At 47.2% G+C, this 143,570-nt stretch overlaps 2 protein-coding genes and 1 pseudogene across 2 annotated transcripts; 2 read left to right on the top strand and 1 right to left on the bottom strand.

The window, feature by feature from the left end:
• Gm12149 (predicted gene 12149) lies at positions 31,727–35,431 on the top strand (annotated as a pseudogene).
• Positions 46,112–51,634, top strand: Fabp6 (fatty acid binding protein 6). The gene is made up of 4 exons (NM_008375.2): positions 46,112–46,229; positions 48,929–49,104; positions 50,120–50,209; positions 51,509–51,634. The coding sequence occupies exons 1-4, from the start codon at positions 46,163–46,165 to the stop codon at positions 51,560–51,562; spliced, it is 387 nt and encodes a 128-aa protein (NP_032401.1). The 5' UTR covers positions 46,112–46,162; the 3' UTR covers positions 51,563–51,634.
• A 9,040-nt stretch (positions 51,635–60,674) lies between these two features.
• On the bottom strand, positions 60,675–118,925 carry Ccnjl (cyclin J-like). The gene is made up of 6 exons (NM_001045530.2): positions 118,707–118,925; positions 118,215–118,319; positions 90,906–91,119; positions 67,688–67,990; positions 64,335–64,494; positions 60,675–62,382 (listed from the first exon to the last, which is right to left on the bottom strand). The coding sequence occupies exons 2-6, from the start codon at positions 118,275–118,277 to the stop codon at positions 61,959–61,961; spliced, it is 1,164 nt and encodes a 387-aa protein (NP_001038995.1). The 5' UTR covers positions 118,278–118,319; positions 118,707–118,925; the 3' UTR covers positions 60,675–61,958.
• Positions 118,926–143,570: the final 24,645 nt, after the last annotated feature.

Raw genomic sequence — 143,570 nt, 5'->3', positions numbered from 1 at the left:
TCAGCATGGCCTACAGACACCAATGTGGCTTCAGATAATTATGCCTTTTTTTTTTTTTTCTGGTTTTTTGAGACAGGGTTTCTCTGTATAGCCCTGGCTGTCCTGGAACTCACTTTGTAGACCAGGCTGGCCTCGAACTCAGAAATCCACCTGCCTCTGCCTCCCTAGTGCTGGGATTAAAGGCATGTGCCACCACGCCTGGCTGCCAATTTTTAATACCACTCTATTCTGACATTCTTCCTTGATATTGTGTGAGCCATGGTGGGATTAAGTGGTCTTGATGTGAGATCTGGTTGATCATTATCTCTGATGTGTTTCTGCAAGGGGGTTGAACACGTACTTCTTGTTGAAATGGGCCAGCCTATTACCACAGCTGGATCTTTTCTGTTTGGGAGGTAGCACTTGTGGGAAGCTCTGCTAATGCTACAATCCAAGCTGACTATAGGCTTAGTGAAATGACTAGAAACCTTCAGGCTCCTTTTAGGGTCTGTAACGGGCATTGTAGACCCTGGCAGGGAAATGCCTAGTGGTTACTCTTATCTTTGCACCTTCAGCCTTGAAGGGGATGAGATAGTTTGGTGTTCCTGTCTTTTAGCCAGACACTTAATACAATACAATAATTATCATGCCTGAGTGCAACGAAGCAGGTTATTGATAAGTTATTTCTCCATCAGTGAAATGAGCCAATTCAAGCCAGATTAGATGATATTAAACACAGGTTTATTAGAAAGCTGCTCTCAGGCAAGTTCACTGGCCCCAAGGACAGAGGCCAGGTCAGCCACCATAGAGTGGGGAGAGAAAAAAGAAAGAGTGCATGCTCAGAGAGAACAGAGCCTCTGGAGGCAGCTTCAGTGAGACAGCTCATTTAATGGGGGAACAAAGGGTACATAGACCTTTAGGGAGCTTTCTGAGTGAGTGTACGTTATTGGCTGGGGCCAGGGTACTGGGATGCCTCATTTGCATAAGGAGGGCTTCCAGGTGCAGCCAGACATGGTCTTACAGGGGAGAGGAAGTTTTACCTGGATACCAGGCTGTGTGACCTCCTGGAGGGGGAGAGAAGGTCGGCAGGGCCACATGCTCCAGGACAAGCAGCCCCAGGGCAGCCGGGAAGTGTTCCTCCTGCCTATCTCAGGGTGTGTGTGTGCGTGCACACGAAAGCGTGCATGCTGAAGGTGTACTGTACCTGTAGAGAAGTGGGCATCCGATCCCCTGGAGCTGGAATTACAAGGCAATTATGAGCCATCTGACTTGGGTGCTGGGAACAGAACTCTGGTCCTCTAGAAGAACAGCAAGCTCTCTTAACTGCTGAGCTCTCTGTAGCCCCTAAAAACATTTATTTTAAAGGAAATGTATGTTCCTTGCCTGTAAAAGCGTAAAGCCTGTGTCAACATCCCTAAGATAGACTTGGGAGTTAAAGCACTTCATCTGTATTTCCCAGTGGAGCCTTGCTGATTACAACTCTGCTTTTCAACATGACTCCTCCCTCTTTCTCTTTCTCTCTCCTCCCTCTCTCTCTTCCTTCTTCCTTCTCCTTCCTCCCTCTCCTCCCTCCATTTGTCTTGTTTTATGTTTGATTTTGGTTTGGTTTGGTTTGGTTTTCAGTTTTTTTGAGACAGGATTTCTCTGTGTAGGCTTGGCTGTCCTGGAACTTCCTCTGTAGACCAGGCTGGCCTCGAACTCTGAGATCCACCTGCCTCTGCTTCCTGAGTGCTGGGATTAAAGGCATGCACCACCACCGGGCTTCCCTTTCGATTTTTAAAGTCAGGTCTCATAACCCAGCGTGACAAGAAACTCACTATTTCTTTTTTTGTTCTCCTTTTGTTGTTCTTCTTTGTCTCGTGCAGGCAAGGCTTTTAGCGTCTGATCTTCCCTCCTCTACCTTTCTGATGCTTTCTTATTTATTTTTGTTGGTTTTGAGGCAAAGTCAACTTGGGTTGACTTTGTACTTTGTAAGTAGTCAAGGCTGGGCTTGAACTCCTGATCTCCTTGCTTCCTCCTCCAGAGTGCTGCTGGGATTTTAGGTGTGCACCATTGTGCCCAGTCTTGTTTGTCTTGTTGTTGTTGTTTGGTCTTGTGTTGTTTGTTAGATTTTATTTATTTGTCTTCATACTTTATGTGTAAAAGTCTTTTGCTCGCATGTATGCTGTGTACATGCCCATGCAATGCCCTTGGAGACCAGTAGGGGGGATAGCTCCCCTTTGGAACCAGAGTTATTGAGCTGTTAGCAGCCATGTGGTTGCTGGGAATCAAGACCAAGCCTCTGGAAGAGCAGTCAGTGCTCTTTACCGTGCAGTCATGTCTCCAGCCTATGGTTTTGCTTTTTTCTGAGACAGGGTCCCCTGCTGATCTTAAACCTATTAGGTAGCTGAGGTTCGCTTTAAACAGATGTGTGCATGACCACTCCCAGCTTATTTCCTTAAGACACTGTGTTGTGTTTTATTTTAAAAAAAGAAAAGAAAGAAAGAAAGAAAGAAAGAAAGAAAGAAAGAAAGAAAGAAAGAAAGAAAGAAAGAAAGGAAGGAAGGAAGAAAGAAAGAAAGAGAAAAAGAAAAGGAAACCAAGAATATGTTTGTTGGCAGCACAGTAGAGTGTAGGGGACGGGGGTGCCTCTGTGGGCCCATGCTGAGGAATCCCTTCCCCCTGAGGTACCAGCCACTCAAAGGTATATAGTACAGAATAGAGTTTATTTAGGGTATGGGGAAGGGAGTTGAATGAGTAGTAGACACAGAGAAAAGGGGAGAGAGACAGAGACAGAGACAGAGAGACAGAGAGAGAGGGAGGCCAGCCATGAGCACATGGAGAGAGAGGGGGCAGGGGAATGAGGAGAAAAGGGACAGAAGAGGAAGAGGGTAAGAAAGCAAGAGAAGACAGAGAGAAGGGGGCAAGCAGGCACTTTTATAGTGAGTCAGGTATACCTGGCTGTTGCCAGGTAACTGGGGGGCAGAGCCTAGATGAAATACAGTAACTATGTGTGTATGATGTACGTGTGCATGTGCCACGTGGGCATGTAAGTCAGAGGAGAACCCTGTGTGATGCCCACTTCTGTGTGGGTTGGTGGCTCATCAAAGCACTTTATCCAAGGAACCCATTAGGTCCAAAGGAGGGAGACTCCAGTTCCTCAAGCTCCAAAAGGCAATGCAAATATCCCAAACCAGGCCCAGCCTTGACTACAGGGGGATTCTGGTGTTTAGATAAAAGCCTGTCTACCAAAGAAGACTGGCAGAAGGGACAAATGGCTATCTACGGTGACTTTTAGCACACCGAAGAGAATGCTGGTCGGTGTCACAAGTACCTGTCATGTATTTCCAAATATTGCTAGCATCCTAGCCTTTTCTCCTCCTCATTACCCTAAACACCCCCCCCCCAGCTTACCCCTTAGCCTTCCCTCCCTGAGGCTATTCCATCTCCTTATAACCCTGCCTTTGCAGCTATGCCCTCTCTGTCTGCACCCCCACCCCATCCCCACACTTCTTCCCTTCCTATCTTCTCCCTTTCTCTTACTACTCTCTATTCCCCACTTTCTTCCTGCCCCTGCCCCTGCCCCTCTCATGCCTCTCTCTCTCTCTCTCTCATCTATAATAAAAATCTTCCCCTTAACCATACCATGGGAGAGGACATGTCATCAATTCATACAGAACATCTTGCTAGGCTTTTGTTGCTTTGTTTTGTTGTGGCGGGTCTCATCTATCCCAAGCTGGCCTGGAATTCACCGTGACAGAGGGCCTCTACCTCCTGAATGCTAGGAGCATAGGTTTTCACCGACAGCCACACTTGGCTTATGCCTTATTGGAAACTGAGCCCAGGTTTCTGTGCCTGCTAGATGAGCACATTACCTACCGACCCACAGCCCGAGACCTCGATCTCTTTCTTAAATAGTAGAAAGACAAACACATTATGATCTGGACTGTGAGCCACCAGTCTTCAGTCTCTCAGTTTTTAATGTTCTGTGGCAAGAGATTAAGGAAGGAAGACAAAAAGAAAGGAGGCTGGCAGGAGCCCCTGGGAATGCCCCACAAATTCTTGTTCAGCCCCTACTGAGCATCTGAACTGGAGTGGGGGAGCGCACAGAAAAATGATTTCCCATTCAAGCAGGCTTTGCTTGAGTTAACTCTTCCTTTCCTAGGGCACAGTGCCCTAGGCTTTATAATTGTGCAAGCAGGTCTGAACAGGATGCTGCAGTGTAGGCTGGAATAGGAGTGGCTCTTGTTCTCAACTCGGGAGTGGAGCATGTGTGTGTGTGTGTGGGGGGGGGGTTGGTCTGGGTTGGGGGAGGGGCAGAGACAGCATCTGGCCCAGTGGACCCTAGTGACACAGAGACTGTACTCTCTGATCCTTCTTCTAGCTCCCTAGGAACCCCCGGAAATTGTGCCAACCCAGACTGTGTCAGGGAAAGAGTATGCAGTTAGTGGTTGGTGCCATGCCAACCTGGCAGGTGGCCAGAGCCCAGAGCTTACTGGGAGGAGCATAACCAAGAGCCTGGTGGCCAGCTGTGATCCAGAGTCTTTCCAGCTGAAGAGCAATGAGGAGAAACCAAGGGCACCTTCTCTTTGGGCATCGGCCAGGCTAGGATGGGCTTCTGGGCCCCCAGAAAAGCTGCTGTCACAGGAAAGTCCCCATGAGCCCACTTTTGAGAGGCGTTTCAGCTCTTACCATCTGAGACCATGTGGTTCAGCCCTTCCCTCTTTGGGAATTTCATGTTGGGCATCTGAGGGCTTTCCTCACCCCGTACCCTCTGTGGTCCTTCTGTTAAAAAGTGATGAGTTGTTTTTCAGGAAACAACTCCCCCATGTTGGTCCTTGTGCTCTGCAAGAGGCTGACCTTGGCTTTCAAATATTGGGCTTCAGGATGAACATGTGTGCCAGGCCCAGCCAATCACCAGATTACATCCCTCTGCCCTGGAACCCCAAATCCAGCAGGCCCAAGCTCAAGGAATTTTGCTAGAACTCTTGGGAATAGTAAAATTGCCAGTAATTACCTCAAAGCATATCAGGAGGCACTGGAGGACCTGTAGCCATGCCAGGGAAGGAGTATGCCTGAGAACAGAGACACGGGGGAGGGAGGGAGGGAGAGAGAGATTAGGTATGTTAGCACAGGCCTGTAATCTCAGGACGCAGGGCCAGGGGCAGGGGGAGAGGAGGCAGAAGAGGCAGGAAAACTTCTGTAAGTTAGTGGCTAGCCTGTGCTACATAGCAAGACCCTGTCTCAAAAACACAAATAGGCTCTCCCTCTGTGTAGCTTAGTGTTTGCTCAGTTCCCTGTAACTCCAGTTCTGGGGAAGCCAGTGTGCTCTCTGACCTCCTTGGGCACCAGGCATAAACATGGTACACATACTTTCATATGGGTAAAACATTCAAAACCTAAAAATACCGTAAATAAACTTAAAAGACAACAGTAACAACAACACTAAAAAGAGGCGAGGCTGGAGAATGTAGGGCACGTGGCCAGCACTGGTCCAGCTTATATGAAACTCTGTGTTTGAAGCCTATCACCACATAAACCAGACATGGTGGCACACTCCTGTACTCTCAGAGTGTGGCAGGTGGAGGCAGGAGGACCAGACTTGGGATACCTGAGAGCCTGTCAGGAGAGAAAAGGGAAGATGGAGGACAAGAGAGAGCCTCATCTGGTGTCACATGTAATCAGGAGGCTAAGGTGAGAGAAGTATGAATTTAAGGCCAGCCTGGGCTACAAGCAAATTCCAGGTCAGCCTGAACTATGGGACTAAGGGTGGTGTTGACAAGACTTGAACTGGCTGGAGCTTCCGGGACAGCTGGCGCTGTGGTTCCTTTCTCACTCTGGGACTTTACAGGTCAAGAGTACATTACTATGATATAAAAGTTAGTTGGTGCAGAAAGCCTTGAAATCCCGGGGACTGAACCAAGGGCCTTTTGCATAAAGTTTTCTTGTTTGTTGATGGGTTTGTTTTTGAAATGGGGTGTCATTATGTATCCTTGGCTGGCCTGGGATTTTGCTATGTAGACCAGGCTGGCTTGGAACTCGCAGAGGTCCAACTGCTTCTGCCTCTTCAGTGCTGTGACTAAAGGCGGGAGCCACCATGCACCCACAAGTTTTGTGCAAACTAAGCACAAGTATTCCATCACTGAGCTACAGTCTGGCCTCTATTCCTGAAATCATGTATTGTTTGAAAGCAGAGGCACACACACACCCAAATCATAAATGTCCAACAGGAGAAAACTGGTTTTGATCTCTGGAGACTGGAAGTCACCACACTCAAACAGATACTGTCACAAAATTATCTCCCATCTAGTCAGTGACAGTACTGTTCCTGTCAGTGCCCTTGCTTTTGACCTCTAAGCCTCTATGCAAAGGTTTTTTGAAAGACTCTGAGCTCTAATTAAGTGTTCTTTTCTTCAGGTTTTGTTTTTGTTGTTGTTGTTGGTTTTTTTTTGTTTGTTTGTTTGTTTTTGGTGTGTGGTAGGGATTGAACACTGCAACTCTAGTTTTTTTCAAATCCTATTTTTAGTGATGGTTCTTAAATACTTTAACCTTCCTTCTAGCCCATCACCCACCAGAGGTAGTGGAAAAGAAAGGATACGGGGGAAGTGGACCTGTTTAGAAATGGTTCTTTGGAGGAGATCCTTTCTGTGTTGTTAGGAAATCAGCAGTTCAGTTCACAGGGTAGGAACGGCAGCTCCATCCACTCGCAAACACTTCATGTGTACACCAGCAGCCCAGCTCGCTAGTGTCTCGATAGCAGCAGTGGTGGAACAACTTAATTGGCATGAGTTAGCAGGAAGGATCAGGAGGGACATCAGGAGAAGTTCTTAGCTGTGCCTCTTTCAACAAAGTGAAGATCAGCGGAAGCACAAAAATATGAGACCAACAAGTGTTGAACAGCTAGCTGTACCAGCAAGCCAAGCCCAGCCTCTTTTATTGTCCATTGAGTCCTTTTTATACTCCCTACAAACATCATGTGTCCTCCACGGGTCATGCCTCAGCCGACATCATCTAACAATCAGCCTGAGTCTGCAGAAGTGGCAAGAAGCCTCAGCACACCACCAGAAGTTTCTTGGTGCATTTCTCTTTATGGAGTCTCAACAAATGAAGCTCAACTACGAAATGTAAGGCAGACCAAGACAAGCATGTCATTAGTGACGAATACTTCATTCCATGTCCTTTCATGTGCTTGCTTTAGCAGAACATCCTTTCACCTGTGTCTGTTTCAGTCAAATATTCCTTCACATGTTTGACCCAGCAAAACACCATCCAATACTTTACAAAGTACCCTTAAGTTTCCACTTCAGAACCCAGTACCTCACCAATATTACACAAACCCTAGCACTGAGCTACATCCCAACCTAGCTACCCCCCTCTCTGTTTTTAAGATTTATTCTTGCTGGGCAATCGTGGTGCACGCCTTTAATCCCAGATCTTGGGAGGCAGAGGCAGGCGGATTTTTGAGTTCGAGGCCAGCCTGGTCTACAGAGTTACAGAGTGAGTTCCAGGACAGCCAGGGTTTCACAGAGAAACCCTGTCTCGAAAACCAAAAAAAAAAAAAAAAAAAAAAAGATTTATTCTTAAGTGTCTGAATGTCTTTGCCTAAATGTACATATGTATACTATATGTGTGCAGATGCCTTTGGAGGCTAGAGAGGGCATGCCTTGGAAATGGAGTTATAGACAGTGTGTATATGCTGGGTGGGGCCTGAACGTGTATTCACGGTAAGAGCAGGAGGCACTCTTACCAACTAACCTGTTTCCTCAGCCCCGTAATAACCTCTCACATGGTTCTGCGAACTCCTGTGGGTACCTGGTTAAACTTGGGTTTTGTTTGGGATTTTGCTTTGTTTCTCCTGATAAGTCTGTCTCTTGTCAGTTTAATTTGCAGTTCCCAAACGCTAAGCATAAGAGAGTAGAGCATGGACTGGAGAGGTGGCTCAGTGGTTATGAAAGATCCACAGCGTGAGGACTCCCCCATGTTCTGACTCAGGAGAGGTGACACCCCAAATCACTCAACAGAAGGGGTCTTGATGCAAACTGCAAGAGGACTTTTATTCCAGTCACACTCTGGGGCCCACAGTCCTACACTACACAGGGGTAGAGGACCATGACGTCCTGAGTAGCTGGGAGAGGGGGTATTTAAAGGAAAAGAACCACAACCCAAGGGGATAGGGAGGGCATTATTGGAAAATACCGAGAATACCAGAGAAAAATCACAAGGGAGTACCAAAAATCACAAGGGGAAACTCGCTACTTCTCAAGATTGTTCTCAGGATTTTAATCTAACTTTTGTGGTCAGCCAGGTCCTGGAACAGGGTCACTGAACCGGCTTGTGTAATTACCTGTTCTGTGGTCAGCCAGTTCTCAGAACAGGCTGCTTCAGGGATCAACTATTTTTCTTTCTTAGCTCCAACGTGGTCTAGGGGGCCAAACTTAAATTTTCTACCTTACAGTTAAGAGCTCTTGTAGCTCTCTCAGAGACTCTGGCTTCAGTTCTCAGTACTCACATGACAGCCCACAACCACCTGTAACTCCAGTTCCAGAGAATCACAGACATGCATGTGATAAGCATACATCCAGACAAGATGCTCAGAAGCAAAAATAAAATAAAATAAAATAAAATAAAATAAAATAAAAATAGAGAGTAAAGACAATTTTTTCCTTTTAGCTATCTGAACAAAAAAATTTTCTTCTCACAGACTGAGACATTCCACACAAACTGTGGCTTTCTCTATGATTTACTAAATATTAATTTTTTTGTCCTTTTCCGTTTCAGAGATATGGTCTTACCAGGTCTCTAACTCCAAGAGAGATCTGCCCAGTGCTGACTCCTGAGTGCTGAGATTATAATCCATAGGCCACCATATCTAGATAGATTACACCTTTTGGGAGCTGGAGCGATGGCTCAGCAGGTAAATCACCTGTCACACAATTTTGAGGACTTTAGTTCAAATTCCCAAATTCATGTAAAGCCAGGAATAATAGCACACAGTGTTCCTACAGTGTAGGAGGCAGACAGGAGAATTCCTGGAAACTCAAAGTCCACTAGGCTGGTGTGCACGACAGCAAACAGCGACTACCTCAAACTACCTCATGAACACATGAGTGGTGTGACTTCTTTGTACTCCTTTTTTTCCTTAAATGTTAATGTTGAGACAGGATCTTGCTAAAAATCTGCAGGCTGACATTGAATTTGTGAGTCTCCTGCCTCAGCCTGCCAGGGTATCTGCAACTACCAACCTGTACCACAAGGCTCAGTTGAAGGTTAATAAATGGCCCAGCCAGAAGCAGAAGGCAGGAATGCTTGACCCTCGTAGTGCCTTTCCTTTATTCACCATCACCATTTCCTGTCCTCAGAGGCTGCTGAGGGCTCATGCGTGAGGAAGTAGGGAATATCCAGGAGGTGTATACCAATGGCTTGCTTAGTATCTTCTTTTATTTAGTTTAGTTTTTCAAAACAGGGTTTCTCTGTGTAGCCCTGGCTGTCCTAGAACTCACTCTGTAGACCAGGCTGGCCTCAGACTCACAAAGATCTACCTATCAATGTCTTTGTTGGGACTAAAGGCATGCTTCACGACCACCCAGCCACTTCCTTATTTTGATAGCATCAATTTTTTAAATTGTTATTATTATTGTTATTATTATATCATTATTATGGTGATGTGTTTTGTTTTTGTTTTTGTTTTTGTTTTGTTTTGTTTTGTTTGAAACAGGGTCTCCCGATGTCCCTTGTACAACTCTACTTTTTTCAGGTCTGTTTTCACAGCAATGACTAAATATGTCTAACACATCCCTCTTCTCCTCTTTCCTTCTCTAAATGGCTCCATCCCTTTTTCTTTGGCCTGCAGAACCAGTCACTGACTGTGTGGACTTCCCGGTTTCAAGGATGGCCTTGGGATGAAGGGAATGTGGATAGATAGGTCAAATGGCCGCCCTGAGTCCCATATGGTGCCTCAACAGAGATCCGGAGCCCAGCAGCCACACAGTTATATTTCTCTCGGAATTTCTAATAAAGGTAAGCTGCCCCTTTCCTTCCACTAGCTCTTGCACAACTGGAAGCTTCTACAGCTGGAACTACTACAAGAAAAAGCTTGGGCTGGAGAGATGGCTCAGCAATTAAGAGCTCTGACTGCTCTTCTAGAGGTCCTGAGTTCATTTCCCAGCAACCACATGGTGCCTCATAACCATCTGTTATGGGATCCGATGCCCTTTTCTGGAGTGTCTGAAAACAGCTACAATGTACTCATATACATAAAAAACAAATATTAAAGAAAAAGCTTGCGCTGGAAAGATAGCTCAGCCGTTGAGAATACTTGCTCTTTCAGAGTTCAATTTCCTAAACCCACATCAGGCAACCTATAACTGCTTGTAACTCCAGCTCCGGGAGATCTGACACCTACTTCTGGCCTCTGAGGGCACCCACACATGTGCAAATACTATCCCCATAAGATATACTAAAACGAATAAAATAAGCCAGGTCATGGTGGCACACACCATTAATCCCAGCACTTGAGAAGCAGAGGCAGGAGGATCTCTGTGAATCTGAGGACAGCCTGGTCTACAGAGCAAGTTCCAGGACAGCCAAAGCTACACAGAGGAACCCTGTTTCAAACAACCAAAAAATAAAAGAATAAAATAAATCAAGTAGACAAGCTTGTTTCTAAAGGGAGAGGGAACATGGAATTACCCTAGCAACTATTTCCTGGCTGAAGGACAGCAACTGAAGGCGTTGCTAAACGTCAGGAGATGGAGGCGGTGTGCCTAGCTCCCCGTGTCCTTCTATAGAGGCAATGAGCTCTCCTTTGCAGGGTCCACTCATTGCTGTGCACCCCCCTCCCCCACAGGCCTTCATGTGATACTGTTAAATAGCTAGGAAGCAGCTGCCACCTGCTGCCCTAGAAGCAGGCAGGATCTCACAGGTCATACTGCCAGCAGGCAAACCATCTAGGAGGTATGGGGTGTGGATCACCACTGCTTTTTAAAGTATGGTCTGGATGGCTCCAGGAGCCCTCCCTTCACACAGCATTCTGCTTCTAGGAATTCATCCCAGGGCCACAGATGATCTCTGTGCCTCCATCTCTGTGTTTCTCTCTGTGTGTCTGTGTCTCTGTCTTTGTCTCTCTCTCCTGGAGAAGGTTATTTGCTCCTGTGTACATGATGATGAGCAGAAACGGGGCTAAGGCCAATCAATAACTTACAGTGCTTTTGAACAGTGGATTGTAGTGTGCTCTTGTATGAAGCCCTGCTTGTGTACCAGGAAATAGGTTGATCTTTAAAATGAACTACTAATTGGCTTTTTTTGTTTTGGGACAGGGTCACCTGTAAGCATAGTCTAACTTCAAACCCGTTACGAATCTGAGGATGAATCTGAATTTCTGACCCTCCTACTTCCATCTTTGGAATGTTGGGATTATAGGCAGGTGCCAGCATGTCTGATGTTTGTTGTGGTGCTGCAGGTAAAAACCAGGGTTTTATACATGATAGATAAGAACTTGGTCAGTCCTAGATAAACTTTAACATTAAAACACTCAAGATTTAGTTTTTAAAGTGTGTGTGTGGGGGGGGGGGGGGTAGGTAGGTAGGTAGGTAAAAATACAATTTGCGAAAGTTGGTTCTCTTCTTCTATTTTGTGAATTGCAGAAATCAAACTTAGGCTGTCAGACGTGGCAGCAAGGCCAGAGAGCAGTATTTATTATGAATTCACTGGGGTGTGTGTTTGAGTGGTTCTGTTGTTTATTTGAAATCTTTTTTTCCTTTCTTCTCTCCCTCCTTCCCTTCTTGTCAACAGGGTCTTTCTATGAAGCCCAGGGTTCCCTAGAGCTTGCTTGTACCCAGTTCTTTCCTCAGCCTGGGGATTACAGGCATCCCACAGCACACCTGGCTCTGGGTTTGCCTGTGTGTTTTCATGGGTAGTTTTGCTCTTCAGACTATTTGGTGTCTGGATTCAGAGAGTGAGATCCAGGAGGCCCTGGATGCTACTGAACTAGAACCCTTGACTCTTGGGTTACATTGCAGAGAGCTGTGGCAAGGGCTGGACCTCAAATCCAAGGGAATCCATTGCTTCAATGTACTTGGGTTCTGGCGGCTGGAACAGGAGTTGAACAACCAGAGTACAGAGTATGGTTTGTGCTTCTATAGTTCTCGTGTCTCTGTGGTACTGGTGGGCATGTATTCTATCTAAAAAGCCATAGAGGACATAGGTTGGGTTTGCTGCTAGGGACTGGAATCAGGCCCTGGAGGAATCGGGTCGAAGGAAAACCTGACTTTTCAGTTTATATTCGTGCTGGAGTAGTTTTAAAACCTGGTGCCAAAAGTGTGTGTGTGTGTGTGTGTGTGTGAGAGAGAGAGAGAGAGAGAGAGAGAGAGAGGCAGCTCAGTGAAGAAAAGTATTACTTACCAACTCACCAGGCCTGAAAGCCTCAGTCCCATCCCTAGGCACCCATGGGAGAAGGTGAGAACACTCCTGTAAGCTGTCCTCTGACCTCCACATTGGCAACGCGGTGCCCAAGCCACACAATGCATAATTAATTAATTAAAAATAATTCAGGAGAGCCAGGCGTGGTGGCGCACGCCTTTAATCCCAGCACTCGGGAGGCAGAGGCAGGCGGATTTCTGAGTTCGAGGCCAGCCTGGTCTACAAAGTGAGTTCCAGGTCAGCCAGGACTACACAGAGAAACCCTGTCTCGGAAAAAAAAAAAAAAAATTCAGGAGCAGGCATTGATGTCCCTGTTGGATTTGAGCAGCTAGTTAGTCATTTAGACCAACGACGAAAGTGGAAATAACAATGTGGATTTCAAGGCTAGGTCATAGCAGGGCATCCAGTTACTTGATTCTTTTCTGTACTTGTTTTCTTTCATTCTTCTGTTATTGTTGTTGTTGGTTTGGTTTGGTTTGGTTTTGGTTTGGAGGCAGGGTTTCTCTGTGTAGCCCTGGCTGACCTGGAACTCGATCTGTAGACCAGACTGGCCTCAAACTCAGAGAGATCCTCCTGCCTCTGCCTCCTCAGTACTGGAGTTAAAAGTGTGCTCCATCACTACCCAGCATCAGAAAAACAATGGGGGGGGGTTGTGTTTTGAGACAGGGTTGCTCTGTGTAGCCCTGGCTGTCCTGGAACTCAGAAATCCGCCTGCCTCTGCCTCTGCCTCCCAAGTGCTGGGATTAAAGGCGTGCGGCACCACGCCCGGCAGAAAAACAGTTTTTAAGGGCAATCTATTTCAGTTTAAGGTTGGCAATTATTATTATTTTTTAATTGTTTAGATTAAAAAGCAAAACAAAATCCGAGGGCTGGACTAGAAAATCTCTGGGGAGCCTGAGTCCTACATCTTGACTTTCAGCAGAACGGTTGTGGGGGAGGGGCGACAGCACAAATTCCTCTCCCTAGAGGCTGGGATGGAAAGCAAACCAGGCACCGCGGCAGCTAGGCGGGGAGAAGCTCAGACTTTCCCAGGCGGTTCCTACGCGGAAGTGCTGGGGTGAGGGTGAGGGAAGCCAGGCCAAGGAGCCTGGTGTTAGAAGGAGCAGAGCCTGCAATAAATCACCTCCCTAACCTGCCTGCTTTCCTAGGCTGTCAGCTTGGTGGAGGGTGAGGGTGGGGGCGGGGCAGGGGTGTGCTGAAGCTGGCGGGGCACCAGAGGAGTCTACATTTCAATTGCAATAGGAAACCAACACCCTACACCTCTATTCCTCTGCCCCAGCCGCTTTTCCTTTTTCTCCTCCGTCCATCCTTTGCCCTGCCCTCCCCTTCTCTCTCTGTGGGCCCTCCTCAGCGGAGAGGGATCCACTCAGACATCAGGCCTGCAGTTCTGGTCCTCTCCGGCCTCCTTTACAGTGGGTTCGATTCCCTCCAGGGCTCCAGGCCATTCCATCTTCGGCACACATGTCTCATTCGGAGATCCAGCTTGGATGAGTGTAGCCCGATGATGGATGAGATAAGACATTAGGGCTGCCAGGCGAATGGCAGCTAGCCAGAGAGATAGGACTCTCACAAGATAGCAGAGCCACCCTGAAGAGAGCCTACAGCTACCAGGATACAATGTTCCTTGGGTGCTGCCCCCCCATCCCCACCCCATCGCCCATCCCCAGGCCTGGGCAGCTAGTGGTGCTGGAAGCACGGGGCAGAAAAGAAAGCCACAGACCCTCTGAATCCAGTACTTAGTGTACAGATCAGCTTTAGTGGGTGTTGTGCCTTTCCAAATGTCAAAAGCGGACACACACACCCTCCTCCCTACCCCCTGCCAGAAGATCCCATAGAGATGCTTGGATCGGGAAAGGTTGCTTATTCCAGCGGGCTACTCTGTGCAGGTGTGTATAATCGGCTCACTCATTCATTCATGCACACAATGTGGGAGTTCTCTATAGAGCTCAGCTGCCCACAGTAATGCCCATGTAGTCTTAGAGGAGCAGGCTGGTTTCAGTACAACCTTCCTAGCTGTGTGACCTTGACCAGGTCTACCCCTGCATAAATAGCAGCTCATCCCCTCAGGATTCTGTCAGGTGGCACAGGTAAATTGCTTAGAACAGAGCCCGACTTGTGAAAGATCGATGGATTCTTTCATCCACCCAAGAGCCCATACGTGTGTTTGTGTGTGTGGGGGGGGTGGGGGTGGGGTGCAGGGCTGCAATGTTTGAGGTTTGGGGGCCACAGCCAGGAACAAGTCAGAGGGGGTTCCTGGTCTTAGGTGGTTTATCCTCCAGGCGGAAGACTGGAGATAAGCAGACAATTGAATGAAGAACCAGGGAGATTCAGGTAAAGGGAGGAGACTGGAGACTGGAAGGGAGTGAACAATAGCCAGGAGCGGCCTGTGACCAAGGGCTGAAGAAAACAGATAAACCCAGATAAGCCAGACAGGGCGGCTGGAAGGCCAGGATGAAGATGTTATTTTAAGCCCCGTAGGAAGTGACTGTGCTTTAGTGTCTGTTTTGCTTTTTAGCCTACACAGTTGCAAGCAGAAGAAGGAGGAAGGAGTTGCCAATATTTTAAGCAGGGGAAGAGAAGAAGGGGGAAGTTAGAAGCAAGTGTCTGAGCAGCTACTGTGGTGGGGTAGGCAAGTGGAAAATGACAACCCTTCCCTGCTAGGTTCCTTGGCTAAGCTGAGCTGAGCGTTAAGCAGACACAGGCAGAGCAACAGGGGAATCCTACATTTAATTCCATACTCAGGTAACTGACAGCATGGAAAGCTACGGAGAGGAGCAGGGGCGTTCAGCCTCTGAAGGAGAGCTGGCAAGAAGACAAGGAGGTGTGTAGGGAACAAAGGCTGAGTCGTCACACAAGTCTTCCATGGAACGAGTCTTGGAGTAGCCCCGAGATGAGCAGGAGCTAGGCTGTCTGGGAATAGTGTCAACCTCCTCCTCCTTCCATGTCTGATAAATTTCCCGAAGCCAGGTATGACGGTGTATGACCATAACCCTAGAATTTAGGCAGCAGAGGCTCTTGAGTTTAGGCCAGTGGTAAAGGTCTTTGTCTAACATGGAGTTGATCCCAAACCCAGTAAAAAAAGAGATTTCCAGGGAGGGAATTCAGGACAACTAAGTTCTGTCAGAAGGATCTTACTATGTGTAATATTTATATTAAATATACACACACATCCCTTTTGTTGAAATTGGGTTTCACTATGTGGCACCAGCTGATCCAAAATGTTTTATTGACCAAGCTGGCCTTACACTTGCGTCAATCCTCCTGTCTCTGCCTCTGAGGTTCTGGGATTGCATGTCTGCCATCACAGCCGACTATACTGTAGTCACTTTTGTTGTTGTTGTTGTATTTGTTGTATTTGTTTATTTATTGTGGAGATGGGTTCGTGTGTGCCACAGCATGCTTGTAAGTGTAAAGTGTAACTTGTAAAGGTCAGGGGTCAACTTGTAGGAGTTAGTTCTTTCCTGTCACGTGGGTCCTGGAGAGTAAACTCTGGTAGTTTGGACAACAAGCACCTTTACCGCTTGAGCTGTTTCTACGGCTTTTTTTTTTTTTAAACTTTTTATCGATTCTTCGTGAATTTCACGTCGTGAACCCAAACCCATTCATCTCCCCATCCCTCAGTATCTGCCCTTGCAACCCCCTCAAAAGAACCCCCATCCCCAATAAATAAAATAAGATAAAATCTTGGAGTGGAAGCTGCTGTGTGTCACAGTGTGTCACACAATATACCCCTTTGCCCAAACAATTTCATTTGCAAATGTTCATTGCAGTGAGTCACTGGTCTGGTTCGAGGCCTCTGGCTTCTGCTACACTATCAATACTGGATCCTCACGGAGACTAATCTGATAGCCTGCTGTTGCCCTGTGTCATGGGGATCCTGCAGCTTTGGTTCTGCAGGATCCGCCCCTTCCCACACTCCAGCAGTTCATAGATGGGGTCCGTTGAAAGGAAATAAAACTTGAGACATGTGATTCATGTAATTTATGTCAAATAGCCCAAAGAATTGTTTGTGAGCTTTGAAACCTGGGGCTGAGAACATAGCAGAACAGGCCAGGACATGCCCGGGCAGGCCCATCGTTACATGTCCTGACTGGCCTAGTGCCTCCCTATCTCCCGCCCTTCTGACAGTCTGTTTTTTTTTTTTAATGGACCAATCATGTGAAACCGCGCCAATTCCTCCCCCAGCCCCACCCCTTTTCTATAAAAGTCCCTAGCTTCCAAGCCTCAGGGTCGAAACCACTGTCTCCTGCATGAGATACGTTTCGAACCGGGGCTCCACCATGTGGTTGACACCTCTATCTCCTGCGGGAGATATGTGTTGGCCCGGAGCTCCGTCATTAAACTACCTCATGCTTTTACATCAAGATGGTCGTCTGTTCGTGATTCTTGGGTGCACGCCGAACGGAAATTGAGTGGGGGTTTCCCCACTAGGTTCTTTCACCGTCAGCTCAAAGCCCTGACTCTGGGCCTGGGTGGTAGCTGAGTTGGTCAGCCCGGAGGCTCCCTCATGCTCAGGTTACCAAGACCAGCTTTCCAGCAATTCCCCTGAGAAGGGGCAGGGCCAGTTCATGGGAGTGTTACAACCCTTAAGGAGTAAGGCTGGCTCTCCCACCCTGCCCAGGCTGGACCCGGCTCACCCAAGCTCCCCTCTCCCACCTGCCTCGGGGTAGGCCTTCAGCATGGTTCCAGGCAGCAGCCCAGACCAGAAATGGCTGCATGGCCTTTGGTGGTAACCTGGGCCACAGACATCGGACATCAGCACAAACTACCTCTTGCTACAGGGACGTGGACTCAGCCGTGGTCCTTATTGGCAGCACAGGCCAGGACCTCATGGTGGCCTCTGGTGGCAGCGCAGGCTGCTCACTTCACACTGTTCCTCAGTCCCCAGTTCAGCCTCTCTTCATTGTGCATACATTGTTCTACTTCTCTTTCTCCCATCTCTCCACCTCAGCAGGGTCCTGACCTCTGGGTGTCTGTCACTCACATGGCAGTGGGTGGGGGCCGTCCCTCTCTTTTTGTCTCATATAGCCCAGATTGGCCTGGACCTGCATTTGTAGTCAGGGATTTCCTTGAACTTTGACCTTTGATCCTCCTTCTGTCATCCCTTGAAGGCTGAGATTACAGGGCTGTGCCAACATGCCCAGAAAAACTGTTACATCAACGTGTGGGGGTCTTACCATTTTTAGGCAAGTAGGCTAGTGTGGGTTGCTCATAGAAAGCCTCAACATGCTCCTGTAGTCCTCAATTCAGAGCCTACATGTAACAAAGTGGTTTGGGAATGGCATTCTTTGATTTCAGCGTTTGAGTTGAGGTGGTATCCATGATTCCACAGCAGATGGCACAGTGGCTCGAGAACAAGACAGGGCAAGGGTTTTCCTGGGTTCCTGGGAGGAAGGGAATCAAAATCAAGATGCCCAGAGTGATTCTGCAGTCTCCATAGCTGGTAGCACCATTCACCAACATGGGCAGACTGTGCTGACAGGGTCAGGTAGCTCTTAAGGAGAAGCAGGACTGTGTTTTGTGCAGGAAGTTGGAAGTGGAGGACTCAGAAGCTAAGGGTGTTGCTCAGTTGACATGCACGACCCCCTGACATGGTTCTCAGTCCTAGGACTCGGGCCTGTAATGCCAGGTGGTGGTAAGAGCATTAGACATTCAGTTTCTCAGCCACCTAGTGAGTAGACTAGCCTGGCTCCATGGCAGTCTCTCAAGAGAAAGGAGGGTGGCAAGAAGCATCAAGAAGCTACAGGAACCTCACGAGAAGGTCTTTGCAGAGTTTTCTCTATGAAGTCCCCACACGTGGAGCTTAGCAACGCAATGTAAGGCGAACCATACATGCGTGTCGTCAGCGGAGAGCAGATGCGGAGCAAGTGAACCAGTGCTCAAGCTGCCACTATGGTGGGGTCGTACTTATATTCTTTCTAAACATCATGCATCCTTTCACGTGTTTGCTACCGCAAAACATCCTTCTTTTCACCTGCTACCAGCAAAACATTGTTCAACATAACTGACTCTCCAAAGAAACCAGAAGTTTCCACTTCATAGCCCCCTTTCTGTGTAAGAATTTCTGTTTCCGCAGGGCAGTGGTGGTGCACGCCTTTAATCCCAGCTCTTGGGAGGCAGAGGCAGGCGGATTTCTGAGTTTGAGGCCAGCCTGGTCTACAGAGTGAGTTCCAGGACAGCCAGGGCTACACAGAGAAACCCTGTCTCAAAAAACCAAAAAAAAAAAAAAAATTTTTTTGTTTTCTCTAACATTAACAATCTACATACAATAGAAATAACCATAAGAACTATCACATTTTAAATAAATGGCTTATGTACAATAGAGACAATAGTCTAACGAAACAACCTTAAATTTCTATCAATATGCAATAATTTAAACAAAATGACTTGAAATTTGTATCAACCCCTGGTCATAATCAATAATAGCCTTTCACCCTAGATGATAACAACGATAATATATCAAATGACCAAACCTATCCATCCCAATTTAAGGGACTGGAGCAACAATCTTCATATATATATATATGTGTGTGTGTGTGTATGTGTGTGTGAGAGAGAGAGAGAGAGCAAGAGAGAGCGAGAGAGAGCGAGAGCTGGGTCTTATATAGCCCAGGCTGTCCTGGAACTCAACATGTAGCCAAGGCTAACCCCGAAGTTTGATCCTCCCACCTCTGCTTCTGCAACGCTAGAATTGCCATGAGCTGTTGTATCTGGATTCATGTGTTGCTGGGACTCAAACCCAGGGCATCATGAATGCTAGACAATAACTGTGCCAACTGAGCTACATCCCCAGCTTGGATCCTGATTGGTCAATCACAGGCTTCTTGCTGAGGTACCGAGGAGATACTTCTCCCAGCTTGAAACCAAAGGGTCAAAGGTCACCTAGAGTTCTTCAGGCTTATCTTCCTGGAGGGCCTACAGGGTTGTCTGGTGTGGTTGTGGCAGAGCAGCACCTTCTGGAGCAGGGAGGTTTCATTGCAGTGGTCCCTGCAGCTAGAGGGGTCTCAGAGTAAGTGGAAAGTGACCAGACCTGCCAAGCTGCGAGCCCTGGCCCCTGCCAGGAAGGGGCTTCTCAGGCGACTGTTGCTCACTCTGGCTTAGTTAGGGTTTCTATCTCTGTGATAAAACCCTGGTCAAAAATAGCTTAGGGAGGAGGAAAAGGTTTAGTTCACCTGACACTTCCGGTTAATAGTCCATCACTGAGAGAAGTCAAAGCAGGAATTCAGTCAAGCAGGGCCGGGACGTAGCGGCCATGGAGGAGTGCTGGATACTGCATAGCATGCTCCCTATGGCTGCCTCAGTTTCTCTCTTTATGCACCCAGAATCACCTGCCCAGCTGTGGCACCGCCCACAATGGACGACCCTCTCACATCAATCACTAATCTATGAAAATGGACCATTGGCTTGCCTACAGGCTAATCTATAGAGGGGAATTTTCCCGACGGTGGTTTTCTTTCCTTGAATTACTCTGGCTTCTGTCAAGTTAACAAAACACCAGCCTGCTCAGCTACCATTCCATGGCCCGAACAGCTTGCTTCTGGATGGCTCACTCATGAAACAACAAAATCATATGGTATTTAGGATTAGGACTTAAAGCTAACTTTCTCAACAGCATTTGACAGTGCTTCATAGATATCCCAGAGTCCTGGGCAGAACAGCATCCCTCAGATCTGCTCACCTCCAGCAGCGTCTATTCTGTGCTCCCCTAGCTGTCATAGGGAAAGGACGTAGTCAAGAGAGGACAGTAAAGAAGACATTTTCAGGCCGCATCAGGAACACGAGGGAGCGGGGGTGGGGGCGGAATTGGGGACGCTGCTGACAGGGAGGGGCTTGAACTTCAAAGGGCAAAGAAGGGGTTAAGGTCTGGAACTGTCCCAGAGGCTATGGGCACTTGGTTCTGAGCCTGCGTTAGAGGCATCAGAGACATTTTAATCGCTGATCTGTAGGGCACCATCTTTGTCTCCTATTTTTATGACAGTGAAAATAAAGTGCTTTCCTTGGGCCTAGGGAATGTGACATTGAGCTTTCCAGATAGAGGCACAAATAGTACAATGTTCGTAGGGGAGGAAAAAAAGCCTGTTTTCTTTGACAAGATCTGGGGCTCGAGAGGACTGGCACCGAGTTCAGAACAGGAAGGGGAGAGGACGATTCAGGCCAAGGAAGATCCAACCAGAGAGAAGGGAGGATCCAGTAGGCGTTTGCTGAGGATCTATGAGCGCCTGAGGACACCCTGGAAGGATGGTTTGTGAGGGTAGAGCCAGTATTCAGATCTAACTGGAGGTGCTGAGTAATGCGGGAGCCTTGGGGGAACCGGCTCCCATCCTCTCGCTTAAAAACACTTCTCAGTTGTTGTTTTGTTTATTCTGAGACAATGTCTCAGAATCAGTATGTAGAGCAGGCTGTGGTCCTGAGATTACAAACCAGAGAACCAGGGCTAGGCTTCTCCAACTATTTCCGCCATACCCCGCCCCCCAGGTCCCCAGAAGCAGCGTCCAGAATTCCTCCGGGGTAGCACTCAAGAAAGAAACAGTCTGGACTCTGCTGGATCCCAGCAGGTGGGAGGCCAGGATGTAGCCGAGGAAAGCAGCCATAGAGTGTGGAGGGTCTGAAGCTGCCCTCCAGCTGGTTCTCCGCTTTTCTTTATCTACTCAAAGCAGATCAGATGTTGCTTTCGAGACTCAGAGTGTGTCTTTTGTGCTTTGAAGGAAAAAAAAAAAAAATCCCTGTGCCTAGGTAACAGGCTGACTGCAGAAACGGAGGGTTTAGCTCCAGAGTCAAAGTGGGTGCTGTGCCAAGAGCGGAAAGGATGAAAGGGAGGAGGCTGACTTTGCAGGCACCGCCCCTCTTTCGCTTGGAGAAATCACAGCTGAACAAATGAGGCTGCTGGGGTCCAAGGTACAGCCTGATTCCACATTAGGACTCCCAGCTTAGGTCTGTGACTCCCCAGCTAAGGAGGAAGCAGCATCAAACCCTGCTGCTCTCCACCTTCTGGGCGGCCTCCGATGTGCTGTCTCTACTCTCTGAAGGAGCCTTAGCTACTCTTACTTAAAGGGAGAGGGCAGAACTGGCCTTGAGTTCCTCCAAGGTCCTCTCTAATTGAAGCAATCCGCCACATCCTTCTTGGTCTGCCTTAGAAACTTCCGTTTTCCGGAGCCTCCGGTGGTCCCTGGGTTATCTCAAACCTTCTTCTTACAGTGGGCAGGTGTAGTTTGGGGCAGAGGCTCTCAACCCTGTGCTCTCAGAGGCTGGAGAAAACATGTTTTGGGCTTTGCTTGTTGTTGCAGCTCTCTTCCTGACGACTTGGCCCTGTCGTTCGCTATAACAGAAGCAGCGAGGTAAAATATAAAGGAGTAAATGTGGCTATATCCCCACAACACTCGTCTGTGGAAGCTACATCTAAATATTTTCTTAATTGTGACTTAAAAAAAAATTTTTTTTAAGATTTATTTTATGTGTATGAGTTTTTATCTGCATGTATTTATATAATTCTTCCACTCGTGTGCCTGGTGCCTATGCAGGTCAGAAAAGGGCATCAGATCTTCTGGAACTGGAGTTAAGATGGTTGTGTGCTACCATGTGGTATTTGGAACTGATTCTGGGGCCTCTGCAAGAAAACAAGTGCTCTTAACTACTGAGCTATCTCTCTAGCCCCTTAATTTAAAAAAAAAATTTTTTTTAATTGTATGGGTGTTTTGCCTGCATGTATGTCTTGTGCACCATATGCATGTAGTGCTCATTGAGGCCAGAGAGGGTGTGGAATCCCCTAGAACCGTTGTAAGCAGCCATGCGGGTCTTGGGACTTGAACCAGAGTCCTCTGGAAGAGTAGACAGTGCTCTTAACCATCGGGCCTTCTTTCCAGGCCACCAATTCCCAGCCCCCTTAGTTTAGACTTTTTGAGACAGGTCTCACACAGGCAGAGTGACCATTAACTCCCGATCTTGCCTCCACTTTTTTTTTTTTTGGTTTGTTTGTTTAGTTTTGTTTTTCGAGTCAGGGTTTCTCTGTGTAGCCTTGGTTGTCCTGGAACTCACTCTGTAGACCAGGATGGCCTTGAACTCAGAAATCCTCCTGCCTCTGCCTCATGAGTGCTGGGATTAAAGGCGTGTGCCACCACACCCGGCCCTTGCCTCCACTTTTTAAATGCTGGGATTACCATGGGCTCCACCTCACCTGGCAATGTCATCTGAAAGCAAACAAAATATGCAGACAGCAAAATCACCTTCCAAAGGCTCTGATATCCTGCAGGCGGGATGAAGTCTGGCCACAGCTGGTTGGGTGCACAATGCTGTTTTGTTGCTGGGTTTTGCTGTATACATCCTCAGCAGAATATGGCGACTTGGGGGATAGCATGGTGACCTTGGCCCCACACTTACTCTTTTTCTTTGCCTGTTTTTCTTTTTTCCAAAATGGGTTCTTGCTATGTAGTTTGGGCTGGCCTTGACCTATTGGCAGTCCACTGGCCTCAGCCTTCTGAGTGCTAGGATTACAGACAGGCGCTACCAGGCCAGGTTTGCCCCAATTCGTTACCATTTATGAAGAGACAGCCACGTGTATTAATTCCTACGATGCCCTACCTCAGTTATCTTGGATAAATGAGATTAGAAATGATGCAGCCCCATTTTATGGGCAAGAAGAGATCAGAGCCAAGGGCTTGCTTGTTTGTTCATTTGTTTGTTTTCTTCCTTTTAGGTTTTTAGGAGATAGCCTTCTTACACACTGAGCCATCTCTCTAGCACCCCCATCTGCCCCACTCCTTTTGCAGTGCTGGGCATGGAGCCCAAAACCTCATAGAGTCTAAGCAGGCTCTCTGACAAGTACTTTGGTATTTTCCCTAGGTATTCTGATTCATCCCTCTCTTTAGTTTCTCCTTATTCTGATATTCTAAATTAGGGGCTGGTGTGTACTTTGTTGATTATGTGTGCTTAGTATGCTTGAGAATTCCATTCCTTGTACTAATTTTTTTTTTTTTTTTTTTTTTTTTTGGTTTTTCGAGACAGGATTTCTCTGTGTAGCCGTACTAATTTTTTTTTTTTAATGGACCATTGCACACTGCTGCCTCAAACTATGCAAGTTTCCTAGGTTAAAAAAATATGTTTGTAAAAAGACATTTTTAGCCGAGCGTGGTGGTGCACGCCTTTAATTCCAGCACTCGGGAGGCAGAGGCAGGAGGATTTCTGAGGCCAGCCTGGTCTACAGAGTGAGTTCCAGGACAACCAGGGCTTTCAGAGAAACCCTGTCTCGAAAACAAACAAACAAACAAACAAACAAACAAACAAAATATTTTTAGCTGTGGTGAAATATGCCTTTAATTCCAGCATTTGGGAGGTAGAGACAAGTAGACCTCTGAGTTGAAGGCTAGCCTGATCTACATAGTGAGCTCTAGGGCAGCTAGGGAGACCCTGTTTTAGAAACAAAATACAATTATTATTTATATGTGTGCCTAGCTGCATGGGTTCATGTGCACCCTGTGGTTGGGTAGGAACCCTAGAAAGCCAGAAAAGGATGTGGGATCTCCTGGCACTGGAGATAGACAGGTGGTTGTCAGTTGTCCACTGTGGGTGCTGAGAACCTAATTCAGATCCCACCCCCCAAAAAATAAACGAGCAAGTACTCTTAAACACTGAGCCACCTCCCCAGCTCCCTTAGTTCTTATTACCATACCAAATATGCTTACTAATGGGTGTGGTGGTCTGAATAGGAATGACCCCCATAGACTCTTGTGTGTGAATGGAATGGCACTATTGGGGGTGTGGCCTTATTGGAAGAAGTGTGTCACTGTGGAGGTTTTGAGGTCTTATATGCTCAAGCTAAGGCTAGAGCAGCTCACAGTTTACTTCTGCTGCCTGCCGATCAAGATGTAGAACTCTCAGCTCCTTCTCCAGCACCGTGTCTACCTGCATGGGCCATATTTCCCACCATGATGATGATAGACTTAACCTCTGAAACTGTAAGCCAGCCCAAATGACCTGTTTCCTTTATTAGAGTTGCCATGATCGCCATGGTCATGGAGTCTCTGCACAGCCACGGTGCTGTAAACCAATGTGTTTCATCAATGTGATATTTTCCTGAGTGCATGTTGCATGTTGGTTATGCTCATTCCTTTATCGCCCTTGGTCCTCCTCACCTCTGCTGCTTCCTATGCTCTTCCCAACCACCATGCCCCCTTCTGTTTTCAGGTCCCCTTCCCCACCCCCCCCCCCCCCGCCTCTTTTGTGTATGTGTGTGACCAATAGTTTCATTAGGGCTGTTTTCAGGAGCCCAAGTAACAGTTTGTTTACAGCGTTAAGAAATATTTTGTTTGGTTTCAGACCCAGGGGACAAGGGACTGATGTGCATATTTTACATACCAAAGCAGATGTGGTCTCTGGCCAGCATCCCTCAGTCCCTACCTGGCGCACCCTGTGTGTTACCCAACCCTGAACTTTCTAGCCCAGGGGTAGGGCTGCCCTTCCCCAGGAAACTCTATTTTGGTCTCCTCTTTTCTCCTCCTTTTCCTTCTCTTCCTTCTCTTCCTCCTCCTCCTTCTCCTTCTTCTTCCTCCTCCCCTCCCTCCTTCTCTTCTTCTTCCCCTCCTTCTCCTTCTCCTCTTCCTTTTCTCTCTGTGCACACTCTTTCTCTCTTTTTTCCCCCCTCTTCCCTTTCTCCTCCTTCCCTTGACAGCTCCCCTGGCATCAGTCTTTGGGGCCAGTAAACTTGACCAAGAGCAGCTTCACAATAAACCTGCATTTAATATAATTGAGTCTGGTTTGAATGAGCTCATTTCACAGGTGGAGAAATACCTTATCACATTTATTCCTGTATTTGTGTATGTGTATATGAGCATCTGGGTGGGTCTCACAACATGCATGTGGAAGTCAGAGGACAACCTGTGGGAGTCAGTTCCTTCCCTTTTCCTGTTGGGTCCCTGGGATGGAACGCAAGACTACCAGGCTCAAAAACAAGTGTCTTGGCTTCATTTTGCTGTGTTAGTTTTATTTTATTTTAATTTTTTAATGTTTACATTTTACGTGTATAGGTGCCTGCACTTATGTCTGTGAACCACATGTGTACCTGGTGCCTCTGGAGGCCAGAAGAAGGCATCAGATCCCCTGGAACTGCAGCCACAGCTGCCATGAGGGTGCAGAGAATTGAACCCAGATCCTCTGGAAGAGCAGCTAGTGCTCTTAACCACTGAGCCATCTTTCCCAGTCCTGGTTTGGTTTTGCTTTGTTTTGCGATGGGGTCTTTGTAGTCTAGACTTTGAACTTACAGTGTAGCCCAGAGTGCTGGTTAATGTTTCATCCCCTTGATGCAAGCTAGTGTCATCTGAGAAGAAGAGACCTCAGTTGAGAAAATACCTTGCATCAGATTAGTCTGTAATCAAGTCTGGGGTGGGGCGGTTTTCTTCATTAATGATTGACGTGGGAGGGCCCAACCCACTGTGGAAGGTGGTACCCGTGAGCAGGTGGTCCTAGGTTGCATGGAAAAGCAAGCCAGGAAGCAATGTTCCTCTGTAGTTCTGCTTCCGTTCCTGCCTCCAGGTTCTTCTCTCGAGTCCCTCTCCTGACTTCCCTTCAGGGTGGACTGGAAGCCATAGTATGCTATAAGCCCTTCTCCCCAAACCTCCCCTCCCCCCAAGTTGTTTTTGGTCAGTGTTTTGTCATAATAATAGAATAAACACTAGGATACCCAAGATGGCCTCAGCCTCCTAAGAACCGAAGTTATGGACCTATACCACTGAATCCAGCTTTTCTTAGCGGATTTGAAAGCAAACCCCAAATGCACCTTGGGACGTAGTGTCACCTGCACCTGGCTTATCTCTTCCCTTATCTTCCTACACAGTTTTTTTTTTCCCCCTTAGCCTCAGTCACATCCTTTCTGTTCCTCTAACTCCCCTCCTCTTCACTCTGACCTCTGGTATTCTCTGCTGGGCTTTTTATGGATCACAGCCCCAGACGCCTCCCCACCAAGGTTTCCTGGCCACTCCTACCTGCCTTCCTATCCCCTGCCCTCCCATCCCCCATCCAGTTTTATCTTGTCCCTGCAGCCACTCTCCCCTTAGAATTCTCCTGCACTCACCATTTTGCTTCCACCCCCTAGTAACTCCTCAGGGACCTCCCACATCTGGCACACTTCTGTGCAACTTGTCATCATACTTAACATACACCTAGTGTCCCTTGCCTCTGTTCTCTCTAGGACAGATCATATACTTGGCACAGAATCATCCAATAGGCGTTTCTCCCTATAGCGTGCTTCCAACGGAACCAGCAGACCAGCTATAGGATTTATAAACTCAGCTATAGCATCAGTTCTGGGCTGAGAAACAATGGTGGCCATCACAAACAATGAGGCTACACATGGCGTATGGGCCCAGGTTCTGCTGAAAGACAGCCTGGGTATAGAAGGGGCCGTGGCAGCACCAACAGAAGTCCTGTCAGAAATCCCCATGCTTTCTCTGTGCCCCTTTGGACCTCTCTCTCACTCAGGACTTTATTGACCATCCTCCTTGGCACCCTAACTCCCTTAGAAAAGCAGGATGCTGACTAGGCCCGGTGTTACTAAGCACATAGCTGCTGTGTGGACGGAATGAACAAGTGTGCATTTGAGGTCAGGACAAAGATGTGAGAAGCAGAGCACCTGCCCCTCAGCATAGCCCGGTCTCATTGTGGTTCTGGCCTGGCTACCTCCTCATCTAATGGTTCAGGTACCAAGCCTCAGAGTGATCCTTTCTCTTGATTGATTGATTGATTGATTTTTCGAGACAGGGTTTCTCTGTGTAGCCCTGGCTGTCCTAGAACTCGCTCTGTAGACCAGGCTGGCCTTGAACTCAGAAATCTGCCGGCCTCTGCCTCCCAAGTGCTGGGATTAAAGGCGTGCGCCACCACAGCCAGCCTATGTCTACTTTTTTTTTTTTTTTTTTTTTTTGGTTTTTTTCGAGACAGGGTTTCTCTGTATAGCCCTGGCTGTCCTGGAACTCACTTTGTAGACCAGGCTGGCCTCGAACTCAGAAATCCGCCTGCCTCTGCCTCCCTAGTGCTGGGATTAAAGGCGTGCGCCACCACGCCCAGCCTATGTCTACTTTTTTAAAAAAAGATTTTTTATGTATATGATTACATTGTAGCTGTCTTCATGTATACCAGAAGAGGGGCATCATATGTGACTACAAATGGTTGTGAGTCACCATGTGGTTGCTGGGTATTGAACTCAGGACATCTGGAAGAGCACTCAGTGCTCTTAACTGCTGAGTCATCTCTCAGTCTCATACAATGCTTGCTTTTGATGTTTTAAGATAGAAAGAATTTCAAATAGCACAAGCTGAGCTCAAACTCAATATATAGCTGAGGATGGCCTGGAAGCCCTGACCCTTCTCCTGCCTCCACCTCCTAAATTCTGGGATTACAAGAATGTCCCCCACTGTGTTATTATCAATCCTATTATCCTACCGTTAGTGCTGTGGGTCAAATTCAGGACCATGCGCTTGTTAGGGAAGGTAACTCTGAGCTAGTCAGAACTTACCTCAGAGGAATAAGAAGGCAGAAAAAACAAACAAACAAACCTAAAAAGGCCAATATTAGATCCTCTCTGTTCAAACAAGAATCCAGGAAATTACAGAAACTTGATGTGCCAGGGTTGGGGGGGTGGGTCCCCATCTACTCAGAGGAGAAGCAGAGGGGAGATGAGAGAAGGATTGTGGGAGGTGGTGACCTGAAAGGGGACAGGGAATAACAGCATAGCCCAAAGAGAAATCTACCAGTGCTCTGGGGAAAGGGGCCATGGGTGGGTGGTCATTTCCCTGGGGCAACCCACATAGATAGGCACCATTTGGTGTTGTTTTGGGGTCACAGACTGCCCTTTAACTCACTGCAAACCCACTGTCTCTAGCCTTCAATGTTCTGAGATGACATATAAGCCACCACACCTGGCATTTTTGTTCTCTTTTGTTTCTCCAGCAAGAGATTGGCAGTTTGACTGGTGAGTTACCATTGAGTTGCAAGGTGTGGGGAGGGGCAGGCATCTAGTCAAATGTATTTCCTACTATGTCTTAGGGTAGTGAAGCAAGACACTACACACTCACAGCCACTAGAATCCTTCTCCCTCCAGACCTCATGGGCCCTGGAACCTTGTCTGCTGTGCTTGTTTGTTTGTTTGCTTGCTTTTGTCAACTTGACACAAGCTAGAGTCATCTTGAAAGACAGAACCCCAACTAAACAAGTGCCTCCATCAGATTGGCCCCTAGGCAAGTCTGTGAGGGGGATTTTCTTGATTAATGACTGATGTGTTACACCTCAGCTCACTGTGGACAGTGCAACCCCTGGGCAGGAGGGCCTTGCTTGTATTAAAAAGCAGGCTGTATAAGCCATGAAGAACAAGCCAGTAAGCACCATCCTCCATGGTCTCTGCTTCCCTTCCTGCCTCCAAGTTCTTACCTGAGCTTCTCTGGTGAACTATGCCAAACTAACCCATTCCCTCCCCAGCTTTGGCCAGTGTTTTTTTTTTTTTTTTTTTTATCACAGCAACAGAAAGCAGGCTAGGAGTCTATGTTAAGCAATGTGTGTTCAGACCCAACACAGGACCTCATGGTTCCTCCAGCTTAATCCTTCCAGCTCCATTAGGTAGCCTATAGGAGTGGCATCCCCAAGCCTTGTTCAGTGTGTAACTGGGTGTCTCAGTGGAGTGGCCCTGCCAGATGCACAGATGGCCTCGGAGCCCCTCCCACACTGCCTCAATCCAGGCACTTCTCGTCTTCTGTGCACATTGTACACACCAGTAAGACATACGTGGCTTGAAACAGCATGTTCCTCTGCTCGGAGCAGTGACATAAACTGCAAAAGCCCCTTTGCTAGAGAGAGGCCAGCCAAAGCATAGGCTTTACAAATCCGCGTCCTACCCCTGTCACGGCCTATGGGGACCTTGGGCAGAATACTTTTGCCTTCTCCACAATGGGAAGGACAGGGAAAGACAGCACACGGCCACACAGTTCCCATTGAGAAAATGGCCACATGCTGACAGAAAAATCTCAAGGGAATACAGCCCCTGCCAGCTGTGACAGCAGAGCCCGGGGCTGGGTCTCAGCCTCAATATTGTTGACGTTCTATGTCCCCGGGGTCCCACCCAGTGCAGGCATGATGCCCATAACCCCATTCCGTGCCAGATCTATTGCTTCTCAATATGACAGCTACAGATATTTCCAGAAATTGCCAGAGGTCCCGGGGAGACAAATTGGTCTCCCATTGTGAACTGTGGATTTGGGGAGGAGTTCTGCAGTAAGCCATGAGGAATGTGGAAGGCAGAGAGCTTCAGACAGCTTCACAGAAACTGTAGTTCCTCCAGCTGCCTTCCTCCAGATAAGGCCTGCCTCTGGGGTAGGGTTGGGGAGGGGAGAAGGGAAGGGAAGGAAGGGAAAGGAGCTGCAGAGGGAAGGATAGAAAGAGGAAAAAGGAGAGTGGAGGTGGGGAGAGGGGTTGCAGACAAAGGGAGAGCATCCTAAGGGCCCTGGGTCTCCATGTTCTGAACACATGAAAGACTGTGGGCCTTCATTCCCTCCTGCCAGAGTCTTGGGCCCTTCCTCCTCCTCTCATCAACCTGAGAGATGCCGAGTGAACTCCCCACCCAGCCGGGAGGAGGAATGGAAAGCACCTCGCCTATTCTGTGCTTCTCCCCGGGTTCTGGATGCTCCTCTGTGTTCAGATGCTCTCATGCATCCAGACGCTCCCCTGGTGGTCCTGTCTGTGGGATCGTGAAAGGCAGCCTGTTTTCTGGTTGAGCTAGGTTTAAACCCCAGAGACCCAACAGATTAATCTGCTAGGGATGGAAGGCCCGTTTGCCATGCTCCCAGACATAGGCTCCTGACACCATGAGGCCCCCAGCTCCATAATTCTGTGGCCATCAGTCACGTAGGCTGTCTGAACTCCATCCCCCACAGTCACCTGGCAATAGCCAGGTATGCTCCGCCCCACAGTTACCCGGCAACAACAAGGTAGCCCAGCCCACTATAAAAGGGGCTGCTTGGCTCCTCCTCTCTTTCTCTTAAGCTCTTGTTCTCTCACTTTCACCTCTTGCTCTCCTTCTCTCTCTCCCTTCTCCTCTCTCTCCATGTGGCCATGGCCAGCCTCTACTTCTCTACCTTTTCTCTCTCTCTTGTTTTCTACAATAAAGCTCTAAAACCACCGATTGCCTCTTTTCATCTAGACTTGCCATGCTAGCCAGTTGAATAGGCCTTCCCCTAAAGAGCCTCATCTAATCTCTCACAGGAAGGCCTTCCCAGGGTTTACAGCCACCAAACCACACCAAGGGCTCTCCCCCTCAAGGGAACTACCAAGTGCCTTCCCCCAACCCCCTTTTTTCCTTTTGGCCAGGGCCACTGCCACCCCGTGTGTGTGTGGGGGCACCTGTTCTCAGCTCTTCCTGGGTGTCCAGCGACATCCTGCAATGCCCAAGAGCTAGAACCTGTCATCCCTGGACTCTGTGAGGCCTCACCCTGGACTGCTCCCTCTCCAACCCCGAGGACTTCCCACAGCCAGATGACCATCCGGTGGTGGCGGTGTGGAGAGTGTGTGGCAGTCTCCAGTGTCCGAGCTCTGGCGTTTCTCCCATCCTTTTCTTTCCCCACACCTGTCCACCTTGCTTTTTAAATTCTTTAGGGAGCATCAGTATTCATCTCTCCAAACACAATGTAACCAGTTGTCTTACCCTCAAGGTCTTGTTGCCAGGCCTTCCCGCCATGACAGACTGTATCTAATCCAATGGTAAACCAAAGTAAATTTGTTCCTTTAAAAAAAATTCTTTGATTCCTGATCACAGAGCCTTGCTGGTTTTCCTGCTTCTATACTCACTCATTATAGCCTTTATTCTCCACAAAGTAGATGAAGAACCTGTTAAACATGAAAATCCGCTGGTTTTCGTGGCACCTCCTACGTGGCACCTCCTACGTGATCCGCTGTGTTAAGGTGATACCAGCTGCCAAGTGGACGAACAACAGCTTTGTACTGAGGGCATGGCTACAGGAGAAGCTGCTGATACTCGGGGTCAAGAGTGGTGTGGTGGTTTGTATATGCTTGGCCCAGGGAATGGTACTATTAGGAGGTGTGTGGCCTTGTTGGAGGAAGTGTGCTACTGTGGGCCTGGGCTTTAAGACCCTTATCCTAGCTTCCTGGAAGCCAGTCTTTTCCTGTTTGCCTTCAGAACAAAATGTAGAACTCTCAGCTCTTTCTGTACCGTGCCTGCCAGAGCACTGCCAATGCTCCCACCTTGATGATAATGGATTGAACCTCTAAACCCTGTAAGCCAGCTTCAATTAAATGTTGTCCTTATAAGAGCTGCCTCGGTCATGGTGTCTGTTCACAGCAGCAAAACCCTAACTAAGACAAAGGGAAAGGTTATGTGATCTGAACTAGTGGTGGGAACAGCAAATAAGGTTTTCTCATGAAGTAAGGTGTTTTGACCTATGAAGAATGCCCCTTCTGTTCAGTCAGGGCATTGTTGTTATAGACCAAGGCGAGCTGTCTTTGGATACATTACAGATGTCAGTCTGAGTGTTCTCAACTTGGTTATATAAAAGAGGAGAGAAGGATGTTCCCAGACTGGCAGATAAATACTGTGCCTCAGTGGCTGGGGAGCAAAAGAGTTAGTAGAATCCAGCAGCTTTTTAATCTCTCTAAAGAAGATGACGTCCTTGGGCAGGTGAGATGGCTTAGTGATTGGTTAAGAGCATTGGCTGCTCTTCCAGAGGTCCGGAGTTCAATTCCCAGCAACCACATGGTGGCTTACAACCATCTTAAAGGGGATCTGATGCCCTCTTCTGGCCTGTGGATATGCGTGCAGCAGAACACTCATACATTAGATAGATAGATAGATAGATAGATAGATAGATAGATAGATAGATAGATGATGACGTCCTCAATATGTTAATCAGAAAGCCCTTAAACAAAGAAGTGAAGAAGCCCAGGACCAAAGCACTCATAGTTCAGTGTTTTGTCACGCTACCTATTCTGTAACACAAGTACTGGTCTATTACTCCACGGAAGGAATGACACACTGAGAAAAACGAGGAAGAGGAGGAGGAGGAGGCAGCTGTAGAATATGCTAAGCTTTTGGCCAAGAGAATGAAGGAAGCCAAAGGAAAACACTAGGCACAGACTGCCAAGAGATGCAATGTATCTCACTAAAAGTTTCTACTTCTAAGTTTAAGTACAGCCAAAAACAAGTAACAAATAAGTTTTTTAAGAGTAACAAAGGGGCTGGAGAGATGCCTCAGCTGTTAAGAGCACTGACTGTTCTTCCAGAGGTCCTGAGTTCAAATCCCAGCAACCACATGGTGGCTCACAATCATCTGTGATGAGATCTGATGCCCTCTTCTGGTGTGTATGAAGACAGCTACAGTGTACTTATAGATAATAAATAAATAAATCTTAAAAAAAAAAAAAGAGTAACAAAGCCAGGTGGTGGTGGTACAGGCCTTTATTTCAGCAGGGAGGCAGAGGCAGCGGATCTCCGAGTTTGAGGCCAGCCTGAGCTACAAAGGAAGCTGCAGAGCAGCCACAGCTACACAGAGAAATGCTGTTTTGAAAAAACTAAAACAAACAAAAAGTGAAACAAAACCATAACAACTAAATAATCAGACCTGGAGACCTACATAGTGAGTACAAGTTCAACCTGGGCTTCAGTCAAACGTGGTGACTCGGGCCTTGAAAACCAGTCCTTGGGAAACACAGGCAAGACTGTCCTGAAGTTCAAGGTCAGCCTGCTACATAGTGAGTTCCAGGCCAACCGGGGCCTTACGTGAAACCCCGAGTCAGTCAATAAATCAACCAGTCTGTATAAATCTAGGAATGATATCCCCGTGATCAAAGCTGTCTGAGGACCGACCTGGTCTCAGCTGCCCTGTCCACGCAGTCTACCCTCCTGTCACTGTAGCTAATCTCATTTTCCTTTGGCCACCACGCTCTAGCCACACAGGCTTTGCCTCCACCTATGCACGCGGAACGCTACGCTCCCGCTGCCCCAGCTTCTGCGCAAGCTGAACCTTTGCCTGAACCCCCCTGCTTATCCTCACTCTGCATCCACTACACATCACATGGCGTCTACACAGACATGCCGTGTCAGACCAGCTTCTTCCCTCTTTCCCTCCCTGTCTGAAAATGACGTTTTCAAGTATCAGTACACCACCCATTATACACTCCTCCTTCTTACTGGGGACCCAGGCTTGGCCCTGGGCATGCTGGGTAAGTTATCTACCCACTGAGGCCATTCCCAGCCTTTTTATTTCATGATCTGGCTCTTGTTATATGGCCAAATTTAGCAGAACTAATCGTTCTGCCTCTGTCTCATAAATGCTGGGTTACAGGGACACATCACCACTTTCTTTTGGGGGAGTTTCATTTAGCCCAGTAAGGCCTCAAACTCAGTATAGAGCCAAGGTCAACCGTGAACTACTGATTCCTCCTGTGTTCTAGGGTTACTGGTTAATACCGACATACTGGCTCCTTCCTCATCCTTCCGTTTGGACAAGGTCTGACAGGAAGTTTCTGCATAGCCCAGGGTGGCCCCTCCCTATCTCTATAACCTAGCTGTGGCCTATCTTTGCTGTACCCATAAGGGCCTACAGTTTGGCACACACATTAGACACTTAACATGTGTTTATTGAGTAGACAAATGAACAAGGACTTCCTCGGTGGTCTCCAGAGATCTTTGGTGTGTTGGCTCTGCATGCCATTGGCAATATTGGCATGTCTTGCTCTGTGGTGTGTGTGACCTGGTCACAGTCAAGTGATGAAGACAGTGGTATGTGTGTGGAGGAGGCAAGAAGTCTTTGAGGCAAAAGAGAAGCATGTCCGGGCTGAAGATGCTTGGGGACTCTTTACACTTTCCACGTGATACTTAGAAGAGCACTTTCCTCTTTGCAGCCATCTCCGTGGCTCTTTTGTGGGGATCCGGTTGTTGCTATTACGAGGCTGGCTTTTCTGGGCTAGTGCCTGGTACTCTTATCCTGAATCTCCCTGGTCAGGTTATATGAAGGTGATCACTAGGGGGCGCTCCAACTCACAGTATCTGTCTCCAGGGCTGCCAGCTGCCTGGGAGGCGTGCTGTCTTTGTTTCTGAGGCCTTTCTTCCTCTGTCTCTCCTCTCTCCAGGGTTTTCCTCTTCTACTTTACCCTCAGCCCTTCTCCTCAGTCTCTGTCAGCACATATAGGTTGGCCCCATCCTGGGATCCGTGCCAGTGTGACACAGAAAGACAGACATGGAATCGACCTGCTCACTTGAGTGCTCACAGCATAACAATTTCCCTTAAGCCAGAAGGACAGTGATGCTTCCTGGGAGGCCTGCCTAGGGGAAACGGAAAGGGAGACTTGCTCCACTTAACCCTGGGGCTCCACAACCCTACCCACAGCCACTTGGCTGTCTGACTGAGCACCGACCCAACATCTCTCTTTCCGAGACAGAAGATGAGGGAAAATAAGGCTGCTTTATCTCACTGAAGGATAAACTAAGGCTCCAGCCCAAAGTGGAAACGTGGTGCTAAACAGGTTCAAATACTGCTGTTAAATGAGCCTGGACAGGTCTCTTAACCTCTGAGCATGATGTATTAGGGCTGTGAATGCTTATACCTGTGCCTGGGGTTAGTCTATAGGCCCATGACCAGCTAAGGTAGAACTGGAACCATACCCCTATCTTTTGACTCTCAGGCAGAAACTCTTTTGGGTAGAGAGCACTGGAAACAGGATGTGCACTCTGGTCTCTTCTTTGGGGAGCGGTCTCTGTGCCAGGCAAAGCCACAGGAACTCCCGTCCTTAGTTCCTTAGGGACATTATCTGTCTTTGTGCCATAGACTTCTCTGGGACGTCCTAGAGAAGCACAAGTCTGTCTGGGATACATTATTAATGTCAACCTGAGCATCCTCAACTTGGTTATATAAGAGAGGAGAGAGCAATGTTCCCAGACTGACAGATACTGCTGTGCCTCTGCGGTTGGGGAACAGAAGAGCTAGCCGAATCCAAAAGCTTAGCAAACTCTCTAAAGAAGATGACGTCCACCAACGCGTTAGTCAGAAAAGCCTTAAACAATGAAGGGCACTCGGGAGGCAGAGGCAGAGGCAGGCAGATTTCTGAGTTCGAGACCAGCCTGGTCTACAAAGTGAGTTCCAGGACAGCCAGGGCTATACAGAGAAACCCTGTCTCTAAAAACAACAACAACAAAAACCTTCTGACCATGCTAATGTCTCCCCACTTGCAGCTCGGGTGGTAGGAAGGAAGAGATGGTTTCAAACACTGTTGAGGTAGGGGTAAGGGGCGCACTGGTGGAACCCTCACAGAGAAGCTCTGCTAGTGACCTCTGACCTAGTTGTTCTGTCTGAGGGGATTGAGCCTACAGACAGACTCTCAGAGATAGAAATAAAACAGTGACCTTTCCAGCTACCATTTTACTCACATAACAGAATACTCAAAGTCAGGCATGGTGGTGCACTCCTACAACCCTAGTATTAAGGAGGTGGAACAGGGCCAACCTTGGCTACACAGAAAGTTCGAGGCTAGCCTGGCTACAAGAGACCCTGTCTCAGAAATGAAGATAAATCCCCTTTTTCTCCTCACCAGGATCAAATCTCCCCTGCCCCCAATGACCATTGTATCACTTTTTTCCCTCCCTTCCCCTTCCCTCCCTTGTCCTCCCTTCCTCCCCTCCCCCTCCCCTCCCCTCCCCTCCCCTCCCCTCCCTCTCCCCCCCCCCCATAAAAGAACACACTACATAGCCCAGGATGGCCTTGAACTTAACTCGATCCTCCTGCCTTAGCCTCCCAAGTGCTGTGATTATAAGCGTACACCACCACATTCATGCCTGGCTTTCTTTCTTTTTCTTTTATTTTTATTTTCTCCATCTTCTCGTCTCACTCTCACATTTATCTTCTTCCCAATCCTCTTTTAATTAAAAACAATTTTAAAAATTAGATTTCATCATTTTTATTTTGTTTATGAATGTTTTACCTCCACATGTACGCATCTGCATCGTATGTGTGCTTGGTGCCCTGGAAGGTCAGAAGAGGGCATTGGGTCACCTAAAACTGGAGTTACAGAGAGCTGTGCACCATCTGGGTGCTGGGATGGAACCTGAGTCCTTTGCAAGAACAAGTGGTCTTAACTACTGAACCATCTTTTTCTCCCTTTTAATTTTTTTTAAAATTAAAAAAAAACATTTGAAGTGTGTGTGTGTGTGTGTGTGTGTGTGTGTGTGTGTGTGTGTACACGCATGCATGTATACATGCATGAGGTCAGAGGATAACTTATGGGAGTCTGTCCTCTCCACCATGTGGGACCTGGGCATTGAACTCAGGCTTGGTGTTAAGTGTATTGTCTTTTGGCCTCTCCTTCCTAGTTTTAGGCACATTTTCATTCTGTTGGCCAAGTAGGCTTCAAACCTGTGCCACTTCCACTCAACCTCCTGAGCACTTGGAGGACCGGTCCTGCGGGACCACACCCGGTACCACTGTATTTCCTTATTCCAGAACACATGGTGGTGAACGTGAAGAAGCCTTTCCCAGGCAGGAGGCCTCACCCTGCTAGCATCCTTGAGCTCTGACTTCCTGCTCTGAGAGGGGAGATGGGGGTAAGGAGTTTTACAGCATCGTGGGTGGGGAAGAATGGGGGCAGGAAGGGGGTAATAGCTGCAAAGCTTTCCCACTGGCTGCTAGGCCTGGAATGAAAGTGATACGGACATCTTCTTTCCTGCTCGAATGGTGTTTCTGATGGGTGTGACAAGGGCAGGATCTTCCGCTTGGCTGGGGACCCAAGGCCTCCCAGTGAAGGGCAAGATCCTCGTAATGATTAGTTCGTTACATCGTCTAAGACTTGCTCTCAGGGATCCTAGCCAAGAAAGACTCTGCTAATGAGGGTCAGCCCCGTGAACTTCCTTTACTAAGCTTGCATACATTTCCTTTCTCTTCATGCTATAGCCTCTAGCTCAGGACAACAGAGAGACCTGTATGTGTGCATCTCCTTATGTGTAGAGGCAGACACAGTTCTTCACTCATGCCCAAACAGGCCTGTCTGCTAAACAAACAAGTGCACACTCACATACAACACCCACATAGACATCTCCCGTTGAGCGCACACTTTCAGACACATGGTGTGCCCAGACAGCCACCCTGATGTTCAGTACAATTTCCCACAGTGGCAGTTGCCAAAGGTAGCCGCCAGTGAGTCTAGTATATTCCCTACCATCTGCCAATAAGAAAAAAATAATCTATTCTCCTCCTCTTGAGGGTTTGTGGAAGCAATGCTCTGACATTTCTGCACCCATGCTTAAAGAGGACTGAGAGGGGGTCATCTGTGAATGAGTCCAGTTAGCCCGGTGCTGCCATGTTGGAAGGAAGCCCCAGCTAGTCACATGAAGAGAGAGGGGAGCCACACTGAGGAGCACTGGTATGCTGGGCACCTGAGTGGAGCCAGCCCAGCTGCTACTCATCAAACCCATGGGGTGCCATCTGACTGTCCAGCTACACCCTTATCAAATTCTTGATCTTTTAGAATTATTCAGAATGTTTTTGAGACTCGTGTTATATATTCTCCAGGCTGGCCCTTGTGGTCAAGGATGACCTAGAACTCGTGAACCTCCTGCCTGCACCTTGTCAGCACTCAGGTTTTAAGCTTGCACTACCCTGCATCCAGGGCTTTACTGAATGCCAGGCAAGCTCTCTATCAAGTGGGCTATCAAAACCCAGCCCTCAGAAATAGGCATTGTTATGTAGTCCAGAGTGGTCTGAAACTCTTAGCAATGCTCCTGTTTGAGCCTCCCAAGCACTGAGATTACAGGCATGAACTACCATGCCTAAATCAGGACTACCCCATACCTACATGAGAACTCTCTGTCTCCCAAAAGTACTCCCGGGCTATTAGCCATTACATAATGTAATCAGGGAGCCTTTGTAAGACTTGGTATACCATTTGAAGTTTCAGCATATAAAATTATGAGCAAAGTACATTTCCTTTCTTTTTAAGTTACCTAGCCTCTGGTATTTTGTTATAGCAATTGAAAAATATACAATATACAGTGCAAGAAAAACACCTGGATAAACTATTAGAAAGGGCTCATGTGGAACTATGAGACACACACACACACACACACACACACAATCATAGTTGGCAAGAAACGAGAAGTAAGCTGCAAAGAGAATCAGTGGGTATGGGTTCTGGAAGTCAGTTGCCTCACCTCTGTGAACCTCAACCTCCTTATCTGTCAAAGGGGCTCATTGATAGCAAATGATGTAATCTGATGATTAGATGAGATAAGCTATCTCTGACTGCTCTGTGGACTGTGCTATGCATCACCTTTCAGCCTGGAACAGCATTTCAAATACGAAAGCATCTCTCCCAATGTTAGATAGAGATCTAGGCCTAAAGTAGCAGACAGGGGGGTGGGATGTGTAGCCTATGGGGATAGGGCCTTCTGGATGACTTTAAAACACACTGACCTTCAGGTACCCCAAAGAAAGAGGAATATAGGAGTTTCCAGGCCACTTCTTGGCATTATCTGCATGTCCAATCCTTTCCATAATTTAGCTGCCTGCCCTACATAATTACTCTTCTTTGCATCTGAGCTTAGAGCAATAGTAGTTCCCAGTAACTAGAGGCTTAATAAGGCTAAGTCATAATAAGTGTCCTGCAGAATTACACACTGCATTAACACCAAATGAGTTCATTAGAAATTCATTAGGCATGATTCCTGTGGCTGCCACAGGAATTAATCACGGTTAGCCAGCGGCAGGAAAGTGGGTGAGGGATAATTACACACAGAGTGGGAAGATCCTTTGGCATCTGACTTTGGCCTGAAGCAGTGGTTTCCCAGAGTTGTAGATCGTTTTAGGTGTAAGTTTGTATTGGAGGTTACTTGTATGTTGTTGGACCTGCCTTCACACTTCCTCCTCCCTCTCTGATGTAGGATCTGCAGATACAGAGTTAGGTCACCTTCTCTTTTAGCTCTGATTGCAAAAGGTGAACTTGCCACAACTGACTCCATGATGGAGGTACCGTTTAGGCCATAAAACTCAGTGCATATAGACAGTTCCACCTGCCGAATGAAAACAAAGACCCAGTCTACCATAGTTCTGGAAAGTCTCTAAGTGTACACCCCTTGCCTTCTGACTTCTGCAGTTCCATATCTGTTCTTGTTAACCGAAGCATGTTGACTCAAGATATGGTTTTTTGTGCTTAAAAGCTCACCCTGGGGGCTGGAGAGTTGGCTCGGCAGTTTAAGAGCACTGGCTGCTCTTCCAGAGGCCCTGTGTGTAATTCCCAGCACTCACAAAGCAGCTCCCAACTGTCTGTTAACTCCAGTTCCAGGGGATCCCATACCCTCGCACATACATGCAGGCAAACACACACACACACACACACACACACACACACACACACAGAGAGAGAGAGAGAGAGAGAGAGAGAGAGAGAGAGAGAGAGAGAGAGAGAGAGGTGCTCACCCTGAGAAAGGCTTGGGGTTGTACTGAGATCCCAAACACTCAGCATAGTGATTAGCAAGCTAATAAAGACTTTCTATTGGCTTAAACCTGTGTCTGAGAGGTCTTCTCTGCTGAATATATCACAGCACTGCTTAGCTCGGAAGTCACAGTGTGCTCTAATCTTCTGGCCTGCTTACTATCAGTTGGCTCTCTTCCAACACAATCCTACCATGTTCCGCAAAAAAAGGAGCTGATCTTTGAAGATCCTGCAGCCAGTGAATCTTCATGGAACTATCAATCAAGGCTCCCCGCAACCAAAACCACACATTTCTAACTAGGCCAACTGCACTTTCTCTCTTGGTATATTTTTTTAGACAGGGTAGCATAGACTGACCTCCATAGTCCTGTACATAGACCAGACGGGTCCCCAACTCACAGAGAGCTGCCTGCCTATGCTCCCTGAGAGCTGGAGTTAAAGGTATGGGCCACCACTCCCAGTCCATATTTTCTTATTAGCTAACATTTGTTAAGTCAGGCTGTCGCTGGCTTATGACAGCTTACTTACTACTTTGGAATAGATATAATGTGAATTTGGTAGAAACCATACTTTTTGGGGTACAGTGCTAGGGATTTAGACACAGCATTAGTGCCATGCCGAGGGCCCTTACACTTCATCTGTACTACACACATCTAGCCCATACTTTGAATTTTGATCTTTTTTCTGGGCTAGTGATATGCCACACAATACCCTCTATCCTCTGTTTGCTTATGAACATCTGGTGGAAGTTCAGCCCCGCCACACATATCTCAAATAATACTGTTCATGTCAATGCCCGGTTGTCTATAATGCTTTTATTGTTCATATTTATGCATGCACTTTCCCTAACCTTAGTTTCCAACACTAAGACTGTGGTTGAATAAATTATGATGTATCCACACAGTGAATGACAATATGGCTACCCACAACAGTGTCTGGAGCTTGGTCTGGTGTTGCACTCCTGGAATCCCAGTATTCAGGATGCTGAGACAAGGAGAGGGTTTCGAAGTTCAAAGCTACCCTAGACTATACACTGGGATCCTATCTCAGAACAAAACACGACAAACGCCAGGTATGGTGACACACATCTGTAATTCCAGCACGAGAATGGCTGAGGCAGGGGGATCACAAGTTTGAATCCAGCCTAGGTGTATTGGCGATTTTTTTTCTCACCTATGTGACAAAATACAAGAGAAAAATAACTTAGAATATTTTGTCTCATGGTTTCAGAGCATCTCAGCCCATCAGAGTGGAAGGACCATGAAGATAGGAGGGTCTCATTCTGCCCAGAGGAGTCTGTGGCCACAGCTTCTCACAGAGAGCAGACCAGGACACAGAGAAAGGAGGCCAGAGCTGGGCCGTGGTGGCGCATGCCTTTAATCCCAGCACTTGGGAGGCAGAGGCAGGGGGATTTCTGAGTTCGAGGCCAGCCTGGTTTACAGAAACCCTGTCTCAAAGAAACAAAAAAACAAAACAAAACAAAACAAAACAAAACAAAAAAAAAACAAAAAAAACCCAAAAACAAAAACAAAAACAAAAAAAACAGAGAGAGAGAAAAGAAAAGGCCAGAATTAGAATCAATAGTGAGTATAACCTTTCCTCGATGGTCTGCTTTTCCATCATCCTGATTGCACGAACTCAAGATTCCAAAGCCTTCAAAATTATGCCACAAGCTGGAGACTGGGTATTTAAAGTGGGGGCCTGTCAGGGATGTATGCAAGAGAGCCCATGCAGAGATAGTTGGAGCCAGAGGTGGTATGTGTGTGAATGTGTAACCAAATTTCAGACATGCAGGTGAAGCCAGGCAGCCGGTGCCTTTCTCTGCTGAGCCACTTCACTAACCTGCTGCTTCCTGAACGGATATAAAGTCTGCTTGGCCGCACACATACCAGTCTCCAGGTGACAACCTTGGAGTTCCTTATCCCAACCAGGTTTCCCTCTTTCTTTCTTGTCTTTCTGTCTGTTTGTTTGCTTTTCTCTTTCGAGGTCTTCAAGGAAATATCTTTTCCAGACACAACACGGGCTGGTGCACACATGAACTCACAGAGCCTGAAACAGCATGCACAAGACTCAAGCCAGACAAAATCCAAGCACGGAGATTGTGGTGGAGAAGTGGCCACAAAGTGGCCCCCTTAACCAGGGAGCTATTTGCAGTTGATAGCCTCTAGGGGAGGGAAAGCTTTTGCTTTCTTCAATGGAGAGAAACTGAGTGTATCATCTGCACTCCAGGGCAGGTCCTATGTCCAACAGCAGTTAGCAACAACACAAACCGGACTGGGGGGGGGGGGAGGTTCTTGTTATTTTTGGTGTGTGTTTCTTGTTTTAAGAGGGAGAAAGAACATGAATTTGGGTAAGCAGGGGAACAGGGGAAGGTCTGGGAGGAGTTGGGCAGGGAAAAGACAATCAAAATATACTGTATGCAATTCTCAAAGAATAAATAAAAAAGTGACTCTTTGGGGACATTCTAGACTTAAACCATAATACTGGGCTATATAGTAAGCCCCAGGCCATCCTGGAACTGAGACTAAGCCTCTGAATGGTTGGATCTAGGTGGCCCTAACTGGTGGAAATGTGGTTGGAGAGTTGGTAGGAAGATGAAGTCCTCCATATCTGTTGTTCTGAGTAGCGAGACTGAAGTGAACCCAGTGCTGAAGGGGAGGATGGCTGAGCTGTTAAAAGCCTTCCGGAGCTTCCTGGGCTGGGGTGTAGCTCAGTTGTAGAGTGTGCATTGCCTTGTGTGCAGGAAACTCTGGTTTTAGTCCTCGGCGTTAGTTTGAGTGTCGTGACTCACGCTTGTAACCCCATTCCTGGGGAGGTGGAGACAGGAACAGAAATTCAAGGTCATCTTTAGCTACATAATGAAGTTGAGGCTAGACTACATGAGTTCTCCTTCTCCCAATGCCCATCCAGAAAGAAAAAAAAAAAAAAAAGGAGAATCCTGAGGGAGGAAGTGGTGTATCCAAGGTCTGGACAGGGAAGGAAGGAAGCTAAAGGTTTGGGCCTAAAGAGGAGGTGTGCGAGGGGGATAAGCTGCCAGGCTAGACTCTGCTATGTCACTCTCCCTTACACATAACCCAGCACTCAGGAAATTGAGGGGATTAACTGACAAATATATGTCCATGTGAGAGCCTGGATAGGCGCGTGAAAGAAAGTCCAGGATTCCCACTTTGGCCAGGCACCCCCACATCCAGGTCCCTACTCCTTTCTCTACATAGTCTCCTCAGGATGGTGGTAGCTGTTTAAGACACAGATGGAGTCTAGGTGGGAAGTCCAGGTGCCCAAGAAGAGTAGCCTTGGAGTCATTCTTATCTCCATGGGGGCATATTTGCGCCACAGGTTCAATGGCCCCATAAAACCTGCAGTTGGAGTTCATTCACCCTTCCTGGGAGATGAACCCCAGAATAAGAGGACAGATATGGGTGTGGGTGGATGGAGGGTGGCAGGTCAGATGCACCATGGGAAAAGGGCACAGCTGAGCCGAGCACCTGGGTGCAAGCTTTGGTCTGTCCTTCCTGTCCTTGTTGGCTGAGTAGCTTGGAAGAAGCATTCCTCCCCATTTGGGAGAAGTTGGTGGGCAGGGAGCTAAGTGGGGACTAGAGAGGCCATGGGTCCATCCTGCCAGTTTCTCACTCATGGCTTCTGGCTCCACTGCTTTGAACTTCTATTTGCTACCTCACAAACTCGTTTCGGAGAGTCAATAAGATCAGCCACAAATGCCCAATACCTGTTAGCTATTACTGTCAGTGTTATTTTGTCATTGTTATTATTCTGTAGGGGAAATTCTCATATGGATATGGGAGGTAATTTGTTACCTTGTTCTGATTGTGTGACACACACACACACACACACACACACACACACACACACACGTACACACACGTCATAGCACATGTCTGCAAAACGGCAGTGTTGCTGGAATTCATTCTTTCTTTTTATCATGTGGGGCCTGGGGATTGAACTCAGGCCGTCAGGCTTGGTGGTGAGTGCCTTAACCTTATGAGCCATCTTGCTGATGACCCTGTTTTATGATTTTTTTAAATTAATCAATTATTATTTTTTGAGACATTGTCTCACTCTATAGCACCAGCTATCCTGGAATTCTGGGTAACCTCCTGCCTCAGTCTTCTAAGCTCTGAGATTACAGGCATATACCACAATGCCCTTCTAGATATTAATATTTTAAATATGAGACTATTTTTTTGTGTGGTGTAGTGGCATACACCTTTAACCTCACACCTGGGAGTCAGAGATAAGCAGGTCTCTTTGAGTACAAGCCCAGCCTGCTCTACACAGTGCACACCTTGCCTCAGACTGTTTGATCCAGGAACAGCATGCTCAGAAATCCATCCCTTTCGTCTTCTCATATTTGTCGTACCAAACAATAGGGGCGGGCTGGGAGATGGCGCAGAGGTTGAGAGCACTGATTGCTCTTCCAGGGGTCCCGAGTTCAATTCCCAGCAACCACATGGTGGCTCACAACCATCTGTATTGAGATCTGGCACCCTCTTCTAACATGCAGGCATATATTCAGACAGAACACTGTGTATATAATAAATTCATAAATCTTAAAAAAAATAATGGGGGCTTTCCTATGCACTTCATTCTGATTGGTCCTTCCCTCCTCCCCTGAACTCTCTTCTCATCCTCCTTGTCCTCCTCCCCATGGTACCCTTTGCCCCCAATATTTGCCCTTTTTATGCTTCTCTGTCGTCTTTCCTACCCTCTCCCTTGGAGTCTTTTTCTTCCTAGTCATATGAGCCCCTTTCTTGCTTACGAATCCATCCTTAGCAGCTAGTCCTAACTAATCACCTGACATATATACAGAGGTACGAATAATATTACTTACTGTGACAGAAGAGGATTGAAAACAATCCAAAGATCTCAATAGAAAGTAAATTATACACAGAACAGAATGTGATTGATTGATTGATTGGTTGGTTGGTTGGTTGACTGTGGTGCTGGAGATAGACCATTCCCAAGCTAGGCAAGCTTTCTAGCATGGAGCTAGTTAAAATTATAAAAACATCAAATGTTGGCCTGTGCCTATAGCCCCACATTTCGGGAGGGTAAGGCAGAGGATCAGGAGATTCAGGTCATCCTAGACTACGTGAGGAGTTTGAGGCCTGTCTGGGCTACCTGAAACTCTGTCTTGAATGAGAAAAGCAAGCAAACAAGCAAGGCATAAAGGAACGTGGAAAACCTCCTGTCGGGAAAAGGAATTCTAGGATTGGAGACTAAAGACTGCTATGTGTGCGTCAAAGTTGACTTTTCATCAGGTCAGGAGGCAGTGAGTCAGGGGGCTGGCTCAGTAGAGAAAGGTACTTGGTGCCAGGCTACACACACACACACACACACCATGGTACACGTGTAAACACATAAGAGAGACAGACAGACAGACAGACAGACAGACAGACAGAGAGAGAGAGAGAGAGAGAGAGAGAGAGAGAGAGAGAATCGACTATCCCCTGGTCCCAGGTAGGGAGTCAGCCAGTGTGGTCAATTCTGCTTTGAATAGAAATGATGGGATTTCACAGAGAGAAGACCCCAGAACAGGAGAGGGTTTTTTTTGTTTGTTTGTTTGTTTTTGTTTTTTGTTTTTTGTTTTTTTTTTTCTTGCTTGCTTGCTTGCTTGCTTGCTTTTGGTTTGTTCCTGATACAGGATCTTGCTCTGTGACCCATTCTTTCCTTGGCATTATGACAAACCTTCTTCAGCCTCCCAAGTACCAGGATTATCGGTGTCGTCCACAGTGCCCAGGCGAAACTTTGTCATTAACAGTAGTAATGGTGAAGATGCTGACGAGGGATTTTGCATTGCTTCTTTAAGTGACCCAGAAGCCACCCCACACCCCAAAGACTGGAACCCCATGTGTAAAGTGGCACATAAGACATCTAGCTTACAAACTTCACTTGTGTGCCTTGGGTCAGGGTTGGCCTGGGGGCTCCCTGGGAAAGGCTCATGCCTTGTTCTTCTGGATTGCCATATACAGTTCAGTGCACAGAGCTTGGTAAATGAAGGCTGAGGAGAGCTTAGGGATGGGCAGAGAGGGGCTGAGCAGAGAGGTGAATGACCACACTCTGTGGCCGTCCTGGCCTTGGCCTTACTGGGACTGGTAGTGGGATTGTAGGTGTTTTTCCTTAAGGTGAATAACCTTGGGGCTCCTGCCCACGTCATAAAATATCAAGCAACTCCCTGCTAGGGCAGGACTGAGAAGTGGGGTGACTTTGGGGCTGAGCCTTGGCAGTTGGGAGTGTTTATAAGCTGGGACTCCAGACTCCTCAGGACCAACCTTCTTCCTTAGCTGCTCGCTGCTGCCAGCTCTCTTCCAGCACCATGGCCTTCAGTGGCAAATATGAATTTGAGAGTGAGAAGAATTACGATGAGTTCATGAAGCGCCTGGGTGAGTGAGCTTCTTTGTGTCCCTTCCCTGGGACTGGCTGCTTATAGCTAGCTCTGGGATAGGAACCCAAACTCTTGGGGTAGAGTAGGACAGAACTCATCCATCCATCCTTCCATCCATCCATCCATCCTTCCATCCATCCATCCATCCATCCATCCATCCATCCATCCATCCACCCACCCAGACTTTTGCTGAGCAAACACTCTGTTCTGTCTCTAAAGATAATCAAAGCTGTAACACATCCTTTGATTTTTAAAAGACTTAGAGAATTTTAGTATCTCTAATTCATGTACGGAAAGTGTGAGTCTCAGACAAGTTTCATCAACATTAAAGGCCACATAGTAGTGACTGGTGAAGTGGAGATCTGATGTTTATTCGTTCAAATGTTTGTTATTGTTGTTGTTATTAGAAGCAGGGTCTCATGCAGTCTAAGCTGGCCTCAAAATCACTATGTAGCTGAGGATGACGCTGAAATCTTGATTCCTTGGCTTCTCTCTCAGAGGGAGGGATTACAGGCATATGCATACCTTGTGTTATGTAGTGCTGGTGACCACACCTGGGCTTCACTCATGCTAGGCGAGCGTTTCGTCAATCGAGCCTTATCCCTAATCCTGCTCAAAGTTATTGAATGTCTGCTACATGCAAAGGCTGTCCCAATAATTGGGTTTTTTTTTTAATGTTTTTAAACGTGCCATCTCTCCAGCCCACTGTCCCAATATTCTTGATGAGCCACCTCAGAGTGATTTACCTAAGTCAGTGACAGAGGTCATTAACACCCAGAACCCTGTCATAAATGATGTCACTATATCCTGCTAGGGAGAGATGACCAAGGAGTTAATACAGAAACCATGTTTAACAAGACAATCCACATAGCTCACCAACAAACTTTCTTCTTCCCTTACTGTACTATTTCGGGTAGAGAAACCAGATTATTATTATTATTATTATTATTATTATTATTATCATTATTACTTGCCTTTTGACAGCAAAAGGTCTGTTTCGAGTTGACCTTTGACACTGGTCAGTTGCAAAGTGTCAAAGGGAAAGTGGATTTGATGGTCTTGTCAACCTTTCAGTGCACTAGCACTGAGGCCATGCAATTGTCAAGGATGAGATGTAGCTCTGGTGGGAGACAGTTTGCTTAGCATGCCTGAGGCCCTGTTTCAATCACCAGCACTGCATAAACTAGGCCTTGTAGTGAGTGCCTATAATCCCAGCATTCAGGAGACTGCGGAAGGAAGGCCAGAAATTCAAGGTCATCCACTGTCCAGGTCACTTGGGACTATCAAAAAAAAAAAAAAAAAAAAGGAAGGAAGAACAGTTCCAGTTTCATGAGACCCACGGGCATCCTCTTGTGGTGTTTGTCCTTTGTCCTTCTGCTGTGTCAGAGTGGCCCTGAAAGTGGAGCCCCGTCCCTCTGTCCTGTAAGGCCTTGTGGACAGGCTACTTTTTCTTCTGAGTCTTTATTTCTTTGGTGTGTGTCATAAGATTTATTTATCTTTTTATATCTGTTAGAGTTTGCCTGCATGTATGTAAGTGCCTGGAGTCCCCAGAGGTCAGAAGAGGTCACTAGAGTCCTTACAACGGTAGTTACAGATGGCTGTAAACTGCCTTGTGGGTGCTGGGATCCAAACCCTGTAAGAGCAGAAAGTATTCTTAACTCTTGAGCCCTCTCTCTAGCCCCCAGGTCTTATAAAATAGAAACATTAGAAGACTCAATCTGAAAGGTTGCATTCATTCCAAAATTTCCTGGGCTTGGCAAGTTTTTGCAATATTGATATATTACTGTAGGAAGATTTGTTATTTTTTTAATTAGGATTTTTTACGTATGTGAGTGCTTTTCTCTTATGCATGTCTCCTTACCAGTGTTACAGAAGGTTGTGGGGAGCCATGTGAGTGCTGGGAATTGAACCCAGGTCCTCTGTAACAAGTACTTTTAACTGATGAGCCATCTCCCCAGACCCCACAATTTGCTGTTATTGAAGAGCACCAAGGGGGGGGAGAGATGGCTCAGCAGTTAAGAGTACCGACTTCGCCGGGCATGGTGGCGCACGCCTTTAATCCCAGCACTTGGGAGGCAGAGGCAGGCAGATTTCTGAGTTCGAGGCCAGCCTGGTCTACAAAGTGAGTTCCAGGACAGCCAGGACTATACAGAGAAACCCTGTTTCGAAAAACCAAAAAAAAAAAAGAGTACCGACTTCTTCTAAAAGGTGCTGAGTTCAAATCCCAGCAACCACACAGTGCCTTACCACTATTTGTAATGAGATCTGATGCCCTCTTCTGGGGTGTCTGAAGACAGCTACAGTGTACTTATATATAATAAATAAATAAATCTTAAAAAAGAAAGAAAGAAAGAAAGAAAGAAAGAAAGAAAGAAAGAAAGAAAGAAAGGGTGAAGAGGACCAGGTGGTTGGGAGGAGATGTGAGTGGCACAAACTCTCACATTTATGCTTGCATTATCTCTGTGGGGTGGACCCTACTGTCACCATTTTGTGAGCACAAACACAGTGAGACAGTGCTCTGCACAAACACTGGTCTCTCTCATTGCAGAGCTGGGCTTTGAAGCATGTGCTGTCTATGTCTCAGTCACTGTATTCAGCCCCGCAGGGGAGCCTGCCTCTGGGGAGGAAATCTCCTCCACCAAATCACAGGGCTATAAGTAGACCCCATGTGTTCTCTCTGCTTGTCACTGGGCCCAGGTCTTCCAGGAGACGTGATTGAAAGGGGACGTAACTTCAAGATCATCACAGAGGTCCAGCAGGACGGACAGGACTTCACCTGGTCCCAGTCTTACTCTGGGGGCAACATTATGAGCAACAAGTTCACCATTGGCAAAGAATGTGAAATGCAGACCATGGGGGGCAAGAAGTTCAAGGTGAGAGACCCCTGGCTGCCCTTCTCTGCTTCCCCAGGCCAGAAGTCAGCTTCTCTATTTCAGATATGAGCCCTCTGCTCCCCAGATTGAGCCTTCAGCACGAACTCTCTTACCTGGTAACTTCATGTTTCTGTTGGGTAATGGCTGCCATTAGCAGGAAACACAAGACCAAGACAGATACAAATGGCTGCTACTACACTGGGTGTGGCAGTGCACAACATTAATCCCAGGACTTGGGGTTCAGAGTTCTGGGCCAATCTGGTCTACATAGTTCTGGGACAGCCAAGGATATACAGAAATCCTGTCTCAAGAAACAAACAAACAAAAAAGCAGCTGAGCATTTAATGTAACTCACCTCACTTACTGAATAGTCTATCTATCTATCTATCTATCTATCTATCTATCTATCTATCTATCTATCTATCTATCTATTATCTATCTATCTATTATCTATCTATTATCTATCTATCTATCTATCTATCTATCATCTATCTATCTATCTATCTATCTATTATCTATTTATCTATCTATCTATCTATCTATCTATCTATCTATCTATCTATCTATCTATCTATCTATCTATCCATCTATCCATCCATCCATCTATCTATCTATCTATCTATCTATCTATCTATCTATCTATCTATCTATCTATCTATCTAATCTACCTATCCATCTACATCTCTCTATCATCTCTCTATCTGTTCATCTGTCTGTCATCTATGTCCTCCAGCGAGGGTGGTGTGGTATGGGGGTGGTGTTAGGGGCATACACTGCCATGACCAGCCCCCACTTTTTATTGAGTTCTGTGGACCTAAACTCCAGTCTCTTTACCCACTGAACAAACTCCCCCGCTATCCTCATGTTTTTGAGAACCTTGGGCATGGCAGGCAATCACTCTGTCCACCAAGCCAGCTCTACATGTGTTAATTTTAAAACGATCTAAGCGATGCCAAAACAGGTTCATTAGGCCGTGACTAGAGGCTTCATGTTGAATGCTTCATCTCTCTCGCAGGCTACCGTGAAGATGGAGGGTGGCAAGGTGGTGGCAGAGTTCCCCAACTATCACCAGACTTCGGAGGTCGTGGGTGACAAGTTGGTGGAGGTGAGTGTGCAAAAGTTCTGACTATTTCTATTTTAAAGAGGTGCTCGGTGAGGCTCAAGGGCAGCCTACAGCTTGCCTCAGGTCATAGAGCTAGTACTTTGTGGAGGTAAGACCATTCCAGCTGACATCAAGAGGACATTCTCAGCCTTTTCTAGAGGATTAGTGGGGCCCTGCCACACTACCATGCTTCTTTCTCAGAATGAAAATACATCTAATCATGGTGGCAAATGCCTGCAATCTCAACACTCTGGAGGCCAAGCCAGGAGGATCTTGAATTCCAAGTCAGCCTGGACAAGAGTGAGACACTGACCCCAAAATCACACACATACACACACACTCTCTCTCTCTCTCTCTCTCTCTCTCTCTCTCTCTCTCTCACACACACACACACACACACACACGGGGAGAGAGAGGGGTGTGTGTGTCTTAGTGAAAAGTGCATGTCTACCTGCATGAGGTTCAAGTCTTAGTACTGTCAAAATCAAGTAAGAATTTGAAAACCAACGAAGTGGTGTTGAAGCATTGAAAAAGAAAAAAACAAAAACAAAAACAAAACAAAACAAAACAAAACAAAACAACAAAAGTGGGCCAAAGGGTAAAGGGGCTTGCAGCCAAGTCTGAGGATCTGAGTTCAATTCCCGGGACCCACATGATGGAAGGTGAGCACTAACTCCTGGCTGCTGGCTGTAGTCTGACTTCCACATGCATGCTGTTTTCATTCATACACATAGGAAAAGAATCAAAGTTAGTATCTTCTGCTGTGGGTGAAAACTGGCCCATTCAAAGTGGCCTTGAACACTTTTTAATGAAAGGTCAGTCAGTGGGTCCTGATTTCCAAAGCAATGTTCCCAGGCCTGAGGTGTGCAGGAAGAGCTGAGGGCAGGAGATGTGGAGCAGCAGGTTGTGTCCAAAAGACTTAATCTTCAAACACTGAACCAACCCTCAGTTTGCTCCTCTGTATAATGGGAACAACCACCTGGGACTCTTGGGAATTAGAGATGGAATAGTGTGAAAAGAGGCCTGGCATATGCAGTGGTCAAAAGGAACGGTGATAGCATGGGGGCTAACATGCCTACAGCCATCACTTTTGCCCCTATTTAGCGTCTTAACACATTTTCTCTTCAGTGTGACTCCCGTAACTGACAGGGAATCTAAGTTCCAGAAAGCAGTGTGCCTGCCTTGCACCCATTTAGTAATGACAGTAGTGGCTAGCCTTCCTTCAGCCGCACCCCTCAATCCCACCATCGCCACTGTCTGGGGAAGTACACTGACTCCCTCTGATCTGGTTTCTGCTTTCAGATCTCCACCATCGGGGATGTGACCTATGAGCGCGTAAGCAAGAGGCTGGCTTGAGCTACCAGGCTGGGCTTGGAGGGGCTACGACCCACCAATAAAAGTGTTTCATGGATCACCACTGCTAGCCCCAGAGTTTCTTTGTTTCTGTTTCCGGGAGTCTTCCGGCAGCCCCTGCCCAAATGGGAGCAGGGAAACATTTAAGGATCGCTGAGCAGGCCAAATGTTGGCCCTGGGATGCCTGAGGGTTCTACCAAGGCAGAGGGAGGTGTGGATGTTGAATGTGGGGTGCAGTGCTATGTCCTTGGAAGCAGCCACAGGTGGAGTGCCGTGGCACATTTCTGCGGATATCTTGTACTATCTGCCAATGTGTTGTTTGTAGGGTCCTTTAAGGACACTGGTTTGGAGCCAAAGGAATGACTGAGAGAGTAAGAGTGTTCCACAAGCATGAAGACGTGAGTGCAAATCCTTAGCACCTGAGTAAAAAGCCAGGTGTGGCTGTGCCTATACCTGTAACCCCAGCTCTGTCGGGAGTAGCAACTGGAGAATCACTAGGACTTCATGGCCTCCAGCCTACCTCCAGGTTCAGTGAGGTATCCTGGTTCAAGGAAGTAAGACAGGACCCCCATGTCTTCTTGTGGCTGCCATACATGTGCACACACACCACACCCACACCACACCCACACCCATACACACCCCCCCCCACACACACACGCATATGAGAGGAGACTGTTGTGCAAGGCACAAATATCCTCTGAGCCAAACAACCGCAATCTTGGGGGAGTTTAGCTGTGCTCATGTGCACAAGGGTTATTCTCTCATGGAAGGTGTAGGGAAGGTCACAGGACCCTTAGGACTCAGCCTAGCTCTGCCACTTGTTGCATGTGATGGGGTCTTAATTGCATATGACTTCAGGGAGGGGCCAGAGGATGCAGGTCCTGGAAGACTAGGGAAGGAAGGTTCATTTATGTGGCAATTCTGAAGCCCTCGTCTCTGCGGGGTAAGGCTATCTAGATGCAGCCTGTTGGAGGGAGGCGTACTCACAGCCCTGTAAGTAACCGGTTATCTATGCTCAGTAAGGGAGCTTAATAAACTCACTGGCTCCCTGGAGTGAACTTTGGCAGAATGGAGCCTTGGTTTGCTGTTGGGACGTTAGAAGGTGTAATCATTGCTTATGTTTCCCCTCTGAGGGAATTTTATTAACAGATGCACCTGTCTGAGAAGGGTGACAGAATTTTCAACACAGGACAAACCTATCCTAACTCTTGGCAGGATGGTGGGGGTGCCAGTTCCACCATTTGGAAGGGTCCTGCCTGCGAGGTTCCAGGATAGGGCAGCCATGGACTCTTCAGCACTTACCCGCGTAAGCCATTTCAGCGTGGCTGTGGAACTGCTGTCTCAGCCCCAGCATATCCACTGGTGAAAAGGGAGCCATGCGGACCGATGGGGGCTGGAAGGAAATGGTAGTTTATCATATAGCAGAGGTTCATAGACACAGCAGGAGGGACTTCTCCAGATGTTCTGGACTGGAACCTGGTGTCTGAGACACAACAGGCTGGTGAGAGGGCTGAGAGACAAACTGACTTCATGACAGGCTTCAAACAGGCAGGTCTGGAGACTACGCCTAAATTTCTGTTTCCCAGAACTGGACAAGTCCAGGCAAGTCAGTTATTGGAAAATCCCCTTGGGCAGCCAATCAGAAGCTGCCCTGCCACCTGGCCTGGGGCAAAGGCATAGTCAGCAATGGTTTCCAGGATTTCCCAGCCACAGTTTCCAGCCCACCAGCAAGGGTTCTGGAATGCCCTTAGATATATAGCCAATCAATTAAGATAAAGGTCACCTACCCTTCCCTGGAATTCCTTTAATGTGCTTTAAATTGGGCCTGTGAGCTTACTTTGGTGTCTCCATCTTGGTAAATGGAAGACCCCAGCATGCTGGTGTCTGCATACTGCAGAATAAAACGCTCTTGCTTTTGCACATACTATTTGAGCCCGGGGTTTCATTCTTCGATGAATCACGACCCTTGCACTGGAAGCTAGGTCAGAAGACTGCTCACTCAGGGGTGGGGACTGGAGCCGTGGCTTGAGGAATACTCTGAAGTAGTGTTTGAGTTTAGCAGCTGGGTTTGTGTCTACTGACTGGAATCTGAGTCTGTCCAGGCACAGAGCAGAACAGGCAGCCTAGTGGTCACCTCATTACAATGGGCCTGTTTCCATCTTCTTCCTTTGGAGTGCTTGCCACATCTGGGTACTCACTTGACTTCTTTTCATCCAATAGTTGTTTTGTTTTGTTTTGTTTGTTTCTTTAAAATGAAGTATCATTTATTTTTATTGTGATGGTGACTTGAAGTCTCTTTTCTATATGGAAACTCAAGCTCATTTGCCATTGCCAAAGTAAAACTGTTAACAGGTCAAAGGTGAGTGATGTTGACTTGCTGGTAGGATTCTGTTACCTGTTCCCAGTCCTGAGCCACTGCCTTTGTTTGTGAAGAGGAGGATAGGGCCATGGCAGCACCCACTGGAATGCTTGCTCCCAAGGCAGTGCAGTGGAGCACGCCTTCTTGGAAGAGGATGTGTTTCTACACGAATTATCAGCTAGGCCTTGTGGCACGTTCTAGTCATCCCAGCTACTTAAGAAGCTGAGGCAGGAGGATTGTAAGCACAAGGACTATACAGTGCTTCCCAACCTTCCTAATGCTGCAACCCTTTAATACAGGTCCTCCTGTTATGTGACCCTTAACCACAACATTATCTTGTTGCTACTTTATAACTACGTTTGCTACTGTTAATGAACTGTATAACAGAAATATCTGATATGCAGGATACCTGTCACTCAACCCCCAAAGTAGTCACAGCCCACAGATTGGGAACCACTGGTATAGACTAGTAAGCGAGTCTGAAGTCGGCCGGGGCTGGAATGAGTTCCAAGCTAGTCTGGACAACTTAGTATGACCCTATTTAAAAATAGAAAGTACAGAGAAGCCCGAGAATGGAGCCCAGAGGCAGAGAATTTGCTCAATCTGTATGAGGCCCTGGGTCCAATCCCCAACACTGAAAAAGGCAGGCGCACCAAGATCATCTTGCGTATACAAATACTGCACGGAAGACATAGGAAATAAAGTTTAGTTGGACATTTGACACTTGCCTTTAGTCCCAGCACTGAGAAGTAGAAGTAGGCGGATCTCTGTGGGTTTGAGGCTAGCCTGGCCTACCAAGCAAGCGTCAGGCCAGCCAAGGATACAAAACAAGACCCTGTCTTAAAAGAACAAAGTCTACCCAGCCCCTATGTAGCATCTGGCTTGCAGCACAGGTACCTACCGAGTGGTCCTTAAGGTGCTTCTCCTCATGTAATCTCTAGTCTTTTGCTTACAACGCTTCTTTGGCTTGAGACAAAAGCTCTGTCAGTTCACTGGCAGCATCCCTTATGACTTTCCCTGCTTTATCAAGACTCTCTGCCCATCTTTTCAAGAACAGCATTGCAGTCTCCCACCCACCCAGCCATAGCCAGGACCCCGTGAATTCCATCATTTTGCCAAAACTTATTGCTAATTAAGTGAGCTAGGTAAGCGTTAAATTAAAGGAGCAGCAAGGTTGTTTCCCCTCCAGACTGAATAATTACTCGTAGTGGGCCTGGATAGTAAGCCATGGAATAACAGAGTTAACCATAATTAGGCTGAAAATTGTAAGAGAGAGAGGGAGGAAAGGAGGAAAGAGAGAGAGCCAAGGGAAGAAACCAAGAAAGGAGGGAGTAGGGACAGAGGGACAGAGGGACAGAGGGACAGAGGGCAGGAGACAGAGGAGAGGAAGGTAGGGAAGAGTTCATCCCTGCAATTGATTCAAAGATAAACTCAAGGGTTGGTGACATGGCACAGATGGTAAAGTGGCTATGAAAGAAGGAGGACCAGAGTTCAAATCCCCACCGAACCTTAGAAGCCAGGGATGGTGGCATATGCCAGTAACCCGGATGCTAGGTGGGTAGAGATAGGTGGATCCCTGAAACTCAGTAGCTATGCTAACTTAGGTGAGCCAGTGACTTCAGGTTCCGGAGACTCTATCTCAACAATAAAGGCAATTAATTAACCAGATCCAATGACTATACAGCTTGATGAACTTGCATAGTTAGCATTGGCATTCAATTTTTAAAAAATGGTGGATATTATTTTATTTATTACCAAGTTTTTTAATTTTGTATTTTTTTGGGTTTTTTGAGACAGGTTTCTCTGTGTAGCCCTGGCTGTCCTGGAACTCACTTTGTAGACCAGGCTGGCCTCGAACTCAGAAATCCGCCTGCCTCTGCCTCCCAAGTGCTGGGATTAAAGGCGTGAGCCACCACGCCCAGCTCCAAGTTTTTTTTAAATAATAAAACAAATACACAAACAAAAGCAAAGATACCTAATATTGAACTCTGGCATCCATATGCTTAACATACACAGTTGTACACAGCCACACTTACAAGTACGTGCTCCCTATACAAATACCATACACACACACACATACACACACACACACACACACACACACACACACACACACACACACAGACACACACACACACCAAAATTAAGAGAGTTGACAGAGAGGGAGGCAGTCTTATTGTAAGTCTCCTGGACCCAGGAAGTATGTAATCAAACCACCTCAGCTCTTGACTAAAACACATTTCACAGATAGAGAAATAGGTTCAGAGAGGGATAGAGCTCTGCCTAAGGTCACAGAGCAGGAATCCAGGCAACCCTAAACATATTTGGTGCTGAGCTTCATTCCTTGATGAGGGCCACAGCTTTGCAGGTATATGGAGTGAGGGACCAAGGACAAAGTGTCACCTTGCTGGCCTGCAAGCAGGTAAGTGGTTAAGATCTACACTGGAGTTCAAGCCCTCCTTCCACACTGCCAGGGGTCAAGACCCTCTTTTGTCCCCCAGTAACTGTGTCACCTTTCCCAAGTCCGTCCCTCCTCTGAGCCTCCTTCTCCAGCTATAAGTGGGGCTACAGGTGAGCTTACCCTAATAGAGTTGCTACCTCCAGCAGCTCAACCATTGTCACAGCACCACTCTCAAGTCAGTGTAACCAAAGGCTCAGGAGTGCCTCTGCCACTAGCTTCTAAGTCACGTGGGAGCATCACCAGGGGATGCAGAGCCTCATTTGACCCACCTTGTCGCTGTGTTAAGGGGGCTTAGCAAGACCTTCTCTTTCTTAGCCAAGGGTAAGATAGGTTCAGGCCTCAGGGTTTGAACTGTGCCTCTTTCCTTTATAGCTCCACTCCAGCAAATCTTCCTGTGCCATGATCTATTATTATTGTTATTATTTATTTTTTGAGACAGGGTCTCACTATATAACCTTGATTGCCCCTGCACTCACACTGGCTACCTGCCTATCTCCTAAGTGCTGGGATTATAGTCATGTGCCACCAGGTCCTGCAGCAGCTCCTTCTTTTGGGGTTCCTAGGATGGGTAAGAGGAATACTAACCAGGGTCTGGAGCAGATTAAATGCTCAGCTAGCACCAGTTGCTATGAACCCTGCCACCATCACCAGTAGCATTGAAAGGAGGTAGCTCACCTCTCAGATTTTTTAAAAAAGGCAACAGTAATAAGAGGTTTCTGAAGGTATAATCCACAACAAATTCAAAATAAAGTAGACTGCAAATCTGAGGTTTCTAACAGCCTTTGCCCAGTGTGATGGTTTGTATGTGCTTGACCCAGGGGGTGACACTATTAGACGCTGTGGCCTTGTTAGAGTAGGTGTGCCACTGTGGGTGTGGGCTTAAGACCCTCACCCTAGTTACTTGGAAGTCAGTATTCTGCTAGCAGACTTCAGATGAAGATGTAGAACTCTCAGCTCTGCCTGCACCGTGCCTGCCTGGATGCTGCCACGCTCCTGCCTTGATGATAATGGACTGAACCTATGAACCTGTAAGCCAGCCCCAATTAAATGTTGTTCTTGATAAGACTTGCCTTGGTCATGGTGACTTTTCACAGCAGTAACTAAGTAAAACCCTAACTAAGACACCCACGTGGCCTTGGAATACTTCTCTGTAGCCTTTACACTGCATGCAGGCATGCCAACATTAACAATAAATACTACTGAAATATCTCAACTCAGATTCCAGACAGTTTTATAAGATTGTGGTGTGCACAACTTCATCTCTGCTTTTTAACCTTTTCTAGTCAAGGTCTAGTGTGGCAACAAAGTCGAAACAGAGTATCCATGAGTATCCATGCCTGGAAGAAATCAGTTGCTCTTTCTGCTTGAAAGCTAGGGCTGTGACTCTGTGGCTCAGCTTTGCCTAGAGCTCTTACCAGGCCAAAAGTTCAGTGGTCTCCATGGTAACAGATGGGGAATAAAGCCACAGGAAAGGATGTGTCAGAAGAGAATTCATTACTCTTCGTACACTCAATTTATTTTATCTGGGTCCCCTCAATCCAGAGCGCCTTGCCTCAGTGGGTCTTGTGTACAGTGAGTGTGAGGGCTGTTCCAGCTCTCTACCAAGACTTGGCTCCCGAATGACATCCTCAGTCTTAATTCTCATGCCTTAGAGCATCACCTGGCAAAGCATCTGTGCTGGGTGAATACCCCTTAACCGCACCTGATGGCAGCTCACACAATGGTTTCCATGCAGGCAGAGCAGAGGGGCCGAGAGAGACTATGACATTCCCCACTACAGCGGAGACAGGTCCATAGTTCTACCACACACATTGTAGTTTTGAACTAGGGTCCCACAATGTAGCTCAGACTCACCTCAAACTCATAATCCTCTTGCCTTAACTCACTGAGTGATAGAATGGCAGGCACAGACCACCATGGATAGCTGGTTTTACCTTTTAAAAAAAATTTGTGTGTGATATGCATGTTTCTGCAAGTGTACCCATGCCATGACGTGTGGGAGATCAGAGGGCAACCTTTGGCATTGGTCCTTGCTTGAGACTAGGTCTCTTCTTATTTGCTGCTGTGTAGGCCAGGCATGTGACAAATCTTGTCTCCAACTCCCATCTTTTTGCATCTTTCAGTACTGTATCTAGCACATAAAGATGTGCCCTCAAGTTGTTCACCCTTATAAGGCAAGCACTATACCCACTTCCACTTAGCCATCTTCTCCTGCCTCTTGCTTTCCCTTTCTTCTTTCTCTCTTCGCCCTTTCCACTTTCTGTGGTACTGCAAACTACAACCAGACCTCTGTGCATGGTAGCCAAGTGCTCTGCCACCCAGCCACTGAGCTACATTCTCAGCCCTTGAAAGGTGTCTTAGCTAAGCAGTGTCCTTCTGTATCTGTCTCAGCTACTTGGGAGGCCAAGATGGGAAGGTTAGTTGAATCCAGGTGTTCAAAACCAGCCTGGGCAACAAAGTCTGCCGTTACTGCAAACAAAATGCAATTGTTGTTATAATAAATAGCAGATCATCTTATCTTTGAGGAACTGTATAATAACCACCCATCATTTTAAAGATACTGGCCTTGATGCACATTCTGTTGTTGATCACGAGACCCCAGCAGGCAGGTAAGTGTGGTCACCACCCCCATTTTAATAGGTAGGAAGACAGGTTAGGAGAGGCTTGGCCAATTGTCTCCCAACAGCTACTAACTATAGCTAATTATGCGGTTTCACTCTGTGAAGCTGTGATGCTGTTGTTCAATGAAAAACTAGTCTAGGCATTGCTCTGATGATTTTTTCCCTCCCGGATGTGATTATTTTCTTAGATGTGTGACTTCAAGAGCAGCAGGTGAATGGGGTCCCACTGAGCTAGCTGAAGGCTTTAAGAGCAATGACTAAAGTTTTCCAGAAAAGGAACGCTGCCTCAAGGTTGCAAGAAAGAAATTACCCAAGTTCCTGGCTTGATGGCCAACCCTGCAAAGTTTAGACTTCACCGCTGTGTCATATCAACTGTTACCTGCTGACGTGAAGTCTAAGAATTCTGTGTTGGCCAGCTTCCATGGCTGTGCGCGTCAATTCCTTGCAGCAAATCTATTACTGGTTTGCTTTTGAAGAGCAATGGTGGATGCAGGAGAGCAGGTTGGGAGGTCAAGCCTCACTCATTCTTCTGCCCAGGGAAAGTCAGTTCCTGCTTAGAGGGTAGGACTCAGGTCCAGAGGATGTAAAAGGATCCTCACAGGCTCATGTGTTTGAATACTCGGTCCTCAGCTGGTGGCCTTGTCTTGGGAGGTTGTGGAACCTTTTGTAGTTGGGACCTTGCTGGAGGGAGTAGATCTCTAGGGATCCAGCCTTGACACTGACAGCCTGACTCTACTTCCTGTCCCATTTCTCTTCCTGATCCATGAAGATGTTCCTGCCACGGCTGTCACAAGCTCCCCTTGCCTGCCATGGCTGCTCTGCCACAGTGGACTGCCTTTCAAACCATGAGCAGAAATAAACATTTTATTGGGTCATTCTGTCACAGGCATGAGAAATCTCATAAACCTCTGAATCTCTTTCACCTCTCACCCAAAGGAGACTCCCACTGAGGTAGAGTAGAGAGATGTGGGAAAGGGCTGACTTGCTAAGAGATGTCCAGACAAAGGCAGCAGAGACCAAGAGCAGGTGATGTGTTTATTGCAGGACATCTGGTCCTGAGAATCAGGCTAGTTCTGGGGCCCCAGTGGAGGTACTTCTCTCAAAAGCCCAAGCCCAGGGCAGACAGATACAATAGACTCCAAACCAGTTACACACAAACAGAGAGACTGGTAAAGGAGATGGAGGGGCAGGAGCCGAAACATACACACACACACACACACACACACACACACACACACACACACACACACACATACACACACACACACACACAAATAACAAACGAATGTGCAGGTTCCTATGCTGGTTGAGAAAATGGCAGCTCCTCTTCTGCATCCAGCTCTTTCCTTCCTCTGTTTCCATGAGACATCCATCTGCTCAGAAAAGCCCTATCGCCGTTAAATCTGACTCAGTAGCGTGTGGCCAACCTTCCTGGCCGTCCCTGCTATGGTCTCTTGGATTGGCAAATGAGTCAAAGAGAACCAAGATGGCAGGCAAGGTGTGGTGGATACATCAGAGGCTGAAGCAGGAGGAGCAGGAGTTCAAGGCCAGCTTTGGCTCTGCACTAAGTTTGAGTGTAGCCTTAGCTACATCAGATCGATCTCAAAAAAAAAAAAAAAAAAAAAGTCCCTACCCCCACCAAAAGAAAACAAAAACCAACAGAGACACAATCGTTTCAAAAACTAAATTACAATTTGTTTCTGTGGTCTTTTGCACCTCCCTTCCAATTCTGATGGGTGAACAGCATGTCCCCTGACCAAGAAAAAAACAAACAAACAAAAAAACCCCAAAAACCAAACCAAACCAAAAAACCCAACCACAAGAACATCTTAAGCACAGGCTGTGAGTCATAGTCATAACATATTGCACATGGTGACAGTGTTCCTGAGCCCTCGCACTGCAAATCCCAGACATGGGCTTTTGCTCTAGCAATCTCTTGCCTGTCAACGCTGGTGTCATATACCACGTTAGTCCCTTCCTCCCCACTTTTCTAATATTCCACAGTATGACTACCCTTTAGTATTGGCCAAACTCAAGTCTGGGATCAGTTTAACCTCAGCACTAAAAGCAAGTGGTGGAGGGAAGTAAGGGCCAGTTCAAACCTTTGTCTCCTTCAAACAACATTCCCCCACCAGGGGGCAGTAATCCAAGTCCAATAGGCGAACACTTGCATCCCAGGGGTGGACTCTTGCAAAGTGAGCCTGAGAGGTGGTATCCCTCGCTGTTGTTATCCACCAGTTGGTCCCAAGTTGGATTAATAAAAGATACAGCCTCATGTGGGACAGACAGACAGTGTGGCAATTCAAACTTTTTGCTCCTACAGAATTTTCAAGTATCATAAAAATCCCTGACACGGTATGTAAACAAGATTTTTTTTTTTTTTTTCAGGATAGAAAGCTAGACTGTTCCAGGAAGCAGCAGCATGTGAAATAGCTAGAAGAATGGAAAGATTTGGGGTTCAAAAACAAAGGGCAGGCAAGATAGCCACTTACTGTGCCTTATGGGCTCAGTGCTCAGGCCTAAACACGGGCCATGGGACCCTTGGAGTGGAGCTAGGGAGAGAAAGACACTCAGGATGGATCTTCTAGGGACATAGACAGACGTGTCAGGTGCCCCTTCTTTTTCAGTGGTATGGCTATGAAAAGTAGTCTTTGAGAAGTCCGGATGTATGCAGTCCTCACTGTCCAAGTCTGATATGCTCCATCGGATCCGCAGTTCAGGGGAAAGGTCACAGAGCCATGTCTTTGTCCTCCAGGCATACACGGAAGGATTTCCCAGAGAGATGCTGTTGGGCGTATCCCTGGATGTTTTGTTCTGTTGATTTGTTTTTAAAAAGAGCAAAGACCCTCTCTACTTAAAGGTACTAGGTTCTCTGTCCCACCTGGATGAGCTCTCCTCTTAGGTATTTACTTCCTTTGTCTGGATCTTTCAGGATTCTCCCTGTGGTCCAAGTGTGGCCTAGCTGTCGAAACAGCCTGCAGGGAACATATGGCTGCCGCTGAAGTAGCTGCTTCCGTAGGAGGCCGTAAGGCAGTGCCTGGGTTCAGCTGCTATGGCCATCTGCATGCTAAGGGATGCAGGGACGGGCACAGGACACATATCCAAGGGCTGGAGGGTTGGGTATGGCGTGTGGAGGGATGGACCAGTGTCTCCTGAGAGCAGGCCCCCTGAACGGTGGGCCTGCAACGAGTCCCGATATGCCAAGCACAAGTCCTGCGCTGGACTCTGGAACTGGGCTAGAGTTGTTGGCGGTGGCTGGCTGAGAGTCGGGTAGGTGGGCGGTTGGAACAGCACTTGGGCGGGAGCTGATGATGAGCCCGGCACCATGGCCAGCGTCTGGCTCTTGACTGCAACGGCATCCTTGAGGACATTGTCATAGGCTCTGAAAGGAAAAGGCTCAAGTGAGTTTTGGAGATGCAAGGCCACTAGGCACCTGCTTACCTTCCTCGGTAAGTGGGACAGTGCCACACCACTCAACGATGACACATTATAACACAGCCACGGCTATCGACTTACTAGACTCAGGCCTCAGGTCTCAGCTTGCAGCTGTTTCTGTCCCCAAACCTCTCTGATCCTGTGCAAGAGTAGGCAAACTTGTCCCCGCAGCTCCTGAACCTCCTCCACACCTTGGCTGTTAAAGCCCCAGCAGGTAATTTGGGTCCCACTTGCTTCTGTTCACTCAGCACCCCAGCACTTGGCAGAGACCCTCCCCTCTGCTACTTTCTAGGTTCTTCAGGGCCCGCTCTATCCCCATCTGGGAGAATCTCTAGCAGCTACAAAGCAAACTGCCCCCTGGGGTTTGGAAGCAAGCAATGACAAGCAACACGAGCCTGGGGACTGATACTGGAGTAGCCATCATCGGTCAAAACAGGTTGTGTACTGACTTGGGGACGTTTTTGTTTGTTTGTTTGTTTGTTTGTTTTGAGACGTTTCTCTGTGTAGCCCTGGCTGTTCTGGAACTTGGTTGGCCTCAAACTCAGAGATCTGCCTGCCTCTGCCTCCCCAATGCTGACATTAAAGATGTGCACGCCCATCACCTGGCTTGACTTGGGGACTCTAAAAGTATACAATTGAAGACTCAGTCTAGGGAGCAGGGCTAACATCTTAGAGTGGGTCTCCGATATCACAGCAAAACTGCTGGCATTCGGATGTTGAGAGGTGGCTCTTTGGGGACTGAAAGTCTTCTGCTTCTGCTACCCAGACCCAGTCACTCAGGCCTGCATAGAGGTAGTCACTACCTGCTGGTGGAAGAGGGAGGTAACTGCTCAAGGGCTATTCAGATCTCTCTGCACTCCTCTTGGTAGCCATTATTGGTCTCTTTGGCTGCCAATCTCTATTTCACAGTGTTAGATCTAAAATTACCCACTGACCCCTTAAAAGAGGCTGTGATCTCTTAGCTGAAGCCACTTTGGACCTGGTTGGCTAAGTGGTCACTTTTGCAGCTTGCCTGAGAAAAGGAACTTATGAGAGAATGAATTCGCAAAATCACACTGGGACTTACATCAGTCAACCCAGATAGGATGGAGTTCAGTTGATAGAGTACTTGCCTAGCACGCATGAAGCTGAGTTTGACCCTTAGCAGTAAATCAACTGAGCATGGTGGCACACACCTGTAACATCAGCACTCAGGATGGAGGGGCAGAAAGATCGGATGTTCAAGGATAGCCCACTAGCTACATAGTGAGACTGAGTTACCCTGGGCTATGTGATACCCTGTCTCAATAGCAAAATACAACAATAGGATGAGTGTAGACATGAATATAGGAGCAGGTGCCCCCAGCCCTGTTCCTCTTTTCCCTCTCTCTCCAATCTTAAAAATGCAAAGAGAAACAACCAACTCTCAAAGCCCCATTCTTAGTTCTTTGTTTTTCCAAGACAGGGTTTCTCTGTGTAGCCCTGGTTGTCCTGGAACTCACTCTGTAGACCAGGCTGGCCTCGAACTCAGAAATCTGCCTGCCTCTGCCTCCGAAGTGCTGGGATTAAAGGCTTGTGCCACCACTGCCTGCATTCTTAGTTTTCTTTTTCTTTTCTTTTCTTTTTTTTTTTTTTGAGACAGTTTCATATTTCTCCTAAGCTGACCTCCAGTTTTCAATCCTCTGGCTTCAGTTTCCCAAGTGTTAAGGTTATAGTTGCATGCCGCCATACCCGCTTTCCAAATACCACTTCTGTCAGGGGTCACTCTGCTCATTTTGCCTGCAACACCTTATCTGGGGGAACTACTATCTGTCCCAGACTCAGAAAATCCCCACCCTAAAGTTAGTTCCACTCCCCCCCCCCCCCCAGCAAATAGAAGGTCAATATTTCAGAAATGTAGCCAATCAGGAGAGGACTTACACCAGCAGGATTTCGATACACGTGCTGAGATGCTCTAGGGAGTAGCTCGAGACCCTCTGCAAGTCTCTGGTCCAGTAGGGAGACAGCTGAAGGCAGATCCTGGAGGCCCCAACACAGGCTGCAGCAACCACGGAAGGCTGGAATTTGTAAAATATATGATCTGAAAGAAAATTCAGAAGGCATTAGTGCTGGAAAGTTGCCCCATTGAGTCTCTTGACTGGTCTGCCGAACAGCAGACAAATGAATCTGCTCAAGGGCTATGTAGTGTTAGCTTTTTACAAATGGGATAAGAAACTAGAAAAGATCAGGTGCCATTGTTTGGGCTTAAAGTTTTGGGATTCAGTTTGTGGCTTAGAGGGACAATTTTTTTTAAAACCTTGTCTATACTCCCAGAAAGGAAGTGTAGAGGGACAATTTTTTAAAACCTTGTCTACACTCCCAGAAAGCTTTAAGATGCTTGCTGACAGGCTATAAAAAGAATCATAAAAATCTTTCTTTCTCTTTTTTTGGTTATTATTGATGGACAGAGTCTGGCCAATGGCTGCTTGCACAGAAACAATGTCTGGTTCTCAGAAAGCACCAGAAATCTGATGAAAAAAAATGAATGGCTATATGAGCCTGATATTAATAAATTTATCTAGGCTTACAAAGTAATATTAAAGATATTTAAATCACATTTATTTATATTACTAGCAGGCACATGAAGTGTGTAAGATATTTGTACATGTGGCAGTCAGAGGACAACTTGCTAGAGTTAATTTTTTCCTTCTACCAAGTGGGATTCAGGGATCGAATTCAGCTCCATCTTCAGCTGAGTAATCTCACTGGCCCCAGAAATGTTCCGTTTTCTCTCTCTTTCTTTCTTTCTTTCTTTCTTTCTTTCTTTCTTGTTTATGTTTTGTTTTTGTTTGTTTTGTTTTGTTTTGTTTCAAGACAGGGTTTCTCTGTATAGCCCTGGCTGTCCTGGAACTCACTTTGTAGACCAGGCTGGCCTCGAACTCAGAAATCCTCCTGCCTCTGCTTCCAGAGTGCTGGGATTAAAGGTGTGCGCCACCACGCCCAGCTTAAGACCTCTGAAGATAGGTTAACAGGTACAGTGGACACTCCTGCACTTTTCAGGGATGATATCTGGTACATAACTATTTGCTATCAATTTGCTCATAACTTTGAATTACTTCAACTTATGCCTTTGAAAGTATCTATCAGTTTAGGGCAGAGTAGTTATAGGAAGAGCAATAGAGTCAGACTTCCAGGTTCAAATACTGTCACTGACCTTTGCGGGGGAAGTGACTTAACACTTCTTCTTCTTCTTCTTTTTTTTTTTTTAAGATTTATTTATTTATTTTATGTATATGAGTGGCCCATTGCTCTCTTCAGAGACACTAGAGAAGAGGGCATCAGATCTCATTATAGTTGATTGTGAGCCACCATGTGGTTGCTGGGATTTGAACTCAGGACCTCTGGAAGAGCAATCAGTGCTCTTAACCACTGAGCCATCTCTCTAGCTCTGACTTAACACTTCTTGAGTATAAATTTCCTCACTTATAAAATGGGAATGACCGAAACATCTTTGCAAGGGGTGTGTCTTAGTTAGGGTTGCTATTTCTGCGACGAAGCACCAAGAACAAAGCAACTTGGGGATGAAAGGGTTTATGTGACTTATATCCTAACTCAAAGTCCACTGACGGAAGCCAAGACAGGGACTCAAACAGGGGAGGAACCTGGAAGCAGGAGCTGATGCAGAGGCTATGGAGGAGTGCTCCCCGTGGGTTGCTAGGCCTGTTTTCTTATAGAATTCAGGACCACCATCCCACCCATAATAGGCTGGGTCCTCCTATATTAATCACTAATTAAGAAACTTCTTATAGCCCCATCTTATGGAGGTATCTTCTCAATTGAGGCTCTCTTCTCTCAGGTGACTTCATCTTGTGTCAAGCTGACGTAAAACTAGTCAGCACAGGGTCATTGCGAAGTTCAAATGAGTTAATGCATACAAAATTCTGCAGCAAGGCATACAGCAAGTGCCCAAATCACTGATATCCCTGCTCTGGGCTATTTGTCTTATGGTGTGGCAATAGTATTCTGACCAAACTTAGATTTAAAAATCTGTCTGTGAGGGCAGCAGTCATGGCTCGGCTTTATAGAATGTTTACGCAACAATCACGGGCTAGAATCCTAGCAACCACATAACAAGTTGGCCATCCTGCCATTCCCTGCAACCCCGACTGATGAGAGCAGAGATGGAAGAACACTGTAGTTTGCTGGTTTCTAGATGAGCTGAAAGCAAACCCCAGGGTCAAGAGACCCTGCCTCAAAGGAATAGGTAGAGCGATGGGCCTATCACTCTCTTCTGGTGTGTGTGTGTGTGTGTGTGTGTACAGAAGCCATCACTTTCTTCTATGTCATTATGATGAGATGCCTCAGTCTCTCTGTGGCTCCAAATTGCAAGGGGAACTGTTGGCTTAATGAGGCTTTTGTTTGAGTCCATGAGAAAATACACATACATACACACACACACGCACACACACACTCAGAAATACAGAGACACAGAAAGAGACAGACAGATAGACACTGCAAGTGTTGCTCCTTGGCAGCCATCTATCTTGCTTTTTTTTTTTTTTTTTTTTTTTGGTTTTTTGAGACAGGGTTTCTCTGTATTGCTCTGGCTGTCCTGGAACTCACTTTGTAGACCAGGCTGGCCTCGAACTCAGAAATCCACCTGCCTCTGCCTCCAAGTGCTGGGATTAAAGGTGTGCGCCACCACGCTCAGCTTATATCTTGCTTTTTGAGAGAGGGTCTCACACTGGAACCTGGGCCTTATTGATCATGCTGCTCACTAGCTAGCAAGCACCTGAGATTCTTCTGTCTCTGCCTCCCTATCTCTTGGATTGCAGGTGTGTCTGTCACTACGTCTGGCTTTCTCTGTGCATTCTAATGCCTGACTACAGAGCTCCTCACACGTTCACAGCAAGCACATTATAGCCTGGGCTGTCTTCCCAGCACTCCAGACACACCAACTTACTACTGCCAATGCAGATGTGAACACTGTCACCTGCCCCATCCTATTTAATCTGTGCAATGACAGCCCCTTGGGAATGATCTACTTGTGAGTTGGTGTGATTTAAAGGTTCCCATATGAAAACTTCCCAGGTGAGTTGCTGGTCTCTAGGTACTGGTGATGTTTGGGTAAGCTGCTATTTTGTTTCTGCATTATGCTGCTATAGCACTGAATATATCCTGCATTTCTTTGCAAAGATACGGGCATGGGGGTTTGAGGCATGAAAGAAGGCCCTCTCTAGATGGCACCCATCCCAGCCTCCCATGCCTTCAGCCCCCTGGCTCTATGCTCTCACCTTGCAGGGTAACTTCTAGGAAGTAGTGAGCATACTCCTTGAGGCACTCTTTGGTCTTTCGGAGGCAGGTGGTGGGCCAGGCGTGGCAGTGGTGGTCCTTCTGGCTGATGGAGGCCAAGAGGTAGTAGTCCAGAAAGTGGGCGGGCGTGGGCAGGCAAAGGTCCCAGCTGAAAGCCTCCAGGAGCAGAAGTTCTGTGGTCAGCAGCTCCTTCTTGGTGAGGGAGAAGTTTTGGCTGCTCAGGATCCTTGTATTGTTTATCTGCTCCAATTTAGGCACGCGGTCTTCCCTGTCTTCAAACTTACCTACGGGGAGGCAGAAGCACAACTTACTAGAGTAACTGAACCCAGGATAGCAAAATCTCACCTATGATGTCCGGATGGTGTTGACAATACAGACAGGAAGGAAGGGTAAGAGGGACTGCCCGGGAATAAAAGGTTGTATTTGGATCTGGAATCCTCAAGCCATCATGTCCTGCTATATCACTGTGATGAGATGTCTCAATCTTTCTGTGGCTCCAAATTGCAGGGGAAACTGATGGCTTAATGAGGCTTTTGTTTGTGTCCACGGAGAAAACGCAGAGAAAATGCAGACGAATGCTCAGATAGACGCCTAGAACATCCAAGGCACTGGAGAGCAGTCAGGGGCAGCTTTCAGGTTCCCACATTCTCTGTCTGGCCATCACCAGTCCAGGCAGAGCCATACAGCTTTGCAAGTCTGACCCCATCTTGCTAGGTGTGGAAGAGGCTGTCCACAGCTCGCCACTGTCTTCCATGGACCTCCTATTCTAACCATGCCAGTTTTAGTTTGAGTTGCCTTGGAAACAAGTTTGCTTGGAAGGTGATTTCAAAAAAAGACTGGCAAACTGGGGGGAGGCAAGAGGGAAAGGAAGAGAGCCCTAAAGAAATCATTGAGAGGTGCAGCGGTGGACACCTGGAGCCTGACCACATATGAAGGGATTCTGAAAAACAGTTAAAAATACAGGCTTTAGACCTTGGGTTATACCCTCAATAGCCATAAACAGGGGCTTCTCTAGCCCTAAGGGTCAAGACTAGAAGCTATTGGGGGACATGGTAGGCCCACTTGGTGAGGCTCTGCAGGGTGGAGGCCTCCAGACTAGGCACTGCTTTCTCAGGATACCACTTCACATCTGGTAGTGGATCCCATCTGTCTTAGCTAGGGTGTTACTGCTGTGAGCAGACACCATGACCAAGGCAACACTTATAAAGGACAACATTTAATTGGGGCTGGCTTACAGGCTCAGAGGTTCAGTCTATTTTCATCAAGGTGGGAGCATGGCAGCATCTAGGCAGGCATGGTGTAGGCAGAGCTGAGAGTTCTACATCTTCATCTGAAGGCTGCTAGTGGTAGACTCACTTCTAGGCATCGAGGACTACGGTATTAAAGCCCACACCCACAGTGACACGCCTACTCCAGCAAGGCCACACCTCCTAATAGCACCACTCCCTGGGCCAAGCATATTCAAACCATGATACTATCATTGGCAGGTCTTTGAAAGCACTACGTCTCCTGGCCTTGTCTGCAGAGCTCTGTAGCCCAGAAAACCCTTCTCCATCCCTTCTTCACTCAGCCAAGCTTGATGTATCCTTCACTTCCAAGTCACTGTCTTGGGCAAGCCTGCCCTAATTGAGCCACTTGAGGGTCAGCCTGGACCTGGTCACCTGTGATCTCCATGCAGCCTCATAGGGTGCAGAGCAGCTGCTGAGGGACCCTGTTGGGAGGGGCACAGATGCCTCATGGCTGTGGCCATTGACTCTCGGACCCCATTACTTACCAGCCTCTCTGGAAAGATTAGAAGCACCCACCCTAGGCTGCTCGGCAGACACTCCTATTCTAAATGCAAGGATGCTGGGGCAAAGCGAAATGAATCTCTGGGTGCCCTGGGATCTGTCTTATTAGGGACCCAGCAACAGCCCTGACAGCTGGGTGGAGATGAGAGGGTAATTGGATATATACACAACAGGGAGAACGCAGAGACCGCTCTTTCTGGTCAGGGCCAGTCTCCTTCCAGAGCGCAGTTTGCTGCTGCAGTGGGGATGCCCGCAGTGGGTGTGGCCTCCATGGAGAGCTTGGGGGCAGGGTAAGCACAAACTGTCCAAGCAGGGAAAAGCTTCTCTAAGGCTGCAATTGGTGTCCCACTGGCATGTGATGCTCATATCCAGTTCCCCTCTTCCTTACCCGAGGATGTGATCCCGTGGACCGAGGACCCTCCTCCTTTTTTTACTGCTCTCACTCATCCAGTGACTTTCTAAGCTTAGTTGAAAACCCTGTTAACATCACCACCTCCCGATTCTAAGACCTCCTGTAGGTGGACAAATGAGTGGATGGGCAGTTCTTCTCTCTTGCACGGGAACTATACTATTTGCAGTTTCTCTGGGGAGTTTATACCTCCTATGTTTTTCTCCAATAACCATATATAAATTTAACTTTTTGTTTGTTTTTTTTTTTTTTGAGACAGGGTTTCTCTGTGTATCCTTGGCTGTCCTGGAACTCACTTTGTAGACCAAAAAAGTTGTCTGTGAAGTCAGAAATCCGCTTGCCTCTGCCTCCCAAGTGTTGGAATTAAAGGCATGCACCACTACTGCCCGGCAAATTTAACTTTTTAACTTTTTAAATTTTCCTTTAAAGAGTAAAGAAAATCCAGGTGTGGTGGCACACGCCTTTAATCCCAGCACTCGGGAGGCAGAGGCAGGCAGATTTCTGAGTTTGAGGTCAGCCTGGTCTACAAAGTGAGTTCCAGGGCAGCCAGGGCTACACAGAGAAACCCTGTCTAGAAAAACCAAAACCAAACCAAACCAAAAAAGAGTAAAGAAAAATAAATTTTAAAGAATTTAAATTATTTTAAAAGAATTTTTAACCAGTTTTTTTTTTCTTTTTTTGTTTCATGTATTTTGAGACATGGTCTTATTATAGAGTTCTGGCTGGCCTCGAACTCAGAGATCCACCCACCTCTGCTTCCTAAGTGCTGGGATTAAAGGCATGTACAATCATACTCTTCTTTTTAGTAATTTTAATTATGTGTGTGTGTGTGTGACAGAGAGATAGATAGAGAGGCAGAGACAAAAACACACAGAGAGAAAGAGAGAGGCAGAGACAGAGAGAAAGACAGGCAGAGAGAGAGAGAGAGAGAGAGAGGGAGGGAGGGAGGGAGGGAAGGAGGGAGAGGGGAAGGGGTGGGAGAGAGGGGAGAGAGAGAGAGAGAGAGAGAGAGAGAGAGAGAGAGAGAGAGAGAGAAGGAGAGGGAGGGAGGGAAGGAGGGAGAGGGAGAGGGGAGGGGAGGGAGAGAGGGGAGAGGGAGAGAGAGAGAGAGAGAGAGAGAGAGAGAGAGAGAGAGAGAGAGAGCACACCCATGACTGCAAGGGCTCTCATGGGCCAAACAGTATCAGATCCCCTAAAGCTGCAGTTAAAGGTGGTTGTGGGTCCTGGGAACCAGTCTTCTGCCAAGAACATCACAAGTTCTTACCTACTGAGCCATCTTCCCAGCTCTTGACCCCCTTTTAAAACAAGTCAATTCAGTAATCATAAAAGAGTGCAATAGGCAAGACAATATATTTTAAATAAATCACTTAAAAAGCAACAATTTTGCCCCCAAATTGCCCAGCTTTCCCTGCACCTTATACAGAATTGAGCTCATCTTTGTCACATATACTAAATTAAACCCTGTCCCCTAATTTTGTCACATATACTAAATTAAGCCCTCTCCCCTAATTTGCTGCTGGTGATTGGATTCCCATCTTCATACATGCAAGGAAGCTCTACCACTGAGCCACACCCTTATCCCCATGAGTTATTTTTTGGGGGGTGGGGTGGGGTGGGTGGGTAGCCTGAACATAAAGTGGCAGAGTAAAGTTCCTAGCCCAGGCAGACTGTACACTGTGCTGATAGGGGGCCCTGAGACTGCGGCAGCATCACTGGCAGCCAATCATTTATCTGGAGGCACCAGCTGATGGGTTCAATCAGATTAGTTTCCTCTGCCCCCCACCCCCTGCTTTTCAAACCTTTCACAACCTTGCTACCAGGCCTCAGAGGATTAACCCCCAAAGGAGGGGTCACAGCTTACAGAGAAGAGATCTCCCTTTCCTGGCTCCTTCTACTCCCCATATGTATAGGGGAGGCCTCTGGGGGCGGGGGGACCCTCCACATTGCAGGCTGCAGCCAGGCAGGGCTGCGTCTGAATCCTCAATGAGTTTGCTCTGTTGCTAGTGGCCTGAAACCCCACAGGCTGTTCTTTTGTTTATGACTAGGAATATACCCCATGTGGAAAGAGACCGAGCCTGCAGAATGGAAAGTGCTTCTCCAGCACCCAGCACACAGAACGCCACTGTGTCTCTCCATGCTGAGTCCTCAAAGGGACAGCTAGCATTCCCAGGGCTCCACACACAGATGATGAGAGATGTGGTCTCCAGCCCCAGAAGCGCCTCCAGAGTTCCTGCTCCTCGTTGTTACCTACAATGACTTCAGCTTCCACATTGTTTCCTAACATACACACACTTAGCAGCCAGGAAGGGCTGTGTGAGTTTCCTAGCTTTGCACGCGCCCAGCAGACATCTCCTCCCCTCCTCCCACATCTTAAGAGGTCTAGCCCTTTGTCCCCAGTGCTGCCACCGGCAAGCACCATGATATTTAGCTGCTTCCTCTTTGCGGGCAAAATGCACAGAAGGCTTGTCTGTAAGTCATCAAGGCTGCACCCAGACAGATGGCAGGACACAAACAGGGGTCAGACAAAGGCCAGTCTTCCTTGGCAAACTTTTAATTTTGAAAGTCTTTTAATCAATAGAAATCAGAGACTGAGGAACACACACAGCTCTTCAACACCCCCTACCCGCCCCCTTTTCCCAGCTGTAGACAGTTGCTTCACACTACATTTCTGTGTGTTGTATATAAATACTGGCTTTGCAAATATCTGATGGGATTTGCCACCATCCCCAGCACCCCAATATCTCTCCCCGAGAATATCTTCCTACAAACAGTAAGAAATTAGTAGCATTAGTATGCCACGCTGAACCAAACATCCTATCTTTTGTTCTTGAGACAGGGTCTCATGTAGCACAGGATGGCCTTAAAGTCACTCTGTGATTGAGACTGTCTTTGAATTTTGGTCCTCTTGCCTCTACCTCCAAAGTGCTGGGATAGAAGCCTGCCAGCAATAACATTCTTTGTTTGTTTGTTTGTTTTTTGAGACAGGGTTTCTCTGTGTAGCCCTGGCTATCCTGGAACTCACTTTGTAGACCAGGCTGGCCTCGAACTCAGAAATCCGCCTGCCTCTGCCTCCCAAGTGCTGGGACTAAAGGCATGCGCCACCACAGCCCAGCCAGCAATAACATTCTTATGTTCAGTCAATATTTGACTGCTCCAGGGATTCCGAAACACATTTTCTATCCCAGTTTGTTTTGGATCCCAGAGCCAAACTAGGTTCACACAATGAGTCTAAAATCTTTTTGGTCTTATTTCTTGGTGTTTTGGGAACATAGAGCCCAGCTATCTTTTAAAATGTTCCCCATTCTTATTGGCTGGATTGCTTCCTTTCCAGTGTGCAGGAAAAGCACAGAGGCGATGTCCAGTCCTCCATGCTGAGTCACACTGGGATTGACAGATATGGTCGATGTATCCCAGCCCCAGACAGGCCAGGTTCTATTTCCCAGCTAAGGTGAGAACATGGGTTCTTTCTAAAGATTTCTCCCTCTCCCCGTGAGATTCACAAGTAACCCGGTGACACCCAGAGATGGAATATCCTGTTCTCCAACAACTCTGTTTCACAAGCTCGTCATCTGTGGATGATATTTTCCTGAATAAATTATTACTCTGGCATGGAAAAGGATGTTTTGCGAATGCTGTGATTTCACAGACATTTTTCCTTTTCATTTTCTCCTTGTCTCAATTTTAATGGCTAAGAGTCCTCTTGACATCTTGTTTGTTTGAGACAAGGTTTCTCTGTGTAGCCCTGGTGTACTAGGATTCACTTTGTTAGACCAGGCTTGCCTGAAAAACTCACAGAGGTCTGCCTGCCTCTACCTCCTGAGAGCTGGGATTAAAGGCAGGTGCCACCACTTTCTAATACTAAAAGCAATCGTGGTCATATAGAAGAACTCACAATGTCTCCCAGCAATCAGGTATGTAAGCAAAGTACTTTCTATGTTCCATTCGCACACTTAGCTACTGTCTTAGTTAAGGTTTTACTGCTGTGAACAGACACCATGACCAAGGCAAGTCTTATAAGAAACAACATTTAATTGGGGCTGGCTTACAGGTTCAGAGGTTCAGTCCATTATCATCACGGTGGGAGCATGGCAGCATCCAGGCAGTCATGGTACAGGCAGAGCTGAGAGTTCAACATCTTCATCCAAAGGCTGCTAGTGGAAGACTGACTTCCAGGAACTAGGGTGAGGGTCTTAAGCCCACACCCACAGTGACACACCCACTCCAACCAGGTCTCACCTATTCCAACAAGGCCACACCTCCAGATGGTGCCACTCCCTGGCCCAAGAATATACAAACCATCACAGCTACTATACCTGGGTTGCCTTAAACTCCCTTTAAAGACACTTATATTGTATGTAAGAATGTTTTGTCTGCCTGTATTTTTGTATATCACATGCATGCCTGTTAGGAGAGGGTATTGGATTCTTTGGAACTGGAATTATAGATGGTTTCCAGGAAGGAAAGTGTTGAAATAACCCTGTGAACACACCATTCAGCTCCAACAGTCATGCTACCTATGTTGCCTCCAAAAGAAAAACAAATTAAGTTTTATTTTATTTTAGGAGTGTGAATGTTTTGCCGGAAGGTGTGTATGGACATCACAGGTGTGCCTGGTACCCTCAGAGGTCAGAAGATGGCATAGGATCCCCTGGAATAGGAGTTATGGGTGCTCATGAGACACTATGTAGGTGAGGGAACGGAACCAAGGTCCTGTGCAAAAGGAGCCATCTCTCCCCAAATTCTTAAACAAACACACACAGAGAAGTTCCTAAGAAACATTAGTATCTGCTGCCCCAAGCTCCATGCCTTTTCTCACATGCTCAGGATACGGCCAGTTTGGCCCCCACATCCTTTTATGGTTGGCAGGATGAGAGACTCACTCAGGGTCCTTGTGGCCTGAGTGGTGCTAAGTAAGCCTAGGCTCAGAGTGGGCCAGAGTTTCTTGGCTAAAAAAGAAACGGGTTTTAAAGCAGCAAGAGCTGGCGATGCTTCTGAAAACAGATCCACTTGTCATCCGGAACGCTGGTCTCCATTAAAAAAAAACAAACCTCTCTGCCCTCATCTGAGTACAAGAGCCATAATTGGATCAGGAGTCGGGACTCAGTGGTCTCCTGGAAGAACTATAGCAGCTGGTGACCTCCTGACCGGTGTGGTGGTGATGAGGACAAGAGAGGCGAGCTGGGTTAGAGAGACAGAAAGCTGCTGCTGGCTTTGCCTCATGTCCACGTGAATCCTGACAGCTTTCTAGATAAGTGTAGGAAACACCAGGTAGCAGAGGCAGGAACCTCACCACAGGTAAAGAGCTTTCTTGTCTCTCCTGCAGGGGACTTGGGTGGAAAGCCCCTTACCAGGTTGCAGCAGCCCTTGCCAGGGAGGGTGAGGTCAGAGTGCCAGAAGTGGCAGCCAAGCAGGGCAGCTAACAAGAAATCCCTGAGCTATCAATTCTTTTTTTTCCCTGTCTTCTCTCTCTCTCTCTCTCTCTCTCTCTCTCTCTCTCTCTCTCTCTCTCTCTCTCTCTCTCTCTCTCTCTCCTCAGAGCAGAGAGATGTGATCATCAGGACCAGGACAACACAGCCAGCTTTATTGATGGCAGTGGACCCAGTGACCAGAGAGAGTTTCTGGAAGACACCCTCCCTTGAGGCTCAAGTTTCCTATGCCCACTTAGTTACCTTCGTGTGAATTTGAGCAGTTAAGCTGATGGCTCACAGGGCAGCGGAGAAGGCTCAAGGGACATCCCAGGGAATATACCAGACAAAGGAACCCCTGACACTCGGGGTGTGCCCGTCAGCGGTAGCAGCTGCTGCTGTATTATTTCCAGAATATGATATTTATTTTATTTTATTTTTTTGTACCAGGGAGTCCTGTCAGTTGGGCACAGATGAGCTGCTAGTGTGGTAGCTAATGTCAGAAGATATTTTCTTCTTAAAAGTAATAGAAATCGTTCCAACACAGGGCACCTTCAGCTTCATCCCACTGCGCAGGCTGTACTGGGTTGGGAGAGTGGAAGCTGCAGTCCCAGCCTCCTTCCTTATCTATGGCACCTTGAACTCGGCCAGTTGGTAATTACAATGCCCAGAGGATAGAACTGAGACAGAGAGCAGTGTTGGCTCTGAATCTTTCCCCAGATCTCATGTCTCCTCAGGGATGGGGTTGCTTCCATCCAGTGGTTAGCACACAAGACAGAGAGAGAATCTGTCCACCAAGCTGTCATTTATGGGAGGTGGATTCTTGGTTTTTTGCTGCGCCCCACTTGCTATGCAGTAGGCACTCTCCCTCTCTGCCCCCCAACCTGGCTACCCTGCATCCAAGAAGGATCAACCCTGGCTGCTCGCTTCACATCTGCTATGAAAACCACCAGAGAGCAGAGAGCAGCTTCTGGCCTAAGGATGGTACTCAGCAGATAGCTTTGTTTTGTTTTTGTTTGTTTGTTTGTTTTTCATAAATGAGCAAATGGTTTTAAAGTCTAGAACTTTCTATATCACAAGCATGAACCTCATATACATGGTCCCAAGGCAACCCACAGTTTTTGAGGATGACTGTGGGTGTAGGTTTCCCATAGGCCTGGGTGTGAGGCCAACTGCAGCCTCTTCCTGTCTAGTCACCACCCTGAGCTCCACAAACACTTTCCTCTTCCATTTCCCTTATGCTGATGAGCGATGGGATTCCAGGGCTTTTCTAGGGAAAACTGTGTGATCAACAGGAAGCTGCTCTTTCTATGAACAATAGAATTTAAATAAAAAGTGTGGCAGACTACCAAGATACATTCAGGTGAAGGTATCCTTCACCTGAAAACCACACAAAAACCACACACACACACACACACACACACACACACACACACACACACAGCCAACACCAGCCTTTTTGTTGTTAATGGTGGCAGTTAGGGAGGGTACTTCCTACTCTTTCCCCAAGGCAGGGAACAAGAAGTCTCTTTCCAGGAACTGGGACACAGATGGAGCAATATGGCTGAAAAGCTGATCAGACACTAGCCCAGAAACCACTTGAGGACATCATTCTGAAGACACTGTTCACCACATAGCATAGCACAGCAGTCAGGACACACTGAAGACATGCACACTACAAGACCTTAGAGCCTCAGCCAGGTCACTGCCATATACTCTGGGCTTAGTCTCAGCCTCTTGGGCCTATGCTTTCTGGCCCTGGCCTGTGACATGGGAATAATGAGATGAGTTGAGGTGGCATGCTGGGTTCGTGTACAGGGAATGGAGCTCTTTCTAGATCCTGCTTCATCCAGAATTTGCAGCATCCTCAGTTATAGGTACAAGGATGGATTTCTGGATATACCTTGATAAAGAGTCAGAGAGCCAGGGACAAAGAGAAAAAGGGCCCTCTACATCAGTGTTCTGTGCTCTGTGGGAAAGAAAGGCAGCTGTGACAGCCACAGAGCTTGGGGACCAGGCAGCCCCCAACCCCACTGTTCCTATGGGCCTGCTGCAGCTGGGTACAAGATCTCTGGTCTCTGGGAAGATGTTGAAACTAGGATCATCCTGGAGGGACAAACTTTCAGTACCACGGTCCTTGAGCTTTGGAGCTTTGAGCTCATCTGGCATGAAGGTGGACTTGAGACCCCTGCCTGGCTGGACTGCCTCCTCCCTTAATAACAAAGAGAAAGCTCCCTTCCTCTTCCTCATCTCTCTGAAGAGCAAAGGCACTCAGTCGATGGCTGTCTCCAGTGTGTGCTTACGGCAGGCAGGATAAATAATGCATGAATGGACCTACGGACGGACAGACGGACGGATGGGTGGAGGAATGAGAGCCAGCACACTTCCGATGGCCGGAATCAATTCCTGAGGCCCGTTTAGGGCGGAGCCGAGAGGCTGTGAGTATCTGTTTTCCTCAAGAGGAAATTGTGGAAATGCCTCCCAGGGTTGGTGGTGGCATCTGGCCAGTTGGGTCACACACAGGCTTCCCTTCTCACTGCGAGGACGTCGCTGCCTCAGGATGCAGAAATAGGAATGATGACTTCATAGGGTAGCCTGAGCCAATCCCTGGTTCCATTGTGTCCCACTTTATAAGTGACCTAAATAACTCTAGGGACTGAAATCCAGGATTATGCGATAGGAGACATTTGTCACATGCGTGGCTGGCACCAGGGCGAGGGTGGGGTAAGGGCTTTGTGTGGGAGAGCAGGGTCCTGGCATGAATCAAGCTCCTTTAGTGACTGCTGAGTATAACGCCCATTCCCACTCACACGGGCTGGGTCTGATGGGGCTTCTGGTACCGAACAACAGCAAACCAAGTTGCAGGGCCAAAGGTGTAGAAACCAGAGGCCCTGGATCTTTTGTTCCAACCTCTGCTGGGAGCAGAAACAAGGAACAAGAGAGGCAACACGGCCACTGCTATGAGTTACGGAGAGCCACTTCCTGACACAGGGACAGTCCTGAGGGCTGACACAATCTTTCAGTCAATGTGGGTCTTTGGCTCAGGAAGGGGAGGACTGGGGAGCCTGCACAACCTGTCTGCTGACCTGTGTCTTCCTGGTACCACCAAGCACAGAGGTGAATGGCAAAGGCTGCAGCTGTGAGCCCAGACCTACCAGGCCATTTCAAGTCACCTGCTTGGTCCCCCTTTCTTCTGTCCTTTTTAGAAAAGTTCCTGATGTCTTGAGCCTTGGTTTCTACCTCTGTTTAAGTAGGGAAATAGCGACTATCTCCTTAGGATTTGTTTGGGAATTAACTGAGTAACAATGTATAAAAATTAGAAAGCTTCACATAGCACATAAACTCTCAACAATCAGTAGTGATTCCATTTACCACACAAGGCTCACCTTCCACCTCCACATTCTGATGATGGAGGGAATATAGTGAAGCCTTAAGACACTTCTATTTTTTTTTATTGTTTTTTTTTTCTGTTTTTTAAATTTCCACAAGAAACAGAGCTCACTCTCCCACAGAGGAAAAACATCTTTAGCTCCTCAGAGGGTGAGGCACCGCTGAAGGGAACTGAGACTCCAGAAGTGGCAAAGTATAACTCTCATAGAAGATTCCAGGATATGAGCCTGCAGAGTCCAGGAATATCCTGGCAGGAACCTGCCTTTAACAAGTGCCCACAAGTCAGGAGATGTCAGATTTTCCTAGAAGAGTCCCAGAAACCCCACCATGTCTGGTGACAAAGAGGAGCCTTTTCCTGTCTAGACATCAAAATGCTTGTAATTAAAATTAAGACGTGAAAGGGGAGAGGCAACACATACTTCCTAAAGCCAATCTTAAAAACTCTGATGTTAACACAACAAATACAGCCGCAAGTCCTCCTCTCACCACCAGGGCGGCGTACTTCTCTTGAGAATGAAATGGTTTTTAGTGCAGACTACAACCCAGTAGTTGGTTAGTGTGGGGTGGGGGGAGGAAGGCGCAGCTGAAGGAGAAGCTGCTGTGACCAAGGCTCACCTCACCCTGAGGCTAAAAATGGAACTGTTACCCCATGAAGCTAAGCATCCCAAGAAGGCAGGGCATAGCTGTCATCTAGAAAACTCTCAGCATGGCTTTCCTGGAGAGCACAGGTATGTAATAAACAAGGACTTCTTTCAGGATGTCAGTAGGAAACAAGACGATTGGGCACAAGGGAGGGAGGGAGTAGCTTAGCGATATATTGAAAGCTTAGCATCAGGAGGCCCTGGGTTTGGTCCCAAGCCCTCAAAACAAAAGGAGAATGGGCATACGGTAGACTTGGCATTGATAAGGTGCAGAATGTGGTCAAGATGCCAATACTTGGTGCTGGAGTGACGCCTCCGCAGTTAAAAGCTCTGGTTGCCCTTCCAAAGGACCTGGGTTCAATTCCCAGGACTGACATGGCAGCTTCAAGCTGTCTGTCGCTTAGTTCTAGAGTATCTGAAGCCTTCTTAAACTTTAAGAATTATTTATTTTGTTTTATGATTGTTTTGCCTGCATATATGTACGTGCATCATGTGTGCACCTGGTGTCTGTGGAGGTCAGAGATGTGTCAGATCCTCTGGCACCAGAGGTACAGATGGTTGTGAGCCACCATGTGGGTGCTGGAAGTCAAACCACTGAGCCATCTCTCCAGCCCCTTCAGGCCCTTTTTAAGCCTCCATGAGCACAGCAGCGCATGGTGCGCACACATACATACAGGTAAAACAAAAACAAAAACACAAAGACAAGCAAACAAAAACCCTCGCACACATACAAGAAAAAAAAATTAAAAATATGCAAACATTCACCACAGAGGGAGTTTATAGCTGAGCCCACCACCAGCATGATACCAGCTCTCAGGTATCATGGAAGGCACCTGACTCCAGTGTTCTGCTCACTGTGCAAACTGCTTACCCCCTAACAGCAAGGACACCTTGCTCTCTTAGAAGGCTTTGCTTTTGTGTTGCCAATGCAGGCCTAAGCCTGTATCTTTAGGAGAGTTTTTTTGAACAACTTGAGGATGGGGTTCAGTTTATTTTATGGCCCACTCTCAGCCCAATGCCTGGCACAGGGCCCACTCTCTGTCAAATAGGTACAAGGTTCTAGGGCTCCCGGTCTTCATCCAGGGGTGCTGTGGGCATCACTTCCATTCATTACCACCTCTCTAGAGCCCATAGTGTCCCTTATAGAATGGGGGAGGGGTCCTAGCACCTGTGTGGGGTGACAGCTATTGAAAACTGCACATTAATCAGGTCAAGCAGTTGAAATCTAAGACTTGCTGGGAAGCAGGAGCAGCAAATATTCAGGACCTCAGTTCCCAGACAAACAGGTCTAGGCTCTAACCTGCTAAGGCATTTTGTACAGTTTAAGAGCTTCTGGCCCACTCAGCTGTCTGACAGGCAGCTCACACACAAAATCCCTCTCCTGAAATGGCTCCAAGCCTGCCAGCGGCAGAGATGGGAACAGGGAATGGAAAATCACCATGTCCTCTGCTCTCTGGGCTGTCATGTTTGAGCTGCTGCTAGCAATCTGCTCTACACGGCTCTCAACAGAGAGACCAGCCCTTCCAGGCTTCGTGGCCACCACCCAAAGGAGCCACGGACACTGTAGCAGCTTTTGCGTGGCACTGTGTGTGTGTGTGTGTGTGTGTGTGTGTGTGTGTGTGTGTGTGTGTGTGTGTGTATAGAGGGGTAGGGATGATGCACAAAATATAAGGCCCCGTTGTGACCCCATCCCTGAGTGCTGAAACTTTTGCAAATGTTTCCATGGCAGGACAAAGGAAATGGAGTTCTTCCTAGTGAGCTATGAGGAAAACAGTAAGTGTGCTCCCCCCACCCCCCACCCCCAGTATTTCCAGTATCTGTTTCCTTGGAGACTTGGGTTTGACTCTGGCAAGAAGTCTCACACCTTGCCAGAAACCTGGGGGGCGGGAATCATCTCTTTGTTCTCAAGTTCCCTAACACTGTGACCCTTTAATACAGTTCCTCCTGTTGTGGTGTCCTTCAACCATAAAATTATTTTTTTGTTGATGCTTCGTAACTGTATTTTTGCTGCTGTTATGAATTGTAAAGCAAATATCTGACATACAGAATGTCTGATATTCAACCCTTGTGAAAGGGTCCTTTGACCTCCAACGGAGTCTTGACCCGCAGGTTGAGAACTGCTGCTTCAATGAGTGCCTCGGAGGCATCTTAAGCATTCTTAGCTCTGGGGGCGGGAAGGGGTAAGGTAATGGGGTGGAGGGGGAAGCTGTTGTGCTCAGCCTTCCCAGGCTTACTTCATCACAGCCTACCACAAGGGATTAAGACAGCTTTCAAGTTTCAGAAATCTTCAGCAAGATCTCCAAAGGGTGCCCCCCTCCCACTCCGTTGCCGGAGCAGCAGCTCCGCAGAGGCAGTAGTTATTGAGTGATCAAAGCAGGGGTGGGGCACACGGGTTAGGGGGACACTGGGGTTGTGTGAAGGTGATTTCCTGGGGGAAGGCCAGGCTTTTCCTATAATCTCCTGAGATCCTTAGGCAGGAGCCTGGCAGGCAATCGCCTTTACTGGTTTCTGCCGGAAGAGACAAGACTATTGATTTCCGCTTTAAAGAGCCCTAAAAGCAGCTAATATCTTTCCATCCCTTCTTTGAACATCCAAGACAGGGCAAGAGATGTGTGTAAAATGGAAATGCACCCTCAAGAGTGAGGGTTGGCCACCAGGGCACCCTGATGAGAGCCGGGGGCAGGCAGACACACCACTCAGCTTTGACAATTTATAGCTTAGGTGGGGCCTTTATTGATGGGAGTGGAACATGCTTACAACCCTAGTATGCAGGAGGATGAAGCAGGGGGATGGAGAACTTGAAGCCAGCCTAGGTCCAGGCTAGTCTGTTCAACAGAAAAAAAAATTTTTTTTTCTTCAAAACAAACAAAAGGGGAGCACTTAGACCTATCTCCTAGTTCAGTTCAAACTCCTACCAACATATTTGAAATCGAATTTCATTTTTATTTATGGGATGAGTGTCTACATATACCATATGATGTGTGCAGTGGCCAAGGAGGCCAGAATAAGGCATCAAATCCCCTGGAACTAGAGTTATAAAAATTGTGACCTGTCATATCTGTACTGGGAGCCAAACCTGAGTCCCCTGCAGGAGCAGCACATGCTCTCAACAGCTGAGCCGCCACTGTAGCACTCAATGACAAAATCTGGAACATGCACCCCCCCCCATCTCTGTCTCTCTGTCTGTCTCTGTATGTCTCTGTTTCTCTGTCTCTGTGATATTGGGGATTGAGCCTGGGGCCTCACGTACGATAGGCAAATACTCTACCATCTAGCTACGTCTCCAGCCCCTTGCTTGCCCTATGGCCAAAAGATTCTGCTTGTGGGACAGGACTCCATCTTACAGACAGACTCCCATAAGCAGGGGAAGCTACAAGACAGTAGCTATCTGGCTGTAAACTGCCGGGGAAAAGGTGGACACCCACCTAAAGTCTCACCAATAGAGAGCTCATTCAATAGATGCTGCTGATAAAAATGGAGGATTTATAGCCAAGAAAGAGCACAGGAAACTCCCTCACAGACTGAAGGAGGCACTGAGGATAAGAGCCCACTTAGGCACGTTTATTAATTTAATATTTGCGTGTTTATTTACTTGCTTATTTATTGTTGTGTGTGGCACAGGTGCTACAAGGACAGCACACATGGAGGCCAGAAGACAACTGGAAAATCAGTTCTTCTCTTCTCCCGTTACATGGGTTGGCTCCTCAGAACCTATGTGAAGGGCGTTTTACAAACTGCTTTTACCTGCTGAGGCATCTCACAGGCCCCAGTGAGGTGAATTTATCCTGATGAGTTTTTGTTCCTCATGAAGGACACATTCTATAAAGTCACCTTGAACCACTGTCCTTAGGATGAAGAGATGGGGAACAACCACACACATTTCATCAGCCAGTCAACGCATAGCTTATATAACTTTGTATTGTTTATTTCCATTTAACAGGACGTGTTGATGATTCTTTAACATTGAACTCGGGGGCATAAAAGCACAAGAAATGTCTGGGAGGTAATACATATACCTTCTCCAAGAGACACAACACAGCTTTCCGGAGCCTAGGAAACAGAACAGTAGCCTTGGGAGGCTTGGGGGTAGGGATGGGGGGTGCAGGGGGTGGGCAACTGAAACAGCAGAGCCGTCAATATAATCCACAAACATTGAGGAAACACAGCCCTAACCCATACACAGAAGAATACTTGTTTACCACAGGAGAGATGAAAGAAAGGCAGAGTCCGGCCCCCTTCCATCTCAGCTGGGAATACACATAAAGGGCAATTAACAGTTCCAATGCTCTGCCCATGTGCACGCCTAAAAGCATTCCGCATTGATTTTTGCTTAATTTTTGTTTCTTAAATGAAGGGCTGGGAGTGGAGCTCAACAGCAGAGTGTTTGCCGAGCACACACAAGGCCTTGTGTGCAATTCCCCAGCACCAGAGGGGTGGATGTCAAACTTGGGAGCCTTAAGTGCAGAGTCATTGGCTGCTGAGGATCAGCTGACCGTGTGCCTGTACAGACATAGAACAGCTCCACAAAAAACACACGAGATCAGTTTGAAGCAAGATATGGAAGCCTTCCAGAACTTTCCTCTGTCCAGTAGAGTGGACGGTGATTGTTATTTTATCCTTTGGCTCTCACATCTAAGTGATAAAGCGTTTTTAATTTTAAAGACCTATTCTGAGTCGATAGGTCTCTGTGCAGGTGAGCTACAGGCTGACTCTGGGCTAAAAAACCCTCTCTAAGAAAGGACCCCATTCAGACAGAGAGATCACAGGTTCACCTCCCACACTTCTCTCTCCTGGGGACTCCTGGGGATGGGATAGGGGCCGGACATGACAGCCATCAAAGACCTCAGTCTCACCTGTTAAAAACTAAGACGAGGGGCTGATGAAATGGCGCTTGCTGCCAAGCCAGATGACCTGAGTTTGATCCCCAGGGCTCAGGGTGGAAGGAGAAGGATCCTTCTACGAACTGTCCTCAGCCCTCCGCATGCACAGCATGGAATGCGAGCATGGAATTCAGATGTGTGCGAATGCACACGTGAACACGTGCACACACGCACACTGTCAGAACTTGACCCTAACAGGCAGGAGGACCATTATCCCACTACCCCCACCTCCCATGGCTTTCCAGACCTGAGGTGGTCAGCCAGGGGCCGGATGGACTTCTAGCTCGCAGGAAACCACTCGGCAATGAGCACTGTTTTCCCAGGGAGGGTGTGGGATCCTGGAAGTGGCCATGAAAGGCAACAGAAATCTGTGTAGACAAAGCCCGTGGGGTTGAAAGAGGGGGAAGAACGGAGAAGGCTCGTGAGAGGGAGCCTGGCTTTGTGTTTACTGGGGTTTAAGAGGATATGACAATCTATAGCTTGTCTTCCGGCCAGGAAATGAGTTTCTCTCTTCCCTTCAGTTATGAAGACACACCAAGTCAGAAAGAATATAATCCACTTTGTGGGCATGAACTCTGAGTACAGGAGGACATTAACATTTTGTGGTTGGTACTTCTGTAGCATAGATATAATTTTTAAAAGTGTTACTGTAGATGCATACTCACGTTTGTTCATGATGTTTATGCAAGCCATGGGGTGCATGGAAGGCTCAGGACAGTTTGGTGGAGCAGTTTATCTACATTATAGTTTGAGGTTTATGGACTCAGGTCACTGACTTCAAGTTGCAAGCACCTTTACCCACAGAGCTGTCTCAGCAGCCATTAGTTTTCTTTTTTAATCATTTTTTTAAATAATAGAAACACCTTTCTTTTAAAAAAAAAATGCCATTAGGCCTTACATCCAAGGCCATGGGATCTGATACAAAGGGCACTCTGGCTTCTCTGGCTTTCTGACCGAAGCCACTCTCTCTGTCCAGGGCTAAGGACTCAGCAGTCTAAGTTACTTTTGAGCGTCAGCTCCTGGTGTCTTCAGGGTCTCCAGAGGACTCAACGCAGCCTTAACTCATGACCTGGAAAGGGCTCCCACTGAGACGTGTGCCTGAGTGTTCACAGCAGCCTCAGAAAAGTGAAAGCCACCAAGGGTCTGTGGGCAGAGGACTGGTCATTCACAGTGGACATGAACTGAGTCAGCAGGAGATCTGATACGAGCTATAGCACGACACACGGAAAACACTGCTCCCGCACTGTGTGGTCCTCCCAGAGTGCACAGGCCACAGAGCCAGAAGCCAGGATAGTGGTGGTCAAGGCTGCGGAGTTAAGGGAAGTGCCTGGCTATCAGAACAAGCGCTCCATCACTGAGCTACACTCTCAGCCCCCCTCTTTTACTTTTTTTTTTTTTTTTGAGACAGTGTTTCACTAAATTACTCACTTGTAGCCCAGGCTAGCCTTCAATTCACTTGTTTGTAGCACAGGCTAACCTTGAGTCTGCCTAAGCCTCTGGAATACTTAGGATTAGAGGCCTGAGCTGCCATCATCACAAGGGATTAAAAAAAAAAGTGTTCTAGACATAGACAGAGTGAGAACGGCACACTTGATGGAAAGGATGCATTAAGTCCCATTGATCTGTACGCTTTAAAGTGGCTAAACTGGTGACATATTACGATTTCAATCTTAACTATAACACAAATATAAAACAAAAACAAAACCACAAAACCCTCACAAAGCTGTGTGACTTTGGGGAAAGTTACACAGCCTCTCCGAGCCTAAAAACCATAGGCATATGAAACATGCCCTCCCACGCTGGTTGGAGGAAGAGACCAGGACAGAATAAAACAGAGGTGCTTGGAATAATTATCAGGATGCGATGACGCAGTTCACCAGAGGTTTGGAAGTTTCCATGTTGTCAAATAATCCTTTTAACTAAGAGGGAACACCAAAAAGACAGTTGGGGGATGGAGGACAGGTAAGATGAAAGGTAAGAAGGAGGATGGCTCTATAGTACATTTGCTGTTTTGTTTTTATTATTGGCACAGGGTCTCAATATGCAGCCCTGGCTGGCTTAGAACTCACTATGGAGATCAAACTGGCCTTGAACTCACAGAGAAATGCTTGCCTCTGCCTCCACAATCTCAGGGCTTAGATTAAAGATTTGTGATACCATGATGTTTATTGGGGGGCCATGGGAGGGGGGGAGGGGCGGATTGCACATGCTTAGGCAAGTTCTCCACTGCCAAACTCTAACCCCAGCCCTGTATGATGCTTATGAGTCTATACTGGGTTGAAGTAGGAGGTACAATTAACTCAGTCATAGAGACTAAGGGGCTGCTTTGCCATATGTTGGCTGTGTGATGACCTAAGATTCTTGCTGTTCTGCCTCATCCTGCAAGCCTAGGCCCTTGCTCGTTTTATGAGAACAGAGGGACCTTAGGTGGGAGAGAACTCCCAGCTATGCAAATTCCGTATCGGCAAACAGCTTCATAAGAACTCAGAAGTTGGAGTTGGGAAGACGACTCAGCCAGTAAAGAGTACCAAGGTTGGATCCCCCTCATCCTTGCACAGAGCTGCATGTAGCTGCATGTACTTGTAATCCAAGAGATGGTGAGGTTGGATCAGGGGGCAGGGGTACTATTGGGGCTTAAGCCAGTCTACCCAACTTGGCAAGCTCCTGGTTTGGTGAGAGACCCCTATCTCAAAAACATAAACTAGAAAGCGACTGAAGAAGACACCTGAAGTGGATCTCTGGCCTCCAGAGGCAGGTGTATACACGTGCACATGCACAAGCAGACAGATAAAACCCTGAGAACTTGGAGCTGTAAAGATCGCTCAGCGAGTAAGACCACATTTGCTCTTGCCAAGGACTCCAGTTCGATTCTCATTATCTATATTAGGCAGCTCCCAATCCTGTAACTCCAGCTCCCAGGAGATCAGATCCTCTGGACACACAGACAGACACACACACACTAAAAATAAATCTAAAAAAAAAAAAAAGCAAAACTCTTCAAACTCACAGGTGGGGACATGGATGCCAGATATCTTATCTCAGAGTAATTTGGGACTGAATCAGCAGAACTTCAAGCTTCCCTAGACAAGGTGTTATCTCCCCCCCCCCCGCCCCCCCCCCCCCCAGGCTGACAGTGAGCTTAGGAGAGAGGGGAGGAAGGAAGGGAAAACAGGATTCCAAGCTGTCACAGGATTCCAGGCTGTCACAGGGACTTTTCTCTCCTGGAGCGTGAGGCAGGTGTTCTGAGACTCCATTCTTGTCTCCCCAGGCTGGCTGAGCCCATCAACATGTGGGTGGGGGCGTCTGCCTCTCCATCTGGAAGGTCCTCTTCCTCTACCATGGCGACAGCAGTACAATGGAGTCTCCACTGTGAGCCCTGCATCCTGGCTCCCCAGACAGACGCTCTGGGAGAACTCCATGGCCCCAAGGAAATATAAGTCCCCTGCCCCCAGCAGGCCTTGATGCAGCCCACAGATCACAGAAGCAGCAGGCCAAAGGCCATGCTGTGCCTGAAATGTGATGCCTGCTCTGCCCTTCTCTGATGGAGACGTTTCACAGGTCCCTGCCTCTCTCCCTGAGATGATAAGATGCTACAAAAGGCTGGGCTCTGAGCAAAATTAGCTCCCACTGATAACTTGCAAATTCTAGCTGGCCTGGGTTAGACAGAGTACAATAGGGTGGAGGTCCTAGGGGAAAATAAGACGGAGTTTGGGAAACTAGAAAGCCACTCTCTTGCCAGGCACTGTGGCAGATGCCTGTAATCTCAACACTGGTGGGGGAGGGGGGGATCACAAAGTTTGAGGGCAGTCTGATCTATACAGTGACTTCCAGACTCACTGGGGTTACATAGAAAGATCCTATCTCAGAAATTAACCAACCAAACAACAAATTATCTATCCAACCAACCAATGAACCAACTAAATAAACTCTAAAACAGTCCTGTGTGTGTGTGTGTGTGTGTGTGTGTGTGTGTGTGTGTGTGTGAGATGACTATCACCGAGTGATGCTGACCATGGTGCTTAGAGTGATATGCCAGGATGAGAAAAAAAAAACACATTAGAAAGAGGGTGCCACCCCCTTATAGCATCAGCTAATAAATATTCAATAACACAGGGTAGTAGCATAGCATGAAAGAGAAGGTAAATTCTGATTGCAAGTTAAGTGTAAAGTATTAATATTAGAGACCCTTCTGTGCTACCTCTTAGTGCAGAGAAGTGCAATGCTCCTGATGTCTTGGGCTCAAACTAGACAGCTGCCATTAAGGGGCAGCACGGAGGGGTGGAACCCCAGTTCCGAGGGATCCTGAAGCTTTTTTCATTTTGCTATTTCCACAAATGCTCTTACGAGGGTTTACCATGTGCCAAGCTCTTTCCCTCTCTACAACTCTCTGTGTGTGGTGTGCATGAGTGTTCACATGCGTTTGTGTACGTGTTTGGCGCACTTACGTAAGAAGGCTGGAGGTTGACAGTAGACATCTTCCCAGATTGCTCTCCACGTTATAGACCAAGGCAGAATCTCTCACGTAAACCCACAGCTAGTCTAACTAGTCAGTTTGCCCTGCAGATTCCCTGTCTCAGCCTCCAGAGTGCCAGGATTATCAGTGGTTTGCCACATTAGCCTGGCATTTATGTGCATGTTGGAGATTCAAACTCCCAGCCAGCACTTTACCCACTGGGACATCTCTCCATCCCTAGTGGGTGTCAACTCTAAGTACATGATCCTGTGTGTCTATATATCTGTAACCACAGTTGTGCAGAAAGATGGGGGGGGGGTTTCCAACAGGGGTGGGCAGCCCAAGTCTACAAAAGCAGCAAGAAACAATGAAGACAGAGGGTGTACCATATGCAATGGTCTGTGATAGGATAGAGCTTTACCAGTGTGGCTGCTATTCGGGGAGCCATGTGTAGAAAGACATGAATCCAGAGGGTTAAGAGCTTGATGGTTGGATCTTATACTGAGGCTCTTGGTCCACCACAGAGCGGTTTTAAATGGCAAGATGACATAGCAAATGTGTGGTCAGGAGCCCATCTAAGCTACAGTACACTGATACAGTAAGCATCACCCAGAAGGACAGGTGTTGGTCCACGTTCCACCCCACTGCTGGGGTGCTGGGCACAGCCAGTGAGGAGGCAAAACCAGAGGAACTTGACTGCGCTTATCCCAAGCCGCTGCCATCATGTGCTGGGCTTCAGGGAAATGCTAAGATTCCCTGAGGGGGTTGGAGAACTCAGTCAAGGTGTGGATAGGCTGGAGTTGGAGTTCCTTGACTTCCAGGCCTCTGGTTGCGGCTGGAGAAACGCATAGAGAAGTTAGAATAAAGTGTTGGGGGTCAGGCCCTTGACAAGGCCAGGACAGGGCACTCCCAAACTCCTGGATATTCAGGTGCCACTGAGTCTCGAGGAGTTGAAAGTAGAGTCAGGGTCCCTCAGACTGAGGAGGCAACTATCCCGGGGCTGAGGGGAATGGGAATTCCGGTTTAGGTCATTGGTGATTGTCCTTAGCTTGGTGTCAGTTGTCTGGAAGCACAGAGAGGCCTTCTATGGGAGATTTGCTGCGGCTCTGTAGGTGAAGGCCTTCTCCGTGCTCCCTATGGTGGACTCGATGGAAGAGACAGTCCAAATTTATCTGTACCATTTATTGTCTGTTCATTGTGGAAAATGGATGCGTTCCCACTTCTCAGGGTGGACCAGAGATTAAATACCTTTTGCAGGGAGGAATGTCCAGGAAGGAAAGCTTATTGGTTAAATCCTCATAGCCTCAAATACCTCATTGGCATGGAGAATGCTGCTTTGGGCTACATGTGGGTCGTGTGGACACGTGTTCCTGGCCAGGAATTTGGCAGGGAGCAGGGAGCTGCCTACCATCTATCTCAAGTGGATGCCGGGGTCTCGGGGACTCAGACCCGCTCTACCTCACCAAGTTTCCTGGCATGGTCCATTGTCCCACAGACAGGTGGCCAGAGATCGGCTGCTCTCATTGAGGCCACTTTGGAAAGTGTAGACCCTATATGGAGTGTGCTCACGCCTGGGTACTACATCATGGATTCAGCTTAGGCCCACATAAAGCTGTTCCATCTCTTAGACTCTTTTAAAAACAGTGAATGCAGGCCGGAGAGATGGCTCAGCGGTTAAGAGCACTGACTGTTCTTCCAGAGGTCCAGAGTTCAATTCCCAGCAACCACATGGTGGCTCACAACCATCTGTAATGGGGATCCAATGCCTTCTTCTGGTATGTCTGAAGACAGTGATAGTGTACTCATATACATAAATAAATAAATCCTTTAAAAAATTTAAAAATGTTTAAAAAAACCAAGAGAACAACAGTGAATGCTAGGGCCTATTCAGAGAGCCCTCGTGGAAGGAAGCAGGAAATACAAGGTCAAGGGCACAAGCCAGGCATCAGGAAGCTACAGTCTCAAATACTGTCTGTTAGATACTAGCTGGGCTACACAAAGCAACTTCCTAAGTTTCTCTGAGCCTTGATAAGATGGGGCACCAAGACTGTCACTGTGTAGATTCACTAAGATCGAGCTGTGAATATCCTTAGTAGTTTCTATGGTATAGTATAGGTACAAGAAATAATGGCAGTTATTGAGACAACTCACACCCAGCCAAGGATGAACACAGAGGCCACGGAAAGCTCCCGGAAATAAGTAACGGCTCAGCAGCAGAAGTTTCTACTTACTTGCCAGCAGGAGGCAGGAGACAGCCACAGTATACAGCTGCTTGGAGGTGGTGATGTTGTACTGGTCCATGAAGTGGTCCAGAAGGTAGATGGCCAGGTGCCGGGCCGAGGGGCAGAGATGGCAGTGTCTGCTCAGCAGGGTCAGAATGTCTACAAAGAATCGACGGCTCTTCAGGAGCGGGGAGTGGGCACGGAAGGTGGGCAGCTTCAGTTCCTGAAGGACGGTGAACAGAGAAGGGTCAAGGACACGGAGACCCGGGGCCTGCCTGCCTGTGGACTGGCGGGGTGGACAACGATTCCCTGCACACCCTCACTTATTTGTTTGAAATCTCTAATGGTGATGCTTCTGTTCTAGAAACTCTGGACCAGTTCCCATCCACCCTCCCTAAGCACAGGCCCATTAGGACTAACATCATGTGGATGGAGGAAGCTGGGCATTTCCCCCAGAAAGGCACCATGGAGATACCCAAGGTAAGGAGAGAATGGTGGCCCAGAGGCAGAGACCCACACCCAAACTCTGGTTTTATTGCACAGCCGAGTCACTTTTGTTCTTTTGCTGCTTTTTTGATAGCTGAGGTTTAATGAGAACACATGCCAAATGTCTAGCACACAGGAACTTCTCAGGGTTCTCTGCAAATTCCCTCCGTGATTAGGATTGTGAGTGATCATTGCCTCCACTTTGGGGAAAACAAAACAAAACAAAACAATACTAGAATGTGTTGCTGGACATGACTGTAATTCTGGAACCCAGGAGGCGGAGGAAGGAGGATGGTAGAAAGTTTGAGGTCAGCGTGTTCTGCACCGTGAGTTCTAGACAGCCAAGGCCACATAGCAAGGACATGCCTCAGTAAACAAACAAACAGATTTGAAAAGACTAATCCACGGACCAGCAAGTTCTGCCCACCACGATCACTACTGGTTGACAGTCTGGTTCTGTCTACCCCTTCACACACGGCTCCCCACTCCAGGGTCTGAACACCACGGTTCTCCTCTCTCTGAGAAGGTAACTTCTATTTTGTCATTTCTACTCTGCCATGTTTTCTGAACATATCCGCTGAACAAGAAAAACAAAAGAAAGAAATATCAAACTAAGAGTGTACTTAGCTAGTACCTACTTTGTGACCGTGGCTGGTCTTGAAGTCATATAAAGCCTGCTATCGCCCCTTTCTAGCTTCTGAGATTTCAGATGTAAGGCATCAAATCTTTATTTTTTTGTTTCTGGAGAATCATTTTTATGTGTATGAGTATTGGCTTACATATATGTATGCATGAATGCATGCATGCATGTCTGTCTGTCTATCTTTATGTATGTAGTGTGTGTGTGTGTGTGTGTGTGTGTGTGTGTGTGTGTGTGCGCACACACAAATGTCTTCATACCTTTCTGATGCTCTAGGAGGCCCTGGGTCCTGTGGCAAGAGAAGAAAGTGCTCTTAACTACCAATCTCTCTACTCATCCTCTCTTTCCACTTTCTCTTCCTCCTACTTTTTAAAAAACAGTAGTAGCCAGGCAGTGGTGGCGCATACCTTTAATTCCAGCACTTGGGAGGCAGAGGCAGAGGCAGGTGGATTTCTGAGTTTGAGGCCAGCCTGATCTACAGAGTGAGTGCCAGGATAGCCAGGACTACACAGCCTGGGCTACATGTATCCTACTTTCTTTCTTTCTTTCTTTCTTTCTTTCTTTCTTTCTTTCTTTCTTTCTTTCTTTCTTTCTTTCTTTCTCTCTCTCTCTCTCTCTCTCTCTCTCTCTCTCTCTCTCTCTCTCTCTCTCTCTTTCTTTCTTTTTTTGGTTTTTCAAGATAGGGTTTCTCTGTATACCCCTGGCCTTACTTTGCCTCTAAGTGCTGGGATTCAGTGTACATCACCACTGCTCAGCAATATTTGCCTTTTATGGAAGGAATGCTAGATAACAATTTGTTTAGGAAGTATCTCAGCGCTCTCAGCTTTAGTGCTATTTTCCTTGTAGAAACTTCCGAGTCAGGAGAGCAAAGTGGAGGAAGAAGTGGACAGTCAGGCTGGAGCCAGGACAAGATGGGGCAGAGGTCAGGATGCACGCTGGCCTGTATGCCCCTGCAAGCTGCAGACACAGAGCTAAGGAATGTTGGAAGCTGGATGCTGGCACATGATGCTGGGCTGTCAATCATGTGTCTTACTGGCTCTGGAACATCACCGCCATCTGATTACTGAAATCGCCTCTGAGACTGCAGTGCTCATCCTTGGTCCTCTGGTCTGGACCTGCGGCATGCTGGACTAGTTGAATTCTTACACTTGGCTGAATGTAGCATGTCTGTCTGCCTGCCTGTCTGTCTGTCTGTCTGTCTCTCTCTCTCTCTCTCTCACACACACACCTTAGTGACATTCTGTCAAAAAGGGAAACAGAAAAGAACAAAACTAAAGAAAAATGGAGGGAAGTTGGCAGGCAAGAAATGACAAGCACTTACTAACGACATCAAGCGAATCAGTGCCTCCATTCCGTGCTCGTCCACCCTGCAAATGGTGTTGTGGACTGAACACAGCCCGATGCACATGCTAGGCCAGTGCCCTGCTACGCTGCCCAGCAGGGTGTCCCTCTAACCCTCTACTCAACCAGCTGCAGACCAGGGCTAGAAAGCGTTGTCTGCTCATTCATTCACTAGAGACACGAACTCATTCACTTTACGGCGTATCATGCAGTACACACTTCACTTCTCATGTATTTCACTCAGTACTCACGCACAAGGCTCTGGTGACATGGCTTCACTAAGGCAGACTCAGACATAAATCTAAAATGCGAAACTGTGAAATTCTCAAAGGAAAGCAGAAATAAGTACACTTTAGACAAAGCAATGATTTCTTTTCCTTTTCCTTTTGTTTTTTGTTTTTTTTTCCAAGGCAGGATTTTTCTGTGTAGCCCTTGCTGTCCTCTATAGATCAGGCTAGTCTCGAACTCACAGCTCCTCCTGCCTCTACCTCCCAAGTGCTGGGACTAAAGTCATGCACCACCATTGCAGAGCTCAAAAGCAATGGTTTCTCTCTTTTTTATTTTTTAATTAATTTTAAAAGTTCATATGCATTTTTGTTTTGTCTGCATATATGTCTGTGTGAAGGTGTCAGATTTTTGGTGTTATAGACAGTTGTAAGCTGCTGCATGGGTGCTGGGATTTGAACCTAGGTCCTCTGGAAGAACAGTCAGTGCTCTTAACTGCAGAGCCACCTCTCCAGCTTCCAAAGCAATGGTTTTTAAAATATGATTCTAAAAGCAGAAGCATAGAAAAGAAATATAAGCTAGATTGTAAGATTAGACTTTGATGCTGGAGAGAGGATTCAGCGATTAAGGACTTGCTACTCTTCCTGAGAGCCTGCGTGCGATCCACCGCCACCTCCAGTTCTAGGGGATTGGATGCCTTTCTCTGGTCTCTGAAGGGGCCTGCACAGGTACGTATATATGCATCCATAGAAAATAAAAGTAAAGCTTAAGAAATAAAACAAATAAAAAAATGGGCAAAGGATAGAAAAGCGTTTCTCTAAAGAAGATTAAAAAATGACGAGTAAGCAAATGAAAAGATATGAACATTGTTAGTCCCTAGGGAAATACAAATCAAATCACAGATAACATTTCACGTTCCCTGGGATGGATATTTTCTTTAAATATTAAAAAAACAAAAAAACAAAAAAAACCCTAAAAACCAAAACAACAACAACAACAACAACAACAAAACAAAGCAAAAAAAAACAAAAACAAAACAAAATCCCAACAAGTTTAAAACAAACAAGTGTTGGCAAATCGGAACCCTTGAATATAGGTAGTCGGAGAGCCAGAGAGGGCATCTTCTTGGGAAGCAGCCTGGCAAATCCTATTACACTCTGTCACCACAAGAGCCAGCAATTCAGGCCCGGTCCAGTCCTAAGAGAGCAGACAAAATGGCTGTGCTACAGAGTTGCAGATTCCCGACAGTCCATCTTCCCTAAAGGGAGGGAGGCTGGCTTGGCTGAAATGTTGGTTCTGATCTCCTGATCATTTCTTCTCTTCTGGTTTGTCTCAGAGGTCAAAGGGTCATGATCAGCTAGCTATCTCTGCAGCCCTAGAGCTCTGCTCACGGAAGACGAACAGAGCCTGGATAAATTTCTTCCTATCTCTTAGGCTCACTCATGAAGAAACTGAGTTTGAAAAAGTCCTTTAATTCTAAGGCTTTCCGGAATTAGCCAGGGAGCTGAAGACAGAAGACTTTCAAAATAATGGGTTTCATTCTGACATTTTCGTATGTCATTTTCGTAGCATTATACATTGTTCTCTCTCTCTCTCTCTCTCTCTCTCTCTGTGTGTGTGTGTGTGTGTGTGTGTGTGTGTGTTTGTGACTCATTTAGTTTAATCAGAGCCATCTGTGTGAGCACTAGATTGGACCTATCCATTACAGCGTGGTGTGGTCACCCACCCTTCTTCTTCCCCTTCCCCTTCCCCTACACAATGGAGCAAAATGACTATCTACGGTAGCTGTTGCTCGTAAGTGTTCTAAGCACACACCATTTTGGGGCACTTGGCTATGTCCTCTTGCAAAAGGATTATCCCAGCTGGGCTTGTTGCCTGTTTATACAAATTCAGGGTCACAGAGCTGTCACCTGAGTATCCAGCTATTCTCTGCCTTCTGTTTCAATGCAGTCTTTATTACACATGGCTTCTGGGAGGGGATAGACTATATAGGATTGGGTAGCCTTGGGGAGGGAGGCTCTATCTACCAAGACATGAGAAGTCATCATCCCTGCTGAGTCAAGGCTTTCTTTCCAGGTGTGGTTTCTTCAGGGGAGGAGCACTCACACCCTGGTTTATAGGTTTACAGAGTGTAAGGAAGCCACGAAAGCTCACTGGTTCCTCTAGGGTGAACTGTGGCCGAGTGATGAGTCATAGCTGAGACCTCAGGAGAAGGGAGAGACTAACTTCTTCTCCTGGAAAGGGATTTTAACCAACAGTAGAAAATTCTGGAGAGAGGATCGAGGGTCCCTGAGCCCCTCCCCATCCATGTCTGACTGCTGACAGGCCCATTCTTGTGCAGACCCAGTGCAAGTGTGAGTTTGGTAATCCCCACGGCTCTGTGTGACCCAGTAAATGGGTTGTTTGTCCTTTTTTCTCTAAGACAAGGTCTCCTGCAGCCTAAGATGGCTTCTAATTCACCGTGCAGCCAAGGATGGCCTTAAACTTCTGATCCCACCATGACCTCCTCTCAGGTGCAGGGATTGCATGGGCGGGAGTTACCTTGGTTGGCTGATTTATTTATTTATTGATTTATTTATTTATTTATTGAGTCAATCTCTTACAATGTCATCCAAGCTGGCCTCAAACTTGCTAAGTTGGCCCAGGCTGACTTCAAATTCCCTCCATAGTCCAGTAGCTTCTGGGATTATAAGCGTGAGTCACCATGAGGAGATCAACATTTTATTTTTGAAGTCATGAAGATATTTTATTCCCAGCTTAAATTAAGAAAAGGCGGCTGGGCGTGGTGGCGCACGCCTTTAATCCCAGCACTCGGGAGGCAGAGGCAGGTGGATTTCTGAGTTCGAGGCCAGCCTGGTCTACAAAGTGAGTTCCAGGACAGCCAGAGCTATAAAGAGAAACCCTGTCTCGAAAAACCAAAAAAAAAAAAAAAAAAAAAAAAAAAAAAGAAAAGGGATGCCTACATTGCCATCTTTTTGCCTACATTGTTTAGTGAATTTGTGTGGTCACTCCAAGAGTCCAAACTCCTTTAGTGTGGGTTTCGAACGCCAGCACCCCAGTATGAATACGAAAGCGGGATGCTTAATGACTGAAGAGCGGAGGGAGAAAAGTGTATTCCAGGCACAGCTCTGGGCCTGGAAGATGTCGGGGGACATCAGAAAGGAAACAAAGACAAGTTTTTCTTTGGCTTAGTCTGGCCTTGAATGTTCGCTCCTCCTGTCTCCACTTCCTGAGTCCTGGAATCACTAATGTGTGCCTTGGTCAACTACAGTGCCAAGCCTTGAATGAAGGGTAAGAATTTGCCTGTGAAGATGGAGAAATAGAAGGTTGCTTAGTAGTACCTGCCAAGCATAGGTAGCATAATATGGTTAAAAGATCCAGGCAGTCTATTAATCCAAACACTCAGGAGGCAGAGGCAGAGACAGAGGCAGAAGCAGAGGTAGAGGCAGTTGGATCTCTGTGAGTTTGAGGGCAGCCTGGTCTACAGTGTGAGTTCTAGGACAGCCTGGGCTACACAGAGAAATCCTAACAAGGCTGACTCTGACTCTGCTGCCTCCCTTTGGATCCCTTTCCCCAAGTCCTGCCTTGTCTGGCCTAAGTGGGAGAGGATGCAACTAGTCCTCCTGCGACTTGTTGTGCCAGGGTGGGTTGGTATCCGAGGAAGGGGTTTCCCTTCTCAGAGGAGAAGGGGAAAGGAAATGGGGAGGGGTATGAGTGTGGGACTGGGAGAAGAGGAGGGAGTGGGGACTGCAGTCAGCATGTAAAGTAAGCAAATAAATAAATTAGGAAGAAAAAGAGCCAGGCAGGCTGCATTTAGGTAAAGCGGACTGAGAAGGTGGGTAGGGTACCAGCTTTGTAGGATCTAAGAAATCTGTCTTGTCCTGAGAAAATGAGGAGCCATAGAAAGGTTTAGAGTAGGGTTTCTACCTGCCTGAGAAGCCTTCCCTAAGATCTCTGCACCAGCCCAGACCTGGGCTCAAGCCAGACAGGCAGGAGCAGAGATTGCCCTGGCCTTGTAGCCTCCTGAGCATCCCTCCCAGCCTTCAGCATCTGCCTGGGTATTTCCTCTAAGGACGGAGTTCTAAATTCAGCCCACGCAGTTGGTCAGGCTGCAGCTGCCGTATTAGCCTTTGCCAAGTGACCTTTGCCCTGACCATGCTACCCTGGTCAGGGCAGCGCAGCCACAAGGCACAAGTTCGATAGGCGAGGCCCTGGCTTCCCTCCCTCACAACTCAAAGCAGCCAAGCTCAGCACCTTCCAGTTCCCTCCCTCTTGCCAAGTAAGAAAAAAAGACTCCCGGAGTGAGCGAGCGAGTGAGCGAGGGAGTGCCCTGCGTGTCCTCTCACAGGAAGGCTCTTTTACTCAGGGCAGCTTCTGGATAGGAAAGCACAGAGAAAGATGCAGGAAAAGGTAACAGGTGGCAGAGCATGCCAAGGAGCAGGCGAGGGGAGAGCTTCTTAGCAAAGACTATGTGCAGGCCGACAAGATCCTGACAACCACAACTGTCCCTGGGTCGTTTTCCCTGCTTCATCTTGACTCCTGGGGAGACTCTCCTGACTTCTATTGTACCAAGTGGGGTTCTCATTTCTTTCGACCCTCCCATTCTGCTTATTCCTTTTCCTTGTCCCCCACCCTCTTTTGGAGAAGTGTATTTATGTAGCTCATCTTGGGCCCCCACTCAAGATGTGGTTAGAGGTGACCTTGAACTCCTGATCCTCCTCCTTCTACCTTCCAAGTGCTGGGATCACAAGTGTGTGCAACCACGCACTTATGTGACGCTAGGGATCCTGTATGCTAGGCAAGCACATGACCCACTGACCTACATTCCCGGTGTTTGTTCATCATGGCTGAAATTCTGCTTACTTATGTGTCTTCCCACTGAAAGGCAGACTCCAGAGAGCCAAGGCCAGATGCTACATATACAGTTTGCCCCACACCCAATTTAATGGCGGACACACAAGCAGGTGCTGGAAAATGTATGTTGAGCAAAAAAGAACGGCTGTCTTTCTTTTGTTTTCAAAAACTCCCTGATGTGTGGTAGCAGCTCCAACGAAGCTGTGAAGTCAGCTTTGGCTGGGAAATTCAGTTCTACTATTTACTCACTTTGGGTAGGAATTTCTGACGTTTAGTGACCTTGTCTGAGAAATACGGGTCATGTTGCTGTAAATGTAACGTATTTGGCACACACCAGTCATCCAAGTGAGAATGGAGAATGGTCCTTCCCGGGAACTGAGTAATCAAACTGCAGATAAGCAGGGGTTTATCTGAGGCCCAGAGCTTAGCGGAAGGCTAGAGTGCTTTCAAAGTAAAGGAAACTTACTTTGCGTAACATGGAACAAAGTTTTCTACCTTGGGGTGTGTGGACAGCTGGGACTAAGGAGGCCTCTGGTGAAAAGGACAACTGCCTATTAGCCTGCTCTGCAGGGTCCCCAAACCAAATAGAATTAGTCATGTTGAACCTGGGCTTCTTTCTATGCCCCCACCCCAGAAAAGGGTGCTACTTTGTCATAGGAACAGCAGTTCAGGGCTTGCAGCTTGCTTGCCCTGTTTAACTTTGGAAGTCCAGCTGATTACATGGCTAACCCAATTAGCGGGGGAGAGGCGCTCATTACGGGGCTTTGCCCTAAGGGTCCACATTCTTCATTCCCCAAGCACTCTTGACCTAAGCCTTCCAGGGCCGCAGCAGCTTGAGTACAGGAAGCAGGCCTCCCTGGCGAGTGGCCTGGATTTCAGGGACAAAGGAGCAGCCTGCCCAGGGCGGCTTGCAAAGCTCTCTCAAGATCAGACAGGCGCTTGGCAGGCATCAACCACCAGCTTGGCAGGGTGGGCTGCAGGAAGGCTGCCAGGCAGAGTGACCTTCCTCTCAGCACCAAGGTTGCAGGAGGGAGGAGACAACAGGGACAAATTGGAAGGGGCTTCCTGAGGATCCCAACTCCCCAGATGTTGGCCCCTTATCACCTGAGCCAGGCAGGAGTGCCTTCTGTCCCAGGTGCATGTAGGGATGGGCAGATGGAGTCCAGGGACAGATGGCCATGGTCATCAGAATTCAAGGAGATGCACCTTATAAAAGCCTGCTCTTGTTATCAGGGCAGTTTTTTCCTTGTTTGTTTGTGATTTGTTGTTGTTGTTTGTTTGTTTTGTTTTTTTAATATTTACCATTGACTAAAAAAAATTTTTTTTTCTATGACACACCAAAACGCTCACAGAGCTTATCTGGGCAGGGGCTGAAGTAGGCCAATATTTTGCATGGGTTTGCCTTCAAACTTTTCAACATTGTCTGAATTAAAAAAAAAATCAAAATATAATTTTATAATTCAATTACCAGATTTCAAGCTCAAAAAAAAAAAAAAAAAAGAAAAGGTGTGGAGGGAACCAGGTCTCTCCTTTATTGAAGCCAAACTCAAAGGTTCTCTCCCCTGCCCCTTCAATCAGTTCTTTATTTGTGAAGCTGCCCTGCTCAGTGAGCAACCCATTGCACCCTTCTACAGTGTGCACAGCAGCCAGTGTCTTAGTTAAGTTTTATGTTCAAGGATGAAGTTTAAGTCGTATTTGTTCTATGTGTATGCAGGGGTTTGCCTCCATGAGTTTATGTGCACCATTTCTGTGCAGTGCCCTTGGAAACCAGAGAGGGCGTAAAATGCCCTGGAACTGGAGTAAAAGGCAGCTGAAGGCCACCCAATGTGAATGCTGGGCACTGAACCTGGGTCCTCTTCAAGCTCAGCAAGTATTCTTAAGCACTGAGTCATCTCTCCAGCTTTTCACTGGAATACCCAAATGATGCTTGATTTCTGATTCAGAGAAATTCACAGCAAAACACAGTGAATCCCCTAAGTTTTCTTCATGCAACTCTCAGGACAGAGGATCGCACAACAGCTTCCTGTTCATGAGGGCTCCTTGAACATTTGCAATGGCTGCATAGCATTTCGTGGCAATGTTGTGTGGTAAGCCCTGATTTTAGAAAGTCTGGACTGCTTCTCTTCCTTCAGCCCTTCTCCGTTCTGCCACTGCTCTTTAGAGAGACCTACCCCAACCTCTGTCCCATATGACGGCATCTCAGGAGTTTCTCACAACCAGCAGGTATTTCAAACAAAGTGTTAGTCATTGAATTCCCTCCATCTCATGAAATGCAGCCATCCACTGTCCAGCCAGTAAGGGCTAATGAACACCTATTGAACCGGTGAAGGCATGTGTGGCTAAATGAATGGAATGTCTGGGGGGAAATCCTTCCTGTGCCTTTGGCCTTTTGTGTTCCCTTTTCCCCTCAGGCTCCCTTAGCTATCCCGCATCCTTCTCTGGGTAGCCAATGTAGGGGTGTTACTGCCCAAAGAGGGACACCTCCCTGCTATGACGTGGGAGCAGCATTTCTGAGACAGGAAGGGGAGATGGTGATGTCAAGTCAGGCTGGATGGCTTTAGAGCCACTGCTCCTGGGGCCAGTGAGAAAGCTAGGTCCGAAGGTAGAAATGCTTGCCACCGTTTCTGATGGTTCTTGTGACCCACATTACAAAAACTTGAGAACCAAGCGCTGCAAAGGTGTTCTCTGACTTTCACACACAGTGTACACATCTGCACTCACACACACAGATGCACACAAGTGCTCACACAAAACAAGGGAAAATAGATACAAAAGGAACCACTGTTTCTGCTGCTCCTCGGCTCTGCCTGGGGGCTCTCCAGAGGGAGAGAACTAAGGAACAAGTAAGGACATGTGCATCACAACCTGCACGAAGCCCTCACAGAGTCACACTTATTGGCAGTGGGGATGTTTGGCCAGGTCTGCAAAGATCCCGATATCTGCCCCACCCCCTCCGGCACCCTTCCCTTGGTAGAATGTCAAACTCTTTGATGTCTGTGTCGGTCTCAGAAGTGCCGGCATTGTGCAGGGCCAGACCCAAGTGCAGGTTCACAAGACGGCAGCTCAGAGGCAGCTATCACCGTAGTTACTTAGGTCAAAGATGCCTTGAAACGTTGGCATCCGAAGGTCAGTGCACTGTGACGTGTGCATCCAGTCTCTGTTGGCTTCCTCTATCGGGGCGGAAGTGACACACCCACTTTTCACCGTCAGTGTCCTGGTCTGCATTACTTTCTTCAGACATTGGCTTAAAAGTCCTTTCCCTGCCCAGCTCTGTCAATCACTGTCTAAGCGTCTGAGCTTTCATCTCTTCATGGCCACTGGCTCACTCCTTCACTCCCGCTGCCCTTCCCTGACAGACTTACCAGCATGGGGGTGGGGATTAGGCTCACGCCATTCAGCTTGTGAGCCCAGTACCCCATACAGAAGCGATGCTCACCAATACCCCATACAGAAGAGATGCTCACCACTTGCCCAGAGCCCCTGTCTTTGAGCACGTCACACACTAGAAGTATACCAGTGAGCGGCAGGTGATATGTTCATCACAGTGGGGTCTTCACACTCTCGAAGACCACAGGGGAGGTCTGACAAACCCAGTGAATGGAAGTCCAGGAGGAAGAGGAAGCACTTTCCTTTCCTAGGTGTAGATAGGTCAGGTACTTTCACGGAAGATGGTGAGCCTCAAGAAGGATTGTAAACATGAGCAGAGAGTACCATGAAATGTCATAATGAAGCCCATTATTTTGTTTGTAACTAGACATATTAAGAAGACCATAAAAAAAAAGATAAAGTATCTATCTACCAATCAGACTCTTCAAGGCCATTGGTTCCTTAAGTGCATTCCGTGTGATGTGCTTCCAAAAGGAAAGGGTTCTATGGGCCAGTTTGGGAAACAACACCTATCACCCTGCACACTCCAAAAACACACACCAACACAGTTCCCGAAACATTTGTTCAGTGAAGAACATTTATACAATTCTGGGGAACTGTATATTAAATTTATTTTGCCACAGAATACCAACGGTTCCAATCTCCTTTGGGGGGTGGGGGACAGAAGACCAGCATTCCAGATAGCCCGGACTGAAACAGTGCTTTAGCGGGTTGATTGAGGAGCTGGGAAGAGGAAAGACCGGAGCATTCCTCAAGGCGGGTCTCTGGCGAAAATCCCTGTCCCAAGGCTTCCTAATCTGATGAGTCCTCTAAACCCAGAGATTTATGGAAAGCTTTTAGAGATTAAGGACTGCAGCTTCCACCTGCCAAACTGCCTTGCTAAGAATGTCCCTGTGGCCATGGCATTAGCAGTGTGAGAAGGATCTTTGACAAGCTGTAGAAGCTGATATGAGGAAGCCCCAGGCAGCCAAGGGTTGGGTGACTACCAAGGGCACCGGGACTAGGGTCAGGATTGATGCACACCATACTCCATCTCATACAAAACACTTTCTATACAATTCTGGTGGCTTCCAGCCCTCTGTAAGCACTGACCTGCTGCCTCCAAGGAAGCCCTGTGCTACCCCTTGCTAGACTAAGGGACATGGCCACCGTAAGGCAAGGAGGGACACGGCCTTCCTTTTTATTCACTGAAATCCAGCTCTCTAAGCTTTTACACATTTCTCAGGACTTCATGTATGCTTGGCTTTCTCAGTATGATAAACAATTTTGCATAGCCTTCTGATAAATACAGAGGTCTACCTGACAGCCACACAGTCAGACTTAAAATGCATCATTTGGGAGCCTATATATTTATCACAAAGCAAGAGTTGAGGAAACACCATACGCAGCTAAGGTGACCAAAGTGGGGACTTGCAAACCACAAGAGAATATGCAAGGTGGGAGGTGGGGGCCGGCGGGGAGCTTCCCAAAGGCCTCAGCCTCCTCTCCAGCACTCAGCCTGCGGTTTCAGCCTGAGGAAGCATCCTCGGGGCACTGAACACCTACTACTCAGACATGGTTTCAACATTCTTCAAAACCACAAGTGCCAGTAACATCCCGTTCTGCGGAAGTTGAGCCCAACTTCCTTCGAGATAGGTGGGAAGTCATGCCTGTGACGTCTGTCACGGGCCCCTTGGGCTCCTCAGCAAATGGCAGTTCCACAGATGAGTTTGACATAGCTTCTCACTTCTGAGGTCACTGGCTCTCTAATCAGCATTCAGGTACAGCCAGGATGCCTGACAGTGACCGCACACTACATTCCACATACTACACATGCCTGTTTACCTTTCACTGGTATGCCATCCCACGCATGTCCCCACAGCCTCCAAACAACCCCATAGATAACATTCAGGGTGTCTTTCATCAACCTCCACCCAAGGTCTTCAAGTCAGCCAGCTTCCTGATAGGACCGCGTCCCTCACACCTCCTGGACTGAGGAGTCTCATCCGCCTACACCCTCTTATCTAGGGTCAGACCAGTGTGACCCTGTTTCACTGATGGCTTTGTAATTGACCTGGTCCTTAGAATTCTCTTCTCTGGGTCCCTCCTCCATCACCTCCTCTTCAAGGAACCAAGAGTTCAGGAGACAGTCAGAGATCTTCCATGTACTTTGCAAGCCAGCTCAACAAGGGTAAAGGGCTCTACATTCCAAGCACAGGGGCTCCTGGTGCTTGGTGCACAGTCAGCTGAGGGGGGAAATGAAAAGTACCACATAAAAGGGCTGCTAGGGATGTTTGAGCAATTCTTTCTTTCTCCTCCCTTTCTTCCTTCCTTCCTCAGATAGGGACCTAGGCGGTCTTCCAACTTGCCATGTGTCCAAAGACGACTTTGAAGTTCTGATTCTCCTGCTACCACTTCCTGAGAAACAGAATTAAAGGTATGTGCCACCGTGCTGTTTTATGTGATGCTGGGGATGCAGTCCAGGGTTTTGTGCACGCTAAGCAGGCACTCAACCAACTGAGCTATGTACATTCTCGGTGTCTCTGAAGCAACTTTGATACCCAGATGAAATGATGTGTACAAGGGATTCTTTAGGCAGTGTCCGGCAGGTACCCTGTAAAGGTGTCTGTTACAGAGCAACTTCCTGTGGTGGGCAGCATGTCCTTCAACATCCACCACTAAACAGTGTTTCCTTTTGGGACTCTCCAAGAACAATGTTTGCTGTGAAAATGATGGACATATCCAGTTACAGAGCTCTTGTATTCTAACCGGGGAGCAACACGCAGATTTTTGCTTCTGTCCACTGCTTCTCTTGACTCTCATGCCAAAACCTAACAGCGTAACAGCGTACACTCTTCCTGTGCTGGTTCACACACCACTGCCTTGGATGGTCACAACACCCCTGATAAGAAGGGCCCAATCAATACCTGTGACCCTGATAAGCAGGGTCCAATACCTGTGAGCTGGCGTGCCTGCCTCATATTCTTCTTACAGTTTTCCATATGCTATGGGGATCAGGTATGAACGTCTAGGGAGACCAGCACCCCAAAAGTCAACACTCTTGGCCCATCTCCCTATTTTCCTCCAAATCACCAGGCTAATTCCTGTGGGGCTCATGCTTTGCCTGACTGTCCCACACTGCCCTGGGCCATGCTAAAGCAACTCCTTCATACCTGTTTCTACCTGCTCCCATCTTTCAAACAATATCCTCTATATTTCAATAGGCAAAGGGGTTGGTGAATGTTGCAGAATCATACTGAACTTTCCAACTCTACTAGCTTTGTGGACTCAGGTAAGTTATTCAATTCTCTTAGCTTAGTGCGTCCCACTTGTAAAGACATGGGAACCCCTAGACGGGGTTGCAAGAGGGATTAATACCTGAAGGGAAATCCATCTCTTAGCAGTCAGTTGAGCACCCATTAAATGGTAGCTACAGACATCAACGTCTTAGCATATGGTAAGCACCAGTTAAAGTATGGTGTCATTACTGGCTCTTATAGCCACTACATACTGCCGTAAGTAGTTTTATGAATGTTCTCCAGTATGCTAAGGTTCCCAAGGCAGATTCTGGGATATGGTTTCCCCTGACAGAGCATCAGGATGGCAGATTATATATGGAGCTCATTAAGTGCTGCCGATGAAGAGGTTCCAGAGTGGGCCACACTGAGTGCCAATAAAACTAAGATGATCCAAAGAGATCTCTGAAGTCTGCTTCTCCACCCCACCCCCGACTCCCCGGACTCAGAGGCAGCAATGCCTAAGAGTGGATACTTCGCTCCTGAGTAGAAGAAATGTTACCTCCTGGGTGGTCCCCCTACAGCAAGGTATCCCCATTGATCAGATCAGACAAGCTTTCCCAGAAACAACTTCACTTAAGTTTTTAAAGTAACCGAAAGAGCTAGAGGAAATTTCACAAGATTATAATCTCTGGAGGCTAAGGCACGCGGCAAGTTTGAGGTGAGCCTCAGCTATATAGTGACTATGTCTACAAATACACAGAACTCTGAGAACTAAACTAACTTTCCTTCTTTCTTTCTTTCTTTCTTTCTTTCTTTCTTTCTTTCTTTCTTTCTCTCTCTCTCTCTCTCTCTCTCTCTCTCTCTCTCTCTCTCTCTCTCTCCCTCCCTCTCTCTCTCTCTCCTTCCCTCCCTCCCTCCCTTCCTCCCTCCTCTCTCTCTCTCTCTCTCTCTCTCTCTCTCTCTCTCTCTCTCTCTTTCTTTCTTTTCCGAGACAGGGTTTCTCTGTGTAGCCCTGGCTGTCCCGGAACTCACTCTGTAGACCAGGCTGGCCTCGAACTCAGAAATCCATCCACCTCTGCCTCCCGAGTGCTGGGACTAAAGGCATGCGCCACCACTGCCCAGCCTAAACACTTTCATATTCAGGGTGATGGAACATTGTCTCTGTGGCTGGGCTCAGGAAATATATGCAGAGAAGAGGATAAGAAGGCAGGTGTTAAATGTTCACAGCATTAAGTCTTCGTCTGCAGCTCAGAACCAGAGTTAGCAGGAAAGGAGACTGTAGCGCAAAGCCAGAATCTGTACAGCTAACACCAGCCTTCTCACCCAGCTCCGTGATGGCCCAGCTGTCATCTCTTCGAGGGCTGCCATCCCCACTTGCCACTGTCTCTGCATAGACAGACATCAACTTCTTGACTCACTAAAAGTAAGTCTTAGGTCAAGCCTTTAATCCCAGCACTCAGGAGGCAGAGGCAAATGGATTGTGGTGAGTTAGGTGCCAGACTGGACTATGTAAGAGTTCTAGCCCAGCCAGAGATATACAGGTATGACAACAACAACAACAACAACAACAATAACAACAACAAAGCTATGTCTTGACTAAGGTAAAACTCCAGGTACAGCAGGTAACAAGGTGTCACAAATATAACCTTCCTACTTCCTAGGGGCCTTGGGCACATGTTTCAGGTCTTGAGGCTGTTTTGCTACAGGTATGATAGAGTTTCTAGCACCTGGGCTACCTGTCCTTCCAGACTGTGGTAACAGGGAAGGCCAGGAAAGCAGCTGTGGGCTGTGATGCATAGCCCCTGGTCGCATAAAGCCTTTGTTATGAGCATGCCCAGACAAGGACCCCTGTGCAACAGCACCTCCTGCTTAGGACAAGGAACCGCAGTCCCTGCCCTCAGGAGTTAACCATACAGAAGGGAGGCAGGGACAGGTAGATCTCTGGGGCTTGCTGGCCATCAGGGTAGGGAATAGATGAGCTCCGAGAAAACTTGTCTCAAAATATACGGTAAGCTAGGCAGAGTGATATACATCTTTAATCCTGACATTCAGGAGATAGAGGCAGGTGAATCTCTGTGAGTTCAAGGGCAGACTGCTCTACATAAAGAGTTCTAGGCCAGCCAAGGCTGCATAGGAAGGGTGTACACACACACACACACATACACACGGACACACACACACATACACACACACACACGGGGACACACACACACACACGGACACACACACATATACACACGGACACAGACAGACCAAGAGACAGAGGAACAGAGTGCAAAATAAATTTGTCTAAAAAAAAATTCTAATAGGTAAAAGAATCAAGGGCAACAGACCCGACAAATAATAACAAAAAAATCATAATGGTTAGATCCCGAGTCAGGGGCTCTGAACTGGTTGGATTTTTTTTTTCTTCTTATGACTAAAAGTAGCCGCATTAGAAAAGATAAGGCTATCTATGAGGTTCACTCTAATGACTCCAGACTCTGGCACCATCTGCTCCAGTGACCTGCAAGGGACCCCGAGCCTCAGGATAATTGAAACTCTGCTTCCAAAGCATCCAATTACCGAGTGCCTGCCAGTTGCAGCATACACTGTAGCTCCAGGGTTAAGAGGGGGCAAGAGTTTTCCAGCAGAGACTCCCAGCAGCTCCCACCCAGCCCCTCACAGGGTCGGGGGCCCATTCCCTGCTACAACTGGGAATTCATGGCCGTCTGAGAGGCATAGGAGGGTGCCCTTTTCTTTCTGTTTTGGGGTCTTCTTGCTCCGGGGTCCTGGTTTTTTTTTTTTTTTTTTTTTTTTACATACAACCAATGAGACATTGTTTTAGCTCATCTAAAGGCACTGATTTTTTAAAAGGGATTTTATCTGGCTCAGCAAAGTTACTAGGAAGCAGGCATCCTCACCAGCAGTAGTATGCATTGCCGTACCCTCTTGAGAATTTGACCAGTGATTTGTAAGGTTCTTAATATCTTGTCACACAACAGCTCCATATTAGGAATTTATTTCTAGACAGACGTGTAGATAAGGCTTATCACCACAATGCTATAGACAATTAAGTGATTCGCTTGAAATAACCCAGTGGCTGATCAAAATGTTATTGTCCTGAAAGACAAAGCAGCGCAGATGAATCACAAAAACATCATATTAAGCTGAAAGACAGAGATGAGGGCATGTGTGATTCCATTTATATGCTCATAAAACTCTAGGAAAGACTAAGTCTAAGCTGCAAGGGAAAGCAGCCGATTAGGGATGGTGTGGGTTTGGGGTCAGGATTGGACACCTGAGAGGACCAAGGCGGCTTCTGAGGTTCACATAACATCCTCTGTCTTGATTGAGCTAGTTGCATGTTTTTATGCATCTTTGAAACTCACAATACTCTGTGAACTGTATGCACACTCCACCCCTGGACATCCTGCTATCTGCTAGAGTGTCAGCCACACTTGAACTTGATACAAGCAAGTAAGCGTAGGAACGGAAGCTTAGAGCAAGAAGAACAATCGAATCATGGTACAACCCTAAAGTAAAACATGGTGCATCATGTTGGCAATGAAGATTTAAGGACATGGGCTAGACATCGTGGCACTTAATTTCAGGTCTTGTGGCTACAGCAGAAGCGTCGCAGGTTCACAATGTGCCTGGGAGGATTTTTTTTTTTCTGACTTGTGTATTTGGCCTGTATGTATGCTTGTGTATCACATGAGTACAGTACTCAGGGAACCAGAAGAGGGTGTTGGATCCCCTAGAACTGGAGTTAGAGATAGTTGTCATCAACCATGATGTGGGTGCTGGGAATTGAACCCAGGTCCTCTGGAAGAGCAGAGTAGCCAGGGAGCCCTCCGTCCAACTTTTCTTGTGTTTATCTTTTGCAATTTTCTAAACAGACAAAACCCCTCACCTCACCTCGCATGTGTGGGGGGGTTTGGTCTAATGTTATTTATGTTAATTTGGTCTCCAAAAACTACACAGGAATCCTCAAGTCTGAATGTAAGAAGTTGAGAGAAGAGACCCTGCCCACCCACTCCAGTTGGTTTTGATTGGTAAATAGATTTTCCCATGGCCAATGGCTGGGCAGGGAGACAAAGGTAGACAATTTAGGATTCCCAGGCAATGAATTGAGAGAGAGGGGAGGAGTTAGTTGCTATGCCAGGAAAGGAGTAACTGCCACACCTGAGACTTGAAGGACAGAGAGACAGCCAACATGTAAGAGCCAGGGAAGAGTGGGCCCAGGGCCCCCCACAACTGGGTTTAGGACAACAGCAATGTAATATAGATTTTAGTAAGTAATAACTCAGGAATATTGAAGGGGAGGTGTTAGGCATGTGGAGGTTTGGGAGTGGCCCAGACACTGAACTGTATAAAAGCATATTAAAATATAAGGCTATGTTGTGTGTGCCTTTCCTTCAGGAACCCAGAACATTGGTGCAGTACCGAGGAACACAAAGCAGCTGCCAGGGTGATTATGGAAGAGATCGGTTGGCATCTTTAAAGTGTGTGTGTGTGTGTGTGTGTGTGTGTGTGTGTGTACAGGTTAGTGTCACCTCATTCTGCCAAGTGTGCACATTCTAGAAAATCTCTAACTACGTTCCCATTTGCCCAAGGGGCTGAATAACTGAAGAAGGTAAAGACCAAGTGAGGGGCAAAGGCTCAGGGCCAGCTCCAGCCTTACAGCGCTGCCTTCACTTAGCTAGCGAGTCCAGGCTTCCCCAGCAACCACAGTGCCAGTCTGGTCTTTGTATCCCATGCTTTAGAGACTGGAGGGTCACTAAAAGCACACATCTTTGTCATCTCTCAGAGACAGCGTGTGTGGTTCAGAAATCAAAAGAAACGAGGTTCTGCAGGACAAGAAGCTCCAAGACCAAGTCTCCACCGGGTCCTGTGCTCATACCAAGTACTTTGGTACCCAAAGGGCCTGAGGTCTCAAGTGCACACACAGAGTTCTTATTCATATTTTGTACTCTCCTCTTATGAGACATTTACAAGGAGTTGGGCTTCATGGTACAAGCCTGTCATTCTAGTTATCTGGGAGGCTGAGGCAGAAAGATCAAAATTCTGGCTAGCCTGGGGCAACTTAGTAAGATCTTGCCTCAAAAAAAAAAAGCACAGGGGAGAGGGGTGGAATGTGGGAATATCCTTCAGGGGTTTGTGTGCTCTGCTAGCTAGCATGTGTGAGGTCCTCAGTCCCCAGGATCACACATAGACACACACACACACACACACACACACACACACACACACACACACACACACACAAACGTGATGCACTAGGGTGCGGGACTGCATAGCTGGACAGCTGAATGCCATCTGAAATGCCATTTAGGTCCCCAGCAGCTTTGCATGCCTCATGAGCAGTCTCCCATGCCATCGGCATCCTCCTCCTGAACAGCTCAAAGCTGGGGCCAGGGAGCTGTGGGACTGGAAGAGCAGGCCTGAAGGAAGAGTGGGGTCAAGGTGGGGATGTGTGTCAAAGCATGTCCAAACCTGGAAATCTTGTCCTTAGATGGGCAGGAATCGGAATGCTCCCCGCCACTGCCCGAGGCCTTAAAGTCCCAGTACACTTAACTCTATGCCCCACACCTCTGCCTCACCAGAGGGGAAGACGTAGGCAGCAGACAGGCTAAATTTCCTTCCCCTTTTACGATCATGTCCACAAGTACCTGGAATTTATTCCCCATACAGATGAGGCATCTCCAGCACCCTGGCCCTCCAATGATGTGTACTCATTTCCCCAAAGGTTTAAATAGCCTTTGTTCTCCCCAGTAAACGGAGCCAGTTCTCGAAGCGTTTCCCAGGTGTGTGTTCTCTGCTAGTCTGCTCACTACTGACCAAGATCCTTCCAGCATCCTGCTGCCCCCCACACCTCCTCCCCATGCTAAAGTTCCCTCCAATCCAGCCAGCTACACAACAGGGCCCGACTACTCTGGACACAGGGTGGCAAAGTCAGCTTTGCCGTTCATACAGCAGGAAAAGTCTTATCATCTTAAGTTATATTCGCTTCCAGGAAGGAGCCACCAAGGACAGCTGCTCAGAGTAACAGTAAAGACCACAGTCATGAGATAGCCCTGCTGCTATAAATAGGCTAGCACTTGACAAGACCAACACACTTAGATCTACACTGGGCAGACTCAACCATCAGCAGTGGCCAGGCCATCTTTTTATTTGAAGAAATGGGTGTGTCTCAGCCATATGGAAAATGGCCATATGGAAATGGCTCTTGTGGAAGCCAAAAGAGGAAAGGGAGTGTGAAACCTGAGTGGGGAGTAACCAAGCTGGGCGGTTCTGTTTATTGGCCAATTAATTTTGTTCTCTTAGGGATTCCACTTAGGGTCTTAGCAATGCCAGGTAAACACTCTTCCACTGAGTTATATTCTCTACCTTCATATCATTGTTTATTACTTATTTATTTCGTGGTTTTGAGACAAGGCTTTACCCTGTTGCCCAGGATGGCCTAGAGCTGTCTATGTAATGCAGGCTGTCCTTAAACTCAAGGTAGTCCTCCTGACCTGGCCTTCTGAGTGCTGGGACTGCAGAAATGAGCCGCCACACCCTGCTTTCCTCTGTCCTTTTAAAAGTTACCTTTTGAGACAGGATGTCAGTAAGTTGTCTTAGGTTGACCTTCAATTTGTTGTGTAGCCTAGGCAAGCTTTGAACTTCCAACCTGCTTCAGCTTCTTGAATAGTGGGTTTGAAGGCCTGGCTCCTTGTCAGATTTTTAAACATGGACCTGGACACCCACCCCCCCCCCCCGCCCCGTCCGCCCTGTTTTTTTAAAGAGACAGATGCTCGGCCTAGTGTAGGGAAAGTAAAGGAATTTAAGAGAAAGAGTTGACAAGTAACGACAACTACTCCATCTACCAAAGGGTAGGCAGTGGCAGAGGCCATGCTTCTTCAAGGCGAGAGGTGTCTTACACAGGATCAATCAAAGAGTTGGCTCCTGACAATCGCCTTTCTGAATGGCCAGAGCGAGGCCAGCATCTGCAGCTTCCAGCTTCTGGGGTGGTTTAGGAAAAGCATGGTTTCTTGAGACCACTGCACAACAAAACACACTACGGTTGTCTTGAATGACAGAGCTTAAATCCCCTTCCGGCTCAGCTTATGTCTACTCTTTGTTATTACATTTTTTTCCCCCAAAAGTAACTTTAAGACAGTTATTCACTCTGTACCTTACAGGTCCCCACTGCAAAATGGGCAAATCCCATCCCTGGAACCAAGAGGAGGATCAACAAGATAAAGATGGACAGATGCTAGCAAGGTCTATTAAGTACAGCAGCCCCTGTAGTGCCACCACAGAACGAAACCTCTGTTGTCACTGTTTGGGGAGATTACTCTAATAACTGAAATCACAAACTGCTAAAAATGTTTTTTTACTAATCCACTGGTTCAAAAGACATGGCTTCGGAGAGTTGGGGACATAGCTTAGTGGGAGAGTGTTTACCTCACAACCACAGGCCCTGGGTCTCATCCCCAGCAATGCAAAGGAACCAAAGCAACAGGAAACATGAATCTCACAGAGCAAGGTCGTCCCAGCGTGCACTGTAGTTCAGGAAGTAGGAGAAATGTGCCCGATGGCAAGGTGCTGGAGAAGATCTTAATCTAAGGCACTCTATGACTCCATTCCGGGCGACGGAAGTGTCTGGTGGGAAGCCTTCTAGGCGTTAGGCTTCTTAGAGGCCAGAAAACTAAATCTACTATGTCATGTCAAGGTGAGAAATGGTCTTTTGGCTTTGGGAGGGTGAATCTACAGATAAACCCTCCAAAGTCAGGTCTTCATGCCAAACCAGCATTAAATCATAGGCATAAAGAAGGCAGAAACACTCCCGTTGCTTGCTTTCATAACATAAATCCAAAGACGATAAGAGCAAGCATTGTCTGTGTTTGTTGCTTATTTGGGGATAAAATGAGGAAGGCAAATAGATCCCCCACCACTGAGGTCTGGGAGAAATTATTCCTATTATCTGAGCTCAATATGTAGTCATTTTCTCAAGCTACTCACAGTGTACTTAGGACAGGACACCTGCTTCTGTGGCTAATTATTTTCTTATGACCCCTCCCAGCATTATCTGAGAGGAGAGTACTCAGGCATCGAGGGAGCTAAGAAAGTGCTGTCCCCCCAGTCCTGGCTCTTACCTTGCAGCCAGCACTGTGGTTTGCATCAGCTGAACCAGGAGCCCATTTATCCCCTGCCAAAGACCAGCTAAAGGGTCCCACAAAACCACTTCTGCATAGCTCTCTATGCAGCGTGTCCCAGTGAAGTCCACCTGGTTCCTTCCTCTAGCCCCTCAGCGTGCTGTGTTTGTATCAAGTAAGGCAGTGGCCCCTGAGTTCTCACTGTATCAGACACTGGCCTGGGAATGTCATGTCACAATGACCACAAGCTGCTCACAGCCTAGTTAGAGAAAGAAGCTACTGCACGGGTTTAAAAAAAGAACACAAAATAGTAAGTGCAAGATTAGTAGGGTTGGGACACATAGTAGGGAGGCCAAAGCTTGCAGGATGAGGAAGGCAAACCTCTAGGTAGGTGCTGTCTGTGCCCTACAACTACGTGCATCCCAAGCTTAGGCAAACCTATTAGGTAGAAGACCAAGGACTGTATTAACTTTAAACTTAGGAGGATGCATTTTCTGGGGGGAACAAACAAAATATCTCTAGGTTTTAATCAGATACTCAAGAGGATATAGGCCATAAAAAATATTGCTACCACCATCCTCCATGCCTCGAAGGTGGCCATGATATGATTCTCTCTCATGTTCAGTGCATGGGTGAACCCAATTCTCCTGTAGGAGCTACAGCTAATGATCAACCTGCAGCAGACAGGTCGGAAGGCGCAGGGCTAACGGGCAGTGTGTTTTAGGATTAAGGGGTCTTTCAGGACTGAAGACCAAGGGAGGAATTTAAGGGCTTAGTGTGGGATAGGGGTGTCCTGGAAAGGGAGAAATGAGAGACATTTCTCCAGAGACATTCAGTAGAAAGATACCCTGCCCCCAATTAGTCCCTGATGCCTGTTCAGGCTGGGTGGAAGGCCTTTGCGTGAGCCATCTCATCCCTAGACTTTTAGCAAACTGCTTTGGCCCTTTCACTTTGAGCCTTACCCACCATCACACACTGGCCTCATATGATGTCAATACCCCCCTTTTATTTTTCTGGGAGGGAGGGTAAGGTAAGTTCTCATATAGTCCAGACTAGGCTCCAACTTACTGCATAGCTAAGACTGGCCTTGAACTCCTGATCTTCCTGCCTCTGCTTCCCAAGTGTTGAAATTATGGTTGTGTGCCACCACACACAGCTAAGACGCCTCTTTAAAAGAAAAACCAACAATCGAACAAACAAACACTCAAATGGAACATGTGTGGCTCACATGCATGTTTGCATGTGTGTGGTCATGCGTGTGAGTGTGCACATGCGTGTAGATGCCTGAAAGTTAATATGGAATGTTTTCTCCATTCATGCTGTAATTATTGAGGCAAGGTCTCTTGCTGAACCTGGAACTCCAATTGCCCTTACGACAGTTTCTCTCTGCCTCTCAAGTGATTGAATTACCAGGAGCTACCCTGCATTCCTAGTTTCTGTGTTCATACTGGGGATTTGAACTCTGGTCTTCACACTTTCATAGCAAGCACTTTATCTACTGAGCCATCTCCCCAGGCCCCTAAGATACCTTCCTTATAGGATCACTGTCACACTTAGGGACCCCTAAGAAACAAACCCAAACCTTAGCTGAACACACATTATATGAAGAGGTCCACTGGCCTCCCACCTAACAATCTAAGGGAGAAGACAGGACACCAGCCACATACCTTTTATATAGCTCATATTCTTACCCTGATCCTTATATTCCTAAAAACAATTTCTCCCCAGTTTATAGGAGAAAATATTGACTCATTCATTTTTATCATTTGAACATACAGAGAAGCCCCCATTCTAGGTCTGGAGGCCCCAGAACAGCCTGAGATGCACGTAGGCAGACTCTTTTGCAGCGTATATTTTTAGAATCAGGGGAAAGATTGCAAACTACCAGCAGACAATTTCAGATACTAGTAAATGCTATAAAGAGACTAAAACTGGGTGATCTAATCATCCCATGGGGGAATAATAAATTACTGAGAGGTTACTATGAGACAGACTGAGAAACACAGACTGCGAAAGAACAGCCAGTACTAAGGGCCCGAGGCATGAAGATGATTGACAAGTTCAAGGGACAGAAAGGAAGTCTGTGGTTCCAAGGGAGGGAGAGGGGACAAGGTAAGAGAGTAGACCAAGGAGGCTACCTCAGGGTCTCCAGATAATAGTGTGGACTGGCAATTTTATTTGAACATGTGTATAGGTGTTTTACCTACAAGTATAGCTATGTACTGTATGCACCCAGTGCCTACAGAAACCAGAAGAGTGGGAGCTGGAAACCCTAGGACGGAAGTTACAGATTGCTGTGAGCAGCCATGTGGGTGCTGGGAATTGAACCTGCGTCTTCTGCAGGAGCTGCCAGTGCTCTTAATCACTGAACCATTTCTCCAGTCCCCTGGGAATCTTATTTAAAGCACAAGAGGTCTTGAAGCGAGAAACTGACACAATGGAATTCTGGTTATAGGGGAAGAACAAGCCATAGCACCTGGGCCGAGAGCAGGTAAATTAGGCAGCTCAGGAGATACCACCGTTGCTAGCTTGCATACAGCACCTAGACTTGATTATATGGCATTAGCTCTTCCACATTGTCAGTATGGTGCTACACTAGACTCCCTCATCCAACAAAGTGCGGCTCCTACTATTCCCGAGATGGCAGCTGTACCCTCTGCAGCCACCAGGAGAGGAAGGCTGCTAGTGGTTCCACACAAACAACTGCACAGTCTGTATGCAAACACGCTTTGTGTTCGTCTGCAACACTGAACAAAGGGGGAATGTCCAGCATGTGCCAGGCACTTGTAAAGTTGTCCTGTAGTACTGGGAACACATTATTAGAGTTGATGTTTAATTTAAAAAAAATTATCCTGTCTGGGAAAGACAAAAGGCCAGCCCTTGCTCCTCAAAGACAGGAGATCAGCGGGGTACCAGCCCCTTTATCATGTATGCTCACTCAAAACTCCACCAAGCTAAACATTCTTAAACATCTTTGAAGAGGGAGAAAAATGCAGCAAGAATACAGCAGATAGTTTTTGAAGGAAGTGCGACATTGTAACTAAAAGGACTTGAGATTTGACCCTAAGGTCAGCTTCGAGCCTGGAGTGTCTCAGGGAAGTAACTCTGGAGTTACATTGTTTCCACAAAGCCTCTTCCTCCCTTCATGCCCTAAGGTACATGCAGAAATGACAACCACTTAGCTACCTTAAATCAGGGAAGCATGCTCTCCAGTGGCCCTCATTACCTGCGTTCAGCCAATACTTCTAGAAAGGGCTAAGAATACACTGTTTCACGTACTACCGTACAGCCTCTGTCTCTGCCTTCTGGCCTGGCACTTCTGACCCTCAGGCCTCTGAGAGCTTAGTTAAACTCCCATGCCCTGCTTTTGCAAAGAACTACCAGGACCCAATTTTGTCTCCAGATCCCCAGACTGGAACATTCTGTTCTGGACAGAGCAAAGGAACACGGGAAAGCAATGCCAGAGACATGTCAGCAGGTAGAGGAAAAGAGGAAAAAATAAATAAATAAAATAAAGCATTTGTGTGACTAGAAGAGATTCACTCCCTAATGAGTCAAGTCCCCCTCTCTCACCTCACCTGAATCTGGAGACTCTATAACAGGTCTGCCACAGACACTGAGTATGTTTTGCTGAAAGTGGGAGCCCAGTTCTACAGAGATCTACGGGCCCCAATAAGACAACTTCTGACCTACACTGGCCTGACAAACCAGTCGAGACTACCTCTCCCCTAAATTCATGTCCGTCTAGAACCTGAGAATGTGACCTTACTTGAAAGTCATATCCTTTCAGATGTACCAGTTAAAGTACAGTTACACCCTACTCGGGTAGGGTGGGCTCCTACGAGGAAACAGACACAGACTCTCAGACAGGAGATGACACAGAGGCAGTAAGTTAAGAGCATTCAGAGAGCTGAGGCAATTGAACCATGAATTTAAGGACTGCTTGGACTATACAGTACCTATACAGCTAGCCTGGGCTCCATAACAAGACCCTGTCTCAAAAGCAAACGGATCTTCTGTATCCTTCCAACATCCTGAAATCGGATGCCCACCAGCCTCTAGTACTTTGTTACAGTAGCTCTGCTTCCATTCACACCAAGTCTCCAAACAATCCTTCCCAGCCCAGGTACAGGAAGAAAGAGGCAAAGCCTTCATTCAGTCCTCTGGGTTTTCCCAGTTTCCCAGTGGCCAACAGCAGCCTCAGCAACAGGAGGTGAACTGAGAGGGGGATCAAGTTTCAGCCAGCCCACCTTCTACCACAGGAGGCCAACTGGCAGGGGAGTTTGTGTTTTCTCCCTTAGCTTTCTAGTCTGCAACCTCTTTCGGTTAAGGCTAGTGTGTCTTTTCTTTCTCTCGTTTTGAGACAAAGTGTCCCACTGTGTAGCCCTGTGCTTCCTGGAGCTCCTCCTGACGCTTCAGTTGACCTTGAACTTGTGGAGATCCTTCTGCTGTCTCCACAGTGCTAGGACTGCCCCCAGGCCAGACTTTTAAATTTCATTCAGTTCCTGCCTTAACAATGAATTCCCACCATCTACCTAATATTTCTTTACACCGAACTGTAACTTTACTACGTTTGCATAGATTTATTTAGGCATCTGCTTTACCACTGAGCTATGCACTAGTCTAGTAATTATATTTTAAAAGAAATTGCTACAACATCATTACAATGATAGGGAAAATCAGCATTATGTATAGTAGGTGGTATTATGTGTCTTTGAATTACACACTGTAATGGATACACAGTATTTTTTTTTTAATCCATTCTTGTACCATGTAAAGTAACCTCGGGAGGAAATCCAATGGGATACGAACTATTCTTCATTTAGGTGGCTGGTGAAAAACCGACTTCAAGTTCTTGGATCTCCAGGTCCTTTGCCTGGAAGAAGACCACACTCCCCATGAAGGTAAAAGAGCAGGCGCACAAATAAAAGGGCACCAAGAGTGCTGAGTTCCCATGCGGGGCATCCTGAAGACACCCACAGGAGACCGAAAGTGACTTTAAATACCCAGTCCTTGCGAGTGACAAGGGCGGGGAGGAACTGACCTTCTCGCGCAGAGTGCAGTGTACGTCCGAGGCGACGCGCCCTTCCCACCACGGCTCATCCATCACCGCCGCAGTTATGAAGCTACCGGGATCTCGGGGCGCACCCTGCGAGGACACCAGGAGCTTCAGCGATCGGAGACTCTTCCTTCACCCTGCCCTCAGTGACCCTGATCCTCCTCGGTCCCTGTCCCAGTCCGGGACGGGCGCCCCCTCCTGCCCTGCACCGTGGAGCTGGCTGTCGCCCGCTGTCCTGAAGAGCCAGCAGTGTCCCCGCTCCCCTCCCTCCGCCCGCCCAACCTGGGGCTATCTGGAACTGTGTGCAACAACTTGCAGAATATCCAATGTGCCCCTCTGCAAAAGTTGCAAAGTTGCGGGCTGTAGTAGCTCTCCCAGGGCTGGCTGGGTCACTGGCTCAGAGTCCCCAACTCCTCCCCCGCCGCCTAGCCTTTGTCCTGCTCGCACATCCTGCCCTCGAGCCGGGGCCAGACTCACGCATCGCTGTCCCGGCGTGGGGGGCCGCGGGTGGTGGGTCCCTTCCCGCACCGGGTACGTAGTGCCCTCCGATGGCCGCCCGGTCCCTGGCCTCGCGTGCTCGCGACCGCTGCCTCTGCAGCCCGTCCCGCCCGGCCACCGGCGCGCCCCTGCGTGCGCTCGGTCCCGCCGCGGCTCGCAGTTCGGGCCGCCGGGGGCCTCCCTCCCTCGCTCGGGGAATTGGGGGCCGGGCCTCGCGCATGCGCCGCCAGCACCCCGCGCCCCGCGGGGCGGGGGGCTGGGAATGGCAGTCTTTCTTTCCCCGGCGCTGAGCTGCGCTTCCTGCCCACCCTCCTCCCTCGCCCGGGCAGAAAGCTAGGCTTCACCTTCCCTGGGACTCTGGGGGCGATCCCCAGTGACCCTGCCCCCTTGATCCTGGAGCGCGGGGGACGCGGCGCCACCTGCGTGTGCCGCGCGTGGATCCAGCGGCCAGGACGCCCCCAGAAAGTTCTGACTTCCGCATGCGCTGCTCCTGCCAACCTGCAGACGCTTCCACCTGTCTTTCTTTCTTTTTCAGCCTGCCCTGCGATGGGGAGGTAGATTTTCAAACAATTCCCACAGGAGCCCCAGAGAAGACACCCTTGGATACGCACGAGTTCCTCTTTATAAAGAGGGCTCAGTGAGTATCTTATTGTACTCTTAAGCGTGCATCCATGCTGAGCATTGCAGGGAAACAGTCCTTGTGGCAGGTTGCGGGATAGAAAGCCCTTTTAATTTACTTGTTTTCAGAAAGGCATTTTCTGGAGCCTGCAGTATAATGGCATAACATCCTGCTGTGCTGATTTTTGTGAGCCCTTTGGTGATCCCACTAACTTAAAATCAAGTCCACCAACTACCTGGGTGTTTTTGTTCACCCAGTGTCTTAACCACTTAGAGCTTGGCTTTAGGTAATAGAGGGATACAAACTACAATAATCTGCTGGGGATACATTATGATTAAATGAGAAAGGACACGAAAGAGGATTACCACTAGGCCCGTTAGAAAGTCACCAGTCAATAAATAATTACACGAAAAAGACTTTAGTTTCTGCCTAGTTTTCTACAAGATAGATATTTGTTGTGGTTTGAGACATGGTTTTTCTGTGTAGCCCCAGCTGTCCTGGGACTTGCTCTGTAGACCAGGCTGGCCTTGAACTTGGCGATCTGAGGGAGGTCTTGTAGGACTACAGAGTCCTGTGAGCTGGGACTAAAGGTGTGTGCCACCATCATCAAGCCGCAAGTAAAATTTTACGGGTTAAAAATACAATTTAGTTTTGAAAGGCTACTATAGTACTGCATACCTGCGACATTAGCACTCAGAAGGCTGTCTGTAGCTTAAGGGTTAGGAGTTCAAGGGCAGCCTGAGTTACACAGAAGTTTGAACCCTGTCTAGGCTGAGGGTTTTTTGTTTTGTTTTGTTTTGTTTTTCTATGTTTTTTTTTTTAGCTTTGATGAACTTGTACTGAAAAGAAGTTTTAGCATTTATGAGCCCTCATAAAAATTTAAAAAATACCTGAGATTAAACAAATGTGATATATATGCAATCATGTATGCATATCTTTAGATCAATGTGACCTAAGACCTTCATGAAGAATCAGATGCAAAGCATGGACAGGCAGGCCATCAAAGAAAAAAAAATCTCATGCCCTATTCACTAACAAACAGATACAAACAGATACACAAGTAGATACACAGATACACAAACAGATACATAGATACAAACAGATAACAAACAGATACAAACTACAATTTTAAAAGCTGGAGCAGATCTTTATCAAAGATGTTTTTAGTGTTTGTTAATGTTTTCGGTTGGCATACAAGGTAATGGGTTCCTTTGTGGCATTTCGCACCTATGTGTCCTCATAGTTTGTTCTCAGTCATCATCTCTCCCCTACTGCCAAGGGACTCCTAAGGTGGGTAAATATACAACCTTCTTGGGAATGCAAATGCCATCTTTCTGAAAAACAACATAAATCAACAAGTTTCAAAGTATCATTGCATCCAACTACTCCACCTCCTAGAGTTTGAGGTCAGGTTGGTATCCATAGTGAGTTCTAGGCCAGCCAAGGCTTGCACAATGAGACCTCATCTCAAAAAAGAAAACTCGGACCGCCCCCCCCCACACACACACATCACCACGTGGGCAGTGGCCACACACACACACACACACACACACACACACACACACACACACCACGTGGGCAGTGGAATTGGATAAGGATGATCTTCTTATGACGTTTTTTGAGAGGAATGAATATGTAATGAGTTGGGGGTAGGGTAGCAGTCACAATATTGTAAGTAAGCAGGAGATGAGAAGAGGGTTTTACTCTTTCCAAGCATCTTTATTCACACACAAAAGAAATTGAAAAATAACCATAAAAGCATTGACTATAATCAGAGTGATAATTATGGGGGGAGCAAGGAAAAGGAAGGGAAGGGGAAGGAGGGAGGGAGAGAGGGAGGGAGGGAGAGAGGGAGGGAGGGAGAGAGGGAGGGAGGGAGGGAGGGAGGGAACGGAAGGAGTTGGTGCCAGCTATTGAACCTAGGGACTGGCACATCCCAGGCAAGCATTCTTTGCCTCCCAGTTTCATCTTCAGTCCTGGAAATCTTTAATTTACCCCCTGCCAGTAGACCCGTGTTTTCTAAATCTCCTACAACAAACATATATTGCTTTCATAACTAGAAAAAAAAGGGGGGGTGGTGAATGTTATTTTCAGTACCCAAGTGCTACATTTGCTGGGGAGGCCCGTCTTGAGCAATGAACGCCTTACAGTATTGTTTGTGTTTTGCTAATTTAAAGGGAAAAAAACCATTATTTCTTTTGCAATAATCTCCCTATTCTGGCTATATGGAAAAAGGAAATGCCTTGATCCTTCACTAGTTTATTGTCTCCCCTTCCCTAAACATCAGCTATGAGTTTATCAAGGAAGCCGATAACAGAAGGAGAAACACACACTTTGGGCTTTTCTCTAGGAGCTGTTTTAAGAGGAGTCTAAACACACTCACCCAGCCCTCTTTTGTGTATCCTCGGGGCTCCCTCATTTTCCTGCTATCTCTGAAGAACAAAAACACATTGCACCAATAAACTGATGCTTTTAGAGGCTGGTGGCTGCCCGCAGGTGCCCTCAGCAGTGGCGATTTCCTGTGCTGGCAGCTGGGAGAGAGTGTATCGAGGCTTACTTCTCCCAGTCCAGTCCGGCGAAGAGGTTTTGATCATTCAAAAAAGTAAATTCTTACTAAGTGCTTATTAGGACCAATGACTGCTCTTCCACCCTCTGCCCCAAGCGCTGGCAGTTTAAGGAAACAGAAGTTTGAGGCAAAAACATTCTAGCTACCTTCAAATTTAACCACGTATAAAGTGAAAAGAAAAGAAAACTCTGCCCATTCCAATTTCACTTAGAGACAGCGAGTCTAGTATTTCCACCCTGTTACTATTGACTGTTAACTCCGCAATAAACTTTCTCTCGACCTCCTCCTGTCACCCCCTTTCATGTGATACAAGCTCTTCCTGGTCCCATTCTGTTGCTAAGGATGGCCATTAGCTCGTTTCCTTCAAAAGGGACTTATGGGAATGGGACACCAGAGAGATGGCTTGGTGGTTAAGAGTACTAGCAACTGGCCTTCAATTCTCAGAATTCTTGTGAGGCAGCTCACAACTCTCGGTAACTCCAGCTCTTCTGTCTTCCTTGAGCACTTACACACACACACACACACACACACACACACACACACACACATACATAAAAATAAAGAAATCTTCTGAAGTGGCTGATGAAGACAAAGCTGAGTTAGAGTACTTGCCTCACTTACACAAAACGCCGTGTTTAATCACATAAACCAGGTGGAGGCACACACATTTCACCCCAGCACTCAAGAGGTAGAGACCGGAGACTCAGAAGTTTGGCTATGTAGTGAGTTCAAGGCCAGCCTGGGCTAGAGCCTGGCTCTTTCTTCCCCTTCAAAAGTGACTGGTGAGACAGAAAAGGGCTATTTCTGTTACCTCATTACTCAGTAGACTGGGGCAAGAGGGCTGCTGAGAGTTTGAGAACACCTTGAGCTAGATAGAAAGTACAGCCCCAACAAGAAGCATATAAGCAGACCTTATCTGACCTTTTCTACTCTGCAAACACACACACACAAACACACACGTGCACACATGTGCACATGCACACAAGTGCGCACAGAGTGACCTGTATTTACCAACATAGACATTGTTCCTTTAATGGAGCATGCTACGAACATCCTTCTGTCCTTGTTCTTTCATGGTCATGTCCACAGAGCTGCATGGAACTCTGGTGTCTGACAGTTGGATCCATCATAATGGGTATTTTGTTTTGCTGAACACCGAGACGTTGTGCAGCTTTTTGTAGCCAGTCACACTGTGGAGAAGATCCTGGGCCTGTAGGTATTCCTTCAGTACAACTTCTTACGGGAAGATGAAGCCAACACTTTAAGTAGTGTTTCTTCTGGTCTTAGTTGTTCACAACTACATTATTTAGAACCCAGAGTGTGAGAGCTGGCTGCATTAACAGGGACAGAAGGAAGACACTTGCCTTATTACACTTTGGTTTTTGACCAAAACTAAGTAACCCTTTCAAACTGTTTTCAGCCATGTGTTCTGAAGAATGGAAAGAGTATTTGCCAAGTCCTCTAAGATCGTGGCCTAGATAAGAATTCTGCAAATTAAGCGCAACAATCAAACAGGAAAAATAAAAAAGGTAGTGTTTTGTTTCAGAACAGAGAGTCTAGGACATTTGCAAAGCTGGTCCACATTATTACTCTTTTAAGTTAAAAATAAAATAAAATAAAATAAAACCAACAATCTACAAAATGAAAGTGCATTTCCTTCATGACACATAGATGTCTGACCTGTGTAGTTGTTTCACAAACACACACACATGCACACACACTATATATATACATGTATGCATTACATAAATTATTATCATTTACAGAATGCATTTGAGCTTTTATTTGGCAATTCTGGGGTTCAAATCCAGGACCTGACCCATGTTAGGCACACACTCTGCCACTGAACTATATCCTTAATCTGTTGACACTCTGAGAGTTCATCTTTGATCCTGTGTTCTGTAATGGTATTTTCCAGAATAGTTAAATGTGTGGATGAAGGCAGCAGATATGTACAACAAGTGTTCTTCTGTTCTTGTAGCCCACTAGGATATTACATCCTTTATGCCTTGGGAGCACGGAATTCCTGCAAATCTGTGATGCCTGAGATTCCAGGGGAGTTAAAGGCAGATGGGCTAAATCTACAAGTAGGCATTGGGTGGGGCTCAATGGCAACCTGCAATGGACATGCATTCCATTTGAAACAGAACTTGCTTTGAACACAGATAGAAGGTGCTGTGAGTTTGGGGCCCCTGTGACCGAGCACCTTACTGGGTGACTTAACGTCACAGAATGTGATCTCTCCATCCTGGAAGGCAGAAGCCTGAAGTTCATTGTCAGCAGGGTCATGCTGCCTCTGAAGACACTAAAGAACCTCTTTTGCCTTTACCGTTTATTCTGTGGGTGGCCTTGGTCCGTAGTCACATGACACCAAACGATGCTGCATGGTTATGGTCTTCCTCCTGTCCTCACCTGGACATCCAGATGTCATACACCACTTATATTGCACTATGGGCCCACTCTACTCTTGTATGGTGTTGTTTTCTTTTTTCATTTGAATGTGTTGAGCACGTGGGGACTCGTGTGAGGGGTACACCGGTACATGTGAAGCCTGAGACTTAGGCGGATCATCCTTGATCACCCTTCCTTATTCACTGAGGCAGGCTCTCTCAATCAATCTCAGAGATTTCTGTAAGCTTCCTCGGAGGAATTCCTGGTCTCTGGGCTTTAAACTATGGAGTCACCTTCCTAGTCCCCAGGACAGCCTCACTTTAACCAATGAAGTATATGATGACTGTGTTCCCAAAACAAAGTCACTTCGGCACATTGTTTGGGAACATTGTCTGTCCCCAGAGGGAATAGCATTCTAAGGAACCCTCTTATATGCTTTCTTATGGGGGAAGGAAACAGTGAGGCCACCCGTACTCCCTCTTCTTTCATCTCTGCTTAACTCATCAGTGAGCCAAAGGCAGGGAGTGCTGATTGGAAGTTCATGTATCAAGACGTCAAATAAAAGCACAGTCATTTTATGTAGTATTTCCACCACTGTGTAAGAATTAAATATCCATGCCTGAACCACTACAAAACAGGAGGTTGTGCAGTTCAGTGGTTCTGGGTGTAAGCTAAAGTTATGTTTGCAGATACATTATTTTGTATTGACCTACTTTATGAGACTGCAGACATGAGTTCTTTCTCTCCTTCCACCTTGTGGGTTCTAGAGATAGATCTCAAGTCATTAGGCTTAGCAGCAAATGTCTTTACCCACTGAGATCTTGAGACCTATATTTGCATTTATGATGGGAACTTTACGATATAAAAATGAACGATCAACACACATTGGTAGGTTGAACTTTTCTTTAGAAGCATATATATTTAAGCCATCAAGATTGGGCAGGAGAGATAGATGGCTCATCCATTAAAAGCAGTGGCTACTCCTCCAGAGAACCTGGGATTAATTCCCAGCACCCACACGGTGGCTCACAACTGTCTTTGAATCCAGTACTCCCTTTAACTCCAGTCCCGGATCCAGCACCCTCTTCTGTCCTCTGAGGGCACCAGGCATGCATATGGTTTACAGACATACAGGCAGATAAAATACTCATACGCATAGGGTGAATAACATTTTAAAAAAGAATTGCTAAAAACATCGTGTCAAGTTGAGGGAGCTAGACGGGAAGGGAAAGGAAAGCCCAGATTTTTGTAACTTTGACGGTGCCGTTTCCTGCTATTTGAGCAAAGGCCCAGAGCTTTCACTTTGCACAGCTTCCTACAAATTATGTACTCAGGTTCTCATCCTGTGCCCCTTGAATTTTATCCCTGGAGGAAATCCACTTATACTTCCTTCTAAAGATATGCCATGCTGAAGTGCTGCTAACCCGAACTTCCCGTTATCCCAGTGGGGAAATCATTTGAGCAATATGTTCCTATTTGCTGGTTTAAAAAGTATTATTTAATTGCTATGGTAATTCTTCTTTCCTCTTCCTTCCTTCCTTCCTTCCTTCCTTCCTTCCTTCCTTCCTTCCTTCCTTCCTTTCCTCCTCCTCCTCTTCCTCCACCTCCTTCTCCTCCTTCTTCTAATTCACAGGATGAACCATGGTGTTTATCTATTAATGTAGATGAGCACCTGGCCATAGGGAAGGGGAGATGGAAGAAGAGGTGAATTTTTAATTTTTTAAATTTTATGCACATTGGTGTTTTGCCTGCATACATGAACTGGAGTTATAGACAGTTGTGAGCTGCCATGTGGGTGCTGGGAATTGAACCTGGGTTCTCTGGAAGAGCAGTCTATGGTCTTAACTGCTCAGCCATCTATCTAGTCCTACTATGATAATTCTTTGTGTGTGTGTGAATAGATATGAGAAAGGTATACTGTTTGTGGAGCACTTAGCATATGCCAGGCCCATGACACATCCCAAGCTGTTCCTAGTTTTTAAACAGTGGTTCATCCCCTCTCCTCTTCTCTAGTTCTCCATCCATATCTGCTCACAATGCTCAGGACCCTTGAAGGCAAGGAAGGCATGTATCTCTTTCACATTCACGTCACCAGCACACAACACGTATGAGCCGTAGAGAAGGTACCGGTGCAGGGTTTCTGAAGTTAGTCAACTGTGGTCACACAGATAGCAGACCAATGGGGACAGACGGCTAAAGGAACCATGTTGTAAAAAATTATTGTCCCCATTTCCCAAGTGAGACTGGGAATGTTATGTCACCTTGGCTAAGCTCTTCTGCTCTGTGAACCTTCTTGATCATATTAGCAAAAGGAACAAACCTTCCTTATAGGATCAATACAGCCGTGAAAGGAGACTGGAGAGCATCTACCATAGTCTAGTGTTAAATAACAAGTCACTCCACAGACATACATTCTCTTCCGCTTATTAGCAAATATATTGAAAATGATTGTAGCAATTGACTAATACGATTTTATTATTAAAATAACATTCTCAAAGCATCGCTTTTCATTACCTGAAGCAAGTTCTATATAAAATTCCTGAGTGATATCTATATCCCCTGATTCTAAAATATAGTTTTTCTTTCTAACTCCACATAGGCCACACACAGTCCCAGCCCCGCCCCAGCCCCAGGCTGGGAGCTCTGAACAAGGTGTGTGATAGGAGCCTGCCAGCCCCATTAGGATTCTGTGGGGAGCAGGGAAGCAAGTAGTCAGTTGAGAACTTCATGACTGCAGCAGGAGGAAATAAAAGAAGCCATTAACTTCAAAGATCCCAGGGGAGCCTTCCAGGCCTCCCTCCTTTGACAGACAGACAATGGACAGGAAGAAGGCTGAGACTGGACAGTAAAAAGTGACCAGACAAGACTCCTTCAAGCTGAGGAAACAGCCAGCCGCAGGGCGCTATTTCCCTTGGGCCACCAGGAAGCCAAAGCTTCCAGGTGTGCGGACAGGAGAGAAAGGAGCTGAAGATGGGAGGAGTGGCCTGCTCAGCAGAGGAGGCTGCGGCCACCATGGAGGGAGGGATCAGTAAATCTAGTTCTTAAAAATATAGCTGGGTGTTGTGGCTATAATTCCAACACTCAGGAGGCAGGTGGGGAGTCCAAAGGCCAGCCTGGGTAGACAAGGCCATACCTGCAAAGGAAAGTTGACTTGGTGGAAGAAATGAACGGTGTCAGAAGGGATCACGCTGGGTGGAATTGAAAACCCGGGCTGCTAGGATTGATTGTCAGGTGGACTAGATGTGAGGCGTGAGGGAAAGAAGGGAGTTTTCCTTCTGAGCACCCGAAAGGGGGAGTTAACCTCACCTACCTCGACATTTAGATGGATGGCCTTTCGTTGTGCGTTTTCCACCGGGCATGGACTGCCATGCCCACGTCCCACCAGCCCAGAGGGGACCCGAAGGCTCTGAGTAAGAAAGAGCGCCTCAGATTCATTTTTGGCTTCCATTCTTGTCCCGCTGATGATTGCTGAGAAGTCTGCTAACTCCAGATTCCGCATTTGCAAATGGTATTTCTAACAGTGGTCACCTTAGAGGGCTATATTAAGTACGAGTGATTGTAATACAGATCACGTAGACAATAACCAGATAAGTTTGAGCCAAATTGACATGGAATTATTAAAGTCTCATCAGATGTATACATAGTTTAATGCCTTGCTATTTTTAAGTCCCAAATTACCTCCTGTGGATTTTTATAAGTCACTTAAAAAAATCTTTCAAAATGTTTAAATTTTTGGGTTAAACATTTATTTATTTACTTATTTATTTAGTGTGTATGTATGTGTGTGTGTAAGCATGTTTTACTCATGAGTATTCCATACATGAGCATTCATGTGTAGGGGTCAAGGAACAACTTTGGGCATTATGTCTTTGCTTCCATTGTGTGGGTCCCAGGGATTAAACTCGGGTCATGAGACACCATTATCTCTCATGAGCTAATAAAGCAATGTTTTTGGCTTCCCAAAAACATTTTAATGGCTTTATAATAGTTTAACATAAAAAGTATTTCTCTCTCTCTCTCTCTCTCTCTCTCTCTCTCTCTCTCTCTCTCTCTCTCTTTCTCTCTCTCATGGTAGTGGAGACTGAGCCTACAACCTCACTCAGGCTAGACAAGTCTGATACCACTAAGTTACACCCCCAGCCCTGTAGTGTATTTAACCAGTTTTTTTTTTTTTCTTTTTAAAAACTCAGATCTATCAATAACTCTAATGTAGATCCTGGCTTTTCTCTCTGTAGGGTAAACACTGAAATAATAATCCAAACATAGTGTCTTCAGGTGAGAGATGGCTTACCAGTGAACAGCACTGCCTGTTCTCCCAGAGGACCCAGGCTTGGCATCCAGCACCTGGCATCCAGCACCTGTCCATCATGACCATCTGTCACTCCAGCTCCAAGAATCTGACACTCTGTTCTGGTCTTCAAGGGCACTGCATGCATGAGGTGCAAAGACAAACATGAAGGCAAAAAATATATAAATATATACATAAATATAAAATACAGAAATATATTTTCTATATGATATATTTATAAGTATATGTGAATATATGAAATGCACAAATATATGAAATATATAAATATAAAATATGTGTATTTCAACTTGCCCTTAAATTGATTGTGAAATTAAATACACAGTTTTTATTCAGACTTCTTTGCTTTCCAGAAAAACTAGAATTTTAAAAATATGAGTATCTGGGGCTGGAAGGATGGCTCAGCTGTTAAAAATACATACTGCTCTTGCAGAAGAATAGAGTTTTGTTCCCAGAAATCATTTTGAACAGCTCATAACTGTCTGTAACTCCAACTCCAGGGGATGTACCATCCTTTCCTGGTCTCTGTGGGAACCTGCACTTGCATTCACACATAGAAGCAGAAGCATACCCACACACATACATGAACATAAATAAAAACAAAATTAAACATTTAAAATGTATGAGTACCTGTCATTTCTATTTTTTTACTTTAGAAACTTTCCTAAAATTTTTTTTAAAAAATTATATTTATTCATTTTATTCTATTTGTGAGTGTCTTGCCTGCATGTATGTATGCCATATGCATGCTCAATGCCTTCAGAGGCCAGAAGAGGGTGCTGTGTTCCCTGGAATTGGAGTTACTTGGATGGTTGTATAATACCATGTGAATACTGGGAATTGAAACTGGGTCTTCTGCAAGAGTAATAAATACTTTTATTACTTTTATTGAACACTGAGCCCTCTCTCTAGCCCCTAGAAATGGTCTTTTATCCATCTTTGACATACTAGAATCTTGCTAAGGAAAACAAGGTTATAAGTTAAAAACCAGGAAGTCTTGTCTTACTGGATTCATTGCCTGTCTTTTTTCGGCTGTCTTCAGACTTTACGTTGGGTTGCTCTGACCTCAGCGGGTGGGCAGCCAGGCCTCCGACTTCCTTTTGTGAGAGAATATGGTTCTGAAGCACACTGGCATGCATGCTCGCTGGTGGGAACACAGGTGCCAGGCTCGCCTCTGCCCTCACTTGCTGTGTGGCCTCCCGTCTGAGGATGGGAGCTTGGATGCAGCTTTCCCATCTGTCACTGGGAATGGAGTTGGCTTGACCTCCAGGCTTCGTCTCTGCTTTGGCATTCTGTGATGCCGTTGAGAGCTGGAACCCTGTGGTGTTGGGGCTCACGGACAGAGTCAGTTACAATGGTCTCCTCGGTGGCTTCTCTGCTTTGACTGCTCCTTGCCACAGGCTTTAACTGTCCCTGGGAGCTCCTAAGAGTAGATATGAGCCCAAGGCTCAGGGTCTCTATAGTAACATACAACCCATTGCTACCATCTTGCTCTTCCTCCTGCTGTCCCTACCTTCTCACCTGTCATTCCTTATGAAAAGGAATACTGTGGTTCATACTGTCTCCTATGCTGGGAGTGTTTGCACACCCCACTGCCACAGGAGATGGGGCACTGCTTTTCTTCTAAACCTCAGCTAGTGCCATCTTTTCTGGAAAGTCTTTAGACATGCTTTCTGGTTTAGAGGTATTTAAAAAAATTTTTTTAATTGATTCTTTGTGAGTTTCACATCATGCACGCCATCCTGCTCATCTCTCTGACCCCTTGTATATCACCCTTGCAACCTATCCCCAAAATAGAACACATACAAAGAGTAAAAATAAAGCCTAGAAAAAAATTTCATCTTAGTGGCCATAGCATGTCATAGTGTGTGTGACTTGCAGTATATCCCTCGGTCCACGTATCTTCTTTTGCAATGAGTCACTGCTCTGGTTTGAGATCTCTGGCTTCTGTGACACCATCAATATTCGATCCTCATCGGGACTCCTCCTAGTTATCCTGTTGTTACCCTGTGTTGTAGAAATCCCACAAGTTTGGGCATCAGGACTGGCCCTTTTACATGTCCCAACCGTTCCCAGATGATATAGATTTGGGGGTGGGTCAACTCAGAATCCTGGATCTGGACCTGGGTGGTAGCTGAGCTGGTAAACCTGTCAGCTCTCCTTTATCTGCACCACCAGGAGGCGCTCTCCAGCACTGCTCAGACCAGGCAATGTCGCCATAGGCAGGAGGCAGGGTCAGCTCTCAGGCTCTCCTGGCTGGCTTACCCGCACCCATGCCTCCAGAGCCAACTCCACTGTGCTGCCCAGTCAAGCTGCAGGGTCTGCTTTCCCAAGTGCCGCAGCCTGTAACCGGCTGGGCCAGCTCCACGGTGCTATCCACATGAGGTGCAGGGCCCACTCTCTCCCAAGTGGGGGGGGGGGCAGCTCACCCACTCTCAAGACCCCCCAGGGTCAGTTAGTTCTCTCAACTATTGTAGGTGGTTAGGGGTGCAGAGGGGTGAAGGGAGCATCACCCTGCCACCTTAGAGCAGATGAGTCACAGATCCAGCTATCCCTTGGGGATGGCTCACCCTCACCCCACCACCAAGAACAGCTTTACTGTGCTGCTCAGGCAAGGTTCAAAGTGCTCTTCCTAGTGCTGCAGCTGTTGAAGGGCAAGGCCAGCTCTCCCACTCTCACGACCCCAGGGCCATCTCTCCTAATTGCTGCAGGTGGTGAGGGGCAAACAGGGAGGTGGGGAAGGAAGCATTACTCCCACAGCCACACTGCCTCTTGGCAGACAAGTGGCAGGACCAGCTAGCTCTCCCATGCCCTTGCACCTGAGCTGGCTCACCTGTGTCCTTGACACCATGGTCAGCTCTGTGGTACTGTCCAGGCGAGGTGCAGGGCCTGCTCTTCTGATTCCTGAAGCTGGTAAAATGCAGACATAGCTTTATCAACTGCTGGAGGTGGCGGTGTGTGTGTGTGTGTGTGTGTGTGTGTGTGTGTGTGTGTGTGCGTGTGTGTGAGGTGCAGGGTTGGGAGAAGGGTAGCACCACCTCTGTACTTGTGCCACATGGCAGATAAATGGTGGTGTCAGCTCTTTCACACTCATGCCTTTGGGGCTGACCAACTAACACCCCTCCCCCAGGGGTGGCAGTTCAGCTCCACTGGGCTGTCCAGGTGAGGCTCAGGGCCTACCCTCCAGAGGGCCACCACTGGTGAGAGACAGGGCCAGATCTCCAGAGTACCACATCCAGTGGGGGACAGGGCCAGTTACACACATCTCCTGGACATCCACGTGCACCCTAATGGCTGTACTAACTAGGGACTTCTCCACGTTCTCTAGTGGTGTATGTGAGTCACAGACTTTGATACCAACCCTTGATGCTGTGTAGCCATGGACTCAGACATGGCTCTCGGTGTCAGCTGGGGCTGGGACCTCATAATGGCTGCAGGTGGCAGGAGTGGCCACTCCTCTCCACCCCTGAGTCTCCAGTTCCATCTCTCTTTATAACACTCAAGCTGTTCCACTTCTCTTTCTCTCCCATTTGACCACCACATGGTCACACATTGTGGTGGCTCCCACTGCAGGCTGGCCATGTGGCTGGTGGGCCCTGGGTGACATCCTCCATTGGTGTTGTGTTGGCATGGTAGCAAGTGGGTGTCTCTGGCTCACCTGTGCCATATGCTGAAGGGTAGGTCTGTGGGTGGCATGACAGTCCACAGGTCTCTGTCTTCCTCTTCCTGTGCTGTGCTACCTGGATTTGATCAGATTTAATTTTGAGTTGTATGAAGCCTAGATATAAGACATCTTTGGCCACTAAGCCAGGCATCAAGCTAGGATGAACAATAGACTGCCATCTGCTCTGCCCCAGACTCATATATGAACAATGTCACCAACAAGGTATCTCTTTGCTCATTGCCAGGGAAATGGATAGAGGCATCTTTTTCTTCTCTTTTGAACTGCATGATTTTTCACATGCTATGGGCATTTGTGGTGGTTTGAATATGCTTGGCCCATAGGGAGCGGTACTGTTAGGAAGTGTGGCCTTGTCGCAGGACGAGTGTCACTGTGTGTGTGAGCTTTGAAGGTCTCCTCCTATGCTCAGGCTCCACCCGTTGTGGAAGAGAGTGTTCTCCTAGCTGCCAGAGGATGCTAGTCTTCTTTTAGTCAGAAGAATCAAGATGTAGAATGTTCAACTCCTTCTCTGGCACCATGTCTGCCTGGACGCCGCCATGCTTCCTGCAGTGATGATAACGGACAAGATGTCTGAACCTGTAAGCCAGCCTCAGGTAATTATTGTCCCTTATAAGAGTTGCCTTGGTCATGGTGTTTCTTCACAGCAATGGAAACCCTAAGACAGAAGTTGACTTCTGGTATTCTGGATTTTTAAGGAAAGTCGGTAAGTATCCACGGTGGCCTGTAGTCTTTATTTCTATAGATGGCTTCTGAGGCTTGGCCACTGTCTTAGTATAACGTTTCCATTGCTATGAAGAGACACCATGACCAAAGCGACCTCCACCCTCTCTGTATTCCTGTTGAGTCTCTCCCCCTCCACGGCTGCTCTCAGTACTGCCTTAAGACCCTCCTTGTGACCATGGGAGGCTCATCCTGCCAGACCTGCCTTGTTCATCCAGACTCAAATCCTCCCTTCTACCCTACCTTATTCTGACACTGTCTCCCAAGAAACACCACTAAGCCAATCCTCTCAGTTCCTACTTCCAGCTTCTTAACTCTTTCTCGGGGTTGTTCATGCAAATTTCCTGAAGGGTTTAAAGACAGCTCTGAGCCTGGGTTCCATGCCAGACCAATTATGTGCTTTAAGTTTCCCAGGTGTTTAATTTAGAGGCCAGGGGTGAACCACAGACAGATGGACAGGCAGACAAACACTCAGACCCTGACTGCTCCTGCCAAATTCACTTCTCTGGCAGCGGCCTTACATGTTACATCTACACAGTGGGCTTGGGTGTGGCGTGGGTCCCTCCTTGGTCCCCTGACTATCACTGTTTCTTTCTCGGTTGCAGAGGCAGTAGAATCTTCTGGCCATGAACTCTGTGCCTTTGGAGAACACCTCCCAGCTCTTTTCTTCATTACATTCACCAGGCAGTCCAGATTACTTGAGGATTTTGATGCCTGGTTCATGGTCACTCTCCAGCACAGCATCTGCTTTGACTCTTGGTGTTTTCAACATCCAGTCCCTTAAGGAACTCTGTCCTTTCCTGCTGTCACCAGCCTTCCACCACTTGTTGCTCTGGTGCCACCCTACCCACAAGCACAACTGTGAAACACTCGCTGGGCTCCATTTCCCACCATCCCCAGCTCCCTTCCTCTAAGCCCTAGACACCAATCATCCTTGAAGCCTTGGATCCTGCCCCTGTCTCTCCTCCTTTCTTTACCTCTTCCAGATTCAACTCCAAGCTGTCCTAGTCAATCACACACTCCCCTCCCCCAATAACCACCTTTAGTGTTCTTGCTTCTCTGATGTCTTGAGGTGACAAGCACTCAGATGGTGTTAGACTCAGGTTGAACAGTTTGCTTGCAACACCAGCCAATAATCAGCTGAGCCTGGCTGGAGAGCCACCGTCACAGGGATAGCCTTCCAGTGAACTCGCCATCCAGAGCTGAATTTTCCACTGTAAACCTTTCACATAGCTAGCCAAGGTTCCTGTATTCTTGTGCAGCAACCCTTAAAGGCAGCCCCTTGACCAGTAACATGGGTCTAACCTGGGACTTTGTTAAGTGATCAGCTTTTTCGTGTCCCAGCTTGGCCCTCTTGAGTCTGGCATTCTGCTTTGCCAGGCCCTCTGGGTGAGTCTGGTATGTGAATTTGGAACGAATTCATCGTTCTAGTTTATCCTCTCTTCCTTTCTCTTAGGTGACTACTTCATTCTGTCTCCTCTCCACGCAGATATTTAATGCTTCCTTTTTCTATGTGAGAGCACAGAAGAATGGGAGGAGAATCTCCAAGCAGCTCTGCTGAGCTTGTAAAATGAACTCTCTCTAACCTTCTCTGAGTGAGTGAGAGCTTTCAAGGCTCTCCTCTCTGGGAGTGCCAGTTCTAAAGATTTGTCCTCAAACACAGGCCTGGCAAGACCTAAGTAACCTGGGGTTAAGGGATGTGTGACTCACCTATGACTCCCATTGGTACACCTGTGACCACGCCCTCTACCTAATCCTTTGTTAAGGATGTTCTAGAGTCAAAATAAGAAGGTTCCCAGCAAGATCCCCCAGTGAGCCTGATCCACAGACATGCCAACTCAGACCTCCTTTTTATATGCCAAACAGACTTCACAAAACTGGAGGTCCTGCCTGCTGTTAGCCAAACAAAATGAAAATTTGCATCTGGGGAGGTTAAGAGGAAAGAGGCTGACTGTGGCACCCCTCCCCCAATCCCTATCAGCATGGTAGGAGACACCCAGCTTCGACAAGGGAGAGGGAGTTATGCTCTGGACTTCTTTCTTGAAAGCCAGTACCAGGCCCACCATAGGGAAAACCACTTCTGGGCAAAGCCACAATGAGCCACTGAAACCAGTTTAGGCCAGGTGACTGACACAGCCACCACTGTCCTCTCACCAACATGATGCTACACAGGATGCATTAGGGAGTCACTCATGGGGCGCAGAGCATGAAAGCCAGCATAGACAGGCCCACCAGAGTGAGACCCAGTGCCTTATAGAAACCATGCACATCCCAGGCTTCATGGTGCAGCCCCTGGACCTGCTCAGAATCAGATGGAGATCTGCATGCATTTCCAGCCTTGTTGTGGGTTTGGAGGCACTCATCCTTCTCCTAAAACTGTGTGGGTCACCCTCACTGAGATTCAGCTCCCATCTTGCTTACCGACAGCCTTGGTGACCAAGGGACTCTTTCTACTATCCATCCATCCCTTAACTCCAGGTTGCATAGCTCTTGTTTGAGGAAAAGGCTTTAGAGCTGTCACTCATACAGAGATGAATACCATAAGCTTTCGCTTACCCAGAGAAGGTTGGAGTTCATTTTATAGAAGCTGAGTAGAATGGCAGCTTCCAGAGGGAGTTGGGGGATGTGTAGAGGCCTCGGCAAAGTGTGAACAATGGCCAGGGAGTTACAGTCAACGAGGGAAAGGAAGCTGCAGGGTAGATAACAATATGCTATACATTTCATAAAAAAAAAATTAGAGGTTGTTTGCTTTGGGGGATATGGTCTCAAGAAGTCAAGGCTGACCTCCAGTTCGCTCTGTAGTTGAGGATGGCCTTCAATTCCTGATCTTATTACAGATGTGTGCTGGCCTTGGTCGGGCTTAGCTTTTTTCCTCCTCCCTCCCTCTATCCCTCCTTCCTTCTCTCCCTTTTTTCCCTTCCTTTGTTTCTTTGAGGCAGGATCTTGCTATGTAGCCTTTGATGACCTACCTGGTCAGTACTCACTGTGCAGCCTAGGCTGGCCTTAAACCCTCAGTGAGCCTTTTCACTCAGCCTTCTACAGCGCTACAGTTGCAGGCATGAAGCCCCACAATGACAGCTTCTGAAGCCTCCCAGTCCACGAGTGATAATGTTTGAGGACATAGATATTTTAAACATTGTTAGAACATGCAACATGTATCTTTACCAGGCATTACATAGTACCTGTTAATGTGTCCAAATTCAATAATTGTAGGCACTTTAAAGACCTCTCCAATTCAAAATACGCACTGACTATCTAGGACACCCAGGGCAAGTCTCACCAATTGTCTTCTTCACCAATGCCCAGGTCCATTACATATGGTCAGTTATTCAGTCCTCACAACTACCATATTGTTAAGAGCATTGTTATTCTCAAGATAAGAAAGCTAAGCTGGAATGGTGCCATGCTCTGTAATCCAGCACTTGAGAGGTGGAGGCAGGAGGATCAGGAATTCAAGGACATCCCTAGCTAAGTAGCAAGTTCTAAGCCAGCCTGAGATATATGATGTTCTGTCAGAAAACACACACACACACACACACACACACACACACACACACACACACACACACACACACACAGAGCCTTTTAAATGCTCAAATGTATGGTTCGAGGTTACTAATTACAGTCATCTCTCTGTGAAACTGTAAGCACTATTTTTTAATCTTTTCCTATATATAGAAAAGCCCAAGGAATCCACAGACAGCAACTGGAGCTAATATAAATAATATAATATAAATTTATCAAAGTCAGAGTTCAAATCAGATCCTCCTTCTTCAGTCTTCCCTGTGACTACCTGGATCCAGCCATCACTGTCTCTTGTTTGGATTATGACACCAACTGCGTATATAATGTCTATTGTTCTTGCTCATTTCAGTCTATAATCTAAGTCAGACTGAATCTCTGTTCCACCCAGAACTTTCCAGTGATTCTCATCACTAAGCACAAGGGGCAAGCAATATCAAAGAAGGGCATTCATGACTTGGTACTTGGAACCTCTCTGATGTCTTTTGTCATCTCCATCACTCAGATCCAAAATAATCAAAGTGACGTCTCATAGAGAAGACTGGGGACCTGAGGGAGCTGGTTGAGATTTGTAGACAGTGTGTGTGTGTGTTCATGAGTGTGTGTATGTGTGAATGTTCGTGAATGTGTGTGTCTGTGTGTTCATGAACGTGTAAGTGTGCATGTGTGTGTTATGAATGTGTGTGTCTCTATGTGTGTGCTCATGAATGTATGTATGTCTGTGTGTGTTCATGAATGTGTGAATGTTAGTGTATGTGTGTGAGGGTGAGGAGGATGTGTGTGTGTGTGCGTATTCATGAATGTGTGTGTTTGTTTATGGGTGTTCATGAATGTGTGTGCATCTATGTGTGTTCATGAATGTGTAAATGTGTATGTGTTCTTGTGCGTGTGTGTGCATGTGTGTGCGCGTGTGTGTGTGTGTGTGTGTGTGTGTGAGAGAGAGAGAGAGAGAGAGAGAGAGAGAGAGAGATTGGCATCAGTTGTCTTTCTCAATTTCTCTTGAATTTTTTAAAGACAGGGTTGCTACATCCCTGCACAGTAGCAGGAACTGACTGGGTGTGGTAAGGAAATGAGGAAAAGACAAGCACAGACAGACACACAAGTGAAAGTCTAGAGTTGGGTGGTCTGAGCTCTCCTCTGGAGAAACCACAGCACCCAGGAAGCTCAGAGTGCTTGTGTAGATTTGAACAGAGAAGTGGGGTTATTCAATATGCTTAAATGAGGCCGGGTTTATGCTACGCTTGAATCAAGGAGTTAGGCTTAGGTCATTTCTTAGTCTCTGTATTAGAGCAGCCTTTGGGTCATAAACATCCTGGAGGAGAGCTAGCTTTGGTGGGCATATTCTGCATGTACGGTAAGCACTTGGACTCTGTCCCCTGAGGACGGCTTTGTGCTGTCTCTGAACTGAACTCTAGGGTGAAGACTCTTCCACTCTTGCATGGGTCTGAAGCTCTGGGGTCTTTAACACGGCCTGCTAATGTGGGCAATGCCCATTCAGCTGGGACTTCATTCACTTAGATCTTTCTCTGCCCCTACATGAACTCGGGGCTCACCAGTTAGTTCATCTAGACTGACTGAAAAGCAGACCCCAGGATCTTTCTGTCTCCTCTCCTTGGTGGTGGGGGCTACAGTCAAGTGCTTCCACTTCTGGCTGTTCACACAGCTAATGGGAATCTGAACTCAGCTCCTCATCCTTTCATGAATGAGGACTTTCTCAACCGCGCTCTCTTCCCAGCACCGTGGTGGGAGAGGAGACAGGCTCTTGCGTGAATCCCAGCCTCTCTCAGAACTTACTCTGTAGCCCAGGCTGTCCTTGAAATCACACTGTAGCCAACATTGTTCTTTTTAATTTATTTTACCTTATGTTATTATTTGTTTTGTCTGCATGTGCTCCTGGTGCCCGTGGAGGTCAGAAGAGGGCCTTAGACCCCCAGAATTTAGTGTTATGGATGACTGTGAGTCTCCACATGGATGCTGGGAGTCAAACCCAGGTCCTCAGGAAGAGTAGCCAGTGCTCTTAACTGGAGTCACTGAGCCAATTCTCTAGCTACCCAGCTAGATAGTCTTCAACTTCCTTTGTAAGGGTGGGTCTGGAATTCAGGTCCCTCTTCAGTCTCCTGAGTGTGTACCACAGTGCTCGGCTGTTATGAATTTAAAGTGAGACTCATCAAAACAGTTGTGTGTTTTCTTTCCATACTCTTGGGGATGTGTGATTTGGAGAAAAAGAGGGTTAGATTTAGCCAAACTAATTTTTTTTTTCTGAGAAAAAAAAAGTCGAGGAGAGAGGACCAAGGACATTAAAGCCACTGGCATCAAGGAATGTTTACTATTGCTGGCCCAGGACACTGCAGCAGGGGAAGAGGTTATTAAGTTAGGTAGTTCATACCCAACACTCACTACAGGGCCTGGCACATTGTAAAGACTCAGGGAACATGAGCTGTTATAACCACAAGCATCCACTCTAAGTCTGGGCAGAGTATGTTTAATCTCCCAAATGTCTCAAATTAACTTCAGGACTACACTCTGGCCTCGCACCTGTAAACTATGTTCCATTCTCTAGGATGGAGAGATGTCGTTGGAGATAAAGCAATAAATTTCTAAAACGAGAAAAATATTCAAGAGCTGTTTATGGGCTTTAGGTGAAGGTAATTTAAAAATTATTTTGACTTCACCACCAGCACCACTACCGCTAGCACCAAGAAAGGTCACTGTTCATTTTCAAATCAAGAATTTACCAGTGGCATGTTCTTGGATTTCAGTTCATAAAGATGTCTCTTTGGAATATTGCAGCCCGATAATAGGGTGGTTTTCTCAGAAACGTGTATCTCATTTTTGCAAATCTTCCCTGTCTTAGTTGGCTTCAGTCACACATTCATGCAGATACCCAGAGTGCTTTCTCATCTGTGACCCATAGCTGCCAAGTCCCAAGCTGTGGCCAACTAATTGGAAACACACAACCAAATAGAGGGGCTTTATCATTGTGTTCCAGACACGCAAGGCTACTGCCCACTTTCCTTATGCTTCAGTATTATTCAAAGATTTGGCAGAGGAAAGCGTTTTGTCTTGTTTGTGCTACAGAGATGTAAGTGCGTAGAATGTCAAAATCACGTTGGTGCTAAAGAGTGAGATAGATGTAGCATCAAAAATAGAACTATGGAGCAAGGAGTCAACAGAGAGAAGCTTCCACCTGCCAGACCCAGGTCCTACTGATTCAGACCTCAGTCCTGAATATCTACGCACCAAATGCAAGGGCAGCCACATTCATTAGAGACACTTTAGTAAAGCTCAAAGCATACATTGCACCTCACACAATAATAGTGGGAGACTTCAACACACCACTTTCTTCAAAGGACAGATCGTGGAAACAGAAACTAAACAGGAACACAGTGAAACTAACAGAACTTATGAAAAGGACTGAGACAAACCCTCTGTGGTGGAGAGGAAGGTCGCTGCATTTCTGCACTGAGCTCTGGATGAGCTGTAAGCCACAATGGAGGAAACCTCTGGAAGTAATGGCTATGGGTTCAAGTCCTTTTCCCAGTGTGTGTGTGTGTGAGTTTGTGTGTATGTGTGTGTTTGTGTGTGAGTTTGTGTGTGTGTGTGTTTGTGTGTGAGTTTGTGTGTGTGTGTGTGTGTGTGTTTGTGTGTGTGTGTGCTATGTAAGCGTGGGGACTCCTGAAGGGCAGAAAAGAGTGTGGAATCCCCTGGAGCTGGAGTTTATAGGCATTTCTGAGCTACCCGATGTGGGCACTTGGTCCCAAACTCAGGTCCTCTGCAAAAGCAGGACACTGTGGAGCCAGCTTTCATTGTTGGCTTCTAAGCACAGGAGGCCAAATTTCATTATCCGTGAGGTGGCTGTAATCACTCTGAATCTCCTCAACTCTATCGTTCAGTTTTGACATTTCTGCTCATGAGAATGTGTGTGAACATTAATCTACTTGAAGAGGTAACGAGGGAAAATATCTAAAACTGAAGATGTCTCATAGAGGGAATTGACTTATTGTAACCAAATAGCTAAGACTTAGATCATATGACTGTTGTACAGACGGTATTTGTTCAAATGAGATATTGTCTAAAGGCTGGTGATGTGACTCAGTGGGTAGAGTGTGCCTAAAATGCACAACAGCCCCAATTTGGTCCCCAACACCACAGAAAACCCGATATGGTAATGCAGGCCGGTAATCCCAGCACTTAGAATGGAGCAACCAGAGGATGAGAAGTTCGAGGTTGTCTTGCTATACATTGAGTTCCAGGTCAACCTGGGCTACAAGAGACCCTTGCCACAAAAACAAAGTAGCTGCAAAGTGAGCTGTTGCTTGAAAAGCACCTGGGAGAGTGTCTGACCCTGGGGTGAGGTGAGGAGGAGGGCAGAGCTGCAGGCTCAGGAGGTCCCACCTCCCAGGCCCCCAAGCTGGTAAGATTCCCCTGTCAACTTATTAGAGCACAGATGATAAAGGAGAGAGCGACATCACCAGCCTGGCCTACGGATTACCTCCTACCTAGAACTTGTTGAGACCAGGTTCAGGGACATGCCTGTCCATGAGCTTTGCCTACCCACTTGCTTTCTTGTTTAATCCTTATGAGACCTATCTCGGTGCAAGGTCATACTCTGGTCCCTTTGATTGGCATCTCTATAGGGCCATCTGGAGCTATTGTTTATTTTCTATTTATGGCAAGTTATTTATTTAAAACCATCCATCAAACAGTTCCCAAGGTGAGTCTTAGATGGACATCCCACTCTCCCTATGCCATCTGCTTTCTAAGACCTCTCCAAGGGGCTCCACTGGCCACAGTTGCTTTCTCTTCAGCTCAGACATGCCACTGTGACAGGTGCTGGCATTTGATGTCCCCCCTGTATGGAATACTGTCACCACCAGCAGCCTTATTTACATACCTCCTCAGATGTTCCCATCTTATCATTAAATCCCACCTCTGCAGTAGCGCATCCTCTGACCAGTTGTAATCCACCAATCGGCTCCCCCCAGTTTCCTCCCATAGTCCCACAGCCACCTAGCATTCCATTTTACCTCTTACCGGGTTTACTGCTCATTTCCCTGTGTCATTCAGTTTTATCCCCTAAGCTCAGAACAGTCCTAGGTACATATAGGCAATAAGTACTTACTTCAATACCTATTATTTATGTATTTAATAGTTTCTTCTTTTAGGTGGTCTTTGGGTAAAAAGACTAAATCATGAATAAATATTTGCTTATTTATTTATTTATTTATTTATTTATTTATTTATTTATTTATTTGGGTGTGCACACACATGCTCATGAGACACAATCCACTTTTGGAGGTCAGAGGACAACAGTGGGTTTGGGGGATTGAACTCAAGTAACATCAGGCTTGGCGGCAAGCTCCTTTACCCACCTGGCCTCTATGACAGATGTAATTGTTTTTAAAATAATGTATTTATTTTTATTTTATTGGTGTTTTGACTGCATTTATGTCTGTGTCAGGGTGTCAGATCTTGGCGTTATGACAGTAATGAGCTGCTAGGTAGGTGCTGGGAGTTGAACCAGGGTCCTCTGGAGAGTAGTCAGTACTTTTAACAGCAGAGCCATCTCTACAGCCGAATGGATGTATTTTTTTATAGTTCTTTATCTGGCTGTTCCATGTACCAATTGTCTGTCCTTTTTTACTCTTGAGTAGCGTTTCACAGTCTGGATGTGCAGGCCTGCCGAGCTGTTCACCCATCTACTGGAGGGCATATGGGCTGTTTCCAGTCTGGAGCGACCGATACCTGGAAGAAAGCCATCACTGACAGTCACTGGTGTGAGCACGGTCCCTTTCTCTAAGATGAAAGCTCAGCTGTGCGACTGCTGGCTGATCAGTGGCTATGATTCCCTTTTCCAGCAAGCAAACTGTTCATCAGAGGATGTGGGATGTGTGACCTTCAGCAGCAGTACAGGAACCATGCAGTTTATCTGCACTCTTACCAGCCCAAGTCAGGGAATGGCCTGTAGGAGTTTACTCTCTTCTTCAGCCACATCGTAGGCTCCTGGATCAAACGCAGGCCATTAGGCTCGGCAGAAGCCACCTTTAACACACCAAGCAATTTCACCAGCTCTTTTATCATTAAAAACGTATGTGTGTGCATGTCTTGTCTACATAAATGTTTGTGTGCTCCTGTGTGTTTCCAGTGTTCATGGAGGCGGTCCATGGGTGCCAGAAACCCTGGAACTGAAGTGCTTGAGACTGAACCCAGGTCCTCTGCAAGAACAGCAAGTGCTCTTAGTTGCTGAGGCTTATCTCCAACACCCCCCCCCCCTTTTAAAAAATATGGATATTTTGATGGGTATGTAATGTTGTTCTTCTAATTTTCATCCCTCTTATGTGTAGGCACCTGAGCATCTTTTGTGTGTGTATTTGCAGTATTTCTCTTTCTATGTATGATCTTCAGTCTTGGATTGAGTGAGATTGGCCCCCATAGGCTCATACACTTGCATGCTCTGTTCCCAGTTTGGGAAGGATTAGGATGTATTTTTTTTATAGTTTATTTATTTATTTTATATTTTATTAGTATTTTTTATAGTTCTTTATTGTGTTCTTACTGGAGGAGGCATTTCACTTGGGATGGGCTTTGAGAATTCAAAAGCCCAACCTGCCAGGCCCAGTCTTTCTGTCTGCCTCTGCCTCTCTGCCTCTGCCTCTGCCTCTGCCTCTGCCTCTGCCTCTGCCTCTGCCTCTGCCTCTGCCTCTGCCTCTGCCTCTGCCTCTGCCTCTGCCTCTGCCTCTGCCTCTGCCTCTGCCTCTGCCTCATCTGCCTCATCTGCCTCATCTGCCTCATCTGCCTCATCTGCCTCATCTGCCTCATCTGCCTCATCTGCCTCATCTGCCTCTGCCTCTGCCTCTGCCTCTGCCTCTGCCTCTGCCTCTGCCTCTGCCTCTGCCCCTGCCTCATCTGCCTCATCTGCCTCATCTGCCTCATCTGCCTCATCTGCCTCATCTGCCTCATCTGCCTCATCTGCCTCATCTGCCTCATCTGCCTCATCTGCCTCATCTGCCTCATCTGCCTCATCTGCCTCATCTGCC

Source organism: Mus musculus, chromosome 11 (assembly GCF_000001635.26).
Source record: "Mus musculus strain C57BL/6J chromosome 11, GRCm38.p6 C57BL/6J".
Taxonomy (NCBI): Eukaryota; Metazoa; Chordata; class Mammalia; order Rodentia; family Muridae; genus Mus; species Mus musculus.
This window is presented reverse-complemented; position numbering and strand designations above follow the sequence as displayed.

What these genes read in the sequence shown, in the direction of transcription:
- Fabp6 (NM_008375.2), top strand. Translation starts at nt 46,163, where the DNA reads ATGGCCTTCAGTGGCAAATATGAATTTGAGAGTGAGAAGAATTACGAT. An exon ending in TGAGTTCATGAAGCGCCTGG is followed by an intron (nt 46,230 to 48,928) that starts GTGAGTGAGCTT and finishes CACTGGGCCCAG; the next exon opens with GTCTTCCAGGAGACGTGATT. An exon ending in TGGGTGACAAGTTGGTGGAG is followed by an intron (nt 50,210 to 51,508) that starts GTGAGTGTGCAA and finishes TTCTGCTTTCAG; the next exon opens with ATCTCCACCATCGGGGATGT.
- Ccnjl (NM_001045530.2), bottom strand. Translation starts at nt 118,277, where the DNA reads ATGGATGAGCCGTGGTGGGAAGGGCGCGTCGCCTCGGACGTACACTGC. An exon ending in ACTGCACTCTGCGCGAGAAG is followed by an intron (nt 91,120 to 118,214) that starts GTCAGTTCCTCC and finishes ACCGTCCTTCAG; the next exon opens with GAACTGAAGCTGCCCACCTT. An exon ending in TGTATCGAAATCCTGCTGGT is followed by an intron (nt 62,383 to 64,334) that starts GTAAGTCCTCTC and finishes TTTTCCTTTCAG; the next exon opens with AGCCTATGACAATGTCCTCA.